Source organism: Equus przewalskii, chromosome 24 (assembly GCF_037783145.1).
Source record: "Equus przewalskii isolate Varuska chromosome 24, EquPr2, whole genome shotgun sequence".
NCBI lineage: Eukaryota > Metazoa > Chordata > Mammalia > Perissodactyla > Equidae > Equus > Equus przewalskii.
In genome coordinates, this window is record NC_091854.1 from 28,268,721 (window position 1) to 28,405,792 (window position 137,072).

The following is a 137,072-nucleotide window of genomic DNA, read 5'->3' on the forward strand; positions in this document are numbered from 1 at the left end:
GATATACACATACACTGAGTGAAAAGTGGCACTGAATAATAGAGTGTGAACCCAAAGTGCCTGCTCACATCCACAGGCACTAACTACGAGGAAATACCAGCAACAGAGGAGCATGGATGCCGTTTATGGATAAAAGCTCTTTGTGAGAATCAAGCCTCAGAGTGGGATTGTTACTCTTGTTCGGTCCCTCTGGGAAGGCGGTGTGTGCAGTTTTTTCAGATCTCTACATCGCATTTACTGCAATGACAATAATGATATGCTGCCCTGGGCTTCCCAAGGGGGCTTCTTCAACTCCAGGAATGGGGCCCTCCTCCATGCAAGGTGCTGTGCTGGGGCTGGGAGAGAGGCAAAGGCTCAGGTCACACTCTCCTTGTTTATAAGCAGCTTGCAAGCCAGGGGTGACACCACAGCACATATGTATATAGATACATGTGCAAACTATAGCCCAGGATATATGTGCCAGATAGGCATTTGGCACTAAATGCTCTCTGGGATTGTGGGTGAGGGTGGTGGGGTGGGAGGAGATGCAGTTAATCCACCTTCCGTTAGATAATCATTTATTCATATATTCATTCATCCATCCATTCAATAAATACGCACTGGGCATCAATATGACCTTCCATATGCCAAATCCTTCAAATAAAACGATGGATAACTCAGGATCTTCAACTTAAAGTCTAGAGAAATGAGCTGGAATGATCAATTTCTCTTGGCAGAGTTGGATGGCACCCTTGGCTTATCCCAGTTTCTGGGACAATCTACCTGATGACCCAAAACAAGTGTTTTATTGGTGATTGGGAGCAGTTTTTAGAATAGAATGTTTCTATGTTTAAAGTTCACCGGGTGTTGTTCAGGGTTCAATATTAGATGTTGGCCTTATCAGCACCCTTGTCAAGTAGAGTTAATCACCCAGACTGCTCCTAAAATATGCTTCAAGAAATAATCATAACATGACAAAACTTGAGAGCTGAGAAAGAACTAATTAGTGACGAGTTTTACTAGTTTTTAGCACAAAGTTATTGATTCCCCTTAAGGGTTCCTAAATATAATCATCGTCGTCATCATCATCCTATCTTGCAAGAATACCAGGGGGTACATGCTATTATTATCTCCACTTTACAGATGAGCAAACTGAGCCTCAGAGTGGGTAGGTGACCGAGTGATGGGCCACAATCACACACAGCAAGGGGCAGAGCTGGGATCTGGGCTCCATCCCACGTGTGACCAGCTCAAACATTCACGCTCTTTTCTACTTGTCTGTGTTATTCCTTTGGGAAATCAGGATTTGACAATCACTACTAATATTTAAGAAGACATAACCGAAATTGCAAATTTTTTAAGTGTTGTTCATGGTGATGGATACTGCAGGTGTCTGCACCACACTCAGTGTGGCGATATTGGTGATCTCATGCAAGTTAGAAGCATTGATTAGCAACTGGAAGTATCTCTTTTTAATTAAAATGGTTATATAACCAGGACCCTTTCAAAATAGGGGATCACTTTGGTGGGGAACCAGTATTTTATTCCAAGCTTCTTGTTTCCAGATGAGGAAACTGGAACCTAAGGACTTAGGCCAGTTACTCTAAAGAGAGGCATTTGGGAGCTGATGGGGGGAGAGTGTGTAGCAGTTGATAGACAAATGAGTTGAGGAGCTCACTAATCTTAAACAAATAAACCGATTCAACTAGCCAAGAATTTCTTGTAGATCCAATGCATATTTGAAGAGCGTGGGACACCATTTCTTTCTTCTGAAATAGTGAAACGTAGTGTCAAATGGAGAGTAAATCTTGATATTGAATCCTATCAACCTCATTTAAAAAATCCCCTGGTATTAAAAAAGAAATTGCAACCCAAAGGCATCATTATTATTCAAATGTGTGGAAGTTGGCAGCTTGCTGAGATGAGGACACAGAATGTCTAGTTAACTAGCGGCAGAGGTGAGAAGGGCATTCTTGCTTCTTTTTATGATGTCCTGCAACTTAGGAGAAAAAGAAGGAGGTAAGTTTCTGAAAGGTAAAGAAGAAAAGAAATAACCCACACTGGTCTAGCTATGTTTGGAGACCAAATGCTTCTGAGCACTACTATTGACAACAGTTCTGTCTGCTTCTTCCCATCTGATCTAGTGTTCTCCAGAGTAAAGGTCACTAATCACTACACAGTGAGTAACAGCTACACCAGGGCTCCTCCAGGACAGGGGCCAGTGTCGTCACCTCTCGGTATCCTCAAGTGCTGAGAGAAGAAAGCCTGGAACAGGTTAAGGCTCAGTGCTTAACTGTTGGTTAAAGGGTTGAAGGAAAGAAGGAATAAACAATGACTATATCCCCAGAATTGTTAAGAACTGTTAGACTCCAGGGAAATGGAGTTTTATATACATAAGGTTCAGTACTTGTCCTTAAGGAGTGTCTAGTCTAGTTGGAGATGGGAAGTGAACACCTCTATTAAGTGTAATCTGCCTGGAATCTTCCAGAAGGGCAATGAAAGTTCAGGAACAGAGTGGAGGAGGAGCGAGGTCTTGTGCTATTCCCTTGGTGTGAAGAAAGTGTACGTCCAGGGGAGAGTAAGAAACCAGGGGTGTGAGGTGTGGTGGGTGGTGAAAATTGCACATGTGCCAAAGTGGGAGTCTTTCAGCAACGTAGTTGTACTGGCCAAGTGATCAGTTTATGAAACGAGGAGAAAGCAGGCCCAGGAATTCAAGGTTTCCTAGAGCAGGACATGTCTAAAGAGTCCCACACCAGCTTTCCCCCTGGAAGTTAAGTACCAATATAAATATATCCTCACGAAGAGCCAACAAACATTACAACTTACACGTGTACCATCGAAATCAACTAAGGTCTCTTGCAGGCTTTTGAAATGCAAACCGTGAGCTTGCTTTCACATTCACTTACTTATTCATTCCACAGACGTCTATGCAGGACCTGCTATAGCTAGAATTTTGTTAGGCACCATGGGGCATACAAAGATGAACAAAACTCGGTCCCTATGCCCCTGGAGTTTCCGGCTCAAGGGTGGAGACAAACCTGTACACACAAGTCCCTACATTTGGAGGTAAGCATGTAAACACAGGGATTGTAGGGGCTCACTTCCCGGTGATATCACGTGGAGGTGGTTTGGAAAATTGGAAAGCTTTTTCAGACGAGTTGACGTTTAAATAAAGTTTAAAACTCCGATGGAGTAGAATGAATATATTTTCTTTTAAGGAGCGAGCCAGGTCAAGCTCTGGAAACCTTGGAGCGGGGGATAACGTGGCAATGCACAGCGGGCTGATTTGGCTGGAGCGCAGGGTTCCTCCAGGAGGGCCCGGTTCCTCCAGGGGCGCAGTGGGGGATTCAGCGGGGTACGTGCCCAGTAACCGAGGCCGGGATCAGGTAGGAGGAAGCCCGAACTGAGACTTTATTCTGCATCTCTGTGCTTTGGCTTAAGCATCTGTTGGGTCCCTTTAAAAATTCTCCTCTTTCCTAAAGAGAGCTCTAGCATTCGGGGGTGGGGACCGTTTCCTAAAGTCAACGCGTAAGTTAAAGGTCTGCAAAGCTGACCACGGGTGATTTAAATCTCGCACCAGAAAAGGAAACGTGTGAGAGGCGGAGTAGGGGGGACCCACATAACAACAACGTCAACCCCCAAACGACACCAGCCCCTGGCGGGACAGGCTGCCTGCCAGCCCCGGGAGCGGGACGCCAGCCCCGCCGCAGCTCCGAGCCCCGCACGGGCGGGCCAGGGGGAGAGGAAGAGAGGGAGGTGGGGAGGGAGGGAGGAAGCGCGAGAGGGAGGGAGGAAGAAAGGGAGGGAGGCGGCGTCATGTGATCCGCTTCCCTGCTCCTTTAAGCGTCCACAGGCGGCGGAGCGGCCACAATCACAGCTCCAGGCATTGGGGGAGCCCGAGCCGGCTGCGCCGGGGGAATCCGTGCGGGCGCGCGGCGTCCCGGTCGGTCCCATCCTCGCCGCGCTCCCGCACCCCCGAAGTTTTGCAGCGCCCAGAAAGGAGGCGAGGGAGGAGGGAGCGTGAGAGGAGAGGGAGCAAAAAGCACACCCTAAAACATTTATTTTAAGGAGGAAAGAAAAAGGGGGGCGCAAAAATGGCTGGGGCAATTATAGAAAACATGAGCACCAAGAAGCTGTGTATTGTTGGTGGGATTCTGCTCGTGTTCCAAATCATCGCCTTTCTGGTGGGAGGCTTGATTGGTAAGTGCGAGAGCTACAAACTTTTCCCCTTTCTCTCTTTCGGGCCCCTTCCCTCTTTGCCTCTCGGGCTACTTGTTACAGTATCACTGCCTTGCTTCTATGATCTAATTAGTCCGGCTATTGTGCTTAAGAAAGCAGAGCTCCATGGGGCTCCGTGGGGCACAATCCAGTCTAGTGGCTAAGAGAAAAGGAGGGGAAAAAGTTTTGGCCTAGTTTCAGTATCCACTTGAAAGGAAGGAGGGGGGTGGCGGGGGTGGGAATCTTCAGCATGGCGACGGATCGCGCGAGGAAGCGCTGGGTTACAAAGTTGATTGCTGCTCCCCGTCTCCCCCCGCTTTTTCCCGCGTTCCCCCCTTTTCCTCTCCGTTCCCTCCCAATCAGCTCCCGGAGGGCAACGTAATCGACTTTATTAGGAACAACAGAAGAGTCGGGGGAACAGCGCCCGGCGCAAACCCGGAGCCCTGTTACCGGGCTGCGGTCCCCGCCTGTGTAAATGCGTTTCGTCGTCTCAGCTGGGGGGTGAGAGTTGGCATTTTGGGTCCCGACCTCCGCGCCCTCTACTTCCTCGCCGCACCTCCCCGCCCCCGCCCTCGCCCTCCCCGCCGTCTCGGTCGACAGGTCCGAGCGGTGGGCCAGGAGGCAGGATGGCGTGCGGGGCGGTGGGAGAAAGTCCTCGGCTGGCACTGCGGGAAGTTGGAGAGGTCGGAGGGGAAAAGCGTATCCGAAAGGTGTTGCTTTTGGCCTTCTGCCCGCTTGAGAATCTCCCCTCTGCCACTTCTTAGAGCCGCGATAGCCGGAAAGTCTGGGGCCCCTGGTCCTCCCGCCGCGCCTGGGAGAGCGGCCCCCGCCCCCGCGCCGCCCCCCGCAGGTGACAGCTCCCCGGTCCCCAGGCGACGGCGCCCACCCTGGGAGACCTCCCCTGGCGTGCAACGCCCGGACCTCTTGGAGCCAAACTGGCTTCCGGGTGAAGAAGATGGTCTCATGGACGTTCCACTCGGAAAAACTCTTCCTCTCGCTGTCTCTCCATCTCCATCCATCCTCCGGTCTCTGCACACTCGTGTCCCCCTCCCCCTCGAGATTTAGGACCTCCCGGCACAAACTTCGGCGCCAACTTTGCAACGCGCGCGGATGGGAGGTTTTGCTTCCTTATTTCGCGGATTGGTAAAACTTTGCGGAGTGGAGAGTCCACCGAGGGGCTTTTCCCCCGGTCCCTTTGCGAGAGCCCGCGCGGCGCGGGCGGCGGCGGCGTGGTGGTGGTGGTGGTGAGAGCTGCACAGGCTTGGGCACTCGAGTCCTCTGTGTGGCGTTTTGTCGCCAGACTTGGGTTTGATGGGAACAAATTAAAGGGAGTCTGATTCTGTAAATCTCTGTAACATCCAAGCTAATTGTTTAAACAAAGGAGAGTGGGTAAAGCTTCCCGGAGGAGAGAAATTTCTGGAGGAGAGCATGCTTTTCTCTATGTATGTATCTACAAAGCAGAAAGGGCTTCAGAGTTTTCCAAGCTCATGTCCTCAATTTGGGCCAAACACCTTAATCTTTTTATTCCTGGAACCCTCAACCCCGCCAACGCACACGCGCGCGCACACACTCCGGTTGGGCTTTCCTGCTATGAGCTCCTGTTTGGCTACGTGCAATCTCCATGTTTCCCTGTATTGGATTTTTCGAGGCTCTTAATACATTGTCTGCTGGGAGCTGAAGGCTGCCTTCCCTGCGCCCTCACAGTGATTATGCAGCGGTTACAATTACACCTCTCGGCTCCGTTGATGAGCAGTTGCAGTTAGATGCCATTGGATCTTGTGTGATTTCAGTGGCAGACCATAATTAAAATTTCTTGCACCTTGTGCTTTCAGAATTAAATTGGCCTATTATCCCTGTCTGACCTTCATCCTCTTTGAGGTTTTCACACAAGCAGCGAACCATTACACGTAGTTCCCTGGTGTTTGTTGGTGTATGTTTCTTTTTCTTTTCTAAAGCTGACCTGCTGGCCTTGAAGAGCCCATTATCCACTGTTGCAGGTTTCTTAGGGCGCTTCTGGAACTAGTATGATTTCTGGATTCTTAGGACTGTGGAGAAGGTCCCAGGGCACTGGTGAGTGGCTGCTGGACGTTACAGTTGCTGTAGGATCCAAACAGTTGTATGTTCAAAGAGGCGTTTGTCTGCAGCGAGTGGTGCCCATGGTTGCTTTTCCCAGAGAAATTGGTTAGTGACCACACTCAATAACAATCTCAAAAAGTTAGTGATAGGTCCTAACTCTAACTAGATTCCCCTCACTCAATAAACTGCTTTAGTTCCCACTTTCCTAGAAAAAGACAATATCCACGTATCACACTTTTTGGGGCAAGTTGTTGTGGAAGTTTACTGCTCAGTTCTCCTTCTGCCGATACCAAGGCTGGGTCCCCACTTCTAGCCAGAAGACCAGAAAGATCAGGTCCAGTCCAGGTTAAACACTTTGAACAACGACTTCCCCTTTATCTCGTCCATTTAGAGAGTAATTTTTTTTTGTGGTTAGAGAACCCTAGGAATGTGGGTATGCCACCACGACCCAAACATAGGGAATAAATGTCAACAAACGGTAAGTGATATATTTTCCCACCAAACTTCCCTAAACTGGAAAGCAGGTGAAACTGAGCAGAGAATACAACTTCCACAAAGTGGGTGAGTGGAGTCGGGGTGGAAGGAGCAGTTCATAGGCTGGAAAGTCGAAGTCAAGTTCAGAAACTCCTCTTCTGCTCTCCCCAGCAAGAAGAGGCCTCTTCACTGCTCTGCTCTGCTGCTGCTTAAGACGTCAGGGTCCTGGGTGTGAAGTGTCTTTCTAATACATCTGCAGAGGCCAAGTGAGAAAGTAGGATCTTTGCTTTGATTTGGCCATAAAATGTGTTCCTTTTTGATCACTGTTGTCCCCGATGAAAGGAAACATGGCGTCCTAGGAAGGGGCGGGACTAGATGGCAAAGCTCCTGATTTTAAGGATGTGGGTACAGCACACACATATACACAAAACCAAAATACAGCCCCCCTCCAAACGATAGGCCTACCATGCACCCCAAAGTGACCACTTAACCCCAGGCTTCAGTGTCCTCATTGGTAGATTAATGAGTTTAAAGTCTCTTACAGTTATAGAATTGTACGAATTTTCAGTATTTGAAAGAGTTTTATATGATGTTTAGACCGATGTTTGGTTACAGCTTTCTAGAACTGACAGGGAAAATTTAAACAGATAACAAGGCAAATGGGAGGGATTGGGTTTGGGTTTAGCGGCTTAAAAACACCCCTACCCCAATGGCCTTCTTAGAACCAAGGTTTTTTGTGTGTGCTTGTTTTGTTTGTTTGTTTTCCTCATGCCAGTGTCTGTATACTGCTAAATCTTTAATGAGATTTTGCATTAGCTTCTGTAGTATTTAGAATTCATTTAGAAGTTTAAGAACCCCTGAAGGAAAAGAAAATATTTTTAAAGATACAGCTTAATCTTTATCCTCCTTAAAAGTAAGCCTGCAGAAAATTTAAAAAGTAATTTTCCTTTGATTTCACGTTTGGTGAATTCAGTTCATGGAGAGGCAGCTGCAGGTGGTGGAAGGGGGAGGCCGTGGGGACCATGTGCCCTGAAACAAGAGCGCAGCCGAGGAAAAATCGTGAACTTGAGTCCCTGGCCCATTATGTGCAATTTGCTCAGCTTCAAATTAGGCATGCCTGGGAGATAGAATGGTTGAAAAGCAGGTCACTTCCCACCTGTTCTAAAACTGTTACAAGTATGAAGATCAGGATTGGATGGATGGAAAATCATTGCATTGTTTTAAGCATACCCATGAATGAGAATATTCCACATGTGAACTCCAAAGAAGTTTCGACAATTTGCCAATTACTCTTTCTTTAGACAGGATTGCTCTTTCAAAAGCTCACTAAGTGAGCAGCCTTTTTTTGTTTGTCTTTTAATGCTGAGAATATTACATGTATAAATATAACACGTATACATACGCACATATGTAATCAGTTTTCTCAATTTTCACACGGACGTATTTACTGTCTTTCAATAGTGTAGCTCATACTATTGTGCTATTATTGTTCAAATGGGAACTAGTAAGGGTCCTGATTGTGGTCCATTCATGTGAATTTTTGTTTCTGCTATTATCATTTATTTGGAAGTTGCAGAATTTTAAGAAATTAAATAAAATTACAGGCATGCGGAGTACGTAATGGTTTGCTTCCCAGTACAGTAGGTTTTAAGCTTGTGTGGTATTTATTATATTTTAGCATATATTAATAATGCAATACTTGTAATCCTGTACTGTTTGGGTATCTGGGGAGAATCTTGAAAAGAACTAATTAATTGGCTTTTGGTTGATGTTAGCCACGTTTTTTTTTGTATTTGATTCTGCTTTTGATTTTGTAAAATTTCCTACCTAACTAAACCATGGCATTTTTCCCTCTTTGTTAACTACCAGAGTATCTGATGTGGTCTGTAGGAATACTGTGAAACCTCAAAAATTTCTTGTGAAGGATGGGAAATTTTTATAATTGGAGTTACGTTATTTGACTTTTAAAAAACTAAACTATCTTCTTGGTTATTGCAACAGACTCGTGCTTGTGCCAACAATCTCTCACCTTGTTTTCGCCTAATTGTTCAGTACAGACTGTCTAGCCTTCTACTGGAACATTCCCTTTTCCCTGTTCAAAGTGAGAAATGTTTCCGTGAGATAATAGTGTGATGTGTGGCTCTGTAAGGTTTGCAAGTCCCCTGCCTGGAACCCACGTCTAGTCTAAAAGCCCTTCCTAGCTAGTTGACATTTTGCAATAGTTTGGCCTTTAAAAGTTTTAAAAATCTGTATAGACTGAGGAAAGATTCTTACCTTATCTCCTTCATAAAGGTGTTTCTATAGAGATTTAGAATTTGGGATTGGATGAAGGTCCTTAGCTTAGAGCTGACGTGTGTCACCTGCCTAATGTGTGACATATTGATCAGAGCCAGTGGTGTGCCCAGGATAGGCTACAGCGCTGAGACGGGGCCAGGAAAGAGGGCTTGGGAAGCCAGAGGTGGAAAAAAGCCCCTCTTAATCCTAGGTCACCGCAAAGGAGTTGCTATGATGAGGTCTCTAGCATCAAGATCGCTCTCACTCCTTTGCTGGGAATTTGAGAACATGTGAAATGAGAAGCCCTGTTAATTATACCGTCAAATAATTATATTAATATTTCATGTTGAAATAAATATATTAATGATATAATAGTTAACATGTGTTAAATGTGTGCTATGTGCCAGACCTTATCTAATTTATTCCGCGCAAAGCCTTGGCAAGTTGGTACTGTTGTACCCATTTTACACATAAGTAAACTGACGTGCAAAAAGGGCTAGTAAAATTGCTCAAGAGACCTTGCTAGTCAGGGTCAAAGCTGGGATTGGACTCCAGTCAATCTGAGATTAGAGCCAGAATTCTCAGCCATTAGGTAATCCTGCCCCACATCCCAAAGCTGTGACTTTTAGGACTGAATAAAAATGATGTGAATGCAGAAAGACATGACAAGTAACACCACAAATGCAACTGATTTCTCATTTTTAATCATTGGGTAAGATATCAAAAGGAAGAACTATCAACCAGTATGATAAAGGAAATGGAGTTCAGTTCTACATAGCGAAGCAGTGCCTCGCCCAGGCTGAGAGAGGACGCCTTTTGAGAAGTCTGCATATGCCAGTGCAACCAATGTCTTACAAGTTCTAACGAGTCCTTGTAATTCTATGAATCATTCAATTGGCTGAGCAGCCGAGTTCATTAACCATAATGTGTTTGAGTTCTGCTACTTTAAGGAAGATTATTTGATTTTGTTTTCTCTAGTTCATGATTTTAACATCTTTATATAGTTATATAAGTCTGGACTTTTTCAAAGGAAGAGAAGGGAGAAATCAACTGAAGTTGGAGAGGATTTAGAGGGTGTGAATTGGCAGTGATGGAGAGCAATTGAAAGAGGAGCATCTTGTTGAATGTTGAAAATTCTGTTCCCCAAAGGATAATTTTGTTTATATACACACCCATGCATAATAATGAGGGCATTTCAAACTGGACGCTTCCATGCTGACACTGTGAATAGGTACATTTTGTTCTTTGGGAAAAATGCTGATAGACTTTCTCTATTGAAAGATTTGCTGCCCTCAGTTTTGATAGAGACTCTAAGAGATGGTGGGAGACAGGAGCATCAAGACATGAAATGATCATGTCTATTTCCTTTGGATCTTGTGTCTTCTCTGAGGTGCTGTAGTGGTGGCCTGAGAGACAAGGATGCCAGATATGGACAGTTTCCAGAGAAGGTGCCCAGATGGGGATGGAGATGGGAATGGAGGGGAGGAGCCGGAGGTATTGAAGTTCTCAAACTTGATGATGAAATGTTTTGCAATTTCCCTTTTCATAATAGGGCTAGTCTAAAAAGATTGCTAAATAACAGAAAAGAGCAACTCATATGTTTTAGGATAAAAAAATAACTAAGATTCTTTAGCCTTGTACTACTGCCTCTCCCACCCACCCCTCCACACCTCTAATTAATCTTTCAGGGGAGCAAAAGCAATACTCAGATTGTCACCTGACCAGTAGGGAGAGATTTGGCCTCTTAGGATTCGTTGCTTTTTGAGGATTTACTGGTTGACTGTGGAAAACATTTTACATGTTTTGATCCATTTAATGATCATAACAACCTAGAGAAGCAGGCACTGTCTCCAGTTTTCAGATGAATCTGAGACTGAAGGAATTTTTCCGAGGTCACAGAGATCGTAAATGAGAGGTCTGGCACTCAGGCCCACAATCCGTGACTGTAGTCTAAGATGCTCTCCTCCTGTCATCCCTTCAATTTCTACAGGGGACAAAGGTCGAGTGTGATGGAACTACTGTGATGCTACACAGATTCAGCAGAAGATGAAAGCTGGTCTCCCCTTTTTCTGCTTCTCCCCCTTTCCCAAACCACATACCTCTGTCACTGCATGGGCACTAATCCGTGACCCAGTTACTTCCTGAGCAAATGATCCCAATTCCAAATACATATTAACTGCTTACGCCAGCCGATGTGAAGGTTGACTGGTGCTTGCAGGCCGTGCTGGGGAGGGCTGAACCTGAGAAAATTATACCCCAGCTCCCCGCAAAAAGAAATTATTACATACAGCGAAGAGCGACTGAGAGTTGTAATTGAAAACATGTCAAAATAACCGACGTCCTGGATGCCGCCTGGACGTAGCCTACACACTTGTCCTGAATATAGCTGCGAGGACAGGGGAGGGGCACGTGGGTGTGCAGAAGGGAGATGGCAGGAGAATATGGACTCAGGAAAGAAAAACTAAGGCTTTTGTAAACGTGTGAGCATTTCTTTGGGACGCAGCTTCTACCTGGACTTTTAAACCCTACTTCCGATGCCGTCCACCTCCCCCAGCCTGAGCTCTGCCTGTTTAGATCCTGGGCCTCCAAGGACAGTCTTCTCCTCCATCTTTTTCCTTCCAATTCTGTCCTCTTAATATTCTCTGGTAAAGGGGTGTTCTTTCTTCGCTGGCCCACGGGAATTATAGGGCCTTCTTAAACTTCTGGTTAATTCTCTGGGTTAACTCGGAGGCTTTATCCACAAAACACATTTCCAAGAAAGCAGAGGTAATTGAAAGAAGAGGCCAAGTTATTACATTTGTTTTGGCAAGGCATTATGATTTTTCTTTAGCAAGAAAGTCTGTAAATGATTGGCTCAGTTTTTTCTTCAAGCCCCAGATTAATAAGGCTAAGCTCATGAGAGCTGGTTGGGGGCCAGTCAACTGCTGCCTAGTCCTGGCTGAGTCCCTCCCGAAGAGAGCACGCCTGGTCTCAAGGCAGCATCGTGTAGTGGAGAGAAACTTGACGACGGCCGATGACGTGTGGTCTCAGTGATCTCAAATAGGTCACAGAAGCTCCTTGGCTCTCGCCCTCAGCTGCGATGTGGGACAGAGCCCTGCCATGTCACGGATGACTCTCGTGAGGAATCTGCTATCTTGAGGACATGGCACCTGTTCGGGCGTCTCGTTGAACCAGGCCCACCAGAGATGTGATTCCCAGAGGACCTGTCCCTGAAACCGTCTGCTTTACCCCATATCCATCTCTCCTACTTTTCCTTCTCTGTCCCTCTCTGTTCTTAGATCTGGGGAAACTTAACCATGGCATTGTTTATTTTCTATCCTTTTTTTTTTCTGAGTCACCACTGCTTTGTCAAACACCTCCAGATTCATGGGTCTGTTGAGGCAGAGGGACTAGGAATAACCCAAAGCACCGCTCCGTGTGGGTGTGAGAGTGCACAGAGAGGCCATCCTGCTTTCCAGCGCTGACTTCCGTGTTCTAAGCAGATGTCGCCTCACGAGCCTTCCCTGGAGAGTAGATATTGGTATTGTTGCAGAGAACTAGGAAATAAGAACACAAGTCTAAATCTTTCTCCTAAGGCGGGTGTATTTTACTCTCAAGAGAACCCCTCAAGCTTTTACTCAAGGTCTATCTATTAACTTTTGCTTTAGACACACTTTTACTAGAGCTTGGTTATGCCATTTTCTAAATCTACAGCAGTTGGGACAATTTGCCACAGAAACTGACCAGCAGCAGAGAGGTGTAGGATTATGATAGGTAACATGAGGACAAAGAAGAGAAAGGGGAGAACGCCCAGGGTTCCAGGGCCTCTGTGCTATAGGTGGGTATTTTCCTATCTCAGCAGCCGCCTTGGAACCAGCCTGAACTGATAGGCTGATAGGATCATTGAATCCACTCTAAAGCTGTGTGATCTTTTTGCTTGCCATGAGTGTGGCTTTTTGGGTCCACTGTGTCCATCCACTTTGGTGTGGTTTGGCCTGAATGAAAGTGTGGAGCTTGTTGCTATTAAATTGTAAGGTTGGAAGGGCCTCGGAGACCATCCTGTCCTACCTTCTTTGAGGAGGAATCAGAGGCCCAGGAAAGGGAAGGGACTCAGTTTACACAATTAGAAGCAGAGCTGTGGCTTAGACTCACATTCTAATGTCAGCCAGTGCTCTAAATGTATATGTGCTCTGAGTTTTCAGCATCAGGATCATCTGATTTCTGTCCAAGGCCGTAGAGATAACGTGCAGCAACTTCCCAACGTGTGGTTGCTATAGCTCTATTGACTTTGCTTTTACTTAAAAATAAGATACCAATGACTTAACGTCCTCTCCTTTTTCCTTTGTATACTTACTTTCTTATGGAACAATAGAATTAGATATGATGTTAAGCTGTTCTATGTGGAAGAACACTACAGAATTAAAAACACACACACAACTAAATTCCTTCTTGGCTTGCTGAGGGCGTGGTACATTCCCTTCCTCTTGCTTGAGAAACATGTTGTAAATTTAAAACTTAAAAAAAAAGATCCCCTGACTATGGTCCTTACTAATTCAACCAGAGTACCATCCTCGTGTTCAGTTTGAAGACGTCATCAATCAGAGGCATCTTTGACTCAAATTCTGTGAGTAACTTTTGAGCTTTCGGGGTCCGTTTGTGGCAAGCGTAATTCTGAAGTTGTAGTGATTTTGGGGGAAATGACATACCTTGTATTTTTTTTCAGTCTGATTTACATACAAAAGAAACAACATAATTGTTCATCCTTTGTTTCTACCATTTCTTCACTCCGAAGGTAATTGCAAGCAGAAAACTCAAATTGCCAAAATAGGATTTAAAATGTTGAGGGCCCCGTGTGGCTGTGTGTGACAAGCGTGTTTTTGTGATCCCGGAGCTGCAGATATTACACTGTAAATTCTTTCTTCTCTGCCTTTCTTTTTGTTGAAACTAAGTGGAGTCACAAAGGATGATGTTTTCCTGCCTTCTCTGATTTAGCCATAATGAATGTTGATTTTTAAGTCTCTGTTTAACATGCTTGCCTTTGGGTGATCACTACCAAGAAGTTGGGTTCCATGTTTATTAAATCCAGCCTCTCCCAAGGCAGATCAGGTCTTTTTGAGGCCCTGTTCCTTTTACTCTGGGTTCTTCTGTATTTTATCTGCTCTCATTTAGGTTGTAACTCGCCCGAGAACGGAATGCCTCAAATGCAGAAAAGACACGTCCCACATTCCTTTCTTTTCTCTGTTCTGTTGAGCTAGTTCTGGCTTGTGGGAAATGGGCTCCAGCTTTAGTCCCTGCGTGCCTGGGCTAAGGGGAATTGTAGATAAGACTTTTACTGCGCCAGGGGCCTTGCTGTCACTTTTAGAACACACCTCTTCTTAGAAAGGATCAGCTTCTCCAGAGTGGTGAGGTGGGGTGGGTGGAGTGGGGGCACTTGGCTGTGATGGGCAACTCTGGGACTTTATACATCCTTTTAGTCACCCTTCCTTCTAATTTTACAGAATTGGCAGGTCCACGAAAGAGTTGGTGTTAAATTCCCAGCCCCATTCTTTGAACATGCCCAAACAGAACAGAGTTTCACTCTGTGAGATGTGGTATTTCTGAATAATAGTTGATGAAGTGGAAAGAAACAGGATAATTTGTAGATACCCAAGATTTGTAGTCTAAAAGGATACTAAGGTCACCTTTCAATTAGCATTTTTTTTTTTTTTTTACAGATATCACAAGAATTCCCCCATTCCCCTCCTCCCCTACCCCACCCACTTGTTAAAAAAGAGAAAGAGAGAAAATATAGTTTGGGAGAAGGATGAGCCGTACTTTTGGGCTTTGAACAAAATCAGCATTGGTATGTCTTTGAGGCAATGATATTTCTGGGTCAGACTTGAGTGAGGTCCTGGTACCGGCTCAATACAGGGAGGCCATTCGCTCTGTTCGAGTCTCACTTTAGAATAACTCTCCTGGTTGAGCAGAAGTGCTACAGTTTTTTGGAAAGTTGGCTTTGATGACTTGGGCTTCTGTTTGGATTCCTAGGAAGCAGTCACACTATAATGCAGCATGGTGCTGGCTCAAGCTTTTCCATATGATGTTTCTGTTCAGTGATAAACTTACTGATCCTTCTGTCCAAGGCAGTCAGATTTCTGACTGATGGCTTGTGGTTTTATGGTTGATCAAAGGGTGTGAACTGGTTTGTTATCACACTTGCTTTGTAACCTGGACAAACTGTTAACATGCTATGAGTCTCAGTTTCCTCATCTGAAAATTTCTCCCTTACAGGGAGTTGTGAGAGTAAAATGAGAGAATATGTTGCCTGTGCATACGTGTTAGATCAGTCAATATGTGTTTGCCATTTCCCTGAATTTGAAGTTGTTGCTAATTTTTTTTTTTTGTCATCCTATGTCTGGTTAGGCCTATGATGGCAGGTTATCTCTGCCTCTTAGTGTATTGCATAAAATTAGGAACCCAGCAACCCTGTCTGACAGCCTTCTGTCAGACATCCTCCATGCTAGCCAGCGGTTCGAGAAGCATGTTGTTTACACATTTGGTGAATTAGAGCCATTAACTTACTTTTTGATACAGTTAGTGGTAGTTTTCACCAGCGTTTAACTTGAGTCTTACATTTTGCTTTTTCAAATGCAAGACCGGTTTTCATGGCTCTTTATCTCATAGGTAAGCCCAGATAGCAAGACTGTTAAATGGATATCACCCAATACGTGGACGAGAGTTGCCATCCGTACTTGCTGCAGAGTGCATCCCAGTGGTTCTTCTGTTTTACGTTAGAGAATTGGGGTCATCAGCCATTGGAAAATTGTCTTTTTTGCTTCTAGATGTAATGTAAATCACAAAGACCTTTGCAAGTCAAACTTCGAGGAAGAAATGATGATCTTTTATAAAATATTAACTACTACTGAAATATTAACTAGAATTATAGTGCTTTAATATAAGAAATTATAAATAAAAATAAATATGACTAGGGGGCTGGCCCCGTGGCCGAGTGGTTAAGTTCGCGCGCTCCGCTGCAGGCGGCCCAGTGTTTCGTTAGTTCGAATCCTGGGCGCGGACATGGCACTGCTCATCAGACCATGCTGAGGCAGCGTCCCACATGCCACAACTAGAAGAACCCACAACGAAGAATACACAACTATGTACCGGGGGGCTTTGGGGAGAAAAAGGAAAAAATAAAATCTTTAAAATAAATAAATAAATAAATAAATAAATATGACTATATAAACCCCATAAGACTCTAAGTGACCTGACAGCGAGGACGGCCTGATCTGCCCACCTTGGTCTCCTGCGGTGACCACAGGGGAGAACAGGGTTGGTGTCCAGTAGACTTGTTGAAGAAATAAGTAGATAAATGCCTTGCATTTTGGACCTAGTGCAGAGGTCGCTAAAACACTTCAACCTTAAGGCCTGCCCCAAGACTTGTCGCATTAATTCCAGGCTATTCTTTTATAATGTAAATGAGAGGAGGTTTCTTATTATTCGCTTGAACTTAAAAGGATTGTGTCACCCTCGTGGTTTATATGCTTAAATATATAACAGTGTATAATTTTTGGAGTTTTGGAAAGGGACCTCTCCTATTGTATTGTGGAAACTAAGGCCCAGAGAAGTCGCAGTGAGAGAATAGATTTGGACCAAGTTTCCCACCCGCTGGTGGAAGGCCTCCATACCTCTGCCTGCCATTACGCTGATTACTATTATGTTCGGTCTGTATATTTGGTCCTTCCTTGGCCATAAAGGCAGAGAATGGACTGACTAGTTGTCTAGCTTGGTTGGTAAAGTTCACTGGGAGGAAGGGAACACACGTTAGTATATGTATTTCCAAATTTTGAATATTCAAATGAGAATGTTGAATGATCATTGAAATTTTGTGACTTGTCTTTAGGAAATAAATGTGTTTCTTCTGCTTCATGTAGTTTGCTTAATTTTCTGTAAACTTTTAAAGATGGAAAATTCATCTTTTTAAAGTTTCACTTCTAAGAATTTTGCAGGTGTATTTATGGGTCTTCTTAGAGATCAATAATGTATTTATGATGTCACCTTTTATACTGCCCTTGACAAGAAAGCATAATACATTCTAGTAACCACCTCTGCATTCCATTGTGTTCAGCTTGCGGATCCGGTGGGCGGGAATGAATTCATCCACACATTCTTCCAGGTTCCTGAAGGAAGGGACTGAAACGTGCTGTGCTGAATATGTGCCTGCAGGCCAAGAGGAACCTGGGCCTGTTGACTTTCTGGTGGAGCCAGGTGGAAATGAGGGAACAGAGATTTAAGAAGCAGATGTAAGCTGAGAGGGAAGGAAGCAAAACCCAAGGAGAAAGCCACACAAAGGCTGGACTTGGACTTCTCTTAGGCAGACCTTCCAGCTGGAGGTGCGAGTCTCGGAGGGGAGGGGACACAGAGACGGCACCGAGTAAGACGAGAGGGAGGTGGTGGTGACAAAGAGAAAATGGGGCTTGGAAGAAAGGCGACAGGAGGTCCTCCTCATCTGGGTCATCACGTCTTCATATACTGCCTCCCTGTACAATAATGACACTTTTTTTTTTTTTTTTTGCTATTCTAAATGTAAGCAAGAACTTTGGGGTCAGAAGGACTGGATACAAATCCTGGCTCCACCACTTGCTTGCTCTGTGGCCTTAAACAAACTACTTAATCTCAGAGCCTGAGCTGCTTCATCTCTCAAATGGGTAAAGTGGGAGTAGTAGTGCTTGTCTCCTGACGTTGCTGTGAGAATTAAATGACATAATATGTGACAAGATTAAATGAGATAATATGTGTACACAATATGCCTGGCATATAGTAAACACTTTGAATATGCTAAGTACTATTTTATTATTAGTCTTATTCTTTTAACCCGGGAATGAGTTCCTTGAATGAAATCACCCAGAGTTCTTTGGGAGGCTGGCATAAGAGGTTTTCTGCCTGCTCTGAACCTGGCTATACTATACTGGTTCTGAGAGATGTAGATGGTTCTAGAATCAGGTTTAGATTGCTTCTGTGAATTTAAAATCTAGTGACTAGAAACATGCATTTTGTCCCCTCCAAATTTTTATTCATATTTTAAAATAAGAATACAATGATGTTAACAGAATTAAAAACAAAGGAAAAAATCCTCCTGAAATCCGTCATTTTAATACAACAATTCTGTGTTACTTTTTTATTCTTTCACCTTCTGTGACTGAGTATTTCTGGTTTTGTGTAAAAGCCTAGTTAGCAGAGGCTCCAAGTTTATTGTTTATGCCTCTACCAATTGTCTGTTTACTTTGGAAATTCAGCAGTCAGTTCCTCCTCTCCTCCTTCTAAACTCTTCTCTAACACTTAGCTCAGGATGCCTTGTTGAGCCACTGAACCATGGGAAATTCATTTTCAAAATCTGCTTAATTGCTGTGAGACTTTTAATTTGTTCTGGATGATGGTGCTAATGTCTGGGAACTGGGACTGAAGCCCTCCGAAGTTGTTAATTCAATCAGCCCTGTGCCCTGCCATGCCTAATGAAGGGGGGCATCCAGACCCCTCTCACAAAGGCGGGGGTGTCCCTCCTGACCACCTCTTCAAAGATGAATAAGAGGGGCCCCACAGTTAGGTCGAACACTTGGGGCAAATTACCAGGGTGTCAGTCCACATTATCCAAACCTCTGGATTGTGCCTCCCCAAATAATTATTCGGTAGGTTTTATGGAGGACCCCAGAGGTTTAAGGCCTAGGTTTTGTGTGCCTGTTGTTCACACCTGCTAATCTGAAAAATTCTTTAATCACTGCAGTTCTGTTGTGGCTCTGTCTATAATCTGTAAGATCATAAACGTCACCCCCAGACTATTGATATTCACGTTAACAGTGAAGTTTTCCGTGGCGAGGCTGGTGAAAGCTTGCTCTGTCCTCATGATAAATTAGCTTGTTTATTCCTCTTCTGCTTATTTCTATCCTGCTGTTGGTTAGTGTAATGAAGCAGAAGTCCATTGTGTGTGTTCATTGGGTAGCGATCCTCTGGCACCAAAGGGGGTAATTGAGTAGAAAGGCAGAATGCTGTTGGTGCATGGGAGAAGTTAACACCACATGAGGTCACCAGGCTTCAAGCTTTAATCAATGTGGACACAATGCAATTGAGATTTTGAAAAGGGTTTGTTTATAGTGTGAGAGTAAGGGTCAGTAGTTAATTTGAAATGCTGTAGGTGTGTTTTCCTTGAACCAAGAAGGTACAGAGCATGTGTCATAGAGGATTGTAAATATCCTCAAGGGAGGGATGTAATTGGGGTGGGGTGTAAAAAGAAGGGCATTTAAGAATGTCGGTGCACTTACTATTGACCCATCCGTGTTTATACTTTTACCATTCCTCAAAATGGGAAGAAGGCTGTGGAAGAAACACGTAGTATAGAGGCACAGCTCTACCAAGCAACAACTTTTTTATTTTAAAGCAGTAATTTCCTTTAGGAAGATATTTGGAGTGCTACAAAATATTGCTAATAGTAGTACTGTGTGCTAATTCTAAAAGAATTCTCACTTTGAGAAGTTTACATCTTCTAGGTCTTTTCATTGCCATGGCTTGAATGAGATATTATGAAAACCATTAACCCCCTACCTGTTCATGCTGCTGCCCTTTTCCATTTCAGGTTCAGGCTATACCAGGCACGTCTGTCTGCTTTTCAGATTATCTTTGGCATTTCCCCCCACTATTTAATTCCCTAAGTTTCAACAGCCAGTAACACCATGGTTTTATAGTCACAGTTGCTTTGGCCAATTTGAAAGTAGAGAAGGTCCTGTCCTTTTGTGGCAGGGAAACTTTGCAGGCCAACATCTGGTTTTCAGAACCGACTACAGGAAAAGAACGCAAAGGTTATGGTGGAGCCAAGGCTTGATGTGACTCTGAGATGCTTTGTCAAGCGTGTTTAAACCTGGGCGATGAGTTCATACTCCTGATTCCACACTTTTACAGTGCTTTTATCCTCTTCAAAGCACTTTCATAGAAGTCATCTCACTTGATCTCACCAACAACACTCTAAGATAGGCCAGTCCACCGAGGATATTCCCATGTCAAAGTTTTGGAAACTGAGATGGAGAATAGCTGTGTTGTGGTGAGTTTTCTTTGAGAAGATTTAATTTGGTGAAATTTATTTATGCTGGGAATTACTCTAGGGATTTGAAGATTAGTTGCTATATGATGATAGGATGAAGAACAGGAAAAATGCTTAATTTTTTTTATAGAGAATGGTTTGTTATAGAAGTCACTGTATATTAACCAAACATTACTTTTCAAGCTATCTTCCAGGACAAGTATATGCCATCTGTGGCTCATCTTCTTCACTTTCCCCCATGTAGCACTAAACAATTGTTAAACAAATATGTAGAGATTATCTATTTGAAGGAACAACAAATTTTAGCCTGCTGAGGGTCTCCAGATGTTTTGGTCTTTCCCTAGGCAGAATCTGGGTCTTTAGAACCCTTAAAAATCTTAAAGCAGCAGCCAGGGAGTGCCTGGGAGATGAGGGTGAAACTCATTGACTAGTTTTAGCTGGTGAGTGGCGCTGTGTTATGGCACCCACTGGGTGAACTCTTCTGTGGTGTGCCTTTCTCCCTTATTTAAGACATGCCAGTAAATTTGCACTGAAAGGCCATTTTTGGTGTAGATATGCTATCCCATAGAATGGATGTACCATAATTAAATTACCCAATCTCGTATTGTTGGACATTGATGATATTTCCAATTTGGGGGCTATACAATAGCAATACTGGGAAAACCTTCCTCGTAGTTAAATATTTATCCATACCCTTAATTTCCTTAGCAATTTCACTTTGTGAATTTATCTTAGGTCAAAAGGCACATCCATTTTTAAAGATTTCTATAAGCGATAACTTGCCCGTCAGTGATCAGTATAACCACCATGTAACCTATTAGTCAAGTCTAGAAGTGTCTGTCTCCCTGTGTCTTGGCCAGTACTGAGTGTTACTTTTATTTAAATTTTTTTGCCAGTGTGCCAAGAATATCTTTTTATTTTAATGTACATTTCTGTAATTACAAGTGAGGGCGAACCTATTATCATATGCTTCCCAGCTATTTATATTATTTTATGACTTGCCTGGTTCTTTCTTTCCTTTAGTATGCTATTTTCAAAGCTGATCATCCCTGTAATACAACTTCTTAGAGATCGGGGAAAGAGAGAAGACTTAGGGGAGAATGGTTCAGCTGAATTCTATTGGTGGCAGAACCTGAGTTTCCTCTGTGGCACTTTCCTCTCACCAGTCTCAGTCCCGGTGCTTGAAGAGAATCTTCACCTCTGACTCCAGTGATGGGTATGTGACCAAGCCACAGTAGACATGGGGCTCAAGTTAATCCAATCACACTGTAGTCTGAGGATTGTGTGGAAACTACCAGGAAGAGAGGTCCTCTCTTTTTCTTACTGAACATGAACCCAGTTAATATGAGCCTGGAACTGCGCGAGTCCTTCCGATGAAGCCTGAGAATGAAGCTAATAATATGTAAGGTGGAATTCAGTGACTGTGGAGACGGGAGATCTGTTGATGCAATTTGATTTCTCAAAACGACCACTATCTAAAGACCATTCTGTCTCTGGACATTTTTCAACTTCGCTTTACTAATTGATTGATTAATTAATTTTTGCTCAAGCAACTTTGAGTAGGATTTCCTGTCTCTTGCAACCAGAAGAGCCCAGACTGATGTACTTGCTATGTCTTTGGTTTAAACATAGGTTGATGGACACTACTACTCTGCTGCAGAAGGTGTATTTGGAGAGTTTGCTCGTGTTTGATGGAATAGTTCTTCTGTAACAATGAAAAAATAAAATCGGGTGTGGAACCAACCTCTGTTAGACACAGTTCTTCCAACTAGAGCAGTGGTTGAAATGGGGGCTGTGTGTGTGTGTATGTGTGTGCTGTACCACTGTCCGAGCACCAAGTGGCTTGTGAAGATCATTAGTGACAATTCCTGGAACTTGGCCAGGTTGCTGGCTTTGAAGCGAAGCTCATTGCAACACGTGCTCCTGCTGGGCTGGATGTCTCTGTGAAATGGATGGCAACAGGATGTCCCAGCAGCTAAAATGAGGTTCTTGAAGGCACAAGAGAAGTTTTAATGACTGTCCAAGCAGAGCAGTATTTCTGGGGAAGGTTGGGAAGCTTTGGTAGATGTTACGATGTCTCTAGGTTTCTTTGGGACATCTAGGAGTCTGTGAGGAGGAACAAGGAACGAGCCAGCACATGTTACTACCATCTCTGAACTGGATTAGTCATGGGCTGCAGAAGAAGTGCACACACAGATTTGCCTTTGAGCAACCTAAATTTGATTGGAGAGACAAGATCAGTAAAATAATGCAGTTTGTTGTTAAGGTCAAAGTTGGGTGAGATAGACGAAGTATTCTAAGCATTTTTTAGATCAGATAAAAAGATTTCTTTGAAGAATTAGGGAGTTTGACCTGGGCCTTTGAAGTCTGGGGTGGTCATTTGAAGCACAACTTGCTGTGCGTAATCCAGGACAAGATTAACCTCATTCAAGGCACTGAATGAAGAATGCACTTCATAGAGCAAGCCATGAGCCAACTGTCAGGAGAGCTGGCTCGGGCCCCATGTGCCTTCTTAGACATATCATTCAGTCCCTCACACTGCTTCCTGCCTTTATTATTTGCTAAGTCGACCTGGTAATGTCTTGGCAGATAAAAACAGAGGCATGTCTTTCCTCAAAGCCAAACGTGTTGGTCTTTTCTACCTATTTCTTTTCTTTTTGTTAAAGGCACTAAAATAAATTCCCAGAGTCTTTAGGTTACCTACACATTAGAAATTTGTTGTAGATGGTGATTAAGGTATATCTTAGCACCTTGCTAAATTCTGGGGAATACAAAGAGGCGCAAGACATGACAGTCTGCTCATTTGTGGTATTATGGACAGAAAGCACTGGATGTGAGACTAACGAGTTGAGATCTCAGGGAATCTCCCACTGCCGGCTCTGAGACCTGGTTTGCTTTTAGGATCTCATCTATAACTGGCCCTGGATCTGTAGGCTTGAATAAGATGACGGACGGAAAGGCACTTTGCGTTTGTAATGCACCGAAGACAAATAAGCTGGCACTATCTTAGCTGAGTAGACGGGCAGGACAAGTATAAAAATGTCATTAATAAAACAGAGCAGCATGTCATAAAAATATTTGGTAATATTAGTTGAGCATTTAGTGTGCCAGGCAATGTGCTGAGTGTTTTATATGTATCATCTCAACCCGCTGAGGTGGTTGTGCTGGAACTGTAATCTTTGTCTAACTTGCTGTTTTCATGTTTAAAGGTCTAGAGAGACTCAAGATCCTTAAAGCAGTGGTTTGGACTTCCTTAACTTGTTGATTTTCTTTAAAAACCCTCTGTTCTAAAAGTAATGGAGTTTGGGGGACAAAACCTGGAGGTGGCTATAAATTGATGAGAAGCTTTATAAATACCCATAGGACGGGCATTGTGTTAGACATTGTGGGCAAATCCATTGAGCCCAGGGCCTTCCGTCTGTGTTTCCCTTTGTGAACTCTTTTGCTGAATGTCCCGTCATTCTTTGTGAGATGAGGTCCTGTTCACCCTGTCTGCTTTCACGACATCAGTGTTTTAGGAACTCTCCACAGCCTGGCTGGATTGTGTCTTTGGGCTATGAACAGATTGTGTGGGTGATGAGACAAGTAGGAAGAGACTCAGCAATCAACAAAGGCGGGTGGAAAGCTCTTTCTCTTGCTCTCAGAATGGAGCTGGGACACAAAGGGAACTTCGTTAATCATGGCTCCTTTGTCATCAGAATGCTGGAGGCATTTTTTAAAAACACTATTATTTTGTCCTCTGTCTCGCCTGAGTTAAACCAATTGTTAATGGCTAATCGAGGGGTTAAAAATTTCCCAGACGTGGTGGGGCAGAATCAGCGTGACTTGATGAAGGAGTGGGTGGATTCTGCCTGGAAAGCCATGTCACGTGTCGTGGCAGGCTTCTTGCACACATAGTGCTGGTCTAGTGGGAGACCCTTGTCCAAGATCTACATGGTGGTAGATTTATGCTTAGATTGTGAAAATTTCATGTGTGTATGAGGATTGGGGGAAGAGAAGACTGAGACTTGGAGGTTTTGGTGAGTTTACAAGATTGGGTTACTTTGTAGGACCAAGTCCCTGAGCAAACGCGGAGTGGAAAACTCAAGCATCTCATTTTACTGAGCAACCTTGGACCACTGGGTTAATCTCTCTATAGTTGCTTTCTTAGAAATCAAAGGAGGATAATAATCTTTGGTACCCACTTAACAGGTGTTGTGTAAAATAATGGGACTGTAAATGCTTTGACTGCCCTGGAGATGAAGAGATAGGGAAAATTCTCTTAAGTATTATTCATATTTAATATGGAAATATGCATCAGTCGAGGTGTTTTTTTTTTTTTTTTTGAAAACCTGTTGCTCTTTTAGGTTTAGCAGAGGTGCCTTAGCAGAGGTTGACTTTGTAACAATTTTATTTTCCAAGACAGGTCCTGCAAATTTACAAAGTGGTTGGTTTTCCAAGAGGGGAGCTTGAGGTGAGCCCTGTTCTGTCCCTTCCCTGAATCTAGTGGTGAGATGTTTTATAATGAATTGTTGGCTGAGGGCAAATCAAGGGTAGTGAAACCCCTCATCAGCTATTATCCTAGTATCCTCTAGCTGCATGTCTGTTTTCTTTTAAAAATTAAATGCGGTTTTGAAGCCAAAATAGTGAGAGGTGGCTGTAAATTCCAAGAAAGAGGCGTCACGGTGTCTTAGGGTTGGAGGACAGAAGAAAGAAAAATCAAGCTGCTTGATTCTTGGTCTTCTTTACCCCTCTGCCCGGTCCTTGATCACCTGTTCAGAACAGAGGGAAGAATGCCCTGCAAGGTCTCCCCTCTTGGCTCTGACTCACCTCAGTGATATTTCCTTCACAGGCAAGACTGGAATTTACCTCTCCTATTGTGGTGAAGAGCTGGTTCTTCTGACCAGTGGAGATCCCACTGCCCCCACCCTCCATTTGTCTGTTTTCAACGGGAATTTGCAATTTCCCAGTTCTTTAGAGAAACAGCTCCTTGTTTTGTAAGGGGCTTGGGAGTTCACCCAGCCTCACCCACGTGTCTCCCAACAGAGACGACCTCCCTGCCAGCTCCTTTCCATTCCATTGATGAGCTGCTCACTAGACAGCTTTGTTTAATTTTTCAAACCACTTGAAATACTATGCTGGTTAAATGTTCTTTCTTATCATTCAGTGGAAAATTGGCTTCCATTACCACATTGTAATTTCCACTCATGAATCCTGGATTTTCCTTTTGGAATAATCTAGAACACGTGCTTCCCTTCTGTTAGATGGTGGCCTTTCAAATAATTGAGAGTGACTATTATTTCTCTCCTTTGAATTTGTCTCTCCAGGTGAAAAATGCCCCTTATCTGGTTTAGACTCTAACTTACCATACTTGCTGTCCCTGTCTGGTGACTGTATTCCCAGTCAAGATTAAGTTTACCCCTGCTACCATGGCAACCAGCTACTGCTTGTGGTTTCTACTTAGAGAAAACCACCATTTTCCTGTTTTCAGTAGAAAATCCATAATTCAAAATTCAACTTGCTAGTGTCCTTAGAACAAAAACATTGATATTACTGGTGGGCTGCTTATTGCAGAGAACACCAAGTTCTACAACAGTCGCTGCACCGGTCTTGCCATTTTAACTCATGTAACTTATGCCAGATGCATTTCCCATATGTCAGCACTGGTTTTTCCCATTGGGAGAAATAGTGTGGCCTAAGACAAAGAGAGACTCGGGATGGATTCAGGTTCAGACCCCAGTTCAGCCACTTATTAGCTGTGACCTTGGATGAGTTATTTACATTTCAGAACCTCATTTTACTTGTCTTGAAATGGAGATAATGATATCTACCAGTTACTGCTGTATAAGAATGAAAATCAATCGAATAAAATCCCCTAGCACAATGCCTGGCACATAAGAAATATCTAGCAAATGGGAGCTGTTGTAATCATTTATAATTTGTAGGTGACAGCCTGATGCAGCCCATCCAGCATGTAGGCAGCTGTAATGGGTATGAATTGTTGAGAATTTGGAACTCCTGTAGTAGCCTCAGCCTCTGAAATGAGAATGTCACAGAATGGCTTAATGGAGTATGAATTTTTCTTGTAATCCTGGGTGATTGAGGTAAAGCAGTTCTCAACCAGGAGTGGTTTTGTCCCCAAGGGATATTTGACAATATCTGGAGACATTTTTGATTTTTACGACTTGCCGGGGAGGAGGATAGGTGCTACTGACAATTATACTGGCATCTAATGGGTAGAAGCCAGGGCTGTTGCTGAATATCCTACAATGCACAGGACAGCCCCGCCCCGCTATCAGTCCACCCAAAGGTCGGCAGTGCTGGGGTTGAGGCCCCTGGTAGAGGGATCGGCAGGGCAGCTGGGGTACTGAGAGGGCATTGGCAAGTGTAGTTTTCTGACTGTGAGGAGCCAAGTCTTTGGACAAAACATTGAAATAAGATGATGATGTAGTGTTGCTGTAGCTCTAACCTCAGAAAGTCCAGCCCTGTAGACCTAACATGCCTTTCTAAAACATCAGTCTTTTCAATCTTCCCAGTGTCATGTGCTAATGGTTGTACCTATCTTATTTCCTCATGCTACCCCTATTAAAGACGTGACTGATCTAAAAGGTCCATTCTCGAAGTAGTGATAATGTCAAAGAAATGGGCAATCAACCAAAAATGAATTAAAAATGATTTAATAACTTCAGTTCTTTATTCATACTGTCGAGAGACGGTAAAGCAGGCATATAATCTGTAGCAACACCTCTAGAAATCCCCCTTTTATTTCCCATCCACATTGACGCTTCCAGCCTCTCTTCTAAAATCCCCCGATTTCCCCTGATACAACTCCTCCCCAGCCCGAGCCTGTCTCTTCTACTGTCCCCTTTCTCTTGATTGCATATCATGAAAACCCAAAGAATGCATCTAGCAATAGGTGAACCCTCATTGCATGAAGGGGAGGGCATGCAGCAGAGCAGGCCAGACCAGCGTTCTCTTTATCAGCAGGGAGGGGGAAGGGTTAGGGAAGACCCATGCTAACACTTTGGGCTGTCATTATTTTCTAATAATTTGTGAAAATAATTGTGAAAAAAGATGTTATAATCCCATTTCGCTGAGGAGAAAACTAAGGGCTAATTCTCTGTTCCTTCAAACAACAGGCTGCTTAGGGTGTCCCTGGGATATTTCTCAGGGATGACATCTTAGATGTTCAGGTTAAAATTCTGCGAGAATCATCTCTGATTGTTGGGACTGTTCACTGAGAGACAAGCAAAACCCTTGTTTTTAATGACTCAAGATCTGGACCTTCTAGTCCATGCCTTGCGGGGAGAGGACAGGAGAGACAGCAAGGAGTATGTCACCATCTCCCACCAGATTCTTCTCTGTCTGTGGGCAGCGTTGTTATTATCAATAGTTAACATTTATTAAAGCCTCAAGGCGTGCACAGGGGGTGGAAATATGCTCTTTCTATCAATTCTTTTACCTTCACAACAAAGCTATGAGGTGGGTGCTCTCAGTAAAATTTTACAGGGGGAAACCGGCATTTTGGAAGGCTATGTAAATTGCTTAACTAAATTGCTAGGAAGTAACAGAGCTGGGATTTGAACCCCAGATTTTCTGAGTCTAGAGCCCTTGCTTTTAATTTTTCTTACTCTGTTTTTGTGGATGCCTCCAGCAACGTAAGGAACACTTCCTGTGGAAGCAGTTCCCTTGCTGCACTGTAATCGTTGTTTTCTCTTATGGAATTTTTCTGTAGACAGTAATCTGGGTAAATTTTGAAATATATTAAGAACCCAGCAGTTTAAATGAAAATCTGAATGAATGTTCTGAATTGATGTCTCATTAGCAAATTTTTCAATGATCTTTTGGCTTAGGGCAGGGTATGCCACGACTTCCATTTCTTCTGAATAATAGACTCGGCTCTGTTGAGCTTATTTCCATCGTCCTGAAAAATAGAGGTTGGACATGCTCCAAATTATTTCATTGTATTGGAATGTCTTTGTGTTGTTTTATACTGTGAGTGTATGTGCTATTGGCTGGAAGCTGGAATGGTGTTTTGTTTTTTTCCCTAAACATTTTTATTATGTCTGGATTGGACCCACTTTACCATAGTATATATTATGGGGGGTTTATTTCATTGTGCTGAATACATCAGTATGAAGTTTTATGTATACAGTTGGCTGTAACTTCCTTGCTTTCTGGAAAAGTTCATTGGTCTCCCCAGTTGTTGGAAGATAGACAACACCCTTCCCAACCCCTAACAGCAACAGAATAGAGTTGGAGGATTAAGGTTTCATCCTCTAACAGATGTGAAAATACAAGGAAAAGGAAGGAGAAGGGGCCTCGATGGGCAAGCTTTGGCAGCCTGCACTCTTGACATATAAATTGACCCTAATTTAAAAGGACTTTTCTTTAACTTTAAAGGATGACTTTCCTCACAGCATAGAGTATATAAATTCCCTTTTAGAGTCATAGAATTTGTAAGTTAGAAGTCTCTAGTAGTTAAAATACTGCCTTTTACAGTTGCGAGATCTGGGGTCCAGGCTTGGTTGAATCGTTTGCCTGATTAGTGACACATCTGACATATCCAGTACTAGAACTCGACAATCCTGATTCCTGGGATGATTCATTCCTTCAAGAGTCTTCTCAAACTTGCAGTGGTTCAGGAATAGCAGACCAATTTGTGGCCTGGAATTGAAGCTCTAAATGAAGAGTGCTCGTGGAATGTTAACGATGGAGAAGGCCCTAAAGGCTGGCTTTCTGTCCCCAACCCGTGTGCACAGGTCCTCTGCACTGTGACTCAGCAGGTGTCAAGAGCAGGAGCACGTCCGCTCACACAGGTGTGGGCAGCTCATTGTCTCCCACCGGTCAGGTTGACTTTGGATCTGCTGATTTTTATTGATCTCAGATTCCCTTCCCTAGAACTTGCAGCTTTGGAACCACCTAGAATAAATCTAATTCCTCTTCCAAATCTTAGTCATTCACATGTTTCACCTTTTGTCTGCAACCGCCTTCCCCAGCATACAAACTGAGCTCTTTACTAACAAGCTCTACACTTCCAGCTTCTACACATTCTATGTGTGATATGACATATCACTCCTTTTCCTTTGATTCCTCTCCTAGCAAATGACATTATCATCCATCTGCTGCCCGTGAAAGAAACTTGGGGACATCCTTGACTTCTTTCTCTCACCTACATCCCATGGAAATCAAAGCGCCTGCAAATTCTCCCTCCTAAATAGTTTTTCCCTCCAGTGACAATGGCATCTGCCTGTCTCCATTCAGAAGCTCCATGTGTCATCTCAAGACTTCATGCTCCACAGTTGCTTCCGCGCCAGAAGTATTCCATTGCTTTTCTTTACTAGTTCTTTGAGAACTTTCAGATGTAATTCATTGCACCAGGAAGGAAAATTCGTTTCAAGCTTCTGGGTAAATGGAACATACGCGCAGCAGAAGATTCCTATGCCCAGGTCTCTGTCTGAACCTGTTTTGTAGATTTTAGATTTGAGACTTGTAGATCTGAGATTTTGACATTTGATCTCAAAAGTTGGACTTGATGCCTATAAAAGGGGGTGTTTGCTTTTCTCTGGGAGAACTTGTTTGGAGGGTGTTAATGAAGTGGCCAAAATTTTTCCTATGTATATTCTTAAGAAGATAGGTTGTTATAAAATCTTCAAATATGCAGCCATTAATTATGTACATTTAGGGCTTAGATGTGAACATGTTCTCTCCTATTTTCTTTCATTGGACAGGCCTTGATCCCTCAAGGCAGTGCTGGGATAGCATAAATAACCCCAGTCCTGCCTTTCAGAACCTCAATTTCCAGGAAAAATGCTAAAGAGAGGTTATCTAAACATGCTCCCACAATTTTAATATTGGCTACAAACCCTTTGGGAGAAATTTTTCCAAAATTACCATGTTTTTGCTTGCCTGTTGTCTGTCTCATACACATTCTTTTGATGTGTAAATTTACTTTCTTTCCTGTGGTTTGGGGTGATAATGTTCCAGTTGAGGACAAGTTCATTTTGATCCTCAAAATTCAGTATTCATTTTATATGTCGGTTGACACAGATCTGCAAGAACCATCAAAGGTGAAAATGAGCACATGTGGAAATGGGGGCACATGGGTAACGTTGGGTGGTTGGCATCATGGAAGGCAGCCACGACTTCTTCCCAAACTCTCTGAATGCTAGTCCTATCTGTACTTTCATATAGGCAGGCCATGGGTTCAATCCACTAGGGCATTTTTTGGATGACGTCTAATAGGTGTTTGATAAAAGCTCGTTAGGTAAGTCAAGCATAACTTAACATTAATGTGTTTATTATGACGTAGAGACGCTTTAATGTAAATAGTTCAGTTTGCGTTTGGAGGACTTACGTGTTCAAATCTCTGTGCTTGGTGCCATAGGAGGAATAAGACGTGGTCCCTCCCCTCTGGAGCGATAATTTTGTAGAGTTTAGAAGCTATGTTTGCAAATAAGGGAGAATGCTATAATGAAGACATAGCCCAGGTGGTACTGGCATCAGAGGAAGTAGGGGTCATTCGTTACTGGGGGGAAGTTGGTGGCAACCTCAGATGCTGGTCCCTTACAGGCATTGAACAGATCGAACGAAGGCGGTGGCATCTAGAACTGATGAAAATATTACAGTATTTAAAATTACATAGTGATTTTTCTTAATTTTATTATTTCAATATTTAAAAAACCCAATTCCTAAGCACATGAATGTTAAAACTGCATTTTACCACTAACATTTGCCTCTCCCTCCAGTTCCAGGGACTTCACAACTTATAAGGTTCTACCTTTTCTTTGAATAATGGGAAGGGGAGATGATCATTCTTCGTGTTTGTGAAAGTCCAGATAAAGTCATTTACAGACCTTGCTTGACCTTGGCCTCAGCTTGCACTGTCCACTACATTTTTGACCCTGAAGAATGCCCTGTACTTTTAATTGCTTTTATCTGTCTTTCTAAAATGGGTGAGAATATGGAGAAAAGTACGGCAGTAATCTGCGTGAAGCTCTTCATTGGGCCTTTAGCCCCCGCGTGTGTGACAAGGAGCCTTTCTCCTCCCTTGTCACTGAGGAAAGCTTGTTTAGCGCGGACTGCTCTGCTCCATCACTTCCTGAATGTCTCTGTGGACAGAGCCGCCCTTTCCTGACTCAGGCTGTGCTGTTGTTTGCCTCCCTGAATTCCGGTGAGTTCCTCCTTGGGTTACCCCTGCCTTGCATCCCTGGCCCTCATTCTGCCCATGCAGTCTGTTCTAGACCCTTCCATGGCAGCTGTCTCATGCGTTCTGAGTCGGAGCCTCTCCAGGCCAACGTCCCAGACTGCCAGCCCGGAATTTGAAGTTACAACAAACCCCCATTAAATACGGGAGAGTGGCCATTAGTTTCAAGTGGGTTCAGTGCATTTTGGGGAGCCTGTTATTCCACCGTCCCTTTATGGAACTCTAGGGAGGTCTTCTGTGGTTGACTGCAGTGTCCCAGGTAGGCTGTCCTGCTGGTTCCCTCTGTGTGGTGCCCAGCCCTGTGCTAGGTAGTGCCTTGTCTCTGGAGCTCCTTACGGCCCCAGTCAGTCTTCCTTATCCATCCCTCTGCTCTGCGCATTACCTCTCAGGTCACTTGGGAGCGCTAATCAATAAACAGGCAACTGAGAGGCAGTGTGGTGTATTGGAAGGAGCGCCAGATATGAAGTCAGACGAGGATTCCTGGCTGTGCCCCTTACTGGTGGCACGGAACCCGCCGATCTTCTGCATGTGCAATAGGGACCATTACAGTGACTTTACCTGTTTACCCTGAGGATTAGATGACCTGTGTGTGTGAAGGTGCTCTCTAAAATGTAATGTGCAATCGCGTATTAGTTAGTATTCATGTTTATTATTAACGTTAGTAAATTGGTAAAAGTAGAATATCTGTAATTTATAAGTAATAAATGTCTGATAATAATAAAGTATGAACAACAGATGTATGAAGTTGTTACAGAATAGAACAGGTACTTCAGAACAAAGCAGCTGTTTCTCCTGGAAGATTTAATTTTGATGTTTTCTGGCCCTAAAATTTCAGTAGAAAAGTGTGCCCATGGTGAGTTCACCAGCTCCCAGAGCCAGTCCTCCCACTTTGTGTCACCCCTACCCCCAGAGCTCCCCAGAGCAGCTCTGGGGGCTCTGTGGGGCCTCTCAGAGATTTCCCACACAAGAGCTGGTTGGCCCTCCATGCTGGGTTTATGAGATCACAGCCAGGGTAGTAAATTATAAGATGCTGTAATTCACTTTCCATAGGTGGTCTTGGCTGCACTCCACAGCCTTTTGGCTGAAAGGTGGCTGATTTTGAAGCACTGGCACAAAGTCAGAAATTCCGCCCAGATGCCTGGTTTGCCGAGCAGTGATCAATAGCGTCAACAGATGAGCCATTTGGTTCTTCTGTGGAGATCTTTTGTGCTCACTTCATATGTATTTAATTTTTCCTGTTTTGAGTATTTCTGGAGAAATGAAGAAAGAGTAATTGCAGGTATTTTTCGGGGATCGAGGTTAGAATCTGTGATTCCATATACTCCTGTCAAGCTTCTTGATTTAGTCTCTCTTTGCTGCTGGACACCAAAGGTGAGGGTCAGTGTATTAATCTGAATTCAGGATCAGGATTGCTCCCCCAATTAGCACATCCAATGGTTGGCAGATTTTATGTGCTAAGTCTCTGGCTGGGCCCTTTATGTGCATTTTATTATTATTTCAAAAAGAGAAAAAAAAAACTGGCACCAATCGTGAGCCTAAAGTAATTTCATGTTTACCACAGCATTTCAAATACTATGTAAGAGTTTGGCTCAGTGTCCCAAAGCACTCTAATTTTTTTCCTCTTGGTTCCAAGGCTCCTCAGTTCCATGGGATGCAAGCCAGGCAAATAATGGAAGCCAAGTGGCACTGCTTGTTTGCCTCGTAGATTCTGACAAATATAGAGTCATTCTTCTATTCTTCAAAGCTGCTACATCTTTGGCTACAGAACAATTGAGGTTGCAGGCCAAGCATTTAAAATTCTCATCAGCCTAACATGTAAACGTATAATATTTTTCAATATTTTTTTAAGTCGGAATGAATTACACAACTGTTGGCTACAGTTTCTGAAACTTTACTGTCAAAATGTCTGTCATTTCTTCATAAGTCTGTGTTGTATTGTTGAATAAGTGCTTGACTTGTGTGTGTACAGTACAAATTACTTTGCATTCAACTCTGCTGTGTGATGTCTGTGTTTGTGTGTTTTGGTGGTGGTAGTTTAATATAGAGGAATGTTGTGCTGTGTTTAAAAATTTAGCATTCCTCGAACAGATGTTAGTGTAATTAACTACTTACTGAAAATTGCTGGCAAGAATGAATTACATTGCACTTAGCGTACCCCATTACATGCACTAGGGCACAGCTAGGATAATTCCGAAAATCACACCCACTTTCAGGTCTCCAGTAATTGAGACTGAATTGTGAAATAATATTTCACTTAGTAATCTAGTAAGATTTAATTGGTAGGGTTGACATATAGGAGAATTTCATCTTCAAAGTCAGTGGCAGAGGTAGAGTGAGTGTCTGACTGTTACAACTTCAGAGCAAGTTCAGTAAAGGAATTAACAGACTGAGTCAGTTAATTCCGAAGCACCAAGTCAGTTTAACGCAAGTATTTACACTTTCTTTAGCTGAAAAATTTGAAGCGGTCATAATAATGAGACATTCTAAAATGCAGATACATGTTATGGCAGATACTAAGAAATCTTTTTAGGAGCTTCCCTGGAGGGAACGGTGACCAGAGAGGCTCAAGGAATTGCTAGTTGTCCAAAACGCCACAGCTCAACCAGATGATATGACCTGGCCATGTCGGTTGTTCAGCATATCCCACACGTTTCCTTTTAACTAGAATTAAAGTATGAGGTTTTTGAGCTTAAGAAAGGCAGGCAGAATGTCTGAGGGAACTCGGCTGAACAGATTTAAAAGCTAATTTCTAAATTTAGTTGAAGTTTCTTTTATGTTAACTCAGTGTTTGGGGGGGGCATTTGGATAAAAATTCTTGTATAAATAACAGGACTTCAGCTGGTCTCCCTGGTTTCTGCCACCTGTGTTCCTCTTCCCCTCTCTCCCCCCTCCCCTCCTTGAGGCACATCCAACAGCCTAAGCAAACTCTGGAATTAGCCAAGGGCCTAAATGCCCAATACATTTCATATAAATTATTTGACTTTATTTTATAGATGTATTCACGTAGTCGAAGCTTGGGACCAATTTGAACAGACAGTTGTTTATGAACCTCTTATAGACACCATTCACAGCCAGGCAATGGAAGTTTTCTCTACGTTACAAAGTGAAATGGATGTTGAGGCGATTAGCTTTTACAGGTCAGGTGAAAGTTGTGGGGTTTACCTTATCCACCTGTTGCTTTTGTGCTCTATGTTTGTAGATACAGACATAGGCCAAGTAGTTCTTAGTGCCCCCAAACAGTAATTCTGTCCTTTTAAATCAGCCTCAATTGCTTTCCTAAAATGAGGTCTAATATTCACTTTCTGGTAACCCAGAATCTTTTAGAGAAAAAAGTAGATAATAAATAAATGAAATTATAAAAAATAGATAAACCAAGCATTCATGATTTTGCAGGTGCAGAAATCATGATGACAGATTTTAAATTGAGAGTAGGTTTCAAGACTTTGGAATCAGCGTCAGCCCTGAGGGCCTCGTGGTTAAAAGTTGGGTGCTCATCACTTTGGTGGCCCGAGTTTGCTTCCCAGTCACAGAGCCACACCGCCCATCCTTCAGTTGCCATGCTGTGGCGGGGGGGCTCTCATTCTGGAGGAACTAGAACCACTTACAACTAGGATATACAACTATGTACTGGGGCTTTGGGGAGGGAAAAAGAAAAGGAAGATTGGCAACAGATTTTAGCTCAGGGCAAATCTTTCCATGTAAAAGAAAAAAAAGAGTTAAATCAACCTCCCTCTTGAGTCGGTAGAGGAAAGTATGTGCTCACGATTGTCTGTAGATTTCTAAATCAGTGTGTCGAGTTTTGTTTTGTTTTTGTTTTTGTTAGCCAACTGTTGTTGTAAAACTAAAATTCTTTAAAATATTTCTGAAACGTTTGACCATTTTTCTTTAAAATCTTTTCTGTTTCGAATTGAGGGGTGCCGCTTGTTAATGCTTGTAAATGTGAATTACCCTTTTAACTGGTCTCCTCTCCACATCCCTTCCCCTTGTAGCCCAACGTAGATTAATCTTTAAATATCATCTTTGTTGCAAGACAGACAGACATTCTTCCTCTAATTGAGGCGAAGCCTGTTACCCGGTGATGGAGACTTCAAAGGCTCTGCGGAGGCCCGGTTGCCGGAATGGGAGGCTCTGGGAGGCAGAGGAGCTTCTCCGTCTCCCCCCCACCCCTGCCTCCTGCTCCTCCTCCTTCCAGCAGAGCTCAGCTCTGGCCTTGTGGCTACCTACAGGACAGACATAGGTGTCTTAGAAGGAAAGATCCCCCCAGTAAAACTTCTGTTGCTGTGGGTCTCTTTATTGTTCCTTCTTTGTGTTCTCTATAGAGTAGAACAGAGACTGTGGGGAGCAGAAGCCAAGGCACCCCAGCAGAACGCTGGTTAGAGAAGGCAAAGGGTGGGAACAAATGCTGCCTCTCACCTGTTCAAGGATCTCTTGTTAGATTTTCATCCTCAAACACAGACATCTGCAGAACATACTGTGATCTTCTAGATAGCCTATGACCCAGCACGTGCTCTTCTTCAGTGCCTTCCCCCTGGGCTGCCCCCTTTCCCCTCTGGCTAACGAACACCAGCTCTCTTTCAAGGTGAAGTCCAGGCCTCCTACAGGCGGCCTCCCAGCCCTCTTTACAACTGAATCATCCTGTGCAAACCTCTGTCCGAGCAGGTTTCAATCAGGATGCCCTTCCCTGCCAGCTTCCCAGCCTCCCACACTGGACCGTGAGCAACTCGGGGTCTGGGACTGTCATTTGTCTCTGTCTTTAGTTAGCACAGTGCCCGCATAATATAATACTCCTAGATAATTGCCCAAGGAATCTTCTTTACTTATAATAAAGCAAAGAAATAAATAGTCTGTGTTGGCTTAAACGGAGACCGTGTGTCATGTCAGCATGTTGTTTTAATTTTATTTTAACTTTTTTAGGAGGCAACCAAGTCTTGTATCTCTGTCCAACTCTTTAATTACAGGTTCTGGAGGGAGTAGGGGCTAATGATTTGGTGTTGACTCAGCTTTGAGCATGATAGCGGTAGTGGTTGGCTGGATAGTAATTTGTGACCTGGCCAGCCATTTGAGATGCCATAACAGGAAGCTGACTGGAGTCAATGAATATTCTTCCCAAAGAAGTACAGGCTTAGTCATTGTTCACTTACATTTTTATTCAAGGTGACATTGTAATGATGAGTGGAATTTTTGCCTCATTCTAGTGAATTCACTTCCCCTACCTCCCAAATATCTGACTGTTGCCCTTTCTCAGGTAATGTCAGGATAAATATGGCACCCACCATAGTTATAATTACTTTTTCTTGTAATTATTTATTTGTCGTCTGTTTTCCTCATTATTTGTACATTCCACATGGCTAGTGTCTATTAGGTTCACTCCAGCACCTAATAGTGCCTAGAAAATAGTAGGTACTCAGGACATATTTGGTGAATATAGTGTCAGCCTCAGGAATGCATGTAATTGAGGGGCTACTGAATTTTCCAAGAGGCTTCAAGTTGTGTTTGTGCAGTTTTTCACAACCTTGAATTAGAAGTCTTGTTGAGTTCATATCACTTTAAAATTAAAGGTCGTGTAGTATCACATTTCACAATTCTCTGCTATATGCAGGGGTGGAGGCCAGAGACACTGTGTTGAAATACAGATGAGAGAAGAAAAAATGGCCTATGTTTGACATATTAAAGAGAGCTGAACTCAAAATGTGCCAGAGTTTTCAATGAGTAGCTCGTGGCTTTGTGACTTCTGTACCTACTCTAAGTGATGTCTTAACCTATCGTAAGTTAACCAGTCCACGGTGCCTGGTATATTCACTTTTGGCCAGATTGCTCTGTCTCCCAAATTATACTGATGTAGAAGTAGCTTTGGGCCCACTTTTTTCCCACTAAATGCTACAGATGGTAGAGGGGACATTTATAATGTGTGCGGAGGCAGCTGGGTGATATTGCATTACTATCCTAGGAGTACTGAGGAGTGGTTATTTTTAGCTTTCACCTGAGCAAACATGACTCAGTTTGTTGACCAGAATCCATCCAGCCCCTTCTTAAATATACAAACTCTATTAATCCCCAGAACCGTCCGCCGACTGAGTAAGGCCTTCATTACATATACCTGTTAGTTAGTTGATTGTGGCTTCTTCAAAAGTTGCAATTTCAACTTCTTCCATTTCTCTCTCTTCTCTTCCAATAAAATCCCTTACATTTTTTTTTTTTTTCAAATTTAAAGACAGAAATCAAACTTCTTTTGATTTTAGACGGTTTTGTGATCCATGTAGTCACACTTTTGGCCATAGCTAATGAAAACACCTTCTACTATCTATTAGCTTTGTTTTTAATTTACTTTGGTGGGCTTTCTACATAAAGAAACACGTGGGAGTTCACTTTTAGCTGGTGTAGGAAGTTGTCTTGAGCTGTAGATACATTATTGGGGGCACATTAACCGTCCATGTTTGAAGATCAGAATGTCTGTTTACTTTTTCGAACAATACAAGTATTTTGCCTTTTGAGCATTACTAGAAACGTTGAAAATGTTGAATTATCTTTAGGTTTTTAAGTTATACAAAAGGTTTTTGAGACTAGAGGACTAATGTATTCAAGAGAAGAGAAATATTTGTGATTCTCATAGTATAGCTTGAGACGCACTCGAGGCTTCTCCAAGTTCATTGCCATGATCTTTATGAAAATGTTAGTATTCCTGGGATTTTTTCCCTTTATTCAAGAAACACTAAACTAATGAAAGAATGAGAATAATTCAGGCAGCTACAAAGGCAGGCGTTCACTGTGTCCATTAAAAATGCAGCCTTTGTGCCTGTGAAGTGTTCAGCTTCTCTGTTATGAAGTTTGGAATGTGGTTTTGGAGCTCAGCTGAGGAATTCAACTAGTTAGTTTTCATTTTGGTCTAAGGAGGGAGAGACTTGTTTTTCAAAAGGAAAAAATAAAGAAATGAAAAAAGGTTAGGTTCGTTTTGGAAGAATAGAAGTTTTAAAATGTAGTAACTATTTTCTGCAGCAAATAGTCAGTTTGAGTGTGTTAGCCAAAAATAGGATTCATGAGTTTTGTCTCTCTGTTTATTTCTCCAACCACATTAAAAAGGGGTCAGTTAAATGTGCCAATTTGTCTTTCTAATGTCAGTGAGCTATTTAGCTGAGTCAGGATAACCAAAGTTTTATTGATTCATATTTCTAATAATAAATGGGATGTCTGATTTTAGATGGATTAGGAGTGACACAATTTTGAGTCTTAAAGAGAAACTTCCCTGACGTGGATTGGTGGTGTCTCCGCGTTGCAGTGTTCAGGATACCACACGGGAGGATTTTCAGCTAGAGCGCCGTACTGCTGTGTTTTCTGGTAGTTTTTAGTAGGCATTGTCACAGCTTTCTGCAAACATAACATTTTCCTACTCAAAATTTATCATGAGGATAGATATTTAGAGAGAGAAAAAAATATGTAATTGAGCATTAGAATTAAGGCAAAATGTTCATAATACACCCTTCTGTCTCCTGTGTGACTCTCCTCTTGGTTTATATGCTCCTCGTTGCTGCCTGATCTCTATTAAGTAAGAGATGATTTCTGTTTATAAAAAGTCTGAAAGCGCAGGATGCCGAGTATGGTATGCACAGAATTAAACATATTTAAACCATAATTTATAATGTTTTCCTTTCACTACTGACTTTCAGAGAAAAGTTTTATAAATTGATTTAAAAACTATGGTGTACCAGCAGGACCCACGTGAAGAAAATTATGAAAATTTTCAGAGAGATATAAAAATGGACTTCAGTTAATGGAGAACCAATCACTGTTCTTGGATGGGAACACTAAATGTTTGGAAAGGATACTGATTCTATCCACGGTAATTTATAGATTTAATGTAATTTCAATGAAAATCCCAGCAAAAGGATATAAATTTGAAATGGACTAGGGGAGAGGATTTACTCTATCAGATATTGATACAAACCATCAATTACAGGATTCAAAACAATTATAGGATTCAACACACCAAAGTTGTGTTGGGCCATGAATTGACAATCCAATACACGGAACAGAGCAGACTGTCCAGCAATATCTATTGGTATATTGAAGATAAAGGTGATGTCATAAATCAGTAAGAAAGGAGACTCTGTTCCGAAAAGAATAATTTAAATATTTAGAAAAAATAAAACTAGAACCTCACGTCATCTCCTATATCAAAACAAATTCCAGATGGATCAACTATTTAAATATTAAAAAAAAATGAAGTTGTAAAACGTAACTAGAAGTTAATAAAGGCAGCTGTTTATTGAATTTGGAATAAAGAAGGTCTCTCTAAAGATAAAAGCATGGAAAAAACATAAAGGAAAAGAGAGATTCTATATAAAACCTGGAACTTCTCTGTATTAAAATATACCATAAACAGATTTAGATAGCAGATGGAGAAGTTAAGATAAATTACTAACAAAAAATGTTAGACAAAGAATTATTATTTATAGACAACTTTTACAAACCAAGGGGGAGGAGGTAAATTAAATTTGGAATATCATGTGATTGATTATTTTGTAACCAGTAGTTGAAAAATTTATCATATAATAGCTAATATTAATTTTATACTTTTTATGTGCTCAAGCACTGTTCTGAGTACTTTTCATATGTTAACTTGTTTAATGTATACAATGACTCAAAGAGTAGGTACTATTATTATTACCGTTTAAGAGATGATAAAACTAACACACAAACAGCTTTGGTAATTCACCCAAACCTTCTAGCGTGCATGAGTGGTGACACAAGTAGAAATGAGAGAGCCAGGATTTGACACCAGGCAAGTTGGCTCCATGGCTGGCGTTATTTACCACCGTGCTAGTCTGCTTCTCTGAGTGAATAAGAAAAAACCCTACAAAACTATGGATAGTAGAATCCTATTTTGTAAAAGTGTATGTTAATATTAGTATGGATTTTAAAGTTATACAATTTCATTCACATTTAAATTTTTATCTGATTACACACTCATAGAAGAGACAGATAGTATTTCGGTATTTTTCCAACAGTAGTTACTTCCTTCTAGGGGGATTTTGGGTAAATGTTGTTTTGAACTTTAAAATTTCTATATTATGCAGGTCTTCTATTATCATATAACCATTTTATAATCACAAAATAGTGCTTTTGAACGTTATATCGTTCAAGTGGGATGCTCTCTCTTGAAATGCGTGGGGTCATATTTCAGCACATGCACCTTTGCAGTATCCGTTGATGTTTGAGTGCCTACCCTCTCAGGTACCACCCTAGGTGGGGGCTCCAGGTCAACATAGCTTTTTCTCTCAGTCAAAAGCAGGGTTGTAGAATTTTAGAGTGAAGAAGAATCTTACAAAACAACCACCTTGGTTGAGTCTTAGAAACCAGCCATTTTGTTCTTCTGATGAGGGTCCTGAAGCTGCTGTAGATTTAACCGACTTACCCAAGATTGACTAAGAGTCAGTGTTCAACCAGGTTTCAGACCCTGGTCTTCTGACCTCAGGCACGGTGCTCTGTGAAGCACCAGAGACCGCCAAGCCCTCAGGTTTTTGTGACGCTTGTTTGGTGTGAGGTGGTAACTGAACCAAACAGGTTACAAATGTATTCTTTCAATAAATAACAGTGATTGCAAACGTGATGGGAAGACTCTCAGGAGCCCTTGATGACTCCTCTGGAGGTCACTGAAGGATCCTCGCCTGGATCTGGGAGATCCCTAGGAGTACTGATCCCAAGTTATAAAAGGCAGCACGAAAAATGGAAAGAAGAGAGGAGTGGAAGGAATGTTAGCCAGAAATGAGCACTTCACTGGCTGATTTTTCTAAAACAACAACATTCTCTTTTCAGCTCCGGGGCCCACGACGGCAGTGTCTTACCTGTCAGTGAAATGCGTGGATGTCCGTAAAAACCATCACAAGACAAAATGGTTAATGCCTTGGGGACCTAACCAGTGCGACAGGATCCGAGATATCGAGGAAGCAATCCCAAGGGAAATCGAAGCCAATGACATCGTGTTCTCTGTCCACATCCCCCTCCCCACCATGGAGATGAGTCCTTGGTTTCAGTTCATGCTGTTCATCTTGCAGCTGGACATTGCATTCAAGCTGAACAACCAGATCAGTAAGTACACCCTCCTACCTTGGGGCATTTCTCTCTTCAGGTTCTTTCAGAGTCAGTTCCAGTAACAGTAAAATCATATTAATAGCAGACAATTATTGACTGCTTACTACTTACTAGGCATCTTTCTGAGTTACTCTACCTGTATTAACCCATTTTGTCTTCCCACCAATTCCTAGAGGTAGGTCTCATTATTTCATTTTACAGATAGAGAACTTGGGCACCAGCAAGGTTGCCCAAAGTCAGAAGGCTGGATAGCTGCCCTAACCACCGAGCTTCCTCACCTCTCCAGGGCCACGAGGAAGCTCACCCCGATGGAGTGATTTGAGGATTCCTGAAAGGTCCCATGTTTCAAAATGTCTTTTCCCACTGGGCTTTGAGGAAAGCCATCGCCTTAGGAAAAGATTGCTGTCAAAATGGGGATGCCAATCCAGGGGTACTCATTTCCCCACAAAACCAGGTTTTGTTTTTTTTTAGCTTACCCACCTGTGATTCAAGACTGAGGGCCCAGGGCATATAAGCGTTTCCTGAGGAGGAGATTATCGGGTGATCTCTGGGAGGCAGGTCCACGTGTGGCATCTGGGGACAGTGTAGGGAATCTTCGGTTGAGAAGGAAGAAAGTATTTTTTTACTGAAGCAGGATCAGGGGTAAGATGGAAAGAGAAGAAAGTGTGTTGAAGACAGCTCTGCCTGGGGCCTTTCCATCGGGTAAAGCACGTTTTCTAATTGTAATTTTCCGCTATCAGCAGTCATCGTGATATACAGTCATGTTAATTTTCCTCTGTTTAGGAGTCGGAGCAGTATCTGTGCCTGATTGACTTCTTCTCTGGAACACACAAACAGATTATGCTGAGATATTTTTCCAGAATACAGAGTGTTCTCCCCCGGTGCCCATTCATTCGATCTCTTACGGGTTATTTCAAACTGTTTTTGAGTGCCTACTGCTGCCAGTCACTGTGCAGGTGGCTGGACATGCAGATACAGATGAAGACACTGTCCTTTAAGGGGCTTATAGTCAAGTGGAAATAACAGGGAGATAACCAGCCATTACAGTATGGTGAGCTGGGTGCTGCCACCCAGGCGTGCCCAGGAGACTGTGGGAGCATAAAAAGAGGCTTAGAGCAGGGAAAGGAAGGCTGCCTTGGTGTGTGTGTATGTGCATGTGTGTAAGTGTGTGTGTGTGTGTGAATGTATGTTTGCGTGTGTGTGTACGTGTTTGTGCTTGTGTGTGTGCAGAGGTGAGCAGACAGATATAGGAGGTGAATGTTAAAGTGTGAACACCCTGACGAGTTGGGGGTGGGGTAGGGGCAAATAGGAGAGCATTCCAGGTAGAAGGAACGGCTGACAGGAAGCTCCAGATTTGCACAACAGCTGAAGCCTTCGCATGGTATTTCCCAGGTCCCCTTTCTTTTGGCTATTGACTTATTCCTTGGCCGCATAACACGTTTATTCATTCACTCATTTAGACTTTATTAAGGTCCAACCATGTGTTAAGCACTAGTGCTGAGGGCACAAGATTGAACAAAACGTGTTCTTGTCAGGGGTTGGGAAAGATGGTGGTTGGGAAATAGACACTTATACCTACCAAAAAGAAAGACAGATGCTGTAATGAGAGGAATATGCAATCTCGCAATATTGTGATTCATAAGTAATATATATATTTGGTCATTCAGATGACCAAAATGTTTTTCTCGTATATATTTGGTCTTCGTCCACAGTTCCTGACTCACAGCTCCCAAAACCCTTGGAATTTCCTGAGCTATAAGAGCAACAGGAGCATCTTTTCTTATAATATTTGGTCTCTTGTCCTCAGTTCCTGAAAATTCTTCGGAGCATAAAGGTGAAATGGGCGTCTTGTTACTCATAACAAGCCCCTTTCCCCCACAACTGGGTTTATGTTCATGAGGTGACTTTAGGGAAGCACCTAAGGATGGGGCTGGTTGCCAAGGGAACCAACCAGGAATAGAGGGTGGGAACTTGCAGTCTCACCCCTGATTTCCAGGGAGGGGAGGGGGGCTGGAAGTTGAATCAATTGCCAATGGACAATGATTTAATCAATGATGCCTATATAATGAAGCCTCCATAAAAACCCAAAAGGAGGAGTTTGGAGAGCTTCCAGGTTGGGGAACCAGATCACTTCCATGTGGCACCATGCCAGGCCCCAAAGTCCACAAGGACAGAAGCTCCTTCGTTAGGGACCTTGCTCTATGTATTTCTTAATCTGCTGGTGATTCGTATCCTTTGTAATAAATCGGTAATCTAGTGAGTAAATGGGTTTTCTGAGTTCTGTGAGCTGCTCTAGCAAATCAATCAAACCCAAGGAGGGGGTTGCTGGAATCTCTGATTTACAGCCTTCAGTTAGAAGCACAGGTAACAACCTGCCTGCCGTTGGCATCTGAAGTGGGGGCGGTCTTGTGGGACTGAACCCTTATGCTGTGGAGTCTGATGCTCTCTCTGGGTGGATAGCGTCAGAATTGAGTTGAATTGTAGGACACGCTGCTGGTGTCCTACACGTCTTAATTTGTGGTCGGAATCTATTACTTACATATCTTAATAATTGCACAGATGAATTCCTTCCCAACGAATACTAATCCCATGTTGGTGAGGCTTTAACTAAAACACTTCTATATGTAAATGAAGTGTGAATGTGTCTTACATTTTTTCTCTCTCAAGTGTGTATTCAAGCTCCAAAATATATTTTATCTTCATCTAGAAAAAGATTGTACTAACGATTCTTATCTTTTAAAAAAAATCCTTAAATTTCTGAGAACCTGAGGGCCTGCACTTAAGAGGGGCACGCTAAAAAATTAACAAGGTAGACCACTAACAATTCCTTCAATAAATGTATAAAATAACTGAAGCTGTAGACCCATCTAGAAAACCAGATCGAAAAATACTTTTTCTGAGCAGAAGCGGTGGGTGGGAGCTATTGACTTTAGTATGAGAAGGTTGAATGTTAGTTTTGTGGGAATATTTTTCTCCTTAAATGTCTTCTCTATACTTTTGTGTATGGACACTGAGGAGGGCATCGATTAAAGAGTGATGGTATGTTTTTGCTCACTGATATATATAGATATATACATATATACATATATTTTAATTATAATAATATTTATAAGATATATAGGTCTGTTTTCTCCTCTGATCCTTACATTAAGAATGCATCAAACTGCCTGTCTACTTTCTCTGTTTTATCTTTAGTTTGGATGCCTTTCTGATAGCAATAAATGGGACAGGAGAAAAGAGGCTGAGAGTGTGGAGAACAAGATTCTATTATGTGTGGATGACTTCCTGTTTGTGAAAGATTCAACTATAACAATATTACCTCAAATGTAAGGAAAAGTCAGGAACAGGCCTGTTTTTTCTTTAAACTTTCCTAGAAGGTCTATGAAATGAGTTTCAGCTTTCAAATAATGAGAAGGCATTTTACATTTGGTTGATGAAATCAAAGTTGGGCTTTCCAACATATATATGGTCGGAGTTTTCACCTACCTTTGAAGCATCTTTGAGCAGAGAAAATAATCTAAGGACTATATATTTTAAATGACTTTTAGTCATTTGGTGTTAAATGTTTATTCTTTTTAAACTTTTCAATTTAAGGTGATACAGGTTTTAGCTAGGGTTTGAGATCTTAAACTCTCAGAAAGCAAGAAAAGCGTTGACCTACACTTTAAAAGCTGGTCGTTGTTTCATCAGTTTCAAGATTTAATCAGACCGATGCCTCGGGGGGAGGTGATGACATTATAGGGTAATTTATAGTAATAAAAGTGGTTAGAGAATGTGTATCTTATATTTGATTATTGAGAAAGAAGATAATTCCATGCATATTATGCAAAAAAGTAATCAACATCTGAAAAAGTAATTTTAAGCAGAATCCTACTTCACCTTTTAAATATAAACATTTTTAAAACCTGCAATTGTCTGGGGCTGGCTCCCTGGCCGAGTGGTTAAGTTCACGCGCTCCGCTGCAGCGGCCCAGGGTTTCACCAGTTCGGATCCTGGGCGCGGACATGGCACCACTCGTCAGGCCATGCTGAGGCAGCGTCCCACATGCCACAACTAGAAGGACCCACAAGTAAAAATATACAACTATGTACCAGGGGACTTTGGGGAGAAAAAGGAAAAATAAAATCTTTTTTTGAAAAAAACGAAAAACCCCCTACAATTGTCATTCACTGATAAGTTTGAAAAGTAGTAGCCAGGCCAACTTTCAAATGATGGCAGTTTTAAAACAGTCGTCTGCAAGAGCTGGGAGGGGAGGCCAACTGAATGAGTCTAGGAACTTATGGATGCTTGGAAACAGGAGTAATTGACCTGTCAGTGAATACCAATTACAAATTTTGAGCAGACCTATCTGCCAAAATCTATGTTTGGGTCAGTGCTGATTTTTTTCCAGAACACTTCAGAGGCATGGAATTAACGTTTGTTAGGGCACAAACATGGTGCTTCCGTAAAGTGCTAAGGGACATGGGACTTCAGTTTTTATGCCAAAGAGTTAGGAAATGGAGGGAGTGTGTGTAGGCTTAAAAGAGTGTCAGAAAAAAGCCAGCCTAAACATCTGGCCTATGGATGTCTGGTCAATCATTGGGAAAAATGCATGGTTATCTATGGGGTGGGCTTAGATTTTTCTGTAACAGCAAAATCTGTTCTTTGAAAATATCCTCTCGAGTGGGTGTACCTCATTCTTTTGCAAGTGTATTATCAGTCACTCAATTTATGTATGTATTTGTGAAATACAGATTTGGATTGCTAAAATGGTGCCCACTTGTAAAGAATGTCATTCTGCTGATTACAACTGCAAGTCACATAACCTCAGACTCTCCATGGGGCTTCTTTTGAGGAACCTGGGTGCAGAGATCAAAGAAGGAGGGATTTCTTTTGACATGTCTCTGCCCAGCTTTCAAATTTACTGTTGAAATAGAAGCCCTGAGATTCATTGGCAGAAAGCCTCAAGATGGATGGATCTGTCTTGACTAGTAAATCTAGGATTTTCAGGGGTCTAAAAATCCCGTAGGCTGGAGAAATCTTGGTAAATGGTGTGCAGTGGGGACAGCCAGGATGTCTATTCTGTTCTTAGGTAATGAAGTCATTATGTTTGCCTTGAGTCCTGTGCTGTACGCTGCAACTGTGTGTTCAGTCTTACTTGCTTGTTTCATTATGGCAAATGACTGCGTGAAAAGATGGAATTATTTCTATAACTGACAAGTGATTTTTCTTCTTTAAGACATTTCTGTAAAATGTATTTCCAGTCAAAAGAATAATTAGAATGATATTATTATGCCCAGACAGTTCTTAAGTTAGATGGCTGAGTGTCCTGGAAGAAAATTGCCTGAATTTTTATGAAGTGATTGTGCTCGTTCATTTGTGTATCTATTATGCAATGTTAGACAGACACCACATGAAGACAATGAGAATAAAACAACGATTTGCTGACTGTAAAAAATAAACTGTCACATTATCCAAAATGATTAGAGATGAATTTATAGAAGGAAGAAAGTCACGGAATCCTTCTATGAACTTATTCTTGGCCATTAGCAAGACTCATGGTTCTTAATTCTATGTTTTCAGATGCCTCTTGGGAAGAGAGCTTAATGGGGCATAGGATTCCATACACCCTAAAACTACACGGCCATGATGGAACAGGCCATTGGTGATACGGTATTGACATGACTGGATTTCCATGCTTTCTTACATAGTCCTCTTTAACAAAGTAGGTTGAAGCAACCACTGAGAAGAAATCTGATTCTACCCTCCCATTCCCTCTTCCACTCGCCTCAAAAAGAGACCTTCTTGATTGTGACCATGTTACAGCCTCTGTTTATAAGAAATGCTTCGGATTGGATAGTTTTTATTGCAGGCTGGTGTCACCAAGATTTTTAAAGTTACCTTTTAAATTTCTTTACCTACCTCAACCAGCATCAATGTGAGCAGAAAAAAAAACTTCAGACTTTTCCCTATACCCTCCCCTCCTTCCTCCCCAAAAGAGTTGAGGTGGAAATGCTCAAAATATGCCAAAAACCAGGAGACTTAAATGGAGTAGGATTTGTGGTGCTGGGTGAAAGATAGGCGGGTCGTTAGCATCTGCGATGAGCTTACGTGGCCAGTCCTCTTTCTTCTTATGGAGTCGTGTGCCCCCTTCAAAACAAAGCGAGAACCTAGAATTTGCTAGTATGAATCAGTCTTACCTACTGACTTGGGATAGGAAGAAACTAAAATCATGGAAGAAGACCGTATTTTGATGATTAAGCCAGGATAGTGAAGATTGAGGACTTCGTGTCTGTTTGCTTTCATTCATTGATGATCTTTGCCTTTGAGGGACTCTTCAGGCATGACTTTGGAATGAACTATTGTGAACATGTTTGTATTGGCAGGAGCATAAGAACCTCTGGCTTTGTTTTCTTTGGGTGTGACAATTGGTAAGCTCATTTCTTGGACAGCATCACTAGAAAGCTCTCTGGATCTCTCTATCTGTCTTGATGGTTTTGTGTTCTGTTATGTATTTCCAAATAAAAAAAATCCAATTGGGAAATAGTTGGGCTCCTCCAAAACCTTCCCAAGACTTTTTGTTTTATTTAATGTTTATAATTTGTTATATCTCATCCCTCCTACTTCCTTCTGGTCATCTATTGGCTTACTGGTCAATTTAGCAGTGGAAAGTAGATTGCATTGGGTTGGTCTCTAGTCTTAACAGAACACCTATCTGTGGTGTTGAATAATTCGGAGGAGTAATTGTTACTAAACATCAACCATGTGCTGCAGACTTTGGGCACTGGAAGGAACATTAGAATGCTGCTGTCTAATAATCTTCAACCAGGAGGCCTATAGGTAGAGTTCAAAGGCCAAGTGAGCCCCCTGATGTTCTCTATAAAATTTCAGTCATATTTACTTAAGGGCATTTTTGGAGTAAGAGGGTTTGTGGTTTTTGTAAGGTTTTCAAATGGGTGCTTGACTCAAAAATGTTAAAGGACTAATCCTTCAATTTACTCGATGAAGAAACCTTATAACCAGTGATACTTGCCCACTGTAGCACAGCTGGCTGGAGACAGAGCAGGCTCTCTTAGTTGTACATCAACCGTGTAAGTGGGTGGATGGTACATAGCAGCAAGTACACTACCATAGACAGGTTGGGGAATACTTCTACTGCACAACAGCCTCCAATATTCTTGGACAAAAGTTGCACTGGTCTTTCTAAAATGCTGTATTTTCTATTTCTTTAAAAATCTCTTAATCTGTAGTTCAGGGAATGTAGTGCTGTCTAGAATCTAGACTTAGGAGGTAGGCTGGTCCTGTTTATAGCGCCACAGCTGCAGATCACCCACGTGTCTCACTTCCTGCTCTGAGTTTAGAATATAAATGAGGAGATTCTCTTTGCATCCATAACAAGTATATCCTGGTTACTAAAATAAAAGCTTGGTGACATCAGTGAAAAATGTCAACAGCAGAGCAACCAGCAGCACCAGATTCCTTAGCAGAGCCCCCAGTATATGAAAGGTGTTTTTGCGTGCACCTCCTCTTCTACCTTTGGGGACTCTTGTGAGCACTGAAATGCTAGTCAGCCATCACATAGCTCAGGTGAGACTATTTTATGGGGAATCATACTTTTATTTGGGGTAATGTAAGAAAGTGTTATGAAGTAAAATTATTTTCTGGGTTGTGCTTTTCAAAGCAAAAGAAAGTTAGTTGGGGAAGAAAAATCCTCTGTTAATCAAGGCAGAATTCTACTTGCAAAAGTGCCTGCAGGGACTCTGCACTGGAAAAAACCATTTCCTTCAACATCTACCCACTGTCTACTCACTCACCCTAGAAACGGTTCCAGTTCCCCTTTGACTTTAGTAAGTTACTGCTAACGGCATTAGTAGGAGAGGTAGCATAATTCTTTAAAGGAAGAAGGTTTTTTAATCATTCTGGTCTAGGTTGTTTCCTAAAATAATTGTCCAATGAGTCTGTCTTTCGTGCCTTACTGGTTATTCATCTTATGACCACAAAGGAAAGCCCAGGCCTGGCCTAACATGCAAGATTCTACCTTCTTTAACAGTAAGGGTTGGGGGAAGATGGAAAAGGTTTAAATTTAGTATCTTAAGAAAAGTTTCTGTCACATAGAAAACAGTTCTAATAGTTGGAGTTCTTCAGCAATGAAAAGGCTGTCTCTTGAAGTAGTAAGCAGCCTGTCACTGATAGTAATCAAGCAGAAGCTGATTGAGGGGAATCATAATGATGACGAATGACCGTACTGATAGCTTGCATTGGGTGGTAATTTCTTTTCAAAAGACTTTTGTACCAGAGATGCTGGTGCTTGTCTTTGTCGCCAGCCATTTGCTTTGGCCTCATGTCGTTTTCTTGCAGAACTTGCCTACGTCTCCTCCTCAGAGTGTGGGCTTCCACCACACCTGCTGAGTGGGCAGCTGGCCCCACGATCAGTCCCCTGGCCACAGCTGATTGGATTCAGATGGGCCCTTGACCCAAGGGGGAAGAGTCAGATTCTCTCTTAGAGGAAATTGGGATTCAGTATTTCTAGGCCCACTTTCATTGGCATTTAAACTGGAAGGTCCTGAGGGCCACCTGAGCAGCCATGATGCACCACATTCAAGGAGGAGCGGAGAAAGTTGATTGGCAGAGTGGGAAAACCAGATGCAAAGAGGAAAGTGGAGATGAAGGACCATGGCGTGTACTTATGATCAACTGCACGTGCTGACTTTCTTCCTGACGGCTTTCTCTCCCTGGTTCCAGTCCTTCAAGTTTGTCAGCACTTTTCTGCCCCTAAGTTTCTTGAGATACCCTTGTATCCTTCCCACTAATTTCCACTTAAACTAGTGTGGTTGAGTTTCTGTGACTTGCAACCAAATCGTATCTGATTAAGACAACTTTACTCTTATTTCGTCTGATCAGCTCAACAGTTCTCCCTGTCGTAAAGAGGAAACTGAGGATGAGAGAGGTCAAATGGCTTGTCCAAAGTCTCCCAGTGGGCAAATAGGGGGTTTATAAGGGAAAATGATCTTGGGACTCCAATGCCTTGATCCCACCCTGAGTCTGTGGATAGTGCCCTGGAGTGGCTTCCTGTTCTGAGTGGGAAATTACACTAGATGACCACTAAGGTCCCATCCATTCCGACTCTCTTTGCTGAGAGTCCATGACTCACTTAAGATTCTTTGGCTCTATAAAAACCTCATGAGTGTCCCTTTGCCTTTGTAAATATATGACATCAGAGACCCTCAGGTGTGAATCATTTGAGAAGATGCTGTTCGGTGGGGATGGACACCCCTTTGTTAGTGGGTGAGCTTAGTGTTGAGATGAGCAAGTTTTCTTGTATTTTATTTTGTTATGTGTTACTGTGTGTTCAATTCTAGTCCTTGGGTAGGCAGACAGGGTTGGTGTACTGGAAGTGTATTTTTAGTCTGACATTAAAAAATGTATCATAGACACCAACACAGGAAGCAGTTTTCAGGTGAGTCAGTGTAGAAATAACCTCAAAGAGTTTTCATAAAGGGATGGTGGATCTTTTAATTTAACAGTCCGGCTTCTGAGGCCCCTTCCCAACCTCCTTCCTTCACTCAGTAGTCATTTATTAGGCTTCTACCATGTGCTGGCATTTTCTTCACTCAGGACTTAAGATCCAGAGGTAAGTCCCTATCCTTCATAACACAGTTTCAGAAAACCTCCTGGTCCTTCCTTGTTGACTTCTCTCTGTCCTGCAAGACTGAGTTCTGAGGGCAGGTACGGATCTTGTTCATCTTTGTGACCCCATGCTCAGCACGGTAAATACTTGAGATGTTCTCAGAAGAATGAGTTAGGAGCTCACAGTCCAGTTCAGAGAGAAAGAAACAAAAAACAACACCAGTGTGTTCAGTGCGAAGAGCCCAGAGTATTCCGTGAACATAGAGGGGAAATGATTAACTCACTGAGAAGGTAACTTTTTAGTTGAGTCTTGAAGGGTGGAGTCCTAAAGGAGATGCTGGAATTGGTGACTGTCTGCTCTCAACGGCAAAGAAACAGTCCCAGGGGCAGCCTGAGTCTGTTCTGGGAAGCCAGTGTTTGGGCAAATTCCTGACCTGCCACTTATCGATCATGTGACACCTTTGCTAAGTTTCTGAACTTCCTTGTACTTCATTTTCTTCATCTATAAAATAGAGATAATAGTAGCACTACCCTTATAAGACTGTTTGAGGATGAAACTAGAATAATGCATATGAGGCTTTTGCGTAGTAATTGCTTGGTACATAGTAAGTGCTTAATGAAGGTGAGTTATTATTATTCTTGGCCTTGAGCAGAGAGGAGGAATGTGAGTTCTGGAGAAAACATAGAAGCCCCAGAAAGGGAGGCGGCAGGCTCAGGTGTACAAAACAAGGACCTGGGTGGATGCTGGCCATGGCTTTTCATTTCTGCAGGACAGTGGTTCATAACTGTGGATCAAGGACCTTGACCTTGGGAGAAAAATGTGCATAGGCCCCATTCACATATTTTGTATTCGTATTTCAACTGAAGTTCTGAAAATCATCCATGTGATTCAGAGGTTTCTGAGTCTCAAGGTGAGAGCTGTGACTTCATGGTGTAGGTAGACCCATGAGTGCCAAATCCGTGTTGATCGGCGCTTAAACAACTGGAGAACACCCTGAAAGAGAAGATGTGGGAACTTCGAGCATCCTTAGGGGATTAGGCCCACAAGGCATGATTTAATTATATTTGACTGTAAACATATTAACAGGTAACTTAAATGTTTGGGAATAGATTAAGAATTCAAGATGGGGGCAGAGGTACCTGGGAGACAACCTCTTGGAGCTCTGCAAACTGAAATTACTGAAGTTCAGAGACTTTTCCATGGTCACCTGGTTTGCAGATGAGAAAGTCAGGACTTAGACCCATATTTTTCCGCTGTGAAGTAACATGTTGTATGCAAAGGGCAGTCAGCCATTTGTTAGGCTGTAGAAGAATTCCATATTGGAGAAAAAAGATAAGCTCCCAAATGACAGAGGGGGCAGACGGTGAGTCGCCTTAATGGCCAGGCTAAGAAATTCGGAGTTTGATCCTTAAGAAAAGGAATTGGAAATCACACATCTAGTGCTGAAATGAGATGTGGAATTCAGGATTTGAGACTCGTAGCTTGTCCTTTGAATTATACAGCGGCTGGAAATCGCATTTCTCTTTTTTCCATCTGGACTCCTCGCATGGTGGTATTCCCAACAGGAGGGCATCTGTGAACTTTTTAATGGGAGACGTCGTAAAGCTGAGTTAGGGCTGTGTTCCCACAGGCTGGCTTCGGAGGCAGGTAAAATCTGACTCGTCTTTTGCTTTTCAGCTACAGACACAGCCATCACTGCCACCACCAGCTGAGGGACTCGGAATCGAGGGGTTGCCAGTAATTGTGGATTTAAGTCACAGAGGAAAAAGATAAGAGGAGAGCAAGGCTGGTTTTTCCACAATTAAATGCTGCCTCTCGGGCTTCTCTGACGGCAGGAATCCAAGAGGTCAGGAACCACCAGCCATATTATTTTTCTCCCTGGCTGCCTGCTCTCATTTGTATCCCCTCCTCATTCATGGGAAGGAAGAAAAGGTGGGTTGGAAACAAAAAGCTTGTTCTAGCCTACTTTTTCCTCCACGAAACTTGTCGGAAACAAAGCTGTCTCGTGAAACAGACGGCATTTCTTCTGGTAGCCGGCTCTTCCTGCCAGCGGCATCACAGATATATTTGGGGGGGGGGGGGCGGAGAAACCATTGTTGAAATGGACTATTGTCCTTTTATAATTATGACAGTGTTTGTTCTCAGGTACTGCCATGGCCTCTGGTATTTTTGTATTTGTAACTGTTTTACATTAGTCAAACTCAAGTTTTCATCCCTTGTCACTGCAACTCCGTTATAAGTGCCCTGAGGGCAGGAATTGTTTTATCGTTCTTTGTTTTGGCCGCAGTGCCTCCAATGTGGAAGGCAGCGACGCAGCTGGTGGTGTTTTAGATGTCTGCATTCTTGAAATGTCAGAACTGGAAGGACCTTATTCGTCACGTGACCCGACTTCATTATTTAATGAAAGAATACAACACGTAAAGCAACGGACTCAAATCGAACAGCTAATTAGTGGCTTTCCTCCAGCAAGAAATGGGTCTCGTAGCTCTCCTAACTTGTGACATAATGGGAACAAACTTGAGCTGTGGAGTCAGGCGAGCCTGGGCTCTTATTTGCCTCTGTCCCACACTAGCAGGATGGCCATGGACCTCAGTTTCCTCATTCTGAGATTTGTATCTGGCCAGCATCTGTGTGTGGCTGAAAATGTCTGTACATAGTAGGCACTCCAAACCGTGAGCCTTTAGGAATCATTGTTTTATTTCTTTCTAAAATACAAGACCTCCTTTAGGAAGAAACTCACATTTTTGTGATCTCTTCAATATCAGAAAATACAGCCCGATTGCTCTTGGTGAGAAGAACTTAGGAGGGAGAGCAGGCTGATAGGGCTCTTAGGGGGATGCAGTGTAGAATGGACTAGAAACAGAAACTGGTCCTGTCCACAGGAAATAAGGGTCACAGATACGATGCCTTTGTCTGTCAGACACCCCTCAGTGGGAAGGAGTTGGGCTAAGCAGTTGGTAACCGAGCACCTACCATCCTGGGCGGGAGGCTAGAGATGTTGAGTGGCGGGGAGATGAACAAGTCAACAGGCCCAACTTGCTTCAGACATGATAGGAACGTAAATGACGGTAAGTCATGCAATGAGAGAGGGGGCAGCTGGGACTGAGGGAGGAGCAGGCAGGAGGCCCATGGCCTCTAGACTTCATGTTCTGGGGCATGTTTGTGGAGAGATGCATTGAGGGACAGACAGAGGCAAAGCGGGTGCCAACAACACCTGAAAGGAAAGGGAAGCCTGAGGTAGAGAGCTGGAGGGAAAGAGAGGATGAGGGAACCAGCCCAACACTCCAGTGAGCGCCTTTTATCCAGAGAGGGGCAGTGGCCATCTTCTGGGGCTCCACCAAGGGTCGTGGTTTTTGATTATGCTTCCTTCTCTCTCTCACGCGGACACACATGGCTTCTCCACCCTCTTTGTGGTGTCATGAATGTGTCCAGCTCTGGAAGCCTGGGCAGCAGCCAGATATTGTCCCATTGCCACCAGGAGCACGAGTTCAGGGAATGCCCTGGCTGATTGATCAAGGGGAGGGCCTGATCTGCCAATAGAACCCCAATCTCGAGTGCAAGAATTCCCCACATGAGCTGTACGAAACAAATCCTCTGTGTGAAGAACGCTGGCCTGGCTCCAGCAATAACACAGCTGTTGAAACAGCTTAGTCACCAGGGCGATGGAGGTGGCGGGGCGCGGGAATGCAGGGCTGCAGCGATCTGACATTTCTCTGGCTGGCAGCAGCCCTGAGAGCCAGCCCCCGTCTGTGGGAGAGCTGCAGAGGGAATCTGCTTCCCATCCACAAGCATTCCCTTGTTCCTTTTGAAGCCCAACCATAATCCCCTCCCTGGAGAGGGCAGACTGAGGAGGGAAACTGAAATGTTTTCGGACCAGGACAGGAAAAGAAATGGTTTGCTTCTTTCAGATACCTGGTTTCTCCCCCTTAAAGATCCAGGTTTATTTCCTGCATAACTTTTTTTTTCCTGCTCCAGGCAAGGCAGAGTGTAATTTAGATATGGGGAAGGAGAAAATAAAAACGCTCATATGTCTTGTCTAGAAGATGTAGTGACTTTCTTAGCTTGCAGGTGTCCAGGTGATGTGTGACGTTAAGAGGGCATGTCCTGGCCCTTCTGCCTGATCTTGCGTGGAGCCGTTAGCAGCTTCATCCCCAGAGCTCTTGTCTGAGGGACTCTGGGCAGATCTGGGCAAAACCTTGGCTGGTTTCATCAGGATTTGGAGAAGACTAATAAACGGCCACAGAGTGACCCTATCCTCTTCCAGCTCTCTGAAGAACTGACCTTTGTGTTTCCTCTTTCTCCTGGACCTCTGCACGGTTTGTTCTGGAAGTTGTTAAGTTGAATTAGCCACCCCTTCCTCTCAGGTTACTGTATGGGAATGTGGCTGTCAGTCTGTGAACTCGCCGTCGTCTATTTTTAGATTCACTGTGAATGAAGCTCTCCTCTCTAATTGCATTCAGAGAGAGAGAGAGAGAGGCAGGTAGATTTTCGTAGCCATCAAATCAGCTGCTCCCAATGCTGTGTGCCCTGCCAGGGTCCTGGGGGGAGCAGAGAAGCTGTTCCCCTCCCTCAGCCGTCACGTTTGTTTTCTCTCCACATTTCCGTTGATTCTGGTCAAATGGGGAGGAGCTGTTGCCACACTGCTTTCCAGGGTTCCAACACCTGCCAGCGTGGATGGTTCTGATTTCTCTAGCTTTGTTAGGAAAAGATTTGTTCCTTGTTAAGTTCAAATTCCTTGGAAAACAGGGAAGGTCCTTTTGGTGATATTTCCTATGAGATTAAAGAGTCTAAAGCCTGCTGGGAACTATGTAAGTACAGTGGGCCTCAGTTTCCTCTAGATCCCCCCATCCCCCTCCCATCCTGCCTTTCACACATCGGCCAGAGCTCCTTGCTTAAACATCCTCCTGAATAAAATGATACTGCATCCAGAGCAAGCTTCTTCCCTTCGCCACTAGACCCCTCCTGCTCTCCAGCCTCGTCTCTTCTCTCCACTCCTTCTCCCATTCCCCACCATATTGAATTAGTTGATTTCTCTGACTGCACTACACTATTTTGTGCTTCCGTGACATTTTACACACACAGCTTCCTCTGCCAGTAATTGCTTCTCCTACTTCGTTATCTAGTGGACACTTACTCACCCTGTGATTCACAGCTGAACATCATCTCTTCTGGATGAGGTGATCCAGAAGATCATACATTCCGTCCTATGTTCCTTGTCTCCCTTCCTAGCACTCTTGATGTCTTCGTGTTGGCTGTATACTTTATATTTACTTCTAATGTAGTACTACCCACATGGGATTATACTTATTTATGGCTATGCCTGCCATCCCCACCCTACTGTGAACCATTGAGGGCAATGACTTTGCCTTGTATGTCTTTTTTATTCCCACTATTGTGCATGGAAACTCGAAGGTGCTTAAAAATATTTGGTGAAGGACTGGATGGTCCATCTAGCATTAAGGAATTTGGATGTATATTGATTCCATCTTGGTGGCAATGTGAGCCATTATGGCTTCTCATTTCCTGTTGGGCTTCTTTTCCAGTCATGGTTGGAGTAGACCACCAGAAATGTGACCTGTTACACCACATCTTGTACCCAGTGAGTGCTGCACAATTTTCCTTCTCTGGAATCTCTTGCCAATAGTTCCATCTATTCTTTTATCCCTATAGACTTGGACAGACATGAAACAGACCTAAAGGCCCACTCTTTCATTGCTCTACCTACCTGAGACTCTAGACCAGGTCAGAGAACTCTTTGGTTTCTAGCCCTTGTGGTTACATCCTGTCTCCTCCTTTGCCCCTACTAGTGCTCTCAAGCAGAACACTAGCATAACCCCATATTATAATTCAGATGGAGAGGACAAAGGAGACAATGCCTCCCTCAGGATCACTTCCCTTAAAAGCTCCCCTTCCAGCCAGTCCCGGGCAACAGGCACGTTGTTCCCTGATGGGACCGTTGGGTCAAATTTGAGGAACATCCTTTTTTCAAGGAGTATGCGTGTGCATGTACGTGTGCGCGTGTGTGTGTGTGTGCATATGTGCCAGGGTAGGGGAAGGGAGGCAGGCAGTGGGGAAAGAAAGTGAATGCCACGAAAATAGACTTCACAAGTGTGGTACAGAGGTGATGGAGAGACTGGGGAAACTTTGGGTTGTAGGAGTATTTGGAGGAAGAAGGACGATGTTTATTAATTTGGCAAATGCTTAGCAAATGTCTCTTGTGTACAGACATGGGTAGTAGAGCTGTGAACAAGACAGAAGCAGTCCCTGGCTTCTGGAGCCTCGCAGTCTGAGTGGGAGGTGGGTAGGGAGAGAGATAAGGTGAGTATTCAAGTGGCTGTGCTGAGGTTGGGTAAGTGTCACAGTGCTGGACGCACAGGGCACTGTGGGAGCCACAGGAGGGGCACTCCATCAAGCTTTAGTGATGAGGGAAGGTGGGAGTGAATCTGGAATTCCAGAAGATGAGCAGGAGTTGGTCTGGTACGAGTGAGGGGGGGCCAAGCCCTGTCTGCAGAGGACTGTCTGCACCCCAGAGGACAAAAGACCTTTTGTAATTCATCCTCTCGAAGGGGGCACCTTTAAAAACTTGGCGTGTTAGCAGGGACCCTGAATGGAGGCAGCAAGTGTAGGAAACCTTGAGTGACAGCCGTAAAATAGCAGTCAGTGTTTACTGAGCGCCTGCTGTATGCCAGGGCTGTGCTGAGTGACTCACACATGCTTTCTCTTATTTCTCACTACCATGGGAGATGGACACTACTGTTACGCCAAGTTTATAGGTAGAGAGGTTCAGGGATGTGCCTCCTGTTGCTCAGGCACCAGGTGGCCATGATCCCAGGCCATTTCTCTTCCAAGGCTGGAGGCAGGAGGTCGGGCCACATTCGGGGTGACCAGCTTGGGTGGCAGGAGTAGAGAAGGATCCATGAGATATGAACCTGGGATGCTAACCAGGAGCCAGATCTTGGTCTTTTATGCCATTTAAGGCGTTTCAGCATTAGAAGGAGGATAATATAAAGGCCTTGGAAGAATTGTAGAATTCATCTCTCTGGCTACGGTATGAAGGACAGACAGGAATGGGGCCCATGTGTGAGTCCTCTAGGCCTGAGATGGTGGTGGCCTTGAGCAAGGGGAGTGCAGCGAGGGGCATGGGATCAACCTGCAGCACGTGATGAGCAGAGAGCGTTGACAGGCTTGGGTGGTTTGCCTTTCTGAACTGTGGACGCAGAGTCATCCCCTGGAAGTGAGCATGCCGATGTGAAACTCAGGAGGGAACTCTGCACTGGAGAGGGTGACCGCCGTCCAAGTGCAGATGAGACCCCTCAGGGTGAGTGCCCGGAGTTGGAAGGGGAGAGAGCTGCTCTACAACCTGGCAGACGCCAACAGAGGTGGTCGGTCTATATTCTGTGGCCCTTGGATTCACGTGTTAACGAAACAGTTGATGTCCTGCCTACTTGTCCAAATGGATAGCCTTTAAGCAGCACTGTAGGGTACAACAGTGATGAGTAGCTATTTTCTAACGAGAAGATGTCACTTGGCAAAGGGCCTGATGTGAGGAATGGTCTCCGTTGTCCTAGTCGTGTTTCATAGACAGCCTACTTCAACCAGGGGACGCTGCTTCAGAATACAGAAAGGGACCATTTTGATGATGCTTGGAAAAGTGTCTTCTTACTTGTGGAAAGAATTTCTCCACAATGCAAATACTTGACATGATGGGGGGAAAATGAGAGAGGTGATGTGAACTAAACCCAGGGTGGTTCGCAGAATAATTGTACTCATTCATTTTGTGCCTGCTCACACCCAGGCCCGGAGGACATCTTCAGAAAACAGCCAGGACCAAATTTATAATTAGCTGAGTCCATTTTTGCCAGACCTAACCATGGATACAGGACAGGGTTGGTTTTGTTATTTCCTTAATTGAAAGCGTCAAGAAAATACAAGCCAGGTCAGAGAGCGTTTGATCGGGGCAGGAGCGCTGGCATAAATAACCCCAGATTATATGTCTGCTGGAGGCTGGGAGGAGGCTGGTCCGCACACTCTCCTTCTGAGGTCACCCAAACAAACCCCGGTGACCGGCTGCTCCCCTGTGGAATGTGGGGATACATATGAGTATTTTGAAATCTCTTTAATTTTTTCCCAGGGCAAGAGCCCAGGAAAATCAAGGTTTTTCAGGGAACCTAAAAGTTTTTGACAGCCATCAAATAATTCTTTATTTCCTCTTAATGTAATTTGCCCTCCTCCTTTTCCCCTTTGTTTCCAGCTAATTGATCAACAATATAACCGAACAGTCCTGGGACTGGTTGGAAAGAGAGCCAGTATTTTTAAGGGCCCCGAACTCGTTGTCCTCTCCTGCCTGGCAAATCCCCATTTCAAAAAGTGTAAGTGAGAAGCATTCTGATGACTCGGCTTCCTCAATGAAGCCTCATCTTTCATCACTTCACCCCCCTCAGGGACCGTTCTTATATTAAGCAGCTGCTCTAGGTTTCTTGGGGGTGCTCAGAGCCTTTCAGAGCTGTTTGTCTGCACACCATTTTTGGCTTCCTCGAAGGCCTTGCTCTCCTCTCTGGCTTTCCATGTATCTTCCGGAAACCGATTGGCAAAGGGTTTTTCTCCGATGGGACAGTACAGTTGAATTAGTACAGAGATAAATGCTTCCTAAGGGGGTGACTGGTCGATACTTCCGCATACGGGAAGGCACCAATCTTTCCACCTGTAATGATGCTTTGCAGTCTGGGTCTGCTCCTACAGAACCCTGGAGCACAGGTTTCCACCCGCAGAACAGGATGGAAAGAAGTGTAAAGAACCACAGTGCCTTTCCACACCTCCCTTCCCAGGATTTTGCCAGTGAATTGTCCACCCAACCAAAATGCGTCCCTGCCACCATTTGAGAAACGTGAAGTTTGGACAGCCCACAGGATAGCAGAGCTGCTGGTCTGGGACAGGTGTGGGAAGCCGTGCATTTCAAATCCATGAATGCCCTATGCTGATACCCTTACAACTTTACCCCATGGAACTGGTGTAACAAGTGTCCTGGTTTTATAGGGAAGGTTCTCCAGGTGCCAGGGGTAGCCTTGGCCTTCCCGCCTTTCTCCAGGGAGTTCGGACTGGATTCTTCACTTTCATTATCTCGGGGGGTTGGCGGGGGCAGGAAGGGGAGTATTGCCCATGCACTATCCCAGGAGCCATGAAACCGGTGTTTACTACATACAACATAGTCATCAAAGGTGAACTTTTTCCCAGTCCATTGGAGGCAGAAGAGAAGATGATTCAGGCGGGCGACTTCACAGCTTTCCTGGCTTCCTCTGCCTAGTGCCTTGCTGTTTCTGAGTTTTGTGTTCCGGCTTTGGATAGGGGTTCATAGTGGGAAGTTCCGTGTTTCTGAAACCTGAGAATTATTTTGTATTAAAGGTAGATATAAGACTTTCACTTCCCTAATGAAATGATAAAAACAATAACTAACCTTCGTGCTTTTCTGCACTGTTCTAAGCATTTTTCATGTGGTAATGAATCTAATGATCCCCAAATCCTAGGAGGCAAGTCAGTTCCATCAGGGTGAGGAAGCTGAGCGTCTGTCTTGGGGGGTGATGTCACAGTCCAGTGAGGGAAGGTCAGAGGGCCACTTAAAGTGGCCAGTCTCCCTGTGGTCTCTGTTGTTTATGTAAACCATGAAAGACAGCAAAAGGCTTTAGGACTACGGGCCATGAAGCCCTAGAAGCTTGAGTCTCATGACTCCAGGGGTGAGGCTTTCCGAGTCTTGACTTCTCCACCCCACAGACAGGAGTGATAACACCTGCCGAGGAAGTAAGCAGGTGACAGTGAGGGTTAGGCAGAGCACGTGATAAATTTCACCAACAGGCGCAGAAACTGTAGCAAGAACTTCACTTGACAGTGAAATGGAAAGAACGGTGGTATGGCGAGCAGTTTGAAAGGTGTCCCCTCCCGGAGTGACTCAGGTTATCTGATGTTTTATTAGCCGACCTGCGCAGAGATTTTGTTTCATTTTGTTTTAGTTTAGTTTTTGTTTTTAGTGAATTAGTTACTGACATTTCAAAATAGAGAGGTGTTGTATAACAATCTGAATTTCTGGCTTCTCTTGAAAAAAGCAGGTCTGGGAAGGTGGCCCTTTACTGCCTCCTGACGGTCATGGGCTGGAGCTGAAGGCAGCTGCCCCCAAACCCAGCCTGTCCCTGATCACACCTGCGTCTGGGGCAGAACCCTGACCTGAGCCCAGGGCCCCGGGCTTCCAGCTCCGTGCTGCTGGGTCAGACCACACTTCTCCAGGCAGTTTTCTGAAATGCTGCTGGGTAGGTTTCAGCAGTTCTTTCCTCAACGCTCAGATTAGAGAGTTCCAGACATGTTATCAGCCATGCTTGCAGCCTCCAGGAGCACTGCGTATTTCTCTCCTGTGGACAGCTGCGAAGGGTGTTCAGTCAGCGTTGAGCAGCCCGTTGCGTGCAGTGTGCTTGACTCTTTTGAATTTTACTGTTTGTTTTCTACCAACAAAGGTAGTAGAGGGGTGTGGGGCTCTGGAGTGATCCAGACCAAGCATGAGGTCCCGGCTCTGGAACGGACTAGCTGTGTATTCTTGGGTGATGTACACAACCTCTTATTCGTGGGATGGGCGTGCGACCGAAGGAGAGAATGTTTACACGGAGACTTCGTTTTTATTAAAGACTTATGTATTCATATTTGGTGACTTGTTTGAGGGGCTTCTTTCATCACAAGTTCGCCAGTTTTCTTTGAGCAATACAAGAAAGAGGGTTGTCTTTTAAAACAATGGCAAAAGAGTCATCTCTCTCAGGTTACCAACAACAACATGACTTTAGACAAGTTTCTTAATATGTGAGGACCTCAGTTTACTCATTAATCGAAACGAGACATCCATGCCCACTTCATAGGGTTATTGGGAAAATTAAGTGAAAGTGTAGAAGTCCTGGGCTTCATATGGAGTGGTTATGCATGAAAACAGTGTTTAAAATGTTTGTTTTTAACAGCATATTTTGAAACAGTTCAGGGATTCCCAACGCATGAGAATGACTCTTAAAGCTCCGAGCAGGCCAGGAGGGAGCCTGTCTGGCTGCCTCTTTCCCTGAGGCACCGGCTTTGAACCAGCCCCACCCCTAACATTTGTGGGGCTCAGGGCAAGTGTACCTGTGAAGGCCTGGCTGCCATATGTTTGCATATTTAAAGGTGATCGATCAGGCCAATAAACTGAAACCAAATAAGTTCTATCAACCAATTGTAACAAATTGACCTTCATAATGAACTGGAAGGCCAGGTTCGAATTTAGGATTCTTGGAATTCTGTGCCAAAATGTGACCAACGAGGGAGTGTGGGCCTCTAGCTACCTTTTTCCCCATCCATCCTGTACAGAGAGGCCTTGGTGCCCATGCAGGGACACCCTAACTGCCCACCCCAGTCTCTGTTCAGATCCTCTTACAAACAGCAGCCTTTTGAGCACTCCTGTGCCCCAGGGGGCATGAGTGGTTGTGCAGTTCCCCTTGGAGGCCAGATCTGGGGAAGAGGCCCCCCCAGGCCATGGAAACAGGCTCAGAGCTGTCTGGGTAGGGTATTCTGGGGCCCTGAGTTCCTGGAGCATGGTCTGGAAGTGGAAGAAGTGGTTAGGCTCTGGGTGAGCACATCCCCTTCACTTCAGAGTCTTCTTGTCCAGTGAGGAAGGGAACAGCTGGACAAGGACCAGACATAGCGGGACCCTTTAAAGTGTGGGGCCCAGTTTAGGGGCGCTTCCTGTCTGTGGCTCAGCCCAGGGCTGCTCTGAGCCCTAGTGCTCCAAGGAGCACAATCTGTGAACTGATGACTTCTTTTACAGCTTTTCAGATTTGTACTCTTGAGTCCTGTGGTTCTGGAAGTGCCCTTTCAACAGAGTTCAAAGTCCCACTTCCTAATCCCAGTGCTACAAATAAAAAGGATGCACCTTGGCGCCTAATGCTGGAGCTCTGGCTAGTTCTTTCTGTTGATCCCTGAGGCTGCCGAGCGAGGAGCAGTTGTAGCCATCCTGGCCCCTGACCAAGCGGAAATACAGACTCTGAGCATGGCTTCCGCCAGGCTGAGTGTCCCACAGTTTCTTACACAGACTCTTCCGCATTTTCAGCCCGGGGTCTCTGTACTGCCTGGTGTCCTCAAGTCCAGAGTCTCCCCTTGGACTGTGCAGAGATGGAAAGATATGGAGAACTGGGAGTCCTCTGATTCTGTGTCCAGACTTTGACCCTGTCACCCTATTGTCAGTGCCACGCCTCACTTCCGTCTTCTGCAACACCTGCTACTTTCAAATTCTGAGTGGCTTGGGGGTCTACTGGACGTGTTGGCTCACTTTCCCAGAATATTCCTCTGTGGGAGTTTAGGCTGTGCCCATCGCTGTGGCTGCCAGGAAACCCTACTTCATCTGTTTTTCATCTGTAAGAAAATTGTTGAAATCTCTGGTCTGCTCATGTCTCTACAATTTTTTCCCCTTGTGATTTAACAACCTTTGTTTTCCTTTTCTGTCTTTTTTGTGGAGTTTCAGGAGGGAGAGGAGGAAAACACAAGTGGTCAATTCACCCTGTTTAACTGAGGATTTAACTAGTACTGATACAGTAGCAGGCGCCGATGTTCACTGAGGCCTTTCTCTACATCAGAATGGCCTGAGAGCCCTTCTTGGTGCATCATTTCTTTCTCTTCCTGGATTTCCTCAGAGAATCAGGGATTCACCACATTGTCCAGGGGGGTTCCAGCCACACTGGGTCAGTGGCTAGAAAAGCACTAATTTCCCAGACGGCAGATATTCTTAGCTGTTTCCCTTGTGACCTGTACCTATATGTGTCCACAGGTTCCAGAGCCTAGAATTGAGCTCAATCTCATAACCCCGGTGGGAGCTGGCTCTCTGATCACTCTGGAAATGTGGTCTGTGCTTTTTTCATTCCCCATTAGGACCCCTGCCTTCTTGAACTTGCTCAACATAGTATAAAATAGGTAAATGGATAGATGCAATTTTTCTTCATCTAATCTCCTTAATGAGTTCTGTGGTAAGTTAAACCCCTTCATGGTCCTTACTGATAGGGAAGAATGTGTGAACATTCATTTGTACAATTATGTGCTCATTATTATATTCCCATCTGTGTAGAAGTCTTTAATTTGAGAAAAACCCTCATCTTTTACGTTAACATTGTCCGTAATGTGAAGAAGGGTTTTGAGTTTTGGAAAAGTAGCAGATCCTATATTTGAGAGCTTCCTGGGGGAAATTTTAAGAAGGTGCTTTCAGGCGAGAGTGTGTCCAGAAGACAGCACCAAAGGTGCTGAAATCATGACTCCGAGGCACGGTTGAAAAACCTGGTCACGTTTCTCAGAGAGGAGAGAAGAGACAGGCAGATGAGGCATGGGCTTCAATACCTAAGGAACTATGGGCAGAACTAGGACCACTTAGTGGAGGATAAGTGCTGATCACAGACTCAGAATCTCACCATCTGAGCTGCCTCAGAGTGAGGCCCCCATCTCTGGAGGAGTTTAAGCGGAAGCTCTTTAACTCCATGGTGGCGTAGTTATAGCAGAGGACACCGCATCCAGCTTCGACATCCATCCTGTGACTTTTAAGCCTTCAGATTTGGAGTTTGAGAGGAACTAATATATTTCTTTTGTCATCTTGGTTTCCATGGCAGAGGCTATAAGAATTTTTAAACTCTTTCCAAAGTCTCTTGCCAGAAGCCATTTCTGAATTGTGCATCCTTTCTCTTGCAGGAGAAAATGCAGAAGTTTCCATGGATGTTTCCCTGGCTTACCGTGATGATACGTTTGCTGAATGGACTGAAATGGCCCATGAGAGAGTGCCCCGGAAACTCAAATGCACCTTCACGTCCCCCAAGGTAGGATACCTTGATGTCTAGGTTGATGGAGTTTTTATTTGCTCTCCAGGTCTATGGGAGATTTGCTCTGCAGTTAACAGACGTGTTTCTTATGTCTTAGCATGCGGGACCCACAAAAGTAGATGGTTATCTTTAGTCTTAGAGAAAAGGGCAATGTAGATATTTCATGTCCCTACAAAGGGGGCAAGAACAGAAGGACTGTCTCTGAAGTGATTTAGTTGTTTCTCTGGAATACCTCCATAAAAATAAACTCTTGATCCTTTGCTTAATAGCTGAAAGTGTCTGAAGAACATGGCTAAGTTATTCTGAGGTGTGAGAATCTGTGTGTGTTGCATCAGAGCTTGTGTCTGCTGCTGTGTTTCTTAGGTGTCTCTTTGTTCCAAAGTTAGTGGGCCGGTGTGAAGACCAGAACGCCCAGTGAACACCACAGACAAAACGAGCACCTGAGGGAGGAATCTAGTCTCATCTTCTGAGTCTAGTCCAGTCTTCTGACCCATCTTTAAGACTCTCGCTCCTCTGCCTCTTCCAGGAGGACTCGTTTAGCCACCCATGGGAGGGAGGTTACTGTCCTGCACTGAAAATAGGGAGACAGTTTTGGGCAAAGGCCTTAGCTTCCTCATCAATGAAAATGAGGGTTGATTCAGTGACCCTCAGAGGACAGTTGGATTTGATGGTATAAGGAACAAATGAAAATTAGTGGGGGACTCTTTTCAAATGCCAATGCTTCCCGCTCACACTGCCCCCCGAGATTCTGATCCCCCACCCCTGCTCACCCACTCTCTCTTGAAAGTCTCAGTGAAGGTGAAATGGAGCCATAGTTACTGTTGCTCAGGGTTGCTCACACTCCTCAAGGCTGGAGACGTGGCGCACCGTCTGCTCGGTGGTCTCTGATGTGCCTTCAGGTACAGAGATGGTCTCATTCTCTCTGTGTGGGGTGCAGGAGAGGTAGGATGGCATTGAAGCACATTCTTGATCATGTTGTTTGTCACTTGACATCTTCAGATCAGTTGCTCCTGAAGGATTTGGACAGCTTCGTAGTGCCCGCTCCACTGATGGATTGAGTTCCTCTCCTCTCCCAGCACTGGCCTCTCCTAACTTTGCTCTTGCCTATCACGGCAAAGTTAGGGTTCCCTGTGGGATGGTAAGAATAGCAGGTTGGAGCCTCTGAGGACCGTGTTCCAGCCGGGTCCAACCTACCCTGAACAGGAGTAAGATGGGGTGCAGCAGGTTCACAGCATTAACATTAGTTAAAGGTGTAGATTTGGAGCAAAACAGCCTTGGCCTCAATTCCAGGCTGTATCACTTACTGACCGCGTGGTCCTTGGCAAGCTTACTTAATCTGTCCGAGCTTCAGTTTCTCTTCTGCAAAATGGGAGAATAATACCTGTCTTGGAAGTCTTTATCAGGACTAGACGAGATAATGAACATAAGCAGGGTGACCTTATCCTTTAACATCCAGTCTGGGACATGTTTGAGAATGAAAGGAGATGCTAACCAGATGGGCCACCAGGATCTCAGGGGCAAACCACACACCCTACACAGAAGCACCTGTCGGGACACCTGGAGTTTGTTAAGCCTCCCTTCCCCGGGTTCCCTAAACCAGAGCTGCAGAAAGTGGTCTGAGGACCAACAGCATCAGTGTCAGGTGGGAGCTTGTAGGAAATGCAGATTCTTAGGTCACACTCAAAACCTGCTGAATCAAAATCTCAGTGTAGAACCAGGAATCTGTGTTTTAATAGGATTTCAACTCCTCCTCTTAAGCTTGATGAAGTTTGAGAGTCACTGCCCTAGACCCTCTGCTGAGGACCAAATATAGCCCCCCACCCCAAAAAGCCGTCTGGAATTGTTTCAGGTAGGCCCTTGGGGGCAATCTGTAGGTAAACATGGACGGTAGAGAGAAACTGGAGGTAGCAGGAGAGGGAGATAGCTAACATTTTCAGATCTTTGTAAGCAACGGAGGAAGTTAATTAAAACCTTTCTGGCTGTCACTGCAAGTTGACTGCATCTTTCTGAGGTGAGACTGGTTGAATAGCTACGCTGAAGGATATAAATCTCTGGGATATGGAATTTCATCCTCAGAAAAGGGAACAGTCGTTTCTCACCTTACTTCCCCCCTTGGAGGGCGCCGAGCAGCAGAGTGAGGGGGAGGTCATCAAGCAGCCTGCAACTGCTGCTTAATGATGGCAGCTTAATTATCTTTCGGATGTGTTGATTCCTTTCAAGAAAGATATTAAACCTTGAAAAGTGTGAAGGAAATGAATCATCAAATCTCTGCTTTTTGATTGCAGTGAGATTTCGTCTTGAGTCTGAAGATTAAATGAGAAATTGCTTTAAAGCTTTTTAGTCCCTGGTGGATTGTGAAGTTAAAAAAAAAAAGTCTAGCTGCCACCTGCTGTAATTTGTCCTAATTAGCCAGTCTCATGCTGGAGTTGGGGGAGGTGGAGGGGGGTGGGGGAGGAAAGGAGGGGGCAGCGTCTTTCTTCCTAAATGCCCTAAATACTGATGGAGGCAGAACCTCGGTGCATGAGGAAAAGGCCCGACAGGATACAGTGAATTTGTGTCTGAGAAACGCGGGCCAGGTCAGGATCCCGGAATCCAATGCATCTAATTTGTTGACCTTGGATAAATTCATGGGGTGGTGGTGGTCCCCTCTCTGTAGGGACAGGGAAGTGGACGACACCCAGAGGCGCATGGTGGGGAACTAGAAGGAACCTGAGAGATCATCTTATTTCACCTTCCTGTTTTACTTAGAAGAAAAGTGAGGCCAATGAGGTGGGTGGCCTTCGTAAGGTACCCAGCAAGGGACAAGGTCAGGACTAGAATCTGTCCCCTGCCTGGTTGTTCAGTGCCCTCCTTGTCACAGCGTAACGCCTGCCTTCAGGCACATCTGGGGCGACACCAGTCCTTTCTTCCTGCTATTCTCGAGTATCTTCCTCCCCGTCGGAGCTGGGGCTGGACTGGGAAGTCCCGTGTCCTCAACCGCAGGCTGCTGTGACTTTTGGGACCTTGGGTGAGACGCATAACCAAGTCAGTGGCATTAGACTAAATAAATTTTGTTCCCTTCCCCCTTGAACTCTGTTTCTGGAAATCCAACAAGACCCTGAGAGGAAACACATCAGAAAGCCCTCCTCAGAGGGTAATCCGCCTCGTCAGTGCAGCTGAACCTAAGGCTGGTCTAGAGCCCGTAGCATATTTTCAAGAGTTCCTGCACACCCCAAAACTAGCCCTGACTGTAAGGATAAGAGAGGAAGGAGCAGAGGGGAGAGGAAGACAATCTGCACAGGAAGAACCATCCAGCCTGCAGCTGAGGTTTGGAAAAGAAGCAGGATTCTTTCTACAGAAGAAATTTTTCAGTCTCACAAGCCACATCTAATCTGCTGATAGTTCTGATCAGAGCCCCTCAAACCTTAGAGGATGAAAAACTATCACGATTGATTGGTGATGTCTGCTGTGGATGGGGAAGGGAAGAGTGGAAGTGCGTAAGCCAGATATATGGCGGCCCTACCTCTGCTTCTGTCATGTGTGTCTTTTGTCTCTATACAAAGACTGTATATTATTCTAACCTCTGGCTGACCAATAAAGAACTCCCCAAGATCACAGAAGGGGCAGAGGCCCTTCACACACCAGTTAGACTGTAGCCTGCTTGTTATCTTCCTCCTGATTTCTCCACTGGACATTTTGCTCTGAAAATACACCAAAAAAATTATGGAAGTGCTGAGAATTCAGGCTTAGGAACAACAAATTAGGTCTCCCCTGTCACTTGATCAGGAGGTATACACCAATCAAACATTGAAGCTGCTATACAAACCCAACGCTGATGGCAGACACTCATCTCTTTTATCAGGGAAAAGTCCTTGGCTGCTACAGCTCATGGCTCTACATGCCCATATTTACCCCCTCTCCCTCCCCTTCACAGGGACACATCACCAGGAGTCCTGGTGAGGTAGAGCAACCTGGCCCCCTACGCTCTAATCTCCTACCGCCATGCTCTGGGCAGTACCTCTTTAGTCATTGGACAGGAAGTCCAAGAGACTTTTCCAGAAACTGGGCTAAATTTTTGTTTAATTACAATTTCTGCTCCCCTCTGACCTCTTGCTTCTTGAGCAGTTGGAAATTTTGGAGGCAGGAAATTCAGAGTGGGTGTCTCTAACACACTAATCCCATTATTACCTTTCATCCCTTTCTGTCTTCCCCAGTTCCAAGGGTCCCTCTGAGTTGCTTCTTTTTCTATCAAATCAATAAAAAGAAGATGTTTTCAGCTTCTCGTAGTTTCTCCTGCAGGCCAAAACTGTGAAAATAATTAGCCATTGTCTAAGAATGTGGTGAACGTTAGCAAGGGCTTCCTCCAGAACATTGATGAAGTTGACTGTTCCACTGAGCCTTGGAGGTCCCCAGTGATAGGCTCAAATAAAAAGCTCTTGTAGCACTAGGAGACCAGGTTAGTCTGCTGCAAGGCTCGAACGAGGACCGAAAAGCTGAGAAAGATATTAAGAGAAGAAATTTCTGCTTTTTACCTAAAATTTCTGGTTCTACCTGAAAGGTGGCTACTTTTTCTGGGGGGGAGGGGCTGGGGGTAGCTGGTAGACACCACACTTCCAGTGTGGCCTATTGCCTGGACCTCTAAAGTACACATTTAAGCGCTCGCTGTTCAGAATTGGTGACAGGAAGCAGAGGCGAGACAGTTCAGACGGAGTCTCTTCCTCAAACCTCTGCCCTTCCTCCAGACCCCAGAGCATGAGGGCCGCTACTATGAATGTGACGTGCTTCCTTTCATGGAAATCGGGTCTGTGGCTCACAAGTACTACCTTCTAAACATCCGGCTGCCTGTCAATGAGAAGAAGAAAATCAACGTTGGCATCGGGGAGATCAAGGATATCCGGCTGGTGGTGAGTGAATCCCCTTGCTCCAGGTGGCCTGTGACATTAGAGCACTTGCTAGGAACACTCGTTCTTGAGCGTGGGCATCGGAGGGGACCTCCGTCTCGCTCTGGGCATCTCCGTGTCTGTTGTCTCATCTGAGAAATAGGAATAATAACATACCCATGACAGCTGAGATAGCAAATTTGTGTGAGAGATTACAGAAGCAGACAAAAATGCCATTACTGTGCCATTTAAGATTTTATTGTAATGACCACGATTGCATAATGAATTACACCAAGGTAAAAGTGATTTATTTTTCACACGTGTCACCTTGCAAGCACGAACGTTACAGGGAGCAGTGTGTTTCAGTTTCTTTCCATTTTATTTGTTTAAAGGGGAAAAATTAGGACATGGAGTAAGGAGACCATTTTATTTAATCTAAAAGAAAAATCACACAAGAAATATATCTTTATTGTAGAAAATTAGCACGAGTAAACACACAGAACAACGTAAAAATTACCTGTAATATCCTAGAGAAATAACCAACGTTGAGGTTTTGCTTCCAGAATTTTTCTAAATGAGATCTTACTCAATTGACTCTTTTGTGCCTTGCTTTTTTCATTTAATGGTATATAGTGAATATTATACACGCACACACACACACACACACACTTTTGCAATACTGCTTAGCATTCCACTGTATAAATTTAGCTTAACACATTTTACCAATCTCAACCTTTTGGGCATCTAAGATGTCTTCAATTTTTCAATGAAAACCTTACGGAAAAATCTTTGCTCATGTTCTCAATCATTCCCTTAGTATAGAGTAGGTCTATTTTATCCCTTTTGATTTATATTTCTACAATGCCCGAGGAGGGGCCAGGGGTGTATGAGGACAGTACATGCTGTGAATGTGAAAGCTCTTGATCTTGAAAGTTCAGCAGACAATGTCTCCCCTCGCCTCTCTCCAAAATGCACTTGCTGGTAGAAAATAACACTAAGATGTCTTCACCTTCGGAATTATGATTGGTCTCTGCCTAGGGAATCCACCAGAATGGAGGCTTCACCAAGGTGTGGTTTGCCATGAAGACCTTCCTTACGCCTAGCATCTTCATCATTATGGTGTGGTACTGGAGGAGGATCACCATGATGTCCCGACCCCCAGTGCTTCTGGAAAAGTAAGAGCTGATTTCGGAGCACTCTTAAGGAACACTGGCCTCACATGATCTACCTGCCGTGGTCCTGGTTGCTGGAGTCTAGTACAAGTGGTCGGTGTGTCACTTGGGCTGGTGATTTGGCCAGGAATCAGCTGAATCATTTCTCCTTCAGCTTTCACATCACATTACTACTAAATCCTAGGGGGTTCCACCTCGCTCATACGTCCAGCTCTCTACTCTGTCTTTGCTCTTCATTCCCATTGGCTGAATCAGGTGCTTCTCTGTTACAGTGGACAAACTGCCTTGCTCCTAACTGAGCCCAACCCCTCCCACCTCCAGAAGGATGATGCTCCTGTAGATAGATATATCCCCTTTCTCTCCCATATTATTGACTTTTCTCTTTTTGCTAGATTGTCCCCATTAATATGTAAACTTTAACTCCATACCATCTCCCATTCTTAAAACTCTTTCTTTTCCCACTTTCCCCCCTGATGCCGCCACACCATTTTTCTGCTCTTCTTTACAAAAGAACTCCTCAAAAACTTGTTGGTATGTTTTCCCCTCCTGTTCTTTCTTCAGCCCATTTTGCTCCCCATTGAAACTGCTCTTGACAGGATCGCCAGTGGCTTCCACATTCCAAATCCACTGGTCATTTCTCAGTCCTCACTTTTCTTGACTCGTCACCAACATTTGACATCTTCGAGCACTCCCTTTTTCTTCACAGAGCCTCCTCCGCCCCTCTCCTGCTTATCCTTTGCTGACCGTCACTCACTCTCCATTGCTGTTTCCCACCATCTTTCCAGCCTCTTAAACTTTGGAGCTGGGGCTCAGGCACTGGACCGCTTCTCTTCATTAGCTTTGCTCATTCACTGGGTCATCTCCTCTAGTCTCATGGTCTTAAAAATCATCTACACTCGGATGACTCTTAATTTATATCCTCGACTTCAGCCTTTCCCAACTCTAGACCCAAATATTCCAGATGTTTACTTAATATCTTTACTTGCACTAAAATGTAGCACGTACAAAAAAACAACACTTGATTTCCTCCCACTTCACACTTGCTCCTCTCCCAGGCATTCCCGCCTTAGGAAATGGCAGCTCCATCCGTTCAGCTGCTCAGGCTACACATGTTGGAGTCACCCTTTACTTCTCTTTTTTTCATCCCCTCATCCAACCCACTAGGAAATCTCACCATTTCCATTGCTACCCCCGCATCTAACTCACCATCATTTTGCATTTCTCACCTGGTTTATTGGAAATAGCCTCTCAACTGCTCTCCTTGCGTCCACCATTTTCCTTCCTGCACTCTATTCACACAGCAGCCAGAGTGTTCCCTGTTAAGTATAAATTAGATCATGTCATTCCTCTGCTCAAAGCTCTCTATTGGCTTTTCATTTCCTTTGCCCTGGACCCTGGCCACCTCTGATGTCATCTCTTGTCTTCTCCACTACTCACCATCCCCCTTGGTGGTGTTCAGACATGCCCGCATGCTCTCATCTCAGGGCCTTTGCACTCACTGTTCTCTTTATTTGAAATGCTCAATTCCTCATTTCCTTCAGGCCCTACTGTAACGTCTCTTATCTTAGAGGCTTTTTGCTGTCTGCCTTATATAAAATAGCACCCCATTGCCCTCCATTCTCTTACCTTGCTTGCTTTTTCTTCATAATACATACATTTGTTTTTCTCTCCTCACCTATCTGAATGCAAGCGTCACTGGAGCAGGATCCCTGCTGCTCTGTTTCCTGCTAGAGCCCCAGCATCTAGAATAGTGACTGGCACACAGTAGGAGCTCAGTAAATGGAAATTTGTTGACTGAGGAATGCATGAATGGTGTCACCTCATTGTTTGACCTTCTTATTGGGTCCTCAGTCCTTTCAAGATACATTTCAGCTTCTCCAATGAGGTATACAGGTTTCTTCCCGAGCTCAGCCTTTTTTACTTCTCTGGTATCATGTCCTGTCATTTCCTGATGTGTGCTGCGTGCGGATCCCCAAATGCTTCAGGCTGTCCCAGGCTTCTGTGCCTCCGTCCAGACTCTTCCCTCTGCCTAGAAGGCTCTTCCGTCTCCCTAACCTTGACTCACAACTCCGGTCAATTTCTGTCTCTGTCACAGTCTGGAGTCCTGTAGCAGCCTGTGCATGCTTCTGTCCTATTGCTTGTCACACTTGATGTGGCCCAGCCACTAAATACATCTCTGTGAGTGAGAGAACTGGTCCTGTTCATTTAGGTGTCTACAGCCCTGACAAAATGCCTGATACGTTATCCATGCTTAATAAACACATATATTTCATGGATATCAATGAAAATATGAATAAATCAGTGACAAAATGAATGATATTTTGATAGAGAAAGGGCAATTAATAGTGTGATGGGGAAAAGCAAATTAAAAACAAGCCGCTAAAAGAATTTGCATTTCATATTGTTTGGAGTCACTTATTATTGAAATAAATACGCTTATATAATTCATAGTTGCTGAGGATATCATAATAATAATAACGACTTTTCTTAATGATCAGGTTAACAATAATCTGAATAGGTAAGGGGATAATTATATTCAATGAAGTCTGTTTAAGAAAGCAAGGGAGAGTAAAAACGTGGGAAGCTCTTAATCTGAAGTGGTACCAAAATAAAGTTCAGAGCACTGAGGAGTTTAGGTTCAATTACATAGAACAGTCTATTTCTTCATTCTGCAGTTGGTGCCAACAAAATAAGGCACTTTGCATCTCTGTGTAGAAACCCATCATGAGAGCTAAGAAACTGACCATATGGCTTCAGTCCCAACATATAACATCTCAATTCCAAAAACTGGGTTCTGATTTTTGAAAATCTGCCTTCCAGATGAATAACGTGGCTTTCCTGATATTTTCTCACCATCAGAGTCATCTTTGCCCTTGGCATTTCCATGACTTTCATCAATATCCCAGTGGAATGGTTTTCCATTGGGTTCGACTGGACCTGGATGCTGTTGTTTGGCGATATCCGACAGGGCATCTTCTATGCAATGCTCCTCTCCTTCTGGATTATCTTCTGTGGCGAGCACATGATGGTAAAAGCCCCCTGGGGAAGGGACAGTGGGTGAGGCAGAATAAACTAGCGGATACAGGAGTGAGTTCTGAACTCAGACCCTTGGTTCAAATTCCTGCTTTATCACTTACTAACTAGCTGTGTGGCCTTAGGCAAGTGACTTATTGCTCTGAATCTCAGTTTCTCCATCTATAAATGGGACTTAGACACTAATGTGTAGGGGTTTTGTGAGATTTAAATGTAACATACTTAACAGAAAGAAAACACACAAATGTTAATGATTATCATTATTTCTTGTCCTCCGGCTTGGATTTCTTATCCTTCGGCTTCAGCTCTGCTTGTCCCCAGGACCAAGGTAACCACCCAGAGAATGTGGGCCCAGCTCTTTCCAGCTGGCGGTTTGTCCAGGTGGCCTAGTAACCCCTATCACCCGGAAATAGTGACCTCCCTGGTCTCAGTTTGCACAGACACCAAGTGATATTTCAGGAGGGATTGGAGGTACCGTGGATGAAAATAAGAGTGGTGCCATCATCATGTTGTGGCTAAGATGATATGCCAGCTGGAGCTTAGGCCTCATGTCAGGCCCATGGGCTTCATGGCTGAGCAGGCTGCTTTTAAATTCCATTATGGTGTGATCATTGCTTCCGAAGCCTTGCAGCCCTTCCAGGAGAGAGGGAGAGGAAAAAACAGGAAAAAGCAGCTTTTGCCTACTGCCGGGTGGGCATGAGGGGTCCTCCAGCAGTGATGCACTGAGAATGAGCCCTCGGCTGCAAGGACTGGGAGTGGCGGGGACTCAGGGACAGCAGCAGGACAGCCAGCCAGATGATTGCCCTGAGGGAGCTGGTGGGCACTGTCCCACCTGGGTCCCAGCCTGGAATCTAAGATCATCTTTTACTTTCCCCCTTTTCTCACTTTATATTCCTTCCTTTTCCATCTCTTAGCATCCTTGTATGTCTATCCAGAGGAGCCATTCTATTTTGAATGAAGATAAGGGGAATGCGCATCTATTTTCCTAACCAGAAGAGACCTCTCACACTTGACGTCTCTGAATGCCTTCGAGTCTCCATTTCGTCCTCTGGAGACCACCCTGCCTTAACAAACACACGTGATAACTCACATAGGAATTTAATTCTCAATGAGTTATTTTGTGGACCGTGAAACTTCCACCGCCTGGGCCTTTCTTGATGTTCTGTAGCATCCTGTTCTTATTACTGTGAGAGCCTTATGGATGGGCTGACAAGAGTGAGCTCCTTAGGAACAGACTTGGGTCTTACTCATCCTTGGAGCCTGGAGTCTGGCATGATGCTTGATACACAGCAGGTGGTCAGCAGGGATTGCCTGAATGACTGACTCACCTGTAGCCTTGCTTGCTCTCCTTGTGTTTATCTCATTTCTCACTTTGGTTTTCCTCAGGATCAGCATGAACGGAATCACATAGCAGGGTACTGGAAGCAAGTTGGACCAATTGCTGTTGGCTCTTTCTGCCTCTTCATATTTGACATGTGTGAGAGGTGAGCAGGTGCCTGTGGGACTGTGGCCTGAAGTGCACATCGCTGTGTCCACTCCCAGCTCTTTCGAAGGAGGATTTGAAAAGGAGAATGGTGGTCGGGAGCCTGTGGGATGAAAGCATCGGACATGGTCACATCCTCCATAATGACTGGATTAAATCAAAGATTAAGGTCCTTAGAGATGCAAAGTATTTGGGCTGATCATATTCTTCAAACTCTGTATCTCTTTAAGTCCTTTGTGACTTTTCTTAGTCTAAATACAGTGCAGTGGCCACCCCTGCAGCTAGAAAGCGAAGACTATGTAGAAAGGAAAGTTCTCCTTTTCCTCTGTGTTAATTGTGTCTTGCCTTTCCATGTCGCTTCTCTTTGTAGAGGGGTACAACTCACGAATCCCTTCTACAGTATCTGGACAACAGATGTTGGAACAGAGCTGGCTGTATCCTTCCTTGATGGGCTCAGGGTTTTATTTCTTCCCATAGCCGCCCGGTCCCCAGGATCATTTTCTAAATCCTGCTAATGTTCTCCATATGTGCTCAGCCAGAGCTTTGATCCTTAGACCAAAGATAACAGCACAATTAAGAAAAATAATGAAAGAACTAATGCTTGCTTTCAAGCCCAAGTGAGAGCAGGCAAAATGAGGAGGCCGCAGCACGTCTGCATGGCAGAGGGATCGGAGTTGCCAGTCTTTCCGCAGCCTGTCTGAATTATCTATTCTACACTTGTTTACCGCAGACTGAAGCATGACTCGCTTTTCCCTGGAGCCACGGAGGTGCATCTCTGGGCCCCTGTGGGAGGGCCTGTTTCTGAAGCGAGACTTCTTACAGTGACCTTGGTGTGCTGGCATACCACGCAGCTGCTCTTCATTCTGAGACCAAGTGGAGATAAGACTAAGGGGATTAGTTCCAGAGGCATCGCTGAAGCCTCTGGTTGGTTGGCATAAACTCTGTCTGAGTCATCTTCACGAAGCAGAAGCGACAGTCTTAGCTTATCCCTTTAGGATGGTGGATTTAAATATTTTATCTTCCTGAATAATAGGTTAAGTGCTTCAAGAGAAAAATACTCTCCTCTGGAATGGGGAGACAGCCTTGAGTTGTATTCTTTCTTGATGGATAATATCTTGTCCTGTGCTGGGTGGATGGTACCTCTGTCCGGCCATGATGTGTATATTGGCTTCTTAGTGTCCCAGAAGCTTTGTGAGCAAATGAGATCAGTAGTATCATTACCTTAAAGGTGAGGAGTCGAGCTCCACTCTCCCCATCCCCCACCAAAAAAAGTTAGCTGCCCAACATGGGGAGTATCTATAATGTTAAGCCTACCTCAGCCCTTTCGTTCTGCAGATATGATGGAGGTCCAGGGAGGCAAATTCAGTTTCAAGTCCTGCAGCAAATAATTGTATTCCCTTCACTCCAGGGTACTGTTGTTTTCAGGAAAGAAGAAGGAACTGCATTAGATAGATTATTTAATGAAACATATGTGCTGAATTCACACTTGTTAAAATATTTTAAAACATGCAACTTGGGGGCAGAGTTGTAGCAGAAAGGAGTTGGGATCAAGTTGCCTGCCTCCCAAGCCAGCTCTCTCTACCGCAAGCCTGGTTCCAGATTGAGCTTTCAAGATAGGTCTTGGAGCCACCCTATGGGGTCTCAAAGTATATTCCCCGCCTGCCCCCCGCCACATGTGTCCTTCTGCTCCTTGTTCCATTTGACAGGATTTTTCTTGTGGCGACAGAAGATTGCAAACAGAACTTCATCTCTGGTTTTCCTTGAAGACCTTCAAAATTCCTTGCAGCTCCTGCGGGCGCACCTCCCACACTCCATCCGTCCTGATTCCAGGGTCTCAGTCTCTTCCTCGTGGAATGCACAAACTAGCCCATTGGGTCCCAAACGTGGTTATACTAGGTCTCCTAGCCCTTGAAGAATCTGAGTCCCTAGACCCGCAGTAGGACCTGGACCCTGTATTTTAACTCTTCTCTTGAGTTCAATGCAGCTTTTTCTACCTGATCAGTATTTTGCAACCAATATCCAATATTTTAGTGCTTTTCAAATAGATTGTGCATATGATTCTCCTGGGGACTTTGTTACAAACAAGATCCTGACTCAGTAGGTCTGGGGGCCGTAGACTCTGCATTTCTAACAAGCCAGGCTCCATTCCTCCTCTTACTGGGCTTAGAAAGCAATGAGGAATATTCCTCTCCGTGGTACTTCTGTGTCAGAAAACCTCTCTAGCACTGGCATTAGAATGACCCATTTTAATACTTTATCCCCCTGAAAACTGCCTAAATATTTGGAGACCAAGAGTATTGCCGACAGAGCTGAGGAGGCGTGCTCGTGTCCTCAGCCAGCTGCCGTTTCCTTGACTGGGCCCCCATCAGATGGCCTTCATCATCGTGGCTGGGATCTGCCTCTGCCTGTACTTCCTGTTTCTCTGCTTCATGGTGTTCCAGGTGTTTCGGAACATCAGTGGGAAGCAGTCCAGCCTGCCAGCCATGAGCAAAGTCCGGCGGCTGCACTATGAGGTGAGCAAACCTCCTGGCTCGTTCAGGAACCGGTGCTCCGTATCTCCTGCTTGATGTGTAAACAAACACCAGCACCTGGAGATCGGAAGCCTTTATTTCAAGTATATGTTGCGAGGTTCTTATATAATGTGAGGTCTCTGGACAAAATAAGAAGCTCGGTTCTACTCTGAGAGGCATCTAGCTGGCCTGTCTCAATCTTGGGGTTTCCTGTGGTCTAAATCTCTTTCTCTCCCCAGTAAGCAGGAAACTTGTTCGGCAGGTTCTGCAGCTTGGGGATGGAATGTAGGTGCACGCTACCTAGAGGGGAGATGTGACTCAGGTCCACGGGGTTGTGGCTTGGGGTGAGGCTTTAGTTGAGGTTCCCTTGCTGAGAATCAGCCTCAAGACGGGTTCAACCCAGGTAATTGATTTCCAGACTCCAGTAGGCCACATTTCCCCTGCAATATCCAGCAGGTGCTCAGAGAGAGTTCAGTAATCTGTGTTTATAGATTATGTGCCTCATTCATGAGACACCTCAAATCGCTCATGCAGGCAACACGTTCGTAATTTGTCAAGGATCCCTTGGGCTCCCGCCTAAATGGCTGTCCTTGGAGACATGGGCCTAATTCCTCTGTGAGAAGAGAAAGAGAAACCGCAGCACCACAGGGATTTTTCATGCAGTGGATCTGCACATAGGAGCCCCCGAGTGAGAGGCGTCCCTCCCTGAAACACGGGTTCCCTTACGTCCTGCTCTCTGGGGAACCCTGCACTTTCTGCAGCTCTGCCCATCCCTGGAGCTGGAAATTCAACCAGATCCATTTCGTGTTGATTAATATGCACATTTCTTTTTGTTCACTGGAGCAGAATTCTATTACCACCACAGAAGACTTGGATTTGGTAACTTTGAGCCCTTGCAGAGAAGCATAACCAGCCTAGCAGGGAAATTAGCGGCCTCTGGGCGTGCTGTGAATCTAATCGGCAGGCTGCGCGCCCACTGCTTCAGGAGAGGGACCAACAGAGGAAATATTTGGCCCAAGAAGTTTTCAGCCGCATCCACCTCTGCAGGAGATTATTATCCCGCGTGAGATGATTTTACCATCACACTTAGGGATTTGGTTTTATAGATTCCTTTAAAATTAGCTTTGTATAGATTTCTACATTGATAAAAGGATTGGTTGTCGCTGGCGGAATGTTAAACTACTTTTTCTCTCTTTCCCACTAGGGGCTAATTTTCAGGTTCAAGTTTCTCATGCTGATCACCTTGGCTTGTGCTGCCATGACTGTCATCTTTTTCATCGTGAGTCAGGTGAGTGGACCCCGAGAGGTCAGGCGAGACTGTCCCTGGACACCTGCACAGAATGTTCCTTGGAGCTACTGAGAAAGGAGCAGGAGGTTATAATGCTGGGCAGCGGATCAAGCCGTGTTCTTTTAGGCCACTCCAATCTAGGACTTGTTATCACCTCGCCAGAGGTGAACTGAATTTTCCCTTTCGGTACAGCCTCTAGGAGGAAAAAGTTGCTAAATAAATTAAAAGCCTGCTGCCAGATTGAAGGGTGCGTGTGTGGCATTTACTTAAGGGGAATAAACTTTTCAAGCTCTGTAGCAGGACACCAACAAGCAAGTATTAATTTGATCTGATCCCTATCTAGCATTAACAAGATCCTTTTACACAGTCCACCAGCCACTCTGTAATAATTATGTTGGCACTTAAACATAAAATGTAATTCTAAAGTCCCCTTGATAGAATATTATCTTTTGCTGGTTATTCTCAAAATTCAAAATTTTGCTGTATAATCGGCCCCTCTATATCCACGGGTTCTGCTTCCGCGGATTCACCCAACCGCGCATCACGTACGATACTTAACCATTCACAGTCGGTTGAATCCACGGATATGGAACCTGCGGATACGGAGGCTGAGCATTCGGGGACTTAAGCATCCTATCCGTGTGGGGTCTCTGGATACTGAGGGACAACTGTAGTATCTCAATAATGGTAATGATAATAATTGTAAAATATTGGTGACTTGTTTTAGAAAATGGAAAGTACTATTTAAATCTAATGTATTAAGTATCATTCATTTGAGCTTCACAAAAATCTTATGGGTAAATAGGGTAGGAATTATTATCCCAGTTTGCAGAATAGGAAATCGAATGGCCTTAGAAATATTTCCCATTTATGCTTTTTTCCAGCTGGGTGGGACTGTGGATGGATTAGGTGACAGTTCTAAGGGTCAATTTTCTTATCTGTAAAATGGATAGAATAATAGTATGCCACCCACAGAAGGTGGCGGTGAGGATCACAGGAAGTAAATGCTCCCAGAGCCATTTGTACAGAGCCTGGCACCTTGCGAGCACAAATGGCTGTGCTCTGAGAAAGAGCCAGAAGGGTGAATGTCGTGCCAAAGGACATGTGATACGTCGGGGACCAGAACCCAGTCCTTCTGACGTTTTTGGCCACTTGTTCTATCGTCCCTGTATTTGGCCAGCATTGAGCGTGTTAGTATGCTGTGCAGGTATAGCCTTAGGACAAGACTTGCCCGTTCCTGCTGCACGTTTCCTTCCAGTAGAGGGGCTGCTGAGCTCTTCTGTGCCATGGACCCCTCGGCAGCTGGTCAAGGGTATGGAGCTCTTCTTTGAACATTTTTACACGAGTAAAATAAAATACTTTGAATTTCAAAGGGAATCATATACATAGACAGGTGATATGTATTTGCAGTTATACTTATTACAGAGATGACAAATATATATCTATAACTAATAGATATGAAAATAGTATGATTTCTCTTGGTGACAAAATTTCAGGTACTACTGACATTACAGGGATTAATACATTCAGAATTGAAAGAAATGGGTAACTTTCAGTTAGCAACTGGCGAAAATAAAGATAGACATTTTTCCCATTCCAGTTCATGGACCCGTTGAATTCTATACAAGGACACCCAAGGGTGCCTCCCACCCAAGTTAGGAGCTCAAGAGCCCTGTTGGCTGTGCCCCCTGGGCAGTGTTCATGTTGGAAAAAACAAAGCAAATATACACATAGATCTTCCTAAGTTCTGTTCTCCACATTGGTCTTGACCTACAACAGTGCTGTGTTTGTATCAGACTGTTTGTTTATAAAAGCTTGGAGCCTTCAGTCTCCACTCCAAATGCAGTGAAAATATTTCAAATTCTGAATGAGTTTTTTATTCAGCCAGTTGAGGCTCAATCGAGGGTGTCTGAGGCATAAATTAACCCTTGATTGATTCCCTTGTGGGACCAGATGCTTTCCAGTCCTCATGTCCCTCGGTGACGTGCCGTGACACCTCATACGGCCAGTTCTGCAGGGCTGGGAGAGCAGGCACGCTGCTCGGAGGATCAGAGCCTCAGGAAGGTGGGCTGAGGAGTAAGAGGCCATGTCGGGACACCGCGTCCTCAGGAGGGCAGCAGGAAGGGACACTTTGGGTCCTGACATGCGCTTCTGCCTCGCTCGAAAGTGGCAGTCACTCTCCCACTTTCTCTCTGGTCTCTGCAGAGAGTCCCTTCCACCTGAAGTCAAGAAGGGACCTTTGGCCGAGCTTTAAGGTGCTACATGTTGCCTGAATTTAACCTTGTACATATTTAATTAGTGCACCTTTTAAAGCAAAGGAGGACAATCTTCCTCCTTCCTTCTTCCGAGGAGCCGAGTTTGTGGCTTTTTTTGGAGAAAAAGATTAATGCTCCATTGCCCCCGTGTTTTCTAACACGGCTCCAGCCCGTGGCTGGCTTTTTTTATCTGCTGCGACAGTCAGCCTGGAGTGGATTTCAAGTCTAAGGGTTAGCAGCGAGGTCTTTTGGATTCCATTAGCTCCTCACATTCCTCCTGCTGGGTTATTTTTTTTAAGGTTTATTTATAGATATGTAAGACGTTCTCAGGCATGGCTCTCAGTGTCTCAGGTACTGTATTAATACAGTCATCAGAGGATTTATTTTTTAATGTCGTTTTGGAATGTCTCAGCAACGAGTTCGCCTGAAAGAAAACCTATTGGGTAACTTTTTGAAATAGATCCCAGCCTTAGGTAAAAGGAAGGTATTAAAACTCCCATTATAGTCTCGGGCTTGCTGGGAGAGCTTGCATTTAAGCCCCATGAAATATAATGCGAGGGGAGCTCGCCGGGATATTGCCGCTCGGAGGCCAGGAATGAAAGGCCGACGGGAAGCTGTGGAATGCAGTGACCTTGCGGCTTTGTAGCTGGGCACTGAGGTGCCGGCTTTTAATGCCTGCCATTTTAATGCCTGCCATTTTAATGGCCTCAGTCCTAGCAACCAAGGGCTGATATATCACAGTCTGGTATTTGAGTCCCTTCCCCCTGGAAGAGAAAGGGGTGTTCCCTTTAGAGGTGGCGGGCAGGAGGGAGCAGAAGTGTGGGGCTGGGGAGAAGGTCGCCAACCTTCACTGAGGGGACCCCAAGGTGCCTGACAGGTCAAACCACGTGCAGCAAACTCCCAGAGAGCTTGTCCCCGGCTCTTTTTTTGTGTGTAATCGCTTCATTCTGTTCTTACAGAGGAAATGTTTCCAGTAAGAGAGCCTGTGTGTGGGATTTGGAAATCTTGTCGTTAAGTGGAATGTTGGCTGTCAAGACTGCTGGGTGTAAAGGGAGCTGAACTTCACTTGGCTCCAGGGGTATAATTGGATGGTTTCACACAAAAGTAAATTGTTCAAATGTTAAATCAGGAAAAGCCAGGCCTTTTAGAAATAAGACTTAGGCAGAGGGCAGATGATTTTCTTTCCTTTTTTGGTGGGGGGAGCTACCTGATTTTTCTCTCTTACAATTGAAAGGGGGTGACTCTCACCTCTCTGCCTTGGCATTAATAAGATTTTGGATTTACAAGGCCTGCTCTGTGGAGGCTGCTTATTGTGGTGTGTGTTGGTGGGAATGTACTCAGAGCTCAAGATGTCTCCGGCATGAATAATTGAGAGAGGAGAGGAGAAAGCACAGTCGAGTTTCTGAACAGCAGAATGACACTATGTGTGCAGTTCGTTTATGCAAATTCAACTTCTTGCCCTCAGCAAGATATAATACATTTAGAGATCGCAAATTAAACAGTATGGGTAATTCTGCATCTCCATTCTAAACAACATGCATGTGTCCCCAAGTAAGCATGAGATACGGGGGCGTGAATCTGCTGTTCCTTCATCACTCTCAGTCCTCTGTGCCCCTCGTAGTATGAGCATCTCATTTCAGTGGTTGTGCTGTAAAATTGTATTTTGCATATATATCCAGTGTATTATATACCATACATTGCTACGTCCAGGGCGTATAGTGCATATAACTATACAGATTTGAATATACAAGCCTGTGTGTGTATATATTTATTGTATACATAATGTGCGTTATGGTCACTTCAGTGAATTTTCAAAGGAAATTTGACCTTACACAATAGTTGCCTCATACGCTAACTTCAGAGACTTACCCTTGTTTAGAATAGTATTCTTCCTGTCGTGTTGTATAATGATTAAGAACACTTCTTTTGGAGTCAGAGCCACGACTTTCTGGCTGAGTGATCTTGAGCAAGATACTGCATTATTTCTGTGTCATGGTTTACCCCTGTGTTGAGTGGAAATATTACCTACCTACCTCATAGAGTGGTAATAAAGAGCAAATAACATCTTGCATGTAAATTTCTTATTATAGTGCCTGACACATCATTAGTACTGAATAAATGTTAACTATTGTTATCCTTGTTATTATTACAAAAGAATCTTAGCTTTGCTAATATCTGTAACGACTTGTTTTAAGTGATAATAAAGGAATACAATAGAGAGCGATATTTAAATGAAAAAACACTTATTACCTATTGACCTCTCCTCTTACTTTTACATGCAATTGTTGTGATTTACTATGGACTGCAGTATTTTCTCTCCTAAGAGTGACTGTTTCTATCCCCTGTCCACCTCCACGTATGTGCGCTGGCCTTCCTGCACATCCCTGTACTTTTCCCCACAGTCACTCAGCAAACAGCTGTCTGTTGAGCGTCACTGTGTACCAGACATGAAAGTGGGTGTTCCCTAGGTGGATCAGTCTTGCCCATCCCAGTGAGAATGAAGTCTACCAAAATTGTCCATACTGAGTATTCTCAGATTGCATCGCAGGAAGTAGCGTCTCTTTCAGGACCTTCCTCTAGCTGAGGGGCCCGCTGCCTTATCGGGTGGAGGAGAATAAGAAGTGCCATTCTCCATCTTACCTGTAGTTCACCCAGCCTCACCTCCCCCCTTACTCACATCTGGAAGAGTTCCCTGTGTTATCACCACATAGATTTTCAGGAACTCTCTTAAGGCTTCCTCTCTCCTTCCATTACATGCATTAAAAATCATCTTAAGGTGTCCTACTTACTGTAATTTTATAAAGTTAGGATATTCTGTGCTTAAAAGTAAGAAGGGTGACATTTGGAGACTTTTCTAAGAAGTCCTAAGTAGCTTGAATACTGGTACCCTGTTCTGAAATCAGTAATGGTTATGAAATCCTTCTTTGCCAATAAACATTGTTAGGCAGATCATAGAGTGCATTATTTTCCAAAATAGAGAAGAGTTTGTGGCAGTGCTTTGTTATGAATCACAAAAACGAAAAATTATTTATTACCCATGCCAAGCAAAAACTGGTAAGTCTATAATCAGTTAACCTGGTTAACTGACACTCCAGGTCTTTCAAAAGGAAATACCTGTGTTTTATACCTTGATTGTGCCTGGGCTCCCCGTGGGTCATGGGTTGTAAAGAGGGTAACCAAATGAGTATAGCCACCCTGCCTCATAAAGGACATGAAATCAACCTGCTGGGGAATGTCATTAACATTTAGATGGGGCTCCTAGAGACGGTTCATGTAACCCAGCCTCATTAAGCTATCCCAGGAACATTGGTCCAATACTTTCTTTCACTCCCATTTAGAATTTCCTGTATCAAGTAGAAGTGGTCAAAATCATTCATTGATCTCAGAGCTGGCGCAAATTATTAGCGCTCGGCTCAACAGTTCTGTTGATAGATGGCGTCATCCATATGTCATCAGACAGCCCTTCAAACTATCACCAAGTTGTTAACACAGACAAAAGCAGCTTCAGAACATTCTTGCAGAATTGTACAGCATAGGAAAATTTCCTAATTACCTTCGTGAGTGACTTCTATGGAGTGACATTGTATAAATAAGTAAGATTTATTGAGTGTTTACTGTGTGCCAGGAAATTTCTAGAAATATTTTTACTTAATTCTCCTCAGCAGCCCTGCAAGTTTTTATTTTTACACTTAAGGAAACTTCAGTTCAGAGTCTTATCTACTTGTCTTACAGCAAACAGAGAGGGAGTGGTGGAGCCTGGCCTTGAACCCGGGTCTCTGACTGGAAGCCTGGGTCTTTCTGCCTCCCCACGCTGCTCCCCACTGTGCACTCGAAGGGTTCATCTGTTTGTCTAATCAGCCTTCTGCACCGAGCCCCTGGGTCTGTCAGGCACTGACCGTGGAGCCGTGGATGAAGCAGAACTGGTCTCTGCCCGCAGGGAGTTCACAGCGAGCAGGGTAGACAGACAGCAGAGGAAGAATTATAGTTTTGGATACCGATTAGACTCAAACACAACTTCTTTAAATTCAGGCTAGCAATGTACTGCCGTTTTAGGAAGACACTTTCCCCCAAGTGATTCTAATGTTCAGACAAGACGAGAACCACTGACTTTGTGCCTGACCATGGTAAGGCCCCTATTAACTCGTCCTACTGTGATTCAGATTAAAAGATGGAGGCTGACATGGCCCTTCGCTTTGCCCATATGTAAAAGCTACTTGGTTTTTGTATTGGTTGGTTCCTGAGTTTGTGTTAATGTTTCTTCTTGGTTCCAATTGAATGTCGCTGTCCTTTTTCCATAGGTGACTGAAGGCCATTGGAAGTGGGGCGGCGTCACCGTGCAAGTGAACAGTGCCTTCTTCACGGGCATCTATGGGATGTGGAATCTGTATGTCTTTGCTTTGATGTTCTTGTATGCACCATCGCATAAGAACTATGGGGATGACCAGTCCAATGGTGAGTTCCAGTCTCTCGCACAGCTTAACTCAGGACAAGTAGGCTGCTGTTTCTGTAAGACTTAAATAGCGAAGGCTCCGGGTTCCCCAGTCAAACTTTTCCTCCAAACGTCTCCTAATACCGGGAGACAGTGAACGAGCACCCCTTGGGACTCTGGAGCCATAAGACAAAAAGCCAGCACACAACACGTATTTCTTTGTCTTCATTTGTCTTTTTATCTGTAAAATACACTGGGAATATTGCATTCTAGTCTATAGTATGCCCCGGTTTTCGTAAAAAGTTAAATTTGCTTTCCTTAGATTTTTGAGCACAGTTGGCCATTGGAAAGTATGCCACGTTATGCTTCCAGCTTGAGTATCCTGATCCTAAGACATCAGGTGGAGTGGGCCCTGAGCGCTGAAGACGGAGCTGGCTTCCTTTTTCTCCTGCTCATTTTCCTGCAGGGGTGTTTGTTGACACACATCCAAACCACTAGTTGTCCTCCTGTCCCCTGTCTGGTCCTAAGTGCTTGTATGTGCTGTCTGATGTTGATCCTGCAAAGAGAACTCAGCCAGTCTGGTCATCTTATAGATGAGGCCCAGAGAAGGGAAGGGCTTACCCCGGGTCTCTCCCCAGCCATGGCAGAGGGCATGCCACCACAGCCTAGGCCAGTGCTGTCAGCAGGGACTAGGTGGCCTAGTGAACAGCTGATCTGATCGCTCCTTTCTCTTTGGAAGCCAGTCCTATCTGTTTGGCTCCGCTCTCAGTCTTTCTGTCTTTTTCACACCTGCGTTACCCTAGCCACAGACTTGCTGTTCCTCAAATATAAGCTGCTCTTCCTCAAATCAGAACCAGTGCCCTTAACTCTGCCTTGGAGCAGAGGCCAGGGCCTTACGGCCTGCATGTCTCCTGTGGCACCAAGGGTTGGCCTCGCTCGTAGGCAGTGCTGCACGAGTGTGTGTGGAATGAATTGATGCCTGTCCTGCCTCCATCCGGGCCTGATGAAACCCTCCCCTCTTGTGGGCCCATTCAAAATGCTTCCTCCTCTTTGAAACCTATTCCTGATCACCTCATTTGGAGTCCGGCAAACTACTTCAATCGAATATTGTTGCCATGGGATGTGGGTAGGTTTTAATAGTCAAATAAGTTTGAGAATCATTGGGTTTTTATCAGCATTAATGAGGTTTTTGCTGCAAGATGTCTTAATGCCTTGAGTACATTAATTTGTACTATAAGTCTTTTAAAATGGGTGGGATAATAATAGCATTTCCCCAATGATTAAATCCTTTGGGGACTCCCCAATGATTAAATCCTTTGGCTCGGGGACCCGTTTCCCAGATGCTGTCCTTTGGAACTAGTGTTCTACGGACAGGCTGGGGGAATACACTTACACTGTTCCCATGACACTCACGTGTAGACGTGGTAGATGAGTTTACTGTGCCTCCTCTCTCCTGCTGGAGCACTAACTCCCCCAGGGCAAGGACTGGGTTTTACTAGTGCATTGAAAATGTTGAGTGAAATAATGCTTTAGAAATAAGAGTTCTAGATTAGCTTTCACATTTCACAGATGGGCCAATGATCCTGAGAGGGAGGTACAGGAAGGCAGGTGATGATGAGAGAAGGAGCAGAGAGAGGAGGGCATCTGTGTTGAGGGTGTAGCGTAGTGGGATGGTCTCCGCCCCATCTGTCTCTGGTACTGCACCTGCCACTCCCGTGCAAGAGCATCCTAGACATCAGGCCTCTCTTCCTCCCTACTCCTTGACTTCTCATCACACTCACCCTCAGGTCCATCTCTGGCCATGGGTCTTGGGCAAGAATAAAGACTTTTGGCTTACCTACCCACCTGCCCAACTCTTGGTTTGATTGACTTCCTTTCTAGAAAGTTTGTCAGCTCGGCAGCCTTCAGCTTCCTCTCCTGCCAGCACTCAATGCTTTACTGTATGCATGGAAAATGGGAGGATATGGCCTCTCCAACTTGGACCTCCATAACGCCAGCAGGAAAGGATTCTGGGCTTGTGAACAAGAATCGTGATTTCATTTCATGGTCATCTGGTTGGACTTTGACAGAAACCACAGGGTCCTGTCCTTGACTTGAGAGTATTAAGCAGGAATCCAATAGCTGGAGTTCCTGCCTTCCAGGAAAATACCACACAGAGCAATTGCTGGACTTCCTGGGATGTGGAATGGTAACACTAATGGGTAATAGGTTCGCAGTGCTGACCGTGTGCTATAATAGCACTTGATGTACGTAAACTCTTCTGGTTGTTTTTGCTATGTAACTATTGGTAAACTGCTTAACCTCTCTGTGTACCACTTCTCCCCACTGTAAGCAATCTCTGAAAGTCCTTTTGAACCATGAAATCCTCTGGTTCTCTTTCTTCCTGTTAGCAAGGAAGGGGCGGAAGAGCACTTGCTATCACAAAGTGGCAGCCCACAGGGTGATTCTCTCACAGATAAGGGCTTCCCAAACACTGGTGAGAATTTGCCCAACCCCAGCACTTTCAAGAACATGGAAGGCCAGAGCCATGGCCAGCCCTGCAGAGGAAGAGTGCCAGCCTGCCAGCCTGTTGGGCTAGATGCTTGAGTTGCAAACCAAAGTATTAGGCAGCTCCCATTGGGACTTCTTACTCTGCACAACAGCCACCCTGCTGGGCTTGAAACCTTGCAGTTGAGGATAGCACTCACTCTAGTCCCCATCAGACTTTTTGGTTGAAGACAGCTTGATCTGTAATTTCACAGAAAGCTCCAAAGCAAATTCTCAGCAGGACGCCATATCCCCGAATCCCTTGCCAAGCAGTGGTTGGAAGCGTTCGTGGTTGTTCTGGATTGTCACTATGGCTGGGACATGCTGCTGTCATTCAGTGGCCACGTTCTAGGGATGCTAAATGGCCTGCAATGAGCAAGACAGTCCCTGGCAGTAAAGAATTGTCCTGCCCGAAATGCCAATAGGGCCCCAGTTGAAAAACATTCTTCAAGCAGTTCTGTGGGCAGTCTCTTTTGGGACCCTGTCCTCATCATAAACACAGAGTCGTGTGATTTGAGCAGGTCCGCGATGGTGACATGATCAGCTGTGACGTCACGGCAGCCCGTGAGCCCCCGGCAGCCTGTTGTACCTTCCCCTGCCCTCCCGCATGGTCTTGACCTTTGCATTTGGAAGGGGGCTCCTGCACATTGGGTTCTCTGGTTATTTCCTTCTCTCCTCCCTCTGACTTTTCGTCTCTTCATCTGCTGCAAGACCACACAGTATCCTAGGAGTTGTGGAGTGGCTGCCAAGATGTGCAAACTCTTTGGAAGAAGCTTGTTTGGAATATTATACCAAAACCTAGCAAATGAACTCTCGGGGGGACACACTGAGTTTGTAAATTCTCCGCGTCTCTGGATGGCATTCCTTCTCCCGCAGGCTTCCCAGGCTCCTTGTCCTTTCTCGTGGAAAGTTTTCATTTTTAAATTGCTTTGGACCGCCTACCCCGCTTGCTGTTAGGGTCCAGAGCCAAGAATTCGGATCTCTTGCTGTGGAGAATGAGTCCCAGGTGCATGGTGCTCTTGCCTTCATGAGATGGGTCCTGGATGGACCTCTGGAAAAAGCTCATTTTCAGGAACTCAGCAAGCAGTTTCTGATGAGCGGAGGTCAAAGGGGTTAAGGAAAGAGAACCACTGAGTAGGGCTGTTTGGGAGGCGGAGAGGGAGGCCAAGAAGCGTCAGGAGGGCCTGGGTCGGAAGGAAGTGAAGGCGAGAGCATAGACTTCGCTTCCTCTTTTTGGTCAAGGAATGGACAGAGAAAACCAAAGCAGACGTCAGGTTCAAGAGAGGCTGGGTTTCCAAAGGGCATTTCCCTTCATGTATTCCTGCTTCTCTTTTATTGTGTGGATCAGAAAGTGACCCTTAGAACCACTGAACACCTTAGTACTTAGCACTGGGCTAGGTTTAATAAGATGGGGTGACGTGAAGCCCAAAGGAGTGACAGAGACAGTCCTTGTGCTCAGGGAGCTGGTAGCCTGGTCTGGGAGATAAGACTTCTCTGCTGCCTCCTGAGACATGTGACAGGACAGCTCCAAGCCAGAATGTTTTCATGTTTCAGGAAGCTGATGGGTGCCACAGGGCTATGGCGCCCTGGCTTTCTTCTTGTTGGTTGACTGATCATAGCTGCAGTGCTGGTATAAACACGTGCACGTCAGTCACTGTATCTATATGATTACATATGTGTATGCTTACATATAATCATTTTATGGGTACAGGTTCATACACACATCTATCTATACATACATCTATACACACATACACATAATTTTTTTTTTAATTTAGCAAAGCTATTTTAGACCTCTTTCTTTCGAGGACCATTCACATTTTCTGTCCTGCTTCTGCTGGCTTCTCATTAAAGTTGTTCTTTTTACCTGTTTCCATAGCTAATCTGTGAATCACTTGGGATGTCTTCGCAGGCAGAGGGGAACTGCAGTAGGCTGCTGGTAGCCCCTAGCTCGGCGCGAAGGCACCGCCTCCCAGGGGCACAGCATCGATGCCCTGCACACGCGACCAAGTGCCCAGACCGCCTCAGTCAGCAATTCATGTGGAAAATAAAGCTGGAGCTGCTTATGAATCAGACAATTCTTGATAACAGCTTTCATTTTTGTGTTCTCTCATCTGTGGAATTCTGGTCAGAAAGTTTTAGGAAAAAAGTGAGAAACGGAATTCCTGACTGGATGACTGTGACAAAGGGGAAAGGAGACACTCGAATTGCCAGCCGGCTCCTTTCTATTTCTGTTCGCACCAAATGTCTTCCGTCTGGCACATTCATTCTGCTGGAAGCCACCACAGCAGCCCCGGGTCCCATGTCTTGGTGGCTAGCTACCACTCGGTGTCAGTTTTACTTCCAGAGGGCTCGAAGGTCTCCTGCTGCTTGTTTCACAGGAAAGGTGGCTGTGGCTTTTGTTGCCTCAATAAATGTTAGGTCTGAGTCATGCGGCTGCCTTTTGTTGAGGGCTCTCCCCTGGTTGCATGTTCGATGACCCACCCATGGCCATCCTGGCTTCTTGATGTCTGTGAGCAGTGATGGGACTGGTCTTACCACCAGGGTTGAAGTGGATTCTGAAGTGGGTCTCCACAGCCTTTTCCCGTTCCCAGATGAAGATGGGGAGCAGGAGACAGGCCGTCACCAGCTTGGTACCTCCTGGTGTGCTATTTGAACTGGAGCATTTTCTGCCTCCTGCCTCTACCAGGGCTGCTGTACTGCCAGTGACCTGCCCTCTCCTTGGCCAGGCAATAAAACCATCTTCTCTGAGTCTTAGAATTACTGTCACCCCACCTTGATAGATGGTACCTCAGTCACCTTCTTGGGAGGACCTTTTAGCTTTCTAAATGCATTAGTTTTGTAGGGCGGCTGTAACAAATACCACAGACTGGGCAGCTTAAACAACAGAAATGTATTTGTTTTCTCACAGTCCTGGAGGCTGGAAGTCCAAGATCAAGGTGTCAGCAGGGTTGGTTGCTTCTGAGGCTTCTCTCCTTGGCTGGCCTTCTCCCTGTGTCTTCTCGTGGTCCCCCTCTGTGTATATCTGTAACCTGATCTCCTTTTCGTATAGGGACATAGGTCATATCGGATTACAGGGCCCACTCCAATGACCTCATTTTAACTTACTCACCTCTTTAAAGACCCGTTCTCCAAATGCAGTCATGTTCTTAGGCACTGAGGGTTCGGGCTTCAGCAGGGGAATCTGGGAGAAATATCATTCAGCCCACAACACTGAGGTTTCACTCAAAACTTCTAGGTTTGATTGTGTCCACCTCCTTCCAGTTGCCTGGCACTGGCTGTGTGGAGGTGGGGGGGAAGTGGCTCACCCCAAGCCTGGTCTAAACTACCTCAATGGTCGAAAGGGATTGAGAGCTGGCTGGACCCAGGATTCCGGAACACTGGTCCACCAAGGCCACTCTGCCCCATCCCTCGGAAGGGATCACCAAAACCGAGCATCCCAAGGCACACCCATTTCCTAGCTGAGGGTGTCTCCCTAATTCCCAATGGGGACACCAGTGCTGGTGCGCTGGGCTAGACCAGCCATGGGGAGCGGAGCAGGAGGAGGTGGACTGGCCTGTACTAGGCAAGTCTTGGGGGCGCTTCCACAAGCACTTACATCCCAGGGACTGTGTTGCTCAGAGTCAACAGTAGTCCTTTGCATGGACATAATTTAGCTTTAGAAATACTACGGTCTCCTGGACTTTCTCATTCTGCTATGAAGCAGGACTCCATTACAGAGAGTTATCATTTGAGCTTAGCTTTGAGGGTGAATAGGAAGGAGGTCATTGTGGGACTGGAAACGATTATATGGAAAAAAATGAAGTCAGGAGTGTTATGGAAACAACATCAGCTTTGGAGGTAGACCCAGATGGTTTGGAATCCTGACTCCAATATAGACTGTGATGACTTCGAGAAACAAATAAGAGCTCATGGCGTGGGAGCTCTCTGGCTTCCACGTCTGGGTGATGGGTGTTAATTTGTCTTACCGGCTGTGAGGACAGAATTAGGTAGCCCTTATTAATACTAGAAGACCGCTGGTCGTTCCCAGATTCTGGGAAGCAGTCTTGGAATTATCTTAGCAATTTTCCTTCTTTTTATTAAAGTAGCCACAGATACACAAATCATTAAAATGCTTCTAATCTTAGGAAGCTGCGCTGCTCATTGTGTTATGTCTCTCATTATGTCGTTAGAGTGCAGCTTATGTAGCTGTCTGTGTCCCCAGGACACAGTTAAAATTGAGGCAGTTAAAATCAAGTAGCAGCCACACACCTGTGGATGAGATATGCATCTATGATAGCCCTTTGAGATTAAATCCGAAGCCAGATATTGATCTCATTTTGCAATGGTTAGAAAGAAACAAGCCTTCATCTTACTGTTAATTTGCTGAGATGAATTGACATCATAACCAGGGAACCCGACTTCCTGCAAACTGAAGAATTCTGTTCTTTTCCTTTCTTAATTTATTTTTTTCCTTTTAGTCTTCTCCCCACTGCCCCCCCAAATAAGAAATGTGTTGCATTTTTGGAAGGGTTTTTTTTGTCTTAGATGAGAAGAGACTTTGAGCGTATTTGTGTACTGAGCAGCAGGAGCCAAGAGAGGGAGAATGACAGATGGAGCAAGACCTTGGCAGGAGTGGGAGTCGATGGAATGTGGAGACAAATGGAGGGATCCCCACTCCTGCTATGTTACTGCCATATTCCCTCATCCATTCCCCAAGGGAAAAAGTTGGCCTTCAAGGTACAATAAAACCATACACTGAACCTAGATTTTGCTAGCCAGAGTCCCATTGATCTGGATCCTCGTCCCAGCTCTGCTGGGAGCAAGCTGGGTCACATTAGAGAAATTAATTGCTTATTTGAGGCTGTGTCTTCACATCTTATAAGGAAATACAGGGCATGCTAAGCCCGTAATAGTACAGATGGTAAATATTCATGAAAAACAGCTCTCCTTACTATCAGTACCCTGTATTGTGTGCTATACATTCTCTTTCATCAGATACAAAAGCAAAATTAATATGCTGAATTATTAATTTCATGATCATTGAAATGGTCTTGACTGTAACACATTGCACGTTGACTCGTATTTCCCTGGCAGTCTCATTGGCTGCTGGAAACCAGAATATTTACGAAGAGTCAGCACAGCTAAAGCTTGAGAGCCTGGATTCTGGAGCCTCATTGCTCCGATTTGAATCCCACATTACTATTTACCAATTTGGGCTTTGGGCAAGTTACTTAACCTCCCTGTGCCTCAGTTTCTTCATCAACACAATGGGAATGATGACAATAGAACCTCTGTCAAAGGACTAGAAGGAAGATTGCATGCATTAATATTTGTAAAGTGTTTAGAATGGTGGCAGGCACATGGTGAGCACTGTGATATAGGTGCCTGTCAAAATAAAGAAGCCAAAGTAATTTAGGCTGTTTCTCCAAGCGGTCTGTAGGATCATACACATTGTGCCGGACCTGCTAATCGGAATCACATTTTAAGCTGAAAGAATTAGGATTTTCTGTTCAAAACCTGACTAGAATTATCTTCTAGCGTGTATTTCTAAGAAGTCTTCAGTGGAAGGGCTTCCTTAGGTAAACGCGTGGGGGTGTTAGCGGGTCTCCTGCAGTGGTCAGGACTCTGAAGTTTTGATGACTCGCAGACATGCAGATCATGAAACTGGCTTTGAAGTTCTGATGGCTCACACAGATATGCAGATCCAGAACGAGCTTTGACCAAGAAATTGGAGGCTCATGCGTGCTCTGGAAAGAGGAGTGGACTAGAAGTGAGTGAGAACGCAGTGAGAACGCAAGTCAGTGACATGCGATATCTTGCTCATTGTACAAGGAATGGTTCAGCATGGCCACAGGCATCCCCCAGAAAAACCCACAGCAGGCTTTGCGCCCCATTCGCCATGCCCTGGCCCAAGGGCGGATGAGGCTGGGCTGATATCCCTTTAGTATCTGCTCTGCCCCAGGCCTGTGGATGAGACCTTTGCCCAAACAGTCCCAAAGGCCATTAGCCGTCCTCTGCAACTGCTAATGACCCTGCTTCTGAGACTAGGGAATCTCTCAGGTACAGAGTCTCAGGCCAACATTTAATAACAAGACCGATGCAGCCGCGCTGAGAAATGGGTCTACAATGAAAAATTAACACCAGGTGGCACAAGTGAGGGGGCACCAGCCAAGTAGGCCCAGTGCGTGGGTGGCCCCTTGGGTCCTAAGGCTGTCAGATTCACTGACGCCCAGCAATTCTCAAACTAGTGACAAGACATTAGTTTTAAGGGTAGGGCCAGAGATTTTTTCTAAGTTATGGTATGGAATCCCAACTGAAAACAGCATTTACTTATTTAATTCCATGCTTTGAACTAGGCAAAATTTCAGTCCCAGAAAATATGAAATCGTATGTGCACAATATAAATATAAAAACTACAGACATAACTTTAACCTCTTATTCTCCAGCTCGTCGTTCTTCAAATATGCACAGACATGTGCATCCCCCCACCCCACAATCTGAGCACAACTGGGGCCTGGCATTTTCCATCTTCCCTTTGCCAGATATACATTCCCTTAATTGTCTTATGAAAGTTCACAGGCCCTAAGGGTTTAACTTACAGAAACTTATTTTTCTCCTGCTAGTTGAAAAAAGGCTGCATTGTTCCACTTTCGCAGAAGAATACTTCTGTCCACGGATGCTCAGTCCAAAACATGGGGGTTGTGTCCAGAATCCTGGGGACAGCAGAAAATTCAGAGCACATTTCTGGTACTTTTTCCTAGAGAAGAAAACCCTTAGTGGTCCCTAAGTGGATGACACATGGTACCTGCCCAACCTGTTGGTAAATGGGGGTAGGTATTGTTTGCCTTCACATGGCGGGCCGCTTGGTAATTTATTCACTGTGAGTGCGTCCCGTCCTGCCTGCCCTCCCAGCACCAGGGCGGCTGTGTTGGCTTAGCCCACGGGGACGGCCTTGAAGTCAGACCTTCCTTCCTCGCCTCGTTCCCACTCTGTCGCATGTCTGCTCCCACCTGGGACCATTACCTTCCTTCGCTCCCAGCTGACGGGATGAGAGCAACCGCCTTGGGGGGGGCCTCTCGTGAGGATCAAATACAATCGCCTGTAAAGCGTCAAGAATAGCGTCAGGCACAAAGTAAGTGCTTGTTAAATGTTAATTACTACGAATGGTGGAAGCAGTGAGCTGATTCATCTGTTGTGAATGTCTCTTCTCTGGGAGACAGAAATGCTATGAAATTACCACAAAGTCCGAGGGCAAAGGTGGGGAGTTCACCCTGGCTTTCTCTACGAGCTCAGAATGTGAAAGAGGGGCATTGTTCCTGAGATGAGTCCCAGCTTTCTTCTCCTTCCTCCTTGAACACATCTAACCCCAAAACCCCTGTTTCAGGCGATCTGGGTGTGCACAGTGGGGAGGAGCTCCAGCTCACCACCACCATCACGCACGTGGACGGGCCCACCGAGATCTACAAGCTGACCCGCAAGGAAGCCCAGGAGTAGAGCTGCAGCACCCGGCTGGGACTGTCCCCCGGCTCCCAGCCCCTCGAACTAGAGTGGGGAGCGTGCCAGAGAGAGCCCGACGTGCACACGGATGCTGCTGTCTCCTAGCTGCGGCTTCGTGGAGCGGTGGCGTGGACGTTTGTCAGTTTGCCTTCTGACCGTGGCTCTCAGAGGAAGCTTTCTGCAGCCACTAATGCATCGTGTATAATAACACAACCTCTGGGATGACACATTTTCTGTGATCATTGTTAATTAGTGACATAGTACCATCGGTAGCAGGTGGTTAGTAAACCTCATGTGTTGGGGGTGTACTCCTTGGGGGATGGTTTGGGCCAGATGGGGTCTATATGGAGTGGAATATTTGACTCTTCTTCCTGTTTTAGATTCCGGGATAGATTTTAACAGCCTTTGCAGTCCAAGATGGGCTGGTGTCCTAGTCTTCTCACTCCTAGTCCATGACCACTTTTTTTTTTTCCTATTTATATCACCAAGTAGCCTATTGAGTTAATATTTAAGTTGTCAATAGAAATGTGTCCCTATTTTTTATCGCATAATATAAAATGACTGAGTTTTATGAGGAGATCTATCATACTAGGGGCATTTCAGCCTTGAAACCAAATCTGTATATCTAATACTAACCGCTCTGTTGGATGTGGGTTTTAAAAAAACATTTGCTAAATTACCCAAGTAGGATTTATTGTATTAAACGGCCTTTGGGTCTGAAAAGCTTTTTTAACCTCTTGCTTAAAATGTGTTTTCTTTTGATAAGATGCTTCAGACAGCCTCCAAAAGTGTAGATCCAATCATATAAATAAACCTGTTATGTATATGCACAGATGTGCATGCACACGTCATCCTGTTCCACCAGTTCGCATGCGTGCAGAGTCTTTTTCACGTTGAGTCCCTGGGGTGGGGAGTGGGTAGGGGAAATAGCTTTATGAGAAATTAAAATATTTTGCCATCAAATCGAAGTGTTTGGGGGGCAGATCTGTTTCTGGAAATAGGGTAACATCCCCCACACTGCGTGGTTAACCTCCCGAGGCTGGCATGTTTGGAAACAGGGTGGGAAAAAACGTTCTATGATTTAGAAGCTGACATCACCCCCACCTTATTCCCACTTCCCCAAAAAGTCTGTTTCGTTGTTCTATTAACTCTGCTGTTGGAGAGGCAACAAGGTAGAGCAGAGAGAAAGAACACCGGGTCTCAGGGGAGAAGGCACAGTCTCCTGTTGAAGGTCTGTCATTTGCTAGGGTGACCTTGTTGAAGCCACCTGACCTGGCTGCTCCCTCACCTGGAAACGTTCACTGCTTCACGGGGTTGCAGTGCAAATCAAATCAGTTAACGTATGTGGAAATTCTTTTTAAACTCTAAAGCCATATAACTGTGTTCTTCCTGGAGTCTGAACACACCTTCCTGAGCGTCCTGTCTTCAGGCATGCTGCCTGGAGGTCTGGGGCACGGTTCACTTCACTCATGCACTCAGGTCCCCCATCCTTTCTTTTCCCTGTTTTGTGACGGGAGGAGATGCCTGGGCTCTGGCTGTCCGCTCAGGCCGTTTCCTGTCCTGGTGAACATGTGATGGTGGGTGATCCAGTGCGCTCTGCATCCACTGCTGATCAACCACTGTGGTGCCAGGAATTCAGTGTAGCCCGTGCCTCACAGTCTGGACGGGAAGATGAACTTAAAACTCGGTGAGTGATCTCCTGACCCAGAGGATGGCGAGAGTTTCTCCTAAGGACCTGGGGAAAGGGCCTGAGGTAGGCCTTCAAAAAGAAGTGTGATTTTACCAGGGCCAAAAAGCAAAGAGAAGTACAAAAATCACAGAGGACGTGAGGAACAGAGACTGTCTGGATGTGGCTGGTCATCGGGCCTGGCTGGCACGCAGAAGGTGAGGAATTAGCAGAAGATGCGCCCCACACACCTGGGAGCCAGAATGAGAAGGGTCTTTAATGCTGTGGTGAGAGCTGTAAGACTTAGCCTAGGGTTTCAGGCAGAGAAATGATGTGATCCGAATTACCACTGGAGCACAGAAAGGCTGGACAGGCCCAGCAAAGAGATCCCGAAGGCTGGAAACAGGGCACCCGTAGACAGCATGGAAGGAGGGGAGTGATTTTGGAGATAGAACTGACAAGGTCTGAGCGTTCTGAACATGGGCCTCAAGAAAAGCAAGAGCAGAGCCCAATTTCAAGCCCTTCCTGGGCGAGGGAACGGTCCGGCCCTTGACCGAATCAGAGATTTCCAGAGAAGTGTCAGTGAGTCTACGACATAAAGGTCTATCAGTAGGAAAAGCCAACTCTAGCAAGCTTAGCCAAAAGAGGGACTTGCCTAGAACTGGAGTATCTAATGGGTCCATGGGCGAGTTGAATTAACCAGAAAGCTTGGGAACCAGGACAGCCCTGAGGGATCCCAGCACCAGGAAGCCATGGGCCTTCCCCCTAGGGCAGTACCATTAACGGCTGGGCCCAGTCTTTATCTCTCTCCACTTCAAAACTAGCAGAGAGTACGTGAGCGGCTCAGCCTCAGGCAGGTGCCTATGCCTGTGCCAATCAACTGCGCTCAGGAAGTCAAGTCAGATGGCTGCTAGCAGCTTACCCTATGGATGAGGCTCAGTTTCCAAAAAATGGAAAATCCATCTGGAGTTGGAGAAACAATCAGAAAAGATCTATCACAGGGGGCGAGATGATAGGTTTGGATTTGCCTGGGCTGGGCTTTAAAAGCCATCTTCTGGAGGAATTGGTAAGCTAACAATTAGAAGTGATAAGCGAAGCAGACCACTCAGGGCAGGAGATCTGGCGCCATTGTCGCAGCGAATGAGGAGTACAGCTCTCTCCTCGGGCACAGCATCAAAGTGTGGGGAAGAGGACCCGAGTGTGAACCAGGCATGGCCACATTCAATAGGTGAGAGGAAGAAGATGAGGTACACTTCTCAGGAAAATGCGAGATGTTAAAGTAGCCAAAGAAAGAACCAGATTCATGGGGGGGAAAAGGTGTGATATCCTGAGAGATTCCACAGCATTTAAGGATTGAATGAAGCCTGCTGGATTTCATGGTTCCTGTGTGAGAACTTCTCAAGGGCAAGGGCAGAAGTTAGAGAGGGGTGGAGCAGTCAATGGGTGGTCCTGATGGGAAGGGAAGAGGTGGGGTGGGGGCTCCAGGAGGAAGCAGAGTAGAGGCCAGGCTTGTGTTTTTTAGTCTGGGGAGAGAACTGGACTGAGTTTGTAAACCTGAGGTGGGGAGAGCCAGCCATGAAGTCAAGATGATAATGAGGCAACAGAAGCCCAAGGAAGGTGCCCCAAGGGAGATCAGAAATTTGGGGTTAAGGAGACGGGTTGATGGGTTGGTTTTGGAAGAGTGGAAGGACACTTTCATTGTGAGACAGAAGAGAATAGATGGATGTTGGAGGAGAAACTCGAGGTTGAGAGAGGTTGCAGCCTGTCCCTCTGTGTGTTCTGTCTTCTCCACGAACATGGAACGCCACACAGGAGTTCTGCTCAAGAAGTTTTCAGTTTCAAGAATGCAGGTTGAACACAACCATTTTCAATCAGTGGAAAGTTCAAGAAACTCTTCAAGAGGTAAGAAAAAGCCCTTATTAAGAACCATCAACCTGGAGAAAAAAGTCAGTTATCGGCCGTGTATACCAGTTTTACAAATCATCATAGAGTTTTTCAGGTAACTTCAAAAAATATTATAGAAAAGCATACGATTTTCCAATTATCTGCTTTTAAAAAATAAAATTCACCAATGTATCAACAAATAAAATACAATTGCTTTTGCAAAGAGAAAACAAAATCAGTTTTATGTTGGTCAACCCATTGGGTATTCACTAAGTGTTATTCCTACATTTCTTCCTTAGGGGAAGAAAATGTCCATAATAATGAAATAAATGGCTCCCCATATGACCTCCAGGTAGTTTAGCATTTCTCAGAACCGAAATTAAACACTGGAACAGTTCTGATGCCTGAGTCCTTCATCGCATCTCTCAGAGCTGGTGGAGCCCTGGCAGTCTCGCCCCTGGGGGCTAGGCAGGTAAGAGAAGGTTGAAAGAAACTCAGAGGGGAGATTGGTCTTGGGTCTCATCCTCCTCTTGGCAGTTCCAGAAACCATGTTTTATCAGCTCATTCCAGCTGATCGGGCTCTGAGAGGCTGACTGGTGCCACTGGGGAATCTCAATAAACTACAGTTCCCACGCAATCGTTACAGCGCAGTGTTCACATATGCTGTGGCTCCATTGTCCCAGACACGTTCTTCATTCCCATTGTTGGGTAACCGTGGAGGCTCAAAGGGGAAATAGAGGAAAGAGAGAACATCTCGACCACAGTGAAGCCTGAGGGATCCAATGAAACTACCCCTCCCTAAGAAGTGCCAGGCGTAGCGTTGGTGAGAGTTGGTGAGTGAGGAAGGGAACACACCCCAGCTAATCCCATCTCTGTCTGCTGAGGAAACAAGTTCTTTGGGACCCCTTCTTTATTTGATTCAAGCAGACTTTGCTCCTTCCGCGGACGGTCATCATCAGGACATGTCAGTGCCGCGGCTGTGGCTTAACCGGCCGGGGCAGCCTGACTTTCCTGGAGTATTGCTTTCTCCCCTGTATTTCAAGGGCCTTTCCTCCCGTTGCGCTCCAAGAACCATTGCGACTGGGCAGCTGGCTCTCCCCACCACGTTCTGATGAGCGACTGACTTCGTGGTGTAGGGGCCACCTGCTTCCCGAGACCCGTCAGCAGCGCCCTTTCTCCTGACATTGAAGGGCCTTCCAAGCATCCTCGAACCTCTGGTGTCCGGAGCTTCCTGTCTCTGGGACCTGTGACGATGCTCTCAGCTTCGGCCGTCGAGAAGGCCCTTCAGGTTGAGAGCAGACCTTTCTTGTGACCACGACCTCTTGTTCTGACTGCCCTCCTTCCTCAGGTCGGTCCCACTCGGGGCTGCTCTTCTCCAGCTCCGGCTCGGTTCCTCCACGCCCCTCGCACACTGACACGGGTTCGGGCCGCTCCCTCCCACTGCCTGTTAACTGCATCCTGGTTCCTCATTGTTCCAAAACATCATCCTCAGACTCCAGTGTTGCTCCTGCTGGCACAGATTGGGGTGAAACTGATGCTTCTACCAGGGCTTGACCTCCTAAGAAAGCGGCGCTAGATGTTAAAAAATACTCACATCTTACTTTTTTGCCTTTCATGACAATGTAACCTCTCAAACACCTAAAGATTTAAAGTTGAATATCATCAACACCTTCCTTTTTGCATTCAGCCATATTTATCAACTTAATTGTGGGACTTGACTTGTATCCCTGTGATATTTCACTTTCTCATACGCAGATTCAATAGGTAAAACACGTCTTTAACTTTTAAAATAAGCACAGTTTCAGGGGCTGGCCCCGTGGCCGAGTGGTTAAGTTCGCGCGCTCCGCTGCAGGCGGCCCAGTGTTTCGTTAGTTCGAATCCTGGGCGCGGACATGGCACTGCTCATCAGACCACGCTGAGGCAGCGTTCCACATGCCACAACTAGAAGAACCCACAACAAAGAATACACAACTATGTACCCGGGGGGCTTTGGGGAGAAAAAGGAAAAAATAAAATCTCTAAAAAAAAAAAAAATAAGCACAGTTTGAAATATAAGTAAAAGGAAAGTGCTTTCCAGGTGCAAAATGGACTGGTTTCAATTGCCTGGGAATTTATAAATATATATTCACCCGCGACCAGAAAAGTGTCCCGCCGCCTGGACCTCTCTCCTTTGTCCAGGTCCCCCCACACACACTCACACTGACACACACCCCATTGCTATTAAACTGCTTTTTTTGTGTGTATGTGTTCTGTAACATGGGACTTTACAATTTACGTATTTTCCCCTAATTTCACCTCCTCGTAGCCACACAGCGCGGATCCTCCTCCACATAATAAAGAAGGAGGCTCAGGGCGGTGAAGGGAGAAAATCAGGACTAGGGAGAGGTCTTCAATCTCTGAAACCACTGTCTTTTAAGGCAAATTTGCAGGAGAAGAGGCAAAGATTTTGTTTTGAGCGGCAACTCTCCTTGGAGCAGAATGACCTTATTGGGAGATGTTGTTCCAGCAGAAAGGAGTATCAGTCCGCTCTCCGCCTCCGTCGACGGCAAGTGTCTGCCCTCTCCTGGCCAAAGGGAGGATGACAGCTATCGCCCAGCCGGTCCTCAGGACCAAGTCAGGCCTGGGAATCCGGGACATTTGGGGTTGCTCCATAACAATTACCGCTTGTTAGGGAGTTCTGGTCCCGGCTCTCCTTATAACTTTGCTCTGGGACCCTCGGGGCAGATGTGCCCTCAGCCCTTTAACAGGTGGTTGAGTCTAAGGCTCGTGAAGGAGGCTGTGGGTTCATGAGGTCCTGCAGCAACTGGGGCGCCTGGTCCAGCCCCGCTGCGGACGGAGGTGCTGGCATGGGGGTCTGGGGTGCTGGTGTAAATAGACTCCAGGCATTTATTGATTCTGCAGCCCCGCAGACCCCTTCTCGTCGCTCTGCCCGGCTCCTCGGAGGCTCTGAGCCCCCTCAGGCGGCTTCTGTATCCAGCAGCTCTTTGACCGGAGTGGGTCAAGGTCGGGGTGCTCTCCACTGCGGGTTCAGCAGGGCCTATCTCCAGTCCAGGGACACTGAGAGACGGAAAGTGAGCTACAAACAGGAGCGGTCAACACCGAGCATCCTTCCGCCCCGCATGCCTGGCCCCATCCCTCGCGCGCGGGGTGAAATGCTGCGCCAGCCGCGCCAGGAAGGCCAGACGCTGGAGAGCTGCCTCCACGCTCCGAGAGCCCCCTTTGTTGGTGGAAGGCCTCGTGTCAGTGAGGTTACGCAGCCACTCTGTCCTCTGTTGACGCAGGTCGCCCGGGGCTCTTAGCTACCTGGAACCAGGGTCCCCTTGAGGAACGTGGGCGCTACGTTTATCTGATCTCAGACGCAAAACAAGCTTGTAACAATGTTGGAAAAATACATAAAAGAATAAAGAAAAAAGGTAAATTTTTCATAATCACACCACCCAGAGATAAATACTGTTAAAATGTTGGAATGTGTTCCCACACAAGTTTTTAATGCATATATGCATGTATATATGCATATTTCATATTTTATGCACGCATATATCAAATCATATATATATATATGAATTAGGATCATGTTATATACAGAAAATTTCTGGAGAATGTCTCCAGAAATTCTCTAGAAAACAGTATTATGTAACCTGCCTTTTTCACAATACACTATATCTAGAAAATCTTTCCATGTCATTATATCATCCACAACATGATTTTAATGACTTTATTATGGTAGTCTCTAATAAGGATGTGTCATAATTTGTTTATTAATCCTCTATTATTGGACATTTAAATGGCCTTCAAAGGTTGACTATTACAACATATGCTGAAGTGAACATCTCAGATGTAAATCTTTTCGTAAATCTCTGATTGTTGCCTTAGGATCATTTCCTAAGAGTAGAGGTACCGGGGCCAGAGTTCAATCCTTCATTCATTCATTCAGTGTATGTCGAGCATCCCATAAGCCAGGAGCTGTTCTAGGCACGTGGGACAGATCAGTCAGCAAGGTCTCTGCCATCAAGGGGAATTATTGACCTGGAGGGGAAGGCGGGGAGGGCAATAGGCAATAAATAAATGCAGTGATGGGGTTAAGGCCACGGAGAAAGCAGTTGTCGTGGGCACCTGTTAGCTTAAGTGTCCTCCAGAATGTGCCTCCAGCAGAATGAGGGGGCCTGTGGCTTTGCCTCCTCACTGACACGAGGCACTATTATTTTCCACTTCAAGAGGCAAAAGACAAAAAATGTTGAATTTGCATTTATTTCATGAGCAGTGAGATGGAACGTGCTCCCTATTCCTGTCAGCTTATGCTCTCAGGTAGTCAGTTCAGACTCTTCCTCAGTCGTCCTCTGATATCCCGACTTAGGATAGTCATCCTTTGTCTCTTGTATGAGTAGCCAAATTTTTCCCAATTTGTTGGCTGCTTTTAATTTTGTTTTTGATGCTTCCTGGGGCATAGAGCTTTTGAATTTTTATGTAATCAAATCTGTAAGTTTCCTGAAGAGTTTCTATCTTTCCTGCAATACCTAAGGAAATCTTCCTAATCTAAGATGAGACTAAGGCACCCATAGTTTTTCTAGTTTTTAAATTTTCTTTCTTTAACTCGTCCATTCATATGGAATTTGCTTTTCAGCAGGAACCTCAATTAAATATTTTTTCTAAATAGTTACCCCAGCATGACTTTTTAGATAATAGTCGGGAAAGACAAATTGGGGGAGCATGGCCGTGGGCCACCCCTGGGCTGAGACTCTGGAGCAGCTGTGAGGCTGACGGGGTGTGGGGGGGGGGGGCGGGCTTCCAGCCACCAGCTGTGCCAGCAGCTGCTGGTGACAGTAGAGCAGTCTGGGCTCATCCCTGGGGGCTCCCAGGGAGCGCACCTTTGATTTTGCCTATGTGGCCCCATCAGTGCCGAGGAGGAAACGCACCATCCGGGGAAGATGGACTTGCACTGGGTCACAGCGAAAACATGAGAGCTTTGCCCAGTGAGCTGGAGAACAAGCAGGCAGCGGTGGCCTCCTGTCCACAGTCCCTGGACCAACCAGGGAGCTACCCTGGAAAGCAGTCTTCTTCTCTGTGCCAGAGCCCAGGGGAATCCGGGGCCAGAAGCTAAGGGCTACGGTGATTGGATCAATACACGGAGACCACTTGAGCCTCCGCTGTGGGTAAAGAGAAGCGAGTGATGCCCTGGTAGGATGGACAGAGCAGAAGACCCTGGCTTGTGTGCTGTCTCTACAACTAATTGCTGTGCATCCTTAGCCAAGTTACAGGACCTCTCTGGGTCCAGTTGTATCGAATCAGATGTTCTTCTTAGTATACCACATTTAGCATCACTGGTTGGTTGGGGGGATACTGCATAAGGATACACACTCCAGACTTCGTGATTTGAAGATAAGCTGCAGTTGTGCAGATAAAATCTGCGAGTGTGTACAGTATACTAGCTTGATATGGAGAAGTCGGTGTGTGTGTGAGAGAGAGAAAGAGATAGCTAGAGAAAGAAAGGAAGAAGAAGAGAAAGAAGGGAGAGAGGGAGCGAGAAATGAAGGGGGGAAGGACATTGAAAGTTGGTCCTGTGAGAAAAAATGGAAACCATTTGTTGACAGTTGGAATTTCCACCACTCACTCGAACCTGCACAAAAGCGAGTGGGAGGGGTGGGGCTACTCCTACAGGTGCAACGGCCACCTTTCAACCCACCAGCTGGCTCCGGAGGGACCGTTCGGTGAGCCTTCAACGTTAATGCTTAAACCACCCTTTCCCATAATTGTCAGTCATGGCTATTTGCTGCCATCTGCTGGCCAAAATAAATATTGTCTGCATGACAAAAGTTTTATTTGATAATAATAATAATACATATTCACCCAACAAATACTTATGGAGAGCCTATTAAGTACCAGGCACTGTTCCATAACAGACAAGTAACCAAAGAAAGATTCCTACCTTCATGGAACTTAAGTCAATAACAACAATTAGAATATCTAACACTGATAGACTTCTTGCTATATATGGGCCAGGTAGTATTTTCATTGCTTGAAATTTATCAACTCATTTTAATACTCACATTAGTCCCATGTAGTAGGTATGATTATATTCCATTTTACAGATGAAGAAACTGGTGCACAGAGAGGTTGAACAATTTCCCTGAGGTCACACAGCTAGGAAGTAACATCCTGGTTTAACTCAGTGTGGCTCCAAAGCCTGTCCTTAGCCCCTCCGGACGCTGCCTGGACTGGTGAGCTGCTGTAGACATGCTTGTCTTCCCGCCCCAAATACCGTGCGGACAGCCGCATTATTAGATGGAAGGGCAAACGCGACGCTGCTCGCGTGGCTCAGCCACTCGTCCGTCCATCTGAGCCACTGCGGCCGCGAGCCAGTCCCTCACCCACCGCAGATGCCTGCTCAGGGCAGGGCCCTCCGGGTGCTGTCCTTGTACCACCACCCCCCCCCCCCCCCCAACGCTGGCCGTGGGATGGGAGGTCACAGAAGCCACGGGAGGGGCTGACCCTCTGCCCGCGGATTCCTACCTCTCCAGGCAGCGCGGAGGTGGGGTGGGGTGGGGTGAGGTGGGGTGGGGTGGGGTGGGGTGGGGTGGGGTGGGGTGGGTGGGGCGGCCTGGGGTTAAGGATGACACGAAAGTTCTCCCCTGCTTGGCCTCGCTCCCTGGGGCAAAGGGACAACGTGCAGCAAGAGAGCTTCGTGTCAGGTCCGGGAGAGCCGCGGCCACCGCCAGGGCCTGCAGACAGACCCCCTCTCCAGCTGCGGCCGCAGGGGAGGCCGAGGGCACGACCCGGGGACTGAGGGAGCCCTCCAACTGTGAGAAGCCCTTGATTTCTACGTGTTAATCTTTTTCTTTATCGGGTGTGCCCAACCTCATGCAAAATATTGACTTTATAGGCAGGGAAGAACAGGCTTTTTAATTTTATTTTTTAATTTGTTAAAGTTTTTCAAAGAGATTTTAAAAATATTCTGTTACAGCATCCCCCAGAATCCCCGCTTGTGACCAGTGTCCAAATAAGAGCAATAACAGTAGCTCCTCTTTAGGAAGCGCTGATCGTGTGCCAGCCCCCGACAGCAGCCTCATGACATGAGTACTGTTATTCACGCCAGTTACAGATGAGCATGATGACGCTCAGAGAGGGTAAGTCATTTGCCCTGGGTCACACAGCCAACACTCGAGGCTGCGCCTGGATGACTCCACTACCACTACCCTACGCTGTGTCCCAAAGTCAGGGAAGCATCATAAACTGAGTGACTAAGTGTCATCCCAAGAAGCAGAGAAAATTTATCCCGGGGTTTTGACTGACCGCACAACAGGAGTCTCATCCTCATGTCTGAGATTCCATCGGTTCGATCTGGAGGCTGCAGATCTGTGTCTCTGAGAGAGGGATGGTTGGGCCGGCTCTGACGTGATCTGGATCTGCCAGCCTGGGGCAGCACACGCCCAAGGGAGCCCCGGAAAGGACCTGTAGAGAAGCAGGCACTGAGCCATAACGTGAGGTGCCGGGGCCGTCCCACACACTGGGTGTGGGCTCGCAGCAGCCTTCCATGGGGGCAGGGGGAGGGTACCATTATTCCAGACACTGAAGAGAAGGGGCTGAGGCCCAGGGAAGAGGCCTGCCAGAGGCCACGCAGCAGCTGGGGGCCAGAGCGGGGAGCAGAGCCCAGCCTTGCAAGTGCCAGGTCAGTCCCACCCGCAGCCCAGCGCCGGGCCCAGCCTGCCAGCACGGTGTGGGGGAGCCGTGGTCCCCGGGGGCTTGTGAAGGTGCAGTTTCCTTCCGCAGGTCTCGAGGAGCCTGAGGCTCTGCTTTCTGTGATGCTCCCAGGTGGTGCTGATGCTGCTGGGCCACAGACCATACTCTCAACAGTGGAGTCGGAGGAGATATTTCTGAAAGGTGAGTCTGCTGTGTTCCCTACCAGGAGCTCCTGTCACAGCCCTGACACCTGCTGAAGTGCTTGGCTCATGTGAAGAGCAGACAGGGCAGTATCCCACGAAGGCGGGGAGGTCTGTCTGTCCTGTTCCCAGCTGTGTGTGCCTGGATCACAGACGGGCTCTCAATACCTGTGGAATGTTGGCAGGACTCGAGGAACTCAGAACAGACACCCCTCTCCAGGCACCTTCTGAAACATTTGCTGGGCGGGGGTGTGATGGATTTGAGTCCTTATTTGGTCCAGGACTGCTGCAAACTCACGAAAGATCTTAGAAACCATCCAAAGCACGTCTTTCTTAAACTCGTAAATCTGACCCAGCCACCTTACACATCAGGCCGCCACCTGAGCACACGCGGCTGTTTTTCTTGTTACGGGAGCTTTGGCCAGCGTGGTCTCCAAGTGGCACATGGGAGAGGGTACTTCCTGCTCTGACGCTTGGGCATGTGGGCCACAGAGGGGCCAGTCTCCAGGATGAAGCACTTTCTTTAAGATGGGGCCAAAGCATCCCAGGTGAGCTCTTGGGCCGCTTAACCAGGCTCACGGATTTGGCCTAGTCCTTGTCCTGACGCTCTCAGGGCTGGTCCAGGCAGGGAGCCAAATGCCTTGCTCTTCCACAGTCTATCTGTCTGTTTGTTTTGATCAGAGAGAACGGGAAGAGAAACTGTTCGTTACCACGGTAACTGCTTAGGGAGTCTTAAGTAAGGAAGCCTGTGGTCCAGCTCTCCTCCGATGAGGGTCCTGCCTTCCAGGAAACTATCATCTTCTTAGGGAGCAAGACTCCCAGAACACGAGCTGTGGAGCCAGGACCAATGGGAGGACTCCTGAGCTGGGGCTAACGCAGAGGGCTTCCCAGAGGAGCAAAAATGAGCCAGGCCTTCAAGTAGTTGGATAACAAGGAGGATAAAGGAAGAGCATGAATGTGGAGATGACATATCCCAGCATTCTTTCAGAGGTGATGACTATGGCAGGCTGCCTAGAAGAAAGTCTGGGGTGTAACGGGTAGAAAAGCAAAGTGGATGCAGAGTGTAGACAGCCTTGGATGTCAGGCCAGAGGACTGGAAGCCTGGACCCATCCCTTTGGAACTAGAGTCCAGGAGGTACATTCTGTTAGGCTCAGGCTGTCACAGGACAGTCACAGAGAGACAGGCTCCTGAGTGAAGCCAAGGCTGGGTCACCAGATAGATGGAGAGCACAAAGATCCAGCCACTAGGTACGGCTGTACAGTTTGTGCACTGCACAAGAGCGCCTGCCGAGGGAGCAGGTAAGCGCTGAAACCCAGCTCTCCTATCATCAAGCTATGCACCCTGGTATGGGCTGCCTTCTCCTAGGGGCTCCTCCATCCACTGCTCACTAAGGCCCCCCTACAGGCCAGCAGTGGTCTGATCAGCTCAAGTCACAGCCACGCGGTGTTTTCCCCTTGTGGCAAGGCATTTTCTCAGAGCAGCCAGTCGCGTACATTCCCCGGGTGTCCCAAGGAGGGCACTGCTCAGCTTTGCACAGGATGACCAAGCCCTGAAGGCACATTCTAAGATTCTAGAATGCGTCATTCTAAGGATACGGTTGGAACCCGAGCAGACCAGTGTCCTGCTCCTGCTGGCGGACAGAACCAGCGAGCAGGTGGTCTGTAATGGCCCACTTCAGCCGGGCTCACCCAGATCTCCCTACTGCAAGGACGACTGAGCTCCCACGCAGGAATACGGGCAAACAGAGCCTCTGCGGCCCTCAAGATGCTCCCGGTGGGGCCAGCAGCTGTCCGCCCCGAGCGTTTGCTTCACAAAGTGTCCCACGGTCACCCTGGCAGCAGCCTCCAACTTCACGTGTGCCGATGACACAGAGAAAGGCAGAGGGCTCCAGGACCCTTAGAGCCGGTGTTTCTCTTTAGGGCACCACAGGCTTTTTGGTTCCCCGGTCACTGTGACAACCAAAAATGTCCCCCTACACGTGTCAATGGCTCCCTTGGGAGGAGTGAATCGCCCCCAGATGAGCATACCTGAGCCCCTCCCAGTAGAAGAGAAAACTGGGGCCCAGTACCTCGTCCCGGGTCCTCCTGCTGGGAGAGGCACAGCAAGAACTGGCAGGCAGGCTTCCTCCCCCCTCGGCTCCAGCTCTCCCACTCACTGGCAGTGGTCTTTCATCCCTCAGCCTTCATCGTGCCCGAGCTTTCTGAATGGAGACCACAGGACTGACTGGGCCAAGCGGTCCAACTTTATCCCCTGCCCCCAGATGCTTGTGACAGCTACATGGATAACGGTCAGAACCCCTCTGTCGGCCTCTGAGGCCTGGAAGCATGAGCACAGATGAGTGGGTCTGTAGGCTGGCCCTGACTTCGGAGGTCCCCCACAGTTCTGTGGTGTCCTCACTCTCCACGGGGCTGGACCCGCATCCTGCGCATGACCTGCTCAGGCAAAACCGTGGCTCAAATGTTGTTCACCTCCCTGACGATTCCTGGGGGAACCCTGCCGTCTCCTGCCCGCTGGCTGTGCTCACAGTGAGCAGAGTGGACTCACTCCCACAGGAGGCCAGGAGAGGCGCAGGTGGAGGCACCGCGGCAGGGCCCAGCCCGGAGCCTCTGCATGAGGCTGGATGCCCCGCTTTACCCCTTGCCTCTCCCTGGAGCTGGCCGGACTCTGTGGGGCTCCTGGGGCCAACCAGCCACGAGCTGTCAGCCATGTGCTGTGACCTCCAGGAACAGGACCCAAGAAGGCCTCGACACATGCCGGGGTCCCTTGCATTCGGAGCTCATCATAGATGACAGCCAATAAATAAATTGTATAACTTTTATTACTCCTCTAGTAGCTTTGCATTTTTATTATGTGATATTTGATAATACAAAATGTATACGTAATGTATATCTAAGTAATAAAATAATAAAAGCCTGCCAAGAACGTAAGAATTAAAATATGACCTGGAGCTCTGTGTCCGCCTATGGACCCCCTGCCCAACGTGGTTTCCTGGCCCGCTGCGGGTCAGCCTGGCTCTGAATTCAGTTGTTTACTGTTCCTTTGCTTTATTTTTATATTTTGTCACATTCTAATGAATTTTTAAACAATATATTTTTCATCTTGCTTGTTTTGAGCCTTAGGAAAAGACCATATGCTATCTGAGCTACATTTTTCTTTTTGATTAAAAAATATGAGATTCATCGGAGCTGACGCAAATCGCTGTGGCTTACGCATTTTCGCCTCCTCGCGTGTCGCCCAGCACACGTACAAGAGCGTCACTAGGTGTGACGTAACGGAATTGGCGGGTCACGGAGAGAGCAAACGTTCAGCTTTGCTGGAGAGCACCGCATCGTCTGCAAAGGGAATGTACAAATTTCACTAGAAGTTTCCATTACCCACATCCTCATAAACACCTGCTATTACCTTAACTTTACTGCTCTAATATGGGTAAAATAGTGTCTCATTGCATTGGTCTTAGTTTTCATTTCCCTGATTGCTAATGAGATTCATCATATTTTCCTATGTTTATTTGTAAAATTTGTGTTTCCTCTCCTGTAAAATGCCTGTTTGTATCCTGTTCCCGCTTTTACTGGGTTGTCCTAATTGATGTGTAGAATTGAAAATATATATAATCTGGAGATTAAATCCTTGTTGGTTATATCTGTTACACTTATCTGCCACCAAGATATTTGGTATTTTCTCTTTCTTTATAGTGTCTTTTGATGATATTAATGTAGTTGATTTATCAGTCTTCTTTTTTGGTCGGAACTTTTTCTGTCTTTTTTTAAGAAAGACTTTTAATAAGTCCCAAGTTATAAAGATCCTCCAAATTTATTCTGAAAGTTTTAAAGCTTTGTTTTCCACACTTAAGATTTTAATCCATCAGGAATTAATTTTTCTATATGAGAATAAGGGTCGTCTGTCACTTTTTCCTGTACGGATAACCAGTGACCACAGGACCATTCACTGAACGATCCGTCCATGATCCATAACATCACTTTCTCCACGTAGCAACTTACCATACATTTGTAGGTCTGTTTCCCTCCTCTGTGCCACTGGCCAATTTGACTCTCCTGACCTCAAAACCATCCTGTTCTAATTGCTTCAGTGTTTTCCCAAGTCATGCAAGCTAGAAAAGCGAGTTCCTTGGTCCTGTTTGTCTTCAAAATGCTTTGGCTCTCCTCAACACTTGTTCTTCCATTTAAGGAGACACTGCTATGCCCGTGAAACCAGCTGAGGCTTTTATTTTCTTTTCAGAAAGATTTTGGACTACTGTTTCTATTTAACAATTATAAGGTTATTTAGATTTTCTATTTCTTTTTCAGTTAGTTTTATAAGCAATACTTTTCTAGAAACTTTTTCATTTCTTCTCATGTATAGACATAAAGTAGTTTAGAATACCCTATTACTACCTCTTAAAAGCTTTTGCCTGTCTGTAGATGTGCCCCTTTGTTCTTGTATGGCCATATCTTCTCTCTTTTCTTCTCAATATTACAAGGGATTAATCCATTTCTAGCAGTCTTTTCAAGGAACTTTTGGGTTGGTAGTTCTCTATTTTTGTTCTTTGATGAGGAAGATTGGCCTTGAGCTAACATCTGTGTCACTCTTCCTCTATTTTGTGTGTGGGCTGCCACCACAGCACAGCCTGATGAGTGGTGTTTAGGTCCACGCCTGGAAACTGAACCGACGAACCCTGGGCTGCTGAAGTGGAGCACACAAATTTAACCACCATGCCACCAGGCCAGCCCCAATAGTTCCTCTCTATTGTGGCTTCACTCCCTGTTCTACTAATTTATGCTCTGTATCATGTCCTTCCTTCTCCTTTCACTGTGTTTGTTTTACCAGCAAGTTGGGTAGATTCGATGATTTCCTCACCACCAATGTAGAATTTGGCTTTCTTAGTTCTAATAACTCTGTTATCATTTGTTTGTCTACCTTCCCTTTTCCAAAAGTTTACTTCTATTGTTTCTTCTCTCATATTCTGCCCATCCTCGTGGGCTTCTATCATTTAAAAAAAATCCCTTTACTGTAGTTTTAATGGGTTTTGGGAAAGGAGTAAAGTTAGACATATGCTCTTAATTTACCATCTTTATTTGGAACCTCTAGTCGTTATTTATTAATCTTTCTTATTTATCATCTTTTATTCTCCCTGGGATGTATTCTGTTTAGTTTCTTCACCTCTATCTTCTACTTCACAAATTCTCTCTTCTTCTGTTTATCTACCGGATTTCATTTGAATAATAATAATTTTTATTTATAAAAGTTATATTTAATTCCTTTTCAGAGCTACCATTTCATTTTTGATAGTTTGCCCATTGCATGCTTGTTTCTGCGAATTAAGGATTTTATACATAGTTATTTTGCATTTATAGATGATTATTCCAACACTTAAAGTTTCCGAAGGTCTGTATCTGGTGTACTTTGTTTCTTCTGCCTCTGGCTCATAGTGGTTTGCTCTCTTGTGTGTTTGGTTGCATTTTACTGAGAGCTTACATTTTGTCAATCTTCGTCTGTGGAAATCTGAGAAGCCAAATTGAAGAGGCTTTTCTCCAGAGAGGAATTGCATTTGCTCTTGCTGAGAGCCAGAGGGTGCTACCCACCTATGCAAACCTCAGCCCCTGCTAGAAGCCCAGACCTCATCTCTCCACCTGGTTACTTTGCTTTGGCCTGCGGTTGACGTCAGCGTTTGCCAGCGGCTGACCCTGCCCTCTTCCTGTGCTGCTCACTCTCCGCTGTGTGTCAGATCTTTGGTAGAGGGTGAGGGTGGGCGTGGACGAGTTGCGTACCACCACTTCTTGCAAGCCCGGGAATAAGATAAAAACTGTATCTTTCAGACTGTATCCGTTTTATGGTAGCAGGCGCTCCGTAGGCCGAGCTCTCCGTAGAGCCGGAAGTGCCTTTTAACACTTCACTGTTGGATTCTCCCGACATGGGGACGTTGGTGTGGACGTCAGGACAGAAACTGTCTGCCCTTCACAATCACCTCCACCTCCCAACCAGAGCTTGCCTACCTTCCGGCATTACCCTTTCCTCCCTTTCTCTTTCTTTCGCTTTTCTCTGACTCTACTGCCACTTTGGCGTGCTAATTTTCCCCAGGAGATGAAAACCTCCCCAATTTTTTTCAGCTCTTTGACTTCTGTTTTAACCCTCTCCGGAGACTAAACCTATCGGCCTGAGCTGTTAAATATGGAGGCCACTAACTCCCTCTGGCTATTAAAATTAAAATTAATTAAAATTAAATAAAATAAAAAATTCAGTTCTCAGTGAAAAACTAAATCACCAAATGACTCAGTTCAGGAAACCGATGGATTCCTTGAGGTCAGCTAACTACTCTTTGACTTAACTGCCCACCTCGGTCCAGTCAGTGGACAAGTGGGTAGGAGGGGGATGATATGTAGACCAGAGAACACCAAGGACCGGGTGACAGAGGGGGGTACCCTGCCTTAGAGGGAGGAGGAGGCAGTGGTGGACATTTCTAATATTCTCAATGACCTTATTTGGTCCTCAAGACAGTCCTAGGATATAAGCATTATTATCTCTGTTTATGATGCCTTTTAAAAGATGAAGAAACTGGGGCCAGCCCAGTGGCACAGCAGTTAAGCTCACGCGCTCTGCTTCAGTGGCTCGGGGTTCGCCAGTTTGGATCCTGGGTGTGGACCTAAGCACCACTCACCAAGCCATGCTGTGGGAGGCGTCCCACATATAAAGTAGAGGAAGATGGGCACGGATGTTAGCTCAGGGTCACTCGTCCTCAGCAAAAAGAGGAGGATTGGCGGAAGATATTAGCTCAGGGCTAATCTTCCTCAAAAAAAATTTAAAAATTAAACAATAAAAGATGAAGAAACTGAGCGTCTGAGAAGTGAAGTGTTAACCAATGCTGCACAGCTATAACGTGGAAAAGCCAGGATTCAAAGCCAGGTCTTTTTCACATTAAAGATCAGATCCTTTTCGAGTAAGGAGGGAACATGCCCTTTTCCAATGATTTGGGAACCAGGCACCCTGAGTTCCAGTTTCCTCTGTCCCAATACGTAGTGTGCTGTTCAACACCCTCCTCCCCGATGGGTCATGGCGTCTCCCACAGCACAGAGCTCCCGTCAGGGCAAAAGAGAGAACGGATGGAAACAGCTCTGAAATAGACAAGTGTCACGTCCATATGAGGATTATTGTGCCCATTCTCAAAGATTGACAAAAGTGCCCTCTGACTCTCGGCTGGGGTCTTGTCAGGACCGTTTTGGCCTGAGGGCCGTCTCTGCTGAGGCTGCTGTTCATCTCCCGGAGAGCGGGACGTGGAGGGCAGCGATGGCTCCAGCACAGGATCGCAGCGGAACTGTGGGGCGTGCCCTCCTCTGCTCGTCTCACCGCAGAGACAGCTGCGGGCCAGGCAGGCCCGGGTCCCAGTCCCCATTCTGCCACTTTCAGCATTGTGCCCACGATCGGGCAGGTTATGCACCTGTCTCATTTTCCTCCTGTGTGCAATGGGGTAATAAAGCTGTCCTTCCCATACAGGTTTGCCTGAGCATTAAATGAAATACAGTATATAAAGCGTGGGAAAGTGCCTGGCATGTGAGAGGCTCACAATAAATGGTAGGTAATACTTTCTATAAAATCTCTCCCCCAATGAGTTACAGCTGAAAGGTCCTCCCTTGCGTGTTCTCTCAGCCGATCCCCCGTGCTGTCCTGCTGGATCAGCGTTGTTGTCCTGACATCACAGTGAGGACCTGAGGCACGGAGGTGGCATCTGACTATAGATCTTTGACTCTTCCCATTCTGTCTAGCCTCTTACCTTTCCAGGTGTCAAACATCCTTTTGCTCTGTGACAATAAAAGGTCTTTTCCGAAGAAAAGATAGATTGCCACACTGTGCTAATAGTGAAAAAATCTAGCTAGTTAAACAATGACACATCCATAAGATGGAATATTAGGGAGCAACTAAAAATGATGTATAGAAGGATATATTTAAGGAGATGAAGATTGTTGGCACTATACCAACTAAAAGAAGCTGATTGAAAATACGGTATGTAGGGTTGGCCCCAGTGGCCTAGTGGTTAAGTTTAGTGCACTCCGTTTCTGAGGCTGGGGTTTGGTTCCCAGGCATGGACTTACACCGCTCTGTTAGTGGCCATGCTGTGCTGATGGCCCACATACTGAAAAACAGAGGAAGATTGGCCTGGATTTTAGCTCAGGGTGAATCTTCCTCAACAAAAAAAATATATATATAGTATGTATAGTTTTGTCCTATTTTCATACTGAGTAGAAAGATAGCCACCAACACGTTAGTAATTATTATATCTAAATAGTGGGATTGGGAATTATTTCTTGCATTTTCTTTATGTTAATATATATTTTGTAAATTTAAGAGGTTTTTTTTATTTAAATGCAAAAAAGATTGAGATACAATCATTTTAAGCTGTAAAATACTGAAACCAACTCATCTCTTTTAGGGGAATTTGCTGGGGACAACGTCCAAAGCAGGTGTTTTACGATGGAGCTTGAATGTGCTGTGAGGAACTGACCCAGAGTTGCAGGACATTGAGGGTCTCTGGTCCTCGTTTCTGCCCACACACAAACATGTGCATGCACACCTCCATTGTGGCAGAGCAAACCCTTGCACGCTTCCCGGTACCCTTTGGACGGGGGAGGAGGCAGCACCCTGTGTTTGCACGAGAAACGCTGAGCGCCCTGCCCTATGATGCCTGGTTGTCAAACGGCTGGTGGCAGCTTCCTAGACTGACCACGGGACCAGTTTCTGGAGTGGAGTTTGGATGGATTTGCATCCTAGTGCAGTCAAGTCACGGCACGCTTTCCCAGCTCTTGCCTTGGGGTGTCCCAGACCTGGGGGCCACCGGACCTGTCGTTTACCTCTTGCTCAGAGATGCTGTCTTTATCCTCCAAGCTGCCCTTTGGTACCGTCAAGCTGCAGAGGTCACTAGGACACTATCTTCCAGGCTCACTTTCAGGGTTCCCTTAGGCCCTCCTTGCAGCCACCACGCAGACTCAGCATCTCGCCTGGAGTGCTCACCCCTGACTCCCCGACTCCCCTGCTGGCCCTTGGGGCAGCCTGCCTCGCAATGTTGTTACCTCTTATGAGTGGTTCTAAGGGCCTTTTGATAAACCACTCAAGAATGTGTGTATTACTGACGTGTCTACATTTTAAAGGCAGAGCGTTGCTGTGGGAATGACTATTGCTCACCTTTAGCTAGGATTCTGCCCAGGCACAAATCTGCACCGAGGAATGCTAGAATTCCAGAGCCACGGGCTTGGTTTCCCACAGTAAAACTCTGACTGCAGTGGCCAATGTTAAGTTTGAAGTCATTATTCTGAAAGAAAAAGTCAAACAATGATGGACCATTACCATCTTTTCTCTTCTCTCACCCCCGGAACCCCGCCCCAAGCCAGTGTCCCTTCCCATTTGGGGCCAAAGGCGTTCCTTCCTCTTTCCTCTTTCCCGCTAGGTGTCTTTGCGAGCTCCTCTGACTGTCGGTGTGTGGTCCTGGTATGTTTTCCACACATGCCGCGCCAGAACCCAGTCCTGTCTTTCCGCCCCATCTTCCCAGGTCAGACATATTCCCACTCCTTACTCTAAGGCTGAGGTTACTCACACGCCCCACACCCCAAAAGACATGTCCTTTCTGTATTTCCCAGGTTTACGAGGCAGCTAGTTTGCTAGTAAAGCTTCAGCAGAGTTCAGAGAGAAACTAGGGTCCCTCGACAGTGACTTCTGCCATTATTTCATAGTTTGGAATTTGCAAAGCTGCCGCGGTGACCGTTTATGTCTTCCTGGATTCTTTCTCTACAATGAGGCAAACGCTGCTTATGGCTCTGTGGTTCACAAAACTAGACTTTCCACAAGAGGGACTGAGCTGAATGAAAATTTAAGGAAGGGATCCATTTTTATAGACCCCCTTACTCTCTGTTAGGACAATTAACTAGCACAAACCCAACAGTGGTAAACAAGGTAAACGGGCTGTGCAAGAGATAAACACTCAGGTTGGAAGTCTTTTTCCAAAATCCTAAACTATGACCTCTCACAAGAGTAATATAGTGTCAGACAGACCGATCATGAGGCTTCGACAGATCAGAGACAGAGCAGAACTGCTCAGCTCCTGGCTTTCCTCCAACTTTTCTGTCAAGGAATTGGAAAAGAGGGAATGGACATTGATGAAGGATAGATTAGACACAACTTCATTATCAGGCCGGTCTGGATAAAGCAGAGATGAGGAGGCGGGGCCCTGCAGGTAAGATCAATTATCCACAGGCAGTGGCCTTAAAGACCAAGAGGTACCAAAGAACCAGAGACAGGAGGTTGCAATCCCTGAGATCCTGAATTTTCAAACACTGAAGGTGAATTCATGAACTTGACAGCAAAAGCAGGCAAGGAGCTAGAAGGAGCCCTGGATGTCCATGGTCCCAGGGGAGCTGCGGCTGAGGGCCCTGTGATGTTGCACCAACAAAGGGGAAATAGCCTGAGGTTTTCACTGACTGTAGAGCCCAACAGGAGTCACCTGTGGGAGGTCGCTGCTAATATGATGTTCAGCCGCGTTAGTGGAACCATGGTATTTCCAAAAGAGAGCACAATGACGCCACTGGACTTAGCACACCTGGCCGTGTCTCAAACACTGAGTCATCCTCCGTTGATCCTGGTATTTTAAAAGAAGAGTTTCATGTGACATTTACCCTGGCAACAGAGTCTGCACTTTGGTTTGGGTTTTATCACAATGAGATAAGCATGGCCAGGCCCTGAGAGACAGAGGCTTAATCAACCACTGCATCAAGGAACGTTCTGGTTTTTCCCCACTACTTCTCCCCTCTGCCTGAAGGCGGGAGTCCCCCGCTGTCTGCATGGTCCTGGGCCCCGCAGTCAGTGTGGCTTGCTTGGTGAGGGGCACACATGACAGACCGAGCCTCCGGGAGCTCAGCCAGTGAACCGCATCAGGAGGCAACGGGCCTCCCACCCAGCCCGCGCTCCACTCGATACAAGGCAGCTTTTCTAACAATCAGCTGTTTTAAAACAAAATTGCGGCCTTGGAAAGGAGTGCGTTCTTCCTCATTGGAAATGTCCGGAGCAGAGCGAGGATAACCCTCCGCACACAGATGTAGATCCAGGGGGCCTGGCCGAGAGGACGCGGGCTCCCCTCCAAGCCTGACACGGCGGTCTGACGTTCAGACCACCCTGGCTTCCTCTGATGATGAAACCTCCCAAATAGCTTGATTCTAATAATTTGGAGTTAGCAGCCCCTGTGAACTACACTGTTAGGATTCTGAATCCAGTTTAAAATAAAAAGTCCCACAGACGGTCTCTCGTCTCTCTGTTCCTCACTTGGCTGGACCACCTGAATTTACGAGAGCAGGACTGCTCGATTTTGCCTTTCCAGCTTTCCAGTGCCGCTAGAAGGACACCATGGTGTTCCTTCTGGCTCCCTCCTTAATCCCTTTAGCTTTTTGGCAAAGCGGCAGCAAAAACACTTTATAAGGAGCGTGAACATGTCGCAGCGGGAGCCAACCTGTGGTCGCTTTCTCCTCCTCACCTGCTTCCCCGTCAGCTCAGTCCAAATCCTTTTGAAACAAGAGCAGGAATTACTGCTAATTTAGAGCAATTACAAGATTTACAAATTAAACATATTCCCATTGGTTACCTAGCAACCATCTCCGAATCACACAATGAGATAAAACTATTGTTCTATTTAATAGAGTCCACTATTAAGAGAAGGCCAACTGCATAATTCACAGCGAGTACCACCCTAGTGTTGCCAGAAAGAGTGCTGGGCAGGGAGGCAGGAGGCTGATGTGCGGGTTCCAGTCTCCTGGGGTCAGATCCAGAGCAGGAACATGTCCTGACACCAGTGATGGTGCCCCTGCAAAGCAATGGGGGGGGGGGGGGGCTGGCGAGCAGTGCCTGGAAGGGAAGACTCAGGTGCTCGGAGTGAGTGAAACAACAGGCACAGAACAATTTGCAGCAAGGGGTCTACTTGCACAAGGCCAAGATGCAGTGAAGTCTGGTGCAGGGCCGGCTCATCCCTCTTGGTGGGGCTCAGGCGGTGCTGAAGCAGAAGGGCCAGGCCTGGCGATGGTGCAGTCTTGGGCACCATACTTCCTTATGCTGCTGGCACCTAGGTGGGGTCCGGGAGGCAGGCCAGAAGGAGGGCACCCACTTCTTGGCTTTTCACCTACACAATAAGGGGCCTGAGCTATACCATTTTAAAGGCCCCTTCCAGCTCTTTTGGGTAGTAGGACTTCTCTGGTTCTGAACCAATAAAAAATAGTCCTATTTAAAATCAGATAGAGGGGGAAATAGCAGCTTTATTGGGATGGTGTTGGAGCATTTAAACTGGACCTGCAATCAAATGATCTTCACGATGACACAAGCCTGCCCTGGACCTGGTCCAGGATCTGCCTGGACCTACACACAGGCAGAACTGGGGACGTGGCACAGACACGTGAGGGTGGGCAGCCTGCTTTGAACCCATGAATTCTAGAGAAAGACATGGTCCCCTAGACCCCAGGCTGGGATCCAACTCTTCTTCCCACAGGAAATCAGAAGTAGTGAAAGTCTCCATCCTGTGCTCGGCTAGCCTAGAGAGAGCCCACAGTCAGGATACCTCTCCAGCGTCACCAAGAAAAGTCTTTCCTGCCATGGGAAGAAGTGACGGAGAGGATTGAGCTAACTTCTCAATCCCCCGAAGAGGGCAGACATTCCTGCTTTGTAGACTGAATGCGTGAGGGGAGAAATGGTTCCCTAACAGGAGGAGGAGGTGTTGAGTGAAATACTGAAGGCACACAGCTGGCTCATGGCAGATGCTCCTGGCCTCATCTTGTTTCCCAGAGGACAGACGTCTGGCCACCCCCACCTCTGCGTGCAGAGAGCCTGTGGCGCCCAGCAGTTATGAAGAAGGCGGTTCCCGCCACCCACACACATGCAGGTCAAAGTCTTTTTGAAAATTAAAATCCACAGTAAGACATTTCATTTCTGTCCAAGGACAGGTTTGAGTAGAGCGGAGCTACTGAGTTATTGAATTTTTAAGGGCATAGAATTTTTTTTAAGTTTTCCAATATTTCTCACTATGATTGAACTGTGGAGCTCTATAATTTTCCGTGTAAAAGAGAGAGCGTGTTTATAAGCATGTATTTTTCAAAGCCTCTGGCGGCCGGTCTTTCTGAGTTGTCACCATCGGGAGAATCATTCCTCATGCATCACCTTGCTAGATCTCTCGTCCAATAGTTCAGTTCCTCACTTAGTAACTAGCACTCTAATAGAGGCAAGCCTTGTCGTGTGTTATATTCTGGACAGTGAACGAATGTTTATCTAAGGGTCGGAGAGGGAAGATCACATGTTCGGGAGCATGCTACAGTGAGTGGCTGAATTAGGTTCAACCCCACGTCCCTGCTTTCTTGCGCTGATCACATGGGTCTAGAGTGACTGAGTGTTCAGGTCCTTTCTTTCCAGACATCCCCTTTTCCCTCTACCAGATAACTGGGTTCATGGAGGAGGAAGAGCCGGAAATAAAATCTTTTTTGGGGCTGGAATAACACGTGGCCTCATTTCATCGGAGAATGAAGGCAAAGTCTCTCTCTTCCAATAGGTTGCTGATGCCCAAAATCATCACAGCCATAGCGATGGCAGTGAATGTTGACAGGCTCCTGACTCTGTGCCCGGCGTGGTGTTGGGTGCTTTATAGTGTCTCATTTACTCTTCACAGCAATCCCATGTGGCAGTGATTATCATCCCCGTGTGATAGACAGAGGAGGGAAATGAGGCTCGGAGACTCTTAAGTAACTCTGTGTGCAGTCTCACAACCAGAAACTGGTGGAACTTTGCTGGTCCAGACAGTTTAAATTCTTGCCAAAACATTTACCCCACACCTACCCATGCCCCCTCCTACCCACAGTTAGAGATTTATTTAAAGGAAATGCACTTTGAATTTGCATACACTTTGAGTGTTTGAGTTTGTGGACCACTCGCACTTGATTTATTTTATTCCTTGCTTTCTGTACTTAGGGAGAAACGAGAGTTTGGGGAGAAAGAGGCCAGTTGGAGGAAGGCAGGTTTGGGAACCTGTGATCACCCTGGATAGGAGAGATAATGGGCTGGTCCTCTGCACGCCTCCCCAGCCCAGCTCCAGCTGTGGAGTATTGGAAAGAGCAGCAGACAGGAGCTGGGCACCTGGATCCTCCAGTAACTTAGCTACGCGAGCTTGGCCACCAGACTTCCCCTCTCTGGCTAGTTTCCTGCACTGTAGCACGGGCAGGTTGGAATTGATAAATGTCAAGTTTCCTCTGAGCTTCCAAGCTAGGTAATTCAGTCCTACATCCTTCAGTGAGAAAAACTGCTGGAAAAAGCTGCCTTTTCTCTGAGCAACTGCTTTTGCTCATTGGTGGATGCACAGATCCTAAAGAAAATATTAGCAAACTCAACCCGGCAATACATAAAAAGTACAGTTAGTCAAAATCAAGTTGGATATTTTCTAGGAATGCAAGACTATTTTAACATTGGAAAACTCAGGCAGCATAATTCACCATATTAACACTAAGAAAGATAAAAATCTTTTGGATTTTTCAATAGATAAAGAAATATTTAATTAAATTCAATATCTATTCATGAGGGAAAAAAGTTCCTTAAAAACTAGGACTAAGAAAAAGAATTTCCTTCATTTCATAAGGGCTATCTGAAAAACCAACACCATACTGAATGGTGAAATGCTGAAGGTTTTCTCTCTGAGACTGGAAACAAGACAAGTATGCCCAATATCGGCACTTCTCTGCAGCATTTTACTGAAAATTCGAGCCAGTACAACAAGAATGGGAAATAAACAAAAGATATAATGAATGAAAAGTAAGAGGTAAAACAATTATTATTTACAAATAGTATTGTTGTATGCAGAGAAAATTGATAATAATTTACAATTAAATTATCAGAAATAATAAGTGAGTTTAGCAGGGTTGCTGGATACAAGGTCAAGATACAAAATCAATACCAGCAGTAAAAATTAGAAGATAAAAATTTAAAGTAGATAACATTTATAGTGGCAAGAAAAATATCAAATCCCTATGGATAAATCTCACAAAATATGTGCAAGACGTCTGCACAGAAAATAACATAATATTGAGAGAAATTAATGAAGGCCTATATAAGGAGAGAAATATCTCATATTTGTGGATTGAAAAACCCTTTAAAATATAAATTCTATTATTTATGGTCCCCATAAAAATTTTTCACAGCAGTGGTTTTTAATAAAAACTTATGAGCTGCTTCTAAAATATATATGGAAATACAAATGACCATAAATAGCCAAGATTCTGCTCTGACAGAGTAAGGCGAAGAATTTACTCTACTAGCCATCAGTGCTTACTACAATGCTACAGTCCTTAGGACAGTGTGATATTGCCATAAGGAACACATAGACTACAGACAGGAGTCTCCAAACAGATCCACACAGATTTGGACATTTAATCTTATAAGTTGGCATTGAAAAGAGGTGGGGAGAGGATCATTCAGTCAACGGTGTTCAGTCTGTTGGGTAAGTCTATGGAAAAAATAAAAGAAACTTGATTATTATGTCTCACCGTACATAGTAATCAACTCTCAACTGCTAGTAGCTCTAAATATGAAGGGTAAAATAATAAGGTTCCTATAAGATAAAATAAGAAAATATCTTCATGATGTGGGCATAGAGAACAACATTTATTAAATGACGCAAAGATCACCAAGAATAGAGGAAAATCTTGATAAATTTGCCTACATTAAATTAGGAACTTTTATTTATCAAATGACATCACTAAAAGAGGGAAAAAAAATAAGCCACAGGGTAGAAAATACTCATAACACACGTAATTGGCAAAGAACTTGTGTCTAAAATACATGCAAAACTAACAAATCAGTAAGAAAAATACAGACAGTTCAGTATATCTTCTTCACAAAAGAGAATATCCAAATGGCTGATACACCTACAAAAGGTGTTCAACCTTATTAACAATCATGGAAATACAAATTGAAACAGACACCCACCCTTTGACCAGCAATGCGACTCCTAGGCGTATTCCCAACAAAAGAGCAATCATATTTGTACACAAAGATATTATGAGACTGTTCATCGCAGCATCGTTTGTGATAGCCCCCAGCTGGAAGTAGCCCACATGTCCACTGACAGTAGAAATTGTGGTGTACTCATTCAGTGAAATACTCTCCAGCAATTAGCATGAAAAAACGGCAGAAACATACAACATGAACAAATTTCGCAAACATCATTTTGACCACAGAAATCCAGTATGAAAGAATATATACTGTGTGATTCCACTTATATAGGGTCAAAACACAAGCAAAACTGAACTATAGTTTTAGAAGTCTGTGTAGTATTTAAATACGGATGGAGCAGTTTTGAGAAGGGGACCTGAGCTTGGCTTTTGGGGTGCTGGAAATGTCCTATTGGTTGTGGTGATGGATTATATTGAGCTCTATGCTTATGATTTGTGCACTCTTTTTTATGTGAGATGCATTTCAATAATTTCTTTAAAAAATTCGGCAATGCCCTAAACAGACCAGTCTCACAGAACTGTTTGTTCACACTATCAGTTATAATGAAATAGTTGATGTGACAATTTACAAGTGGCATTGATGAAATGAAACAGGGAAATTATCTATAGTTAGTAAGAAAATACAGTTGTACTCATGGAAGAAAAGCTACACACAGAATGTAGCCTTAAGATTTTGAAGAAGGAAGATCAACAAAGCCTGTACACCCCGGAGAGAGGCTCCTTGCCTGACTCCAGACGTCGAGTCTTGCTGGCATTCGAGCGCACCCTGTCCGTGCCGAAGGCTCTTACTCTGTCCCAACCTGCACCTCTTCTGATTCCTGTGACACTTTTGTCTTAATTTTGGACCAGACGAGGGCAGAACCTTTTGAGCCTGACTGGCTAACAGAGGAATGGAAATGTCTCCAACAACGCAAAGCTGCAAATTGCCCTGATTCATGCTGAGCGAATGTAGCCCTCCCTCCGGGATCTTGGTTATAAGAGGAATGCACTTGCCAGAACCTTCTGTGTGGCCACAGGCTCCCTCATTTACATGTGGGGCTTAATTTTTAATCTGAGCGCACACCTTAGTAACTGGGCTGTTTTCTTCTGTGGGGCTTTGTCTGTGCTGACGTTATTGCTGTTATTATAAAAGTAAGGCAAGGAGGGAAGGAAAAATCTCATATTCTCTTGCCTGGATTTCAAGACCCTTATAATCCTTCCTCAAACTACCTCCCACAGATCCCATGGGTGGTGCCTATATTAACCAAACAAAAATCACCACCACAAAACACTGTGTGCTTCTTGCTCTTAAGCATTTGTCCAGACCTCGCCCACTCATTTCTCCTGGAGGAATCCACTCCCCCTTCAGACTGAATTCATGCCCTTCCTCCAGTGGCTTGGCTGACCGCTCAGGCCCCTACGAATGCTATTTCCTGTGCACCCCAATGGTTATGTATCGACTCCATTTTCCATACCCTATATCAGAATGCAGCATCTCAGAGGACTTGTCAACAACTCGGGTGTGAGTAGCCATCTACGAGATGTTTTTTGAAGCTGGAATTACTGGAATTTCACATATCCATTGGTTTTCCCGCTGTCGTGTGTATTATGTGCCAGGCACTATGTTAAACCCTTCATATACCTTATTTCATTGAACCCTCAAGATAATCCTAGTAGGTAGATGATATATACCTTGCGCGAGTATTCTAGGGAAATAAATTGCAGAGCCAGATACAAACCCAGATATGACTCTTCAGGACATGCTTCCCACTCTGCCACAGAGCTGCTAACAGATGTGGGAAGCCGCAGGGGTGACAGGGTTTGGGTCGGCTGAGGCATCCAGTATGGAGAGAAGCTGGGAGAGATGAGGTTGGGCCTGACCAAGGGGTTCTGTCCACGTCAGTAATGGGATAGCTGGGTCATATGGTATTTCTATTTTTAATTTTTTGAGAAATCTCCATACTGTTTTCCATGGTGGCTGCATCATTTGCATTCCCAGCAGTGGATGAGGGTTGCCTTTTCTCCACATGCTCTCAACATTTGCAGTTTTTTGTTTTGGTAATTATAGCCACTCTAACAGGTGAAAGGTGATATCTCATTGTAGTTTTGATTTGTGTTTCCCTGATGATTAGTGATGTTGAACATCTTTTCATGTGCCTGTTGGCCGTCTGTATATCTGCTTTGGAAAAATGTCTGTTCATATCCTTTGCCCATTTTTTGATCTGGTTGTTTGTTTTTTTGGTGCTGCTTTGTATGATTTCTTTATCCATTTTGGAGATTAACCCCTTCTTGGATATATGATTTGCAAATATATTCTCCCAGTTGGTGGGTTGTCTTTTAGCTTTGTTCCTGGTTTCCTCTGCCTTGCAGAAGCTCTTTAGTCTGATGAAGTCCCACTTGTTTACTTTTCCTTTTGTTTCCCTTGCCCGAGTAGACATGGTATTTGAAAAGATCCTTCTAAGACTGATGTCAAAGAGTGTACTGCCTGTATTTTCTTCTAGGAGTTTTATGGTTTCACATGTTACCTTCAAGTCTTTAATGCATTTTGAGTTAATTTTTGTGTGTAGTGTAAGATAATGGTCTACTTTCATTCTTTTGCACGTGGCTGTCTAGTTTTCCCAGTGCCATTTATTGGAGACTTTCCTTTCTCCATTGTATGTTCTTAGCTCCTTTGTTGAAGATTAGCTGTCTGTAGATGTGTGGTTTTATTTCTGGGCTTTCAATTCTGTTCCGTTGATCTGTGGGTCTATTTTTGTACCAATACTATGCTGTTTTAATTACTATAGCTTTGTAATATATTTTGAACTCAGGGATTGTGATGCCTGCAGCTTTGTTCTTTTTTCTCTGGATTGCTTTAGCTGTTTGGGATCTTTTGTTGCCCCATGAGAATTTTAGGATTCTTTGTTATATTTCTGTGAAGAAAGTCATTGGGATTCTGACTGGGATTGCATTGAATCTGTAGATTGCTTTAGGTAGTATGGACATTTTAATCATGTTTATTCTTCCATTCCATGTGCATGGAATATCTTTCCATTTGTTTATGTCACCATTGATTTCTTGGAATAATATCTTATAGTTTTCATTGTATAGGTCTTTCACTTCCTTAGTTAAATTTATTCCTACATATTTTATTAGTTTTGCAAGTGTAAATGGGATTATATTCTTGAGTTCTCCTGTTAATTCATTATTAGAGTATAGAAAGGCAACTGATTTTTGTAAGTTGATTTTGTACCCTGCAACTTTGCTGTAGTTGTTGATTATTTCTAATAGTTTTCCAATGGATTCTTTAGGGTTTTCTATACGTAAAATCATGTCATCTGCAAACAGCGAGAGTTTCGCTTCTTCCTTGTCAATTTGGATACCTTTTATTTCTTTACCTTGCCTAGTTGCTCTGGCCCAAATTTCCAGTACTATGCTGAATAAGAGAAGGGAGAGTGGGCATCCTTGTCTTGTTCCTGTTCTCAGAGGAATGGTTTTCCGTTTTTCCCCATTGACTATGATGTTTGCTGTGGGTTTATCATATATGGCCTTTATTAGGTTGAGGTACTTTCCTTCTATACCAATTTTATTAAGAGTTATTATCATGAATGGATACTGGATCTTGTTAAATGCTTTCTGTGTGTCTATTGAGATGATCATATGGTTTTTATTCCTCATTTTGTTAATGTGATATATCACATTGATTGATCTGCAGATGTTGAATCATCCCTGCATGACTGGTATAAATCCCACTTGATCAAGGTTTGTGATCCTTTTAATGAATTTCTGTATTCGGTTTGCCATTATTTGTTGAGGATTTTTGCATCTATGTTCATCAGTGATACTGGCCTGTAGTTTTCCTTCTTTGTGTTGTCCTTGTCTGGCTTTGGGATCAGAGTGATGTTGGCCTCATTAAATGAGTTAGGAAGTGTTCCATGTTCTTCAGTTTCTTGGAAGAGTTTGAGAAGGATAGGCATTAAATTTTCTTTGAATTTTTGGTAGAATTCTCCAGAGAAGCCATCTGGTCCTGGACTTGTATCTTTAGGGAGGTTTTTGATTACTGTTTTGATCTCTTTACTTGTGATTGGTCTGTTCAGATTCTCTGTTTCTTCTTGATTCAGTTTTGGGAGGTTCTATGAGTCTGGGAATTCATTCATTTCTTCTAGGTTATCAAATTTGTGGGCATATAGTTTTTCGCAGTATTCTCTTATACTCTTTTGTGCTTCTGCAGTATCTGTTGCAATTTCTCCACTTTCATTTCTAATTTTATTTATTTGAGACTTTTTTCTTTTTTTCTTAGTGAGTCTGGCTAAGGGTTTGTCGATTGTTTTTATCTTCTCAAAGAACTAGCTCTTAGTTTCATTGATCCTTGCTATGTTTTTTTGTTTTCAGTTTCATTTATTTCCACCCTAATTTTTATTATTTCCCTCCTTCTGCTGACTTTGGGTTTTGTAGCTTCTTCTTTTTCCAGTTCTATTAGGTGTAGTTTAAGGTTGTTTACTTGAGATTTTTCTTATTTGTTAAGGTGAGCCTGTATTGCTACGAATTTCTCTCTTAGGACCACTTTTTCTGCATCCTATATGAGTTGGTATGGTGTATTTTCATTTTCATTTTCATTTGTCTCCAGATATTTTTTGATTTCTCCTTTAATTTCTTCAATGATCCATTTGTTGTTCAGCATGTTGTTTAGTCTCCACATATTGTCACTTTCCCATCTTTTTACTTGTAGTCGATTTCTAGTTTCATAGCATTCTGGTCAGAAAAGATGCTTGAGATGATTTCAATCTTCTTAAATTTATTGAGGCTTGCCTTGTTTCCCAACATATGGTCTATCTGAGAATGTTCCATGTGCACTTCAGAAGAATGTGTATTCTGCTGGTTTTGGATGGAGTGTTCTATATGTATCTATTATGTCAATCTAGTCTAGTTTTTCATCTAGTTCCACTATCTCTTTGTTGAATTTCGGTCTGGGTGATCTATCCATTGATGTAAGTGGGGTGTTAACATCCCTTACTATTATTGTGTTGCTGTTAATATCTCCTTTTAGGTCACTTAATAGTTGCTCTATGTACTTTGGTGCTCCTGTGTTAGGTGCATATATATTTATAAGTGTTATGTCCTCTTGGTGGAGTATCCCTTTTATTATTATATATTGCCCCTCTTTGTCTCTCATTGCCTTTTTTATCTTGAAGTCTACTTTGTCTGATATAAGCATGGCAACACTTGCTTTCTTTTGTTTGCTATTTGCTTGGAGTATCATCTTCCATCCTTTCACTTTAAGCCTGTGTTTGTTTTTAGAGCTGAGAGGTGTTTTCTGGAAGCAACTAATTGTGGGGTCTTGTTTTTTAATCCATCCAGCCACTCTGTATCTTTTGACTGGAGAATTCAATACATTTACATTTAGAGTGATTATTGATATATGAGGGCTTAATGCTGCCATTTTATCACTTGTTTTCCCATTGTTCTGTATTTCCCTTGTTTCTTGTCCTGTGTCTTTCAGACTGCCTATTCAATTTGGCAGCTCTCTATGATGGTTTTCTCAATTTTCTCTTCATTTATCATTTGTCTCTGTTCTTATTTTTTGTTTAGTGGGTTACCGTGAGGTTTATATAAAAGATCTCATAGATGAGATAGTCCATTTTCTGAGAGCCTCTTATTTTCTTAGTCTAAGCAGGTTCCATCCCTTTCCACTTCCCCATCTAATTTATTGTTGTCACAACTTAGTCCATTTTGTGTTGTGAGTTTGCAGCTAAAATGAAGTGACTATATTTATTCTTGATGTTTTCCTTCCCTTTATCTTTAAGGTTATAATTAATCATTTGCTAACCTGTTCTGATAGAGAGTTGCAATTTTCTGATTTTGCCTGCCTGTCTGTCTCCTTACTCAAGGCTTTGTAAACCCTTTCTTTATTTTTTCAGGTATGAGGGTCTCTTGATCATTTCTTATAGAGAGGGTCTTGTGGTGGTGAACTCCCTCAGCTTTTGTTTATCTGGGAATGTTTTATTTCTCCATCATATCTGAAGGATATTTTCACTTGATAGAGTATTCTTGGATGAAGGTTTTTGTTTTTCAGAATTTTGAATATATCATTCATTCTCTCCTAGCCTGTAAGATTTCTGCTAAGAAATCTGCTGAATGTGTGATAAGAGTTCCTTTGTAGGTTATTTTCTTCTGCCTTGCTACCCTCAATATTTTTTCTTTGTCATTGACTTTTGCCAGTTTTACTAATATATGCCTTGGGGAAGGTCTTTTTACATTGATGTAATTAGGAGTTCCATTAGCTTCTTTTACTTGTAATTCCAGCTCCTTCCCCAGGTTTGGGATGTTCTCAGCTATTATTTCTTTGAACAAGCTCTATTCCCCTTTCCCCCCTCTTCTCCCTCTTGAATACCTATAATCCTCATGTTGCATTTCCTAATTGAGTCAGATATTTCTTGGAGGCTTTCTTCATTTCTTTTTAGTCTTAATTCTCTCCCCTCCTCCATCTGAAGCATTTCTATATTTCTGTCCTCTAAATTACTAACTCTGTCCTCCATATATCAGCTCTGTTATTTCAGGACTCCCGATTTTTCTTTATCTCCTTCATTGTGTCTTTCATCTCCAATATTTGTGATTTTTTTATAGTTTCAATCTCTTTTGTGAAGAATTCCCTCTGTCCATTAATTTTATTCCTGATTTCATTGAACTGTCAATCTGAGTTTTATTGTAACTCATTGAGTTTTTTTATGATAGCTATTTTGAATTCTCTGTCATTCAGATTGTAAATTTCTATGTCTTCAGGACTGATTTCTGAGTGTTCATCTTTTTGCTTCTGTTCTGGAGTTTTAATGTACCTACCTCTTCATACTATTTGATGGGGTGGACTTGCGCCTTTGCATAGTGATAGTACCTGGTTGCAAATTCTACCTGCTGCCACTGGGGGTGGAGTGGTACAGAAGCTGTGTATTCTGAGCCCACCACAATCCCTGGAAGTTGTGCCTGTCTGGGCCTGGGCCACTCCTTGGGACCACAGTGGCACTGTGGACTTTACCACTAAATGGGAAGGTGATCACACAGTGGCTCAGGGCTGGCACTGCCTGCTCCCACGGTCCCACTGAGGTGTGCTCCCACCTTTGGGACTGCAGCAGTACTATGGGTGTTCTTGGCAGCCGGGAAGTCATTTGCCAAGGCATGCAGATCTGCCACCACCTCTTCCTAAGTCACAATGGCTGTTTTGCTTTGTGGGCAGGGCCTCCCCACTGGGTGGGGCCTGTGCCACTCCCTGGACAGTGGCAGTACTATGGGCTCTCCCACTGGACAGGAAAGTGACCACACAGGAGCTCAGGGCTGCTATCACCTGTTCCAGCAGTCATGCTGGGGTGCCCTCCTTCCCTCAGGGCTACAGCCACACTATGGGTGTTCCAGCCAGGAGAGCAGTTGCACGTGTGCACCAGGTGGCTGGGGGCCCAGAGAGTGCTCACCTAGCTCCACCACTTCCCTGGTGGTAGCCCCTCCACCTTCAGTTGTATGGCTACATGGGTCTCTCAGGCATCAAGTTATGCTGTGTGGGTATCCTCTGTTCATAAATGAATGTCCATTTAGTTGTAGTTCAAATGAGGAGAGATAAAGGGAACAGTTCACTCTGCCATTTTGCTGACATCAGTCCCAACTATATATTTTTTACAAGAAATCTATTTTAGATATAAAGACAGATAGGTTAAAAGTAAAGGGATGGAGAAAGATATACTATAAGAACACTAATCAAGAGAAAGTTGGAGTAGCTATATTAATTTCAGACAAATCAGACTTCAGAACAAGGGAAATTATCAGAGATAAAGAGGGTCATTGCATAATGATAAAGATGATAATGATAATGATAATGATAAGTCAGTTCTCCAAGAAGACATAGCAATCCTTAACATGTATGCACCTAACATGAGAACATCAAATACACGTGGCAAATACATAGAACTGCAAAGAGAAATAGACAAATCCATTATAGCTGAAGACTGAAATACTCCTTCAGTAACTGATAGAACCAAGAGGCAGAAAATGAGTAATAATACAGTTGAACTGAACAGCACCATTAATCAACTAGACCTAATTGACATTTACAAAATACTTCATCCAACAATAGCTGAACATATATTCTTTTCAAACTAATATGGAAAGATTACTAAGACAGTGATATTTTGGGCCATAAAACACATTTGAACACATTTAAAAGACTAGAAATCATACAAAGTATGTTTTCAGACCACAGTGAAATTATACTAGAAATCAATAACAGAATGATAGGTTACAAACTCCAAAATATTTGGAAATTTAACAAGACACTTTTTTGGGGATGTAGTGGAAGCAATGCTTACAGGGGAAATTTATAGCATAGAATTTCTATATTAGAAAAGAAGAAGCAATTTAAGACTAGAGAAAGAAGATCAATTTAAGACTAAAATAAGCAGAAGAAAGGAAAGAATAAAAACCAGCACAAATCAATGAAATCAACTGGAAAACATAGAGAAAAATCAATGAAACAAAAAACTGGCTCTTTGTGAAATAAATGAAATAGAGACTAAAAAGACAATAGGATGGGTCAATGGAACTCAGCACTGATTCTTTGAAAAGATAAATAAAATTGACAAACCCTCAGCTAGACTCACTAAGAAAAAAAAGAGAGACAGTTCAAATAAATAAAATCAGAAGTGAAAGAGGAGAAACTACAACAGATAGCACAGAAATACAAAGAATTCTAAGACAATACTATGAAAAGCCAAATGCCAAAAAATTGGATAACCTAGAAGAAATGGATAAATTCTTAGAATCATATAACCTCCCAAAACTGAATCGAGAAGTAGAGAATCTGAATAGACCAATCACAAGTAAAGAGATTGAAACAGTAATCAAAAACCTTAAAAAAAAAAAAAAAGTCCAGGATCACATGAATTCTCTGGTGAATTCTACCAAAGATTCAAAGAAGATTTAGTACCTGTCCCTCTCAAACTTCTTCTCAAAAAATTGAAGAGAACAGGATGCTTCCTAACTCATTTCATGAGGCCAACATAACCCTGATACCAAAGCAAGACAAGGACAACACAAATAAGGAAAACTACAGGACAATAACACTGAGGAACATAGACACAAAAATCCTAATGAAATATTGGCAAATGAAATACAATAATACATTAAAAGGATCATACACACCAGGATCAAGTGGAATTTATTCCAGGGACACTGCGATGGTTCAACATCTGCACATTAATCAATGTGATACACCACATTTACAAAAACAAGAATAAAAATCACATAATTATCTCAACAGATGGAGAGAAAGCATTCAACAAGATTCAACATCCATTTACGATAAAAACTCTCAATAAAATGGGCCTAGAAGGAAAGTACCTCAAAATAAATAAGTCCATATATGACAAACTCACAGTCAACATCATACTCAACAATGAAAAACTGTAAGCTATTCCTCTAAGAACAGGAAGGAGACAAAAATGCCTACTCTTGCCACTCTTATTTAACTTAGTATTGGAGTCCTAGCCAGAGGGCTGATTAAGGCAAGAAAAAGAAATAAAAGGGATCCAAACTGGAGAGGAAGAAGTAAAACCATCACTATTTGCAGATGACATGATTCTATATAGAGAAAATCCTAAAGAATCCACCAAAAACTATTAGAAATAATTAACAGATATGGTAAAGTTGCAGGGAACAAAATCAACATACAAAAATCAGTTGCATTTCTATACACTAACAACAAACTGGCAGAAAAAGAAATCAAGAATACAATAGCATTTCCAATCACAACAGAAATAATAGAATACCTAGGAATAAATTTAACCAAGGAGGTGAAAGACCTATACATTGAAAACGATAAGACATTATCAAAAGAAATTGAGGAAAACATAAAGAAATGGAAAAATGTCTTGTGCTCATGAATTGGAAGAATAAACAAAGTTAAAATATCAGTACTACTTTAAAGCAGTCTACAGATTCAATGCAATCCCAATCAGAATCCCAACGACATTTTTCACGGAACTAGAACAAAGAATCCTAAAATTATATGGAACAAGAAAAGATGCCAAATAGCCATAGCAATCATGAGAAAAAAGAACAAAGCTGGAGGTATCACACTCCTTGATTTCAAATACTATAAAGCTATAGTAATTAAAACAGCATGGTACTGCATGGTACAAAAACAGACCCACCGATCAATGGAACAGAATTGAGAGCCCAGAAATGAACCCACACATCTATGGCCAGCTAATTTTCAAGAAAGGAGCCAAAAACATACAATGGAGAAAGGAAAGTTTCTTCAGTAAACGGTGTTGGGAAAAGTGGACAGCTACATGCAAAAGAATGAAAGCAGACCATTATCTTACACCATACACAGAGATTAACTCAAAATGGATTAAAGACTTGATAGTAAGACCCGAAACCATAAAATCCTAGAAGAAAATATAGGCAGTACACTCTTTCACATTGGTCTTAGCAGTATAGTTTTGAGTATCATGTCTCCTTAGGCAAGGAAAATAAAAGAAAAAATAAACAAATGGGATTATATCAAAGTAAAAATCTTCTGCAAAGCAAAGGAAACCAGGAACAAAACGAAAAGACAACCCACCAACTGGGAGAATGTATTTGCAAATCATATATCCAAGAAGGGGTTAATCTCCAAAATGGATAAAGAACTCATACAAAGCAACAACAAAAAACCAAACAACCAGATCAAAAAATGGGCAGAGGATATCAACAGACATTTTTCCAAAGACGATTTACAGATGGCCAACAGGCACATGAAAAGATACCCAACATCACTAATTATTAGGGAAATGCAAATCAAAACTACAATGAGATGTCACCTCATACCCGTCAGAATGGCTATTATTAAAAAGACAAGAAATAATAAGTATGAGAGAGCATGTGGAGAAAAGGGAACCCTCAAACACCGCTGGTAGGAGTGCAAACTGGTGCAGCCACTATGGAAAATACTACGGAGATTTCTCAAAAACTTAAAAATAGAAACACCATATGATCCAGCTATTCCACTTCTGGATATTTATCCAAAGAACATGAAAACACCAATTGGAAAAGATATATGCACCCCTATGTTTATTGCAGCAATGTCCACACAATATAGCTAAGACGTACAAGCAAGCTAAGTGCCCATCAATGGATGAATGGATAAAGAAGCTGCGGGATATGTATACAATGGAATCCTACCCAACCATAAAAAGACAAAATCATGCTATTTGCAACATGGATGACCTTGAGGGAATTATACTAAGCAAAATAAGTCAGACAGAGAAAGACAGTTAGTGTATGACTTCACTCACATGTGGAGGGTAAATAAACAAACAAACACATTGATAGGGAGAACGGATTGGTGGTTACCAGAGGGGATGCGTGTGGGGGAGGGCAAAAGGGGTGAAGGGGCACATATGCATGGTGGAGAATGGAAACTAGACTTTTGGTGATGAACATGATATAGTCCACAAAGAAGCTGAAATATAATGATGTACATTTGAAATATACATAATGTTATGAAGCAATGTGACCTCAATAAAATAAATAAATAATTTTTTAAAAAGAACTGGGCATTTGTTGATAATTAATTGAAACTAGGTGATGGGTCCACGGGAGTTTATTAGAATATTTTCTCTACTGTTTTAAACATTTGGAAATTTCCATATAAAAAGTTAACAACAATAACAACAAAACCCAAAAAACTGGCTCTTTGAAAAGATTAATAAAATTGATAAACTTCTGGTCTGGCTAACGAAGAAAAAAAGAGAGAAGACATAAATTACAATATCAGAAATGAAATAGGGGTCATCACTACTGATATAATGAACATTGAAAGGTTAGTAAAGAAATACAGTGAACAAGCCTATGTCCACAAATTTGATATTTCATAGGTAAATTCCTTGAAAGACACTAATTACAAAATCTCACACAGGGATAAATAGATAATCTGATTGACAAAGGATTTGACAGAGGAGAGAAGACAATTCATTGGAGAAAAGATGGCTTCTTGGTTTTTTTTCAACAAATGTGCTGGAACCATTGGACTTCTGTATTCAAAAAAATGAACATAGACACAGAGCTTACACCCTTCACAAAAATTAACTCAAAATGGATCATAGACGTAAATGTAAAATGCAGAACTATAAAACTCCTAGAAGATGACATGGGAGAAAATCTAGGTGACCTTTGGTGATGAGTTTTTAGATACAACACCAAAGGAATGTTGATAGTATATACCCTGGATATGATGTAAAGAAAATGGCACTTTATCTCTGGGGTCTTCCTCCCACAACCCATAACACCAGTCTAATCATGGTTAAAAAAAATCAGACAAATTCCAGTATAGGAGCATATACACTATTCATCACAGTAACCCTATGCTGTAGGACCTCTGATTATTAAACTGGAAGAGATTTGAGTATATTTGCAGGCTAAGAGAAAGAATCTAATGGAGAGTGAGAGATCAAAGATGGGTTAGAGATAGGATGACTGATAAAGCAAGGTTCTGAAGGAGTAGTTTCAAACTTTCTTCTGCATCGGAATTATCTGAAGGAGCTTGTTAACATGCAGATCCCCAGGTCTCACCCAGAGATTCTGATTCTGTAGATGTGGGTTGGGTAATTTTTTTAATTGAACAAATTTGACATGTAACATTGTGTAAATTGGGTTGGGTATGTTTAACAAGCATCCCAGGTGATTCCAATACAGGTGGTCCTAGGACCACAGGTTGAAAAGCACACCAGGGCTCAGAGGAAGGCACCAACCTTGAGTGGAGAAAGGAGACAATGCTGCAGCATATGTATGAGGCGCTGGTGGAGTTTTAGCTGGTGGCCTCCTTTCTTTATCAGGTAGGAGACGATATCTCTGTGAACAATGGGCTATTGGTAGCAGCAGGGTGCTAGGAGGAAGCAGTCAGCTTGTAACAGAAGTGGTAGGAAAGGGAGGAGATGCTAGCCTGGGATGAGAGAAGGGATTCTGGAGCAACCCTTTTCTTGGGAATCAAATTGTAAAGAAGGTGCTATCTCCTTGTGGGAGAACACTACCTTGTGAGTATACACTACCATTAGTTTTGTACAGATTTTAAAGGTCGGGGGTGGGGTGAAGGAGCCTAGCAAGAAACTGAAAGAAAACAGACTCCCAGGATGATAATTGTGAGAGTTCTGACCATCACCACCTGTCTCTACTAAAGAGGCAGCATGGTGTAAAACGCGCAGGTCCTGGAGCTAGCCAGACTTCCTAGCCTCTACCACTTAGTTAATCTCTTTGTGCCTAGTCTGCTCATTTGTAAAATGGAGATAGTAACAGTCTACACGTCACAGACTCGTAGTAAGTCCTAAATGAGTTAACATGTGTAAAATTATTAGAGCAACGCCTGGCCCTGGCAGACACTCAAATGAATATTAGCTCATTCGTGTGCCACAAGCAATACCCTGCTTGACTTTGACACAAATAAGTCAATCTTCAAACACAGATAATTTTGTGCTCATTTTACAGATGAAGAAACTCAATGTAAAGAGAAAACGAGTTGTTTGTCTAAGTCCATACAACTAGTACTCACATACTAGTTGTATTAACTAACAGGAACTGGAGACCATGTCTTCCAACTCCAGCTGTGTTTTCTGAGTCTACTCTGTGCCAGGTACTGAGAGGGGTGCTTTTTAACACGCCAGCTCTTGCCATGTATTTGCCTCTTATCAGTTGAGGATACTGAGGACACAGTTAAGACCAAACTATAAAGAGTGGTGGAACCAGGGCAGGAGAGAAGTCGGGCTGGCTCCGGAGCTGGCACTCTGCAGTGACTCCCGCCCTCTGGATGGGATGTACATGACCCCACACCACCCTGGCT

The 137,072-nt window shown here is 44.5% G+C and overlaps 1 protein-coding gene and 1 long non-coding RNA gene across 11 annotated transcripts; both read left to right on the forward strand.

The window, feature by feature from the left end:
- The first annotated feature begins 3,476 nt into the window (after positions 1 to 3,476).
- WLS (Wnt ligand secretion mediator) lies at positions 3,477 to 96,694 on the forward strand. 9 transcript variants are annotated; one of them, XM_070592327.1, is made up of 13 exons: positions 17,092 to 17,372; positions 38,960 to 39,087; positions 41,064 to 41,336; positions 64,669 to 64,793; positions 69,518 to 69,679; positions 70,694 to 70,830; positions 73,687 to 73,855; positions 75,247 to 75,344; positions 75,714 to 75,777; positions 77,713 to 77,856; positions 79,058 to 79,141; positions 85,695 to 85,848; positions 90,231 to 90,429. In XM_070592327.1, exons 2-13 carry the CDS (start codon positions 39,057 to 39,059, stop codon positions 90,239 to 90,241), a joined length of 1,452 nt encoding a protein of 483 aa, XP_070448428.1. In that variant the 5' UTR covers positions 17,092 to 17,372; positions 38,960 to 39,056; the 3' UTR covers positions 90,242 to 90,429. The 9 variants fall into 9 exon arrangements, with proteins under 9 accessions (XP_008526324.1, XP_008526326.1, XP_070448425.1 ...); XM_008528103.2 differs by lacking the exon at positions 90,231 to 90,429 and adding an exon at positions 95,718 to 96,694 and having other exon boundaries at positions 17,097 to 17,372; XM_008528102.2 differs by lacking the exons at positions 17,092 to 17,372; positions 38,960 to 39,087; positions 90,231 to 90,429 and adding exons at positions 3,477 to 4,179; positions 95,718 to 96,694.
- Positions 96,695 to 106,012: 9,318 nt separating this feature from the next.
- Positions 106,013 to 110,084, forward strand: LOC103556146 (uncharacterized). Of its 2 annotated transcripts, none has more exons than XR_011532478.1 (4): positions 106,013 to 106,176; positions 106,405 to 106,501; positions 107,145 to 107,255; positions 107,936 to 110,084. It is a non-coding gene; the product is annotated as an uncharacterized lncRNA (long non-coding RNA). The 2 variants fall into 2 exon arrangements; XR_546128.2 differs by having other exon boundaries at positions 106,019 to 106,176; positions 107,187 to 107,255.
- Positions 110,085 to 137,072: the final 26,988 nt, after the last annotated feature.

Excerpts from the sequence above, each read along its gene's own strand:
- WLS (XM_008528102.2), top strand. The coding sequence starts at position 4,074 with ATGGCTGGGGCAATTATAGAAAACATGAGCACCAAGAAGCTGTGTATT. Across the intron at positions 70,831-73,686 it reads CCCCCAGTGCTTCTGGAAAA|AGTCATCTTTGCCCTTGGCA; the intron begins GTAAGAGCTGAT and ends TCTCACCATCAG. Across the intron at positions 75,345-75,713 it reads ATATTTGACATGTGTGAGAG|AGGGGTACAACTCACGAATC; the intron begins GTGAGCAGGTGC and ends TTCTCTTTGTAG.